This window comes from Antennarius striatus, chromosome 11 (assembly GCF_040054535.1).
Source record: "Antennarius striatus isolate MH-2024 chromosome 11, ASM4005453v1, whole genome shotgun sequence".
Lineage (NCBI taxonomy): Eukaryota > Metazoa > Chordata > Actinopteri > Lophiiformes > Antennariidae > Antennarius > Antennarius striatus.
In genome coordinates, this window is record NC_090786.1 from 3,485,628 (window position 1) to 3,596,079 (window position 110,452).

At 42.3% G+C, this 110,452-nt stretch overlaps 2 protein-coding genes across 2 annotated transcripts; both read right to left on the reverse strand.

The window, feature by feature from the left end:
• Positions 1-1,947: 1,947 nt before the first annotated feature.
• Positions 1,948-22,942, reverse strand: LOC137603760 (cGMP-dependent protein kinase 2). Its single transcript, XM_068327506.1, has 20 exons — positions 22,905-22,942; positions 22,337-22,530; positions 21,193-21,558; positions 20,354-20,520; positions 20,147-20,260; positions 19,210-19,315; positions 19,051-19,114; positions 18,888-18,965; positions 18,686-18,780; positions 18,500-18,568; positions 18,297-18,395; positions 18,048-18,195; positions 17,835-17,971; positions 17,228-17,317; positions 16,621-16,762; positions 16,384-16,547; positions 16,090-16,212; positions 15,902-15,964; positions 15,704-15,770; positions 1,948-2,266 (listed from the first exon to the last, which is right to left on the reverse strand). Exons 2-20 carry the CDS (start codon positions 22,456-22,458, stop codon positions 2,171-2,173), a joined length of 2,310 nt encoding a protein of 769 aa, XP_068183607.1. The 5' UTR covers positions 22,459-22,530; positions 22,905-22,942; the 3' UTR covers positions 1,948-2,170.
• A 530-nt stretch (positions 22,943-23,472) lies between these two features.
• On the reverse strand, positions 23,473-66,635 carry col13a1 (collagen, type XIII, alpha 1). Its single transcript, XM_068326757.1, has 39 exons — positions 66,632-66,635; positions 64,136-64,162; positions 60,806-60,841; positions 59,803-59,829; positions 56,633-56,683; positions 54,311-54,346; positions 53,993-54,019; positions 53,762-53,788; positions 52,787-52,813; positions 52,654-52,680; positions 52,010-52,036; positions 50,952-51,023; positions 47,302-47,394; positions 46,966-47,007; positions 46,845-46,862; positions 46,317-46,343; positions 45,693-45,737; positions 39,870-39,896; positions 39,744-39,788; positions 38,888-38,974; positions 38,770-38,796; positions 38,651-38,686; positions 38,482-38,538; positions 38,381-38,404; positions 38,239-38,292; positions 38,057-38,101; positions 37,832-37,966; positions 36,466-36,537; positions 36,233-36,274; positions 36,084-36,134; positions 35,895-35,921; positions 35,701-35,787; positions 34,725-34,760; positions 33,744-33,797; positions 33,559-33,612; positions 33,213-33,248; positions 30,280-30,366; positions 28,363-28,401; positions 23,473-26,607 (listed from the first exon to the last, which is right to left on the reverse strand). The coding sequence occupies exons 3-39, from the start codon at positions 60,824-60,826 to the stop codon at positions 26,575-26,577; spliced, it is 1,722 nt and encodes a 573-aa protein (XP_068182858.1). The 5' UTR covers positions 60,827-60,841; positions 64,136-64,162; positions 66,632-66,635; the 3' UTR covers positions 23,473-26,574.
• Positions 66,636-110,452: the final 43,817 nt, after the last annotated feature.

Sequence of the window (110,452 nt, forward strand, 5' to 3'; positions counted from 1 at the left end):
ATGGACACTGTCCTATAACAGACATAATATAATGGACTTCAGACATAATATAATCTTTTTTCAACACTTCTGTGTGATATAATAATGATATAAATTTTAAATGAAAATAGTTTTTTTTACGATCACTTCTTTTTCATCTGATAAAAATCATCCCTAGATGGATCTTTAAGTGTTCAAAGAGTTAATGCACATCTTTGGCCAACACTCCAACACAGACTGGTTAATGTTGTCACCTGATCTGTAGAGTCAAACGAATTAGGAGGGAGTGAATGATGTCTAAAAGCATTTTAGTTATAAACATCTGTTTTTAGAACAGAGTCTGGTTTCACATTGTCTTCTAAATCAGCGGTCCTCAACCTTTTTTTTTATCGGACCGGCCTTCATTTGCTCGATAATCATTAGTGACGCAGCCTAAACATCCATATTTATGTTAGAACGAAAATCATTTCGAATAAGAAATAATCTTTATAAAAAAGTTGACTCAAATGACAGCGCTGATGAGTTTTATTTTGAAATAACAATCAGTTATTTCATTGCAGGAAAAATAGTGGTTTAGTTTTCCTGATATTGTAATCATCCAGAGACATGAATACTTGTGCGGCTCTAGTGTTGGTTGACTGGTTAATCCTCTCAAACTGCCGCTCAATATCCTCTGGGATATTTTTCATTCGCTTGGTTTCCAGGTGCTGAAGCAGTTCTGAAGGCTCCATTGACTCATTTGCCGGCTCCTCGACACATCTTCCACAGAGCGGGCTCAGCGAATGAGATTCACCTGCAGCATAGACCTTTATTCTCAGGAGGACTCCTGATGTTGACTTTAAGGCAGTTTTTGTGTTCTTGGCTGTTCTTCTGTCTCCTCATTGGGGCTTTTATCCTTTCCAAAGAATGTCGCATGCAATGATGCACAGACGTCACTCTTCGAAATAAAACATCTTTATTCTGACAATCAATTAAACAAAAGAACAATTCAAACGTTCTGTACGACCTGGTACCTAATGGGATGGTCCGGTACCAGACGGTCCCGGTACTGAGTCGAGACCCGGTGTCTAACGGTTCGCGGCCCAGTACTGCTGCCCGTTATCTAATGGTACCTAATGGTCCGCGGCCCAGCACCGGGTCAATACAGGGTCGTTATACCAGGCTATTTGGTACCAATACTGGTATGGAACCAGTTCACGGCCCGGTACCTAATAGCCCGAGGCCCAGTACCGGCCCAGGTCGCATATCGGTACCAAATGGCCTGGTATGACGACCCAGTATGGACCCTGTACTGGCCCGGGTTGCATTCCAGTCACGCCGGGGTCGGGTCCTGGTACCAAATGGCCCAGTATAGCACACTGGTACCGACCTGATATTAATCTGGTACCGGGATGCGAACCATTAGGTGCCATTAGGTACCATTAGGTACTGGTCTGGTCCGGATTCACAGCTTGGTACCTAATGGCCTGTGGCCCGGTACTAGGTTGCGACCCGGTGGTTGGGGACCGCTGTTCTAAAAGGCTGCTGGAAGCAGAAGTAAAGATAATACGTCAGTCACATAAATTGAGCTGGTATACCTTGAGCACTGTGAATAATATTATGTAATGGTAGAGTAGAGACAGAGGATTAAAACCCACCAGTTTAGTAACAGGTTGTGTAATAATCACAAAACTTTAATGAGATCTGCCTCTGGACTGTGGGAATGACAAATACCCAAACACCAAAAGCCCTCGGTGGCAGAATTCCAACTTAGAAGAGTTTTTTTTTTTCACTCTGGATGGAAAACAATGAGCAGACTGTTTGCCAGGATCCACCTCCAGAAGAATCCAGGGACAAATATGTTCACCCACTGTGTTATTACACTGATGGCAGCAGGCAGAACATTTCACTCACAAAACTGTCATTAAAGAAGTAAAGTCAGAGTTCAAACGTGAGGTTTTTAACAAATCAGTCATTATCAGATGTTAATTCTGCAGATAGACCCTAGCTGGAAAATCTTATAGGTGGCTCGCATCATAGCACTGAAAGAGCTAAGGTCATCAGAGATGAGTCAGTGGACAGACGGAGAAGGATGAAGGCAAATATTCATATTCGATCTTTCGGTCTGGACCACAAGGAATTGTCGGAACTGGGATGGGAAATGGCTGAACTCTGCCTTCCAGAGTGCCGTTCTGAGGCTGATCCATGAAGATTAGAAGTCTTTATCCCAGCCAGAGAGCTCATCAGGAGGCTCCTCGGTGTCCGGGGGGAACATGTCAAAGTGACTGTGATCCAAAGACCCGTCAAGCTGCAGGAAAAGGAACATCAACTTCATAGAATTACATTCAGTCATCATGGGCTCATTGACATCATCCCCAATGTGGCTACTAATGTTCGTGTAACATGTAGAAGGACAGTTAACTATGGACTCATTTGATACCAGGTCTTTGTAGCAATCAATCTGCTTCAACAGGCTTTCTCTGATGCTCTGGACACTGACAGATCACAAGATGCTGCACACTGACATATGTGCAGCATGCTGACATATGCAAACTAACCCTAACCCTAACCTAACCTAACCTAACCTAACCTAACCTAACCTAATGCTAACCATAACACTAACTATTACCTCAAAGTTAGCTCAAAGTTCTCAAAACAAGCATTACAGTCTGGGGAGCAGTGTCCAAGACCCACTCCCTACATATACTGTACTTTCACCTTTGCCAACTTCCTTTACCCTTATCTTCCCTAACCCAGGACTTTCCAATATAAGTCTCTGACTGAATAGAGGCAAGTTCCCAGACATTTGACCCAAACGTCAAGGGTTCAATCCCCAACCTGGCTATATATCTTTTAATCATCTTCTTAACCACCATCTACCTCACCCTTATATTTCTCCACAGACAGCACATAGAAGCTGCAGCTCTAAGCTTTCAACACAAGCTTTACAGTCTGGGGAGCGGGGTTAAATTCCAAAACGGGCGTCACAGGCTTGGAAGTGGGGTTCAACTCCCACTCCCTGCTTAAACTTTCACCTCTACCATCTTCCTTTACACTTACCCTCCCTAAACCCAGAACTTTCCAGTATGTGTTCTTGATGGAGTAGAGGCAAGTTCTAGGCCTTCCAAACTGAAGATCAAGGGATCAATTCCAAACCTAGTTATAGTTCTTTTGATCATGTTTTCAACCACTGTCTACCTCATCTTTGTATTTCTCCACCAACACACCATAGAAACTGTACACTAGCTCAAAGCATTCAACACAAGGTTCACTGCCTGGGGAGTAGGGCTCAAGTCCCACTTCCTCCATACATTTTCACCTACTTTTATTTCTTTTTATAGACAAACCAACCGACCAGTTAAAAAAAATTATTTTCAAGGCAGAAGAGCTGACCAAAAAAAGTTTTTTAGATCAACCAACTAAAAAAATGTTATTTTAAATTGACCGACTGACCGAAAATTTTTTTTTAGACAGAACAACCAAAAAGAAATTTTTCTAGACCAACCGACTGAAAAAAAAAAATTTTTTTGGACAGAACGACTGAAAAAAAAAATTTTTTTTAAACAGAACAACCGAAAAAAAAATTCTTAGACCGACTGACTGGTCAAAAAAAAATTTTTTTAGACCGAACGACGAAAAAAATATTTTTTTTACACCGACCAACTGGTTGAAAAAATTTTTTTTTTCGACAAACCGACCAATCGATCGGTCAAAGAAAATTTTTTTAGATTGACCGAACAAAAAGAATATTTTTCAGCCAAATGACCGAAAAATTTTTTTAGACCTACTTACCTGTTGAAAAAAAAGGGTTTTTTTTTTTTTTAGACCGAACGACCAAATTAAATAGGGGTTAGGGTGTTATGGGTTATGGTTAGGGGTTAGAGTTAGGGTTTAGGGTTATTGGTTAGGTTAGGGGTTAGGGTTAGGGGTTAGGTTAGGTTAGGTTAGGTTAGGTTAGGTTAGGTTAGGTTAGGGTTAGGTTAGGGTTAGGTTAGGCTTAGGTTAGGGTTAGGTTAGGTTAGGGTTAGGGGGTTACGGTTAGAGTTAGTAAGGTAAGGGTTAGGGTTTAAGGGTTAGGGTTAGCGGTTAGGGTAAGGTTAGGGTTAGGGGATTATGGTTAGGGCTAGAGGTTAGGGTTAGGGTAGGGTTAGGGGGTTAGGGTTAGGGGTTAGGGTAAGCGGTTAGGGTAGGGTTAGGGTTAGGGGGTTAGGGTTAGGGCTAGAGGTTATGGTTAGGATAGGGTTAGGGGTTAGGGTTAGGGGTTAGGGTTAGGGTTAGGGGTTAGAGGTTATGGTTAGGGTTAGGGGGGTAGGTCGGTCTAAGTACGTTTTTTCGGACAGTCTATCGATCTAAATTTTTTTAGACTTGTCAGTTAGGGTTAGGGTGAGGGTTGTTCTGTAAAAAAAAATTTTCTTTCGGTCATTCGGTCTGAGATTTTTTTTTTTGACAGGTCAGTCAGTCCAAAAAATTTTTTATTTGGTCGTTTGGTCTGAAAAAAAATTTTTTTGGTTGGTCGGTCGAAAAATGTTTTCTTTTTTCGAAAAGTCAGTCAGTCTAAAAAAAAGGATTTTGTTTTGGTCTTTCGGTCTAAAAAATTTTTTTTTTCAACCAGTTGGTCGGTCTAAAAAAATGTTTTTTGGTTGTTCTATTTAAAAAAAATTTTTTTTCGTCGGACGGTTGGTCAGTCCAAAAATTTTTTGTTTGGTCGTTTGGTCTGAAAAATTTTTTTTCCGGTTGTTCTGTCTAATAAAAAGTTTTTAGGGTTAGGGATTACGGTTAGGGTTAGCAGTTAGGGTTAGGGTAGTGTTAGGGTCAGGGGATTAGGGTTAGGGCTGGAGGTTAGGGCTAGAGGTTAGGGTTAGGGGTTAGGGTTAGGGTAGGGTTAGCATTTAGGGTTAGGGCTAGGGGTTAGGGTTAGGGGTTCTGGTTAGGGTTAGGGGGGTTGGTCGGTCTAAGAAAATTTTTTCGGACAGTCAATCGATCTAAAAAAATTTTTTTCCAATAGTCGGTTAGGGTTAGGGTGAGGGTTGTTCTGTCCAAAATTTTTTTCTTTCGGTCGTTTGTTCTGAAAATTTTTTTTTGACAGGTCAGTCAGTCCAAAAAAATGTTTTGTTTTGTCATTTCTTTCGGCCAGTCGGTTGTTTCTAAAAAATTTTTTTTGAAAAATTAAAATTAAAATTAAAAAAATTTCTTTGGTTGTTCTGTCTAAAAATGTGTTTTTTTCGGCCGGACGGTTGGTCAGTCCAAAGATTTTTTTACTTGGACGTTTGGTCTGAAAATTTTTTTTTCGGTTGTTCTGGCTAAAAAAAATTTTTTTTCTTTGGATGGTTGGTCTAAAAAAATGTTGTTTTTCAACCAGTTGGTCGTTCTAAAAAAATTTTTTTTGTCGGCAAGTCGGTTGGTTCTACAAATTTTTTTTTGGTCAGTCTAAAAAATTATTTTTTTGACAGGTCGGTTGGTCTAAAAAGTTTTATTTTCCGGTCGTTCAGTCTAAAAAAATTTTCAGGGTTAGGGTTAGGGGATTAGGGTTAGGGCTAGAGGTTAGGGTTAAGGGTTAGGGGTTAGGGTTAGGGGTTAGGTTTAGGTGTTAGGGTAGGGTTAGGGTAGTGCTAGGGGGTTAGGGTTAGGTGTTAGGGTTAGGTTTAGTGGTTAGGGGTAGGTTTAGGGTTAAGGGGTTAGGGTTAGGGTTGTTCTGTCCAAGAAATTTTTCTTTCGGTCTTTCAGTGTGAAATTTTTCTTTTTTCGACAAGTCAGTAAGTCTAAAAAGAGTATTTTAATTTTGTCGTCTGGTCTAAAAAAATTTTTTTTTCAATCACTTGGTCGGTCTAAAAATGTTTTTTTCGGTTGTTCTGTCTAAAAATATATTTTTCTTCCGACGGTTGGTTTAGAAAAAAATTTTTTTTCAACCACTTGCTCGGTCTAAAAAATTTTTTTTTTGGCCAGTCCATTGGTTCTCAAAAATGTTTTTTCGGTCGGTCTAAAAAAATATTTTTTTTGACAGGTTGATCGGTCTAAAATTTTTTTTTCCCGGTCATTCAGTCTAACGACTGAGGGTTAGGGTTAGGGGTTAGGGTTAGGGGTTAGGGTTATGGTTAGGGTTAGCAGTTAAGGTTAGGGGTTAGGGTTAGGGTAGGGTTAGGGTACAGTTAGGGGTTAGGGTTAGGGTTAGCAGTTAGGGTTAGGGTAGTGTTAGGGGGTAAGGGTTAGGGCTAGGGGTTAGGGGTTCTGGTCAGGGTTAGGAGGGTTGGTTGGTCCAAGTACATTTTTCCAGACAGTCAAGCAATTTGAAATTTTTTTTTGAGTAGTTAGTTGGTTGGCTTGTCTAAAAATGTTTTTTTGGACTTGGTTAGGATGAAGGTTGCTCAGTCCAAAAAAAATTTCTTTCGGTCGTTCGGTCTGAAATATTTCTTTTTTGCCAAGTCAGTCAGTCCAAAAAATGTTTTTATTTGGTCGTTTGGTCTAAAAAAAATGTTTTTTGGTTGGTCGGTCTAAAAATGTTTTCTTTTTCGACAAGTCAGTCAGTTTAAAAAAAGTATTTTTTTCTTGGTCATTTGGTCTAAAAAAAAATTTTTTTTCAACCAGTCGGTCTGTCTAAAAAAATGTTTTTTGGTTGTTCTGTCTAAAAAAATTTTATTTTCTTTGGATGGTTGGTCTAAAAAAAATTTTTTTTCAACCAGTTGGTCGTTCTAAAAAATTTTTTTTTGTCGGCCAGTCGGTTGGTTCTACAAATTTTTTTTTGGTCAGTCTAAAAAATATTTTTTTGACAGGTCAGTTGGTCTAAAAAGTTTTATTTTCCGGTCGTTCAGTCTAAAAAATTTTTTAGGGTTAGGGGTTAGGGTTAGGGGTTAAGGTTAGGTGTTAGGGTAGGGTTAGGGTAGTGCTAGGGGGTTAGGGTTAGGTGTTAGGGTTAGGGTTAGCGGTTAGGGTAGGTTTAGGGTTAAGGGGTTAGGGTTAGGGTTGTTCTGTCCAAGAAATTTTTCTTTTGGTCTTTCAGTGTGAAATTTTTTTTTTTCCGACAAGTCAGTAAGTCTAAAAAGAGTATTTTAATTTTGTTGTTTGGTCTAAAAAAATTTTTTTTTCAATCACTTGGTCGGTCTAAAAATATTTTTTTTGGTTGTTCTGTCTAAAAATATATATTTTTCTTCCGACGGTTGGTTTAAAAAAATTTTTTTTCAACCACTTGCTCGGTCTAAAAAAACTTTTTTTTGGCCAGTCGATTGGTTGTCAAAAATGTTTTTTCAGTCGGTCTAAAAAAATAATTTTTTTGACAGGTCAATCAGTTTAAAAATTTGTTTTTCAACCAGTTGGTCTGTCTCAAAAAAATTTCTTTGGCTGTTCTGTCTAAAAATGTGTTTTTTTCGGCTGGACGGTTGGTCAGTCCAAAAATTTTTTTTGTCGGCAAGTCGGTTGGTTCTACAAATTTTTTTTTGGTCAGTCTAAAAAATTATTTTTTTGACAGGTCGGTTGGTCTAAAAAGTTTTATTTTCCGGTCGTTCAGTCTAAAAAAATTTTCAGGGTTAGGGTTAGGGGATTAGGGTTAGGGTTTGTTTTTCAACCAGTTGGTCTGTCTCAAAAAAATTTCTTTGGCTGTTCTGTCTAAAAATGTGTTTTTTTCGGCTGGACGGTTGGTCAGTCCAAAAATTTTTTTTGTCGGCAAGTCGGTTGGTTCTACAAATTTTTTTTTGGTCAGTCTAAAAAATTATTTTTTTGACAGGTCGGTTGGTCTAAAAAGTTTTATTTTCCGGTCGTTCAGTCTAAAAAAAAAAATCTAAATCTAAAAAAAATTTTTTTACTTGGACGTTTGGTCTGAAAATTTTTTTTTTCGGTTGTTCTGGCTAAAAAAATGTTTTTTTCTTTGGATGGTTTGTCTACAAAAAAGTTTTTTTTTTCAACCAGTTGGTCGTTCTAAAAAAAATTTTTTTTTGTTGGCCAGTCGGTTGGTTCTAAAAATGTTTTTTGGTCAGTCTAAAAAATATTTTTTTGACAGGTCAGTTGGTCTAAAAAGTTTTATTTTCCGGTCGTTCAGTCTAAAAAAAATTTTAGGGTTAGGGGATTAGGGTTAGGGCTAGAGGTTAGGGTTAGGGGTTAAGGTTAGGTTTTTTCAGGTTAGGGTTAGGGTTGGTTGGGTTAGGGTTAGGGTTAGGGTTAGGGGTTAAGGTTAGGTGTTAGGGTAGGGTTAGGGTAGTGCTAGGGGGTTAGGGTTAGGTGTTAGGGTTAGGGTTAGCGGTTAGGGTAGGTTTAGGGTTAAGGGGTTAGGGTTAGGGTTGTTCTGTCCAAGAAATTTTTCTTTCGGTCTTTCAGTGTGAAATTTTTTTTTTTCGACAAGTCAGTAAGTCTAAAAAGAGTATTTTAATTTTGTTGTTTGGTCTAAAAAAATTTTTTTTTCAATCACTTGGTCGGTCTAAAAATATTTTTTTTGGTTGTTCTGTCTAAAAATATATATTTTTCTTCCGACGGTTGGTTTAAAAAAATTTTTTTTCAACCACTTGCTCGGTCTAAAAAAACTTTTTTTTGGCCAGTCGATTGGTTGTCAAAAATGTTTTTTCGGTCGGTCTAAAAAAATAATTTTTTTGACAGGTCTCAAAAAAATTTCTTTGGTTGTTCTGTCTAAAAATGTGTTTTTTTCGGCCGGACGGTTGGTCAGTCCAAAAATTTTTTTACTTGGACGTTTGGTCTGAAAAATTTTTTTTTCGGTTGTTCTGGCTAAAAAAATGTTTTTTTCTTTGGATGGTTTGTCTACAAAAAAGTTTTTTTTTTTCAACCAGTTGGTCGTTCTAAAAAAAATTTTTTTTTGTTGGCCAGTCGGTTGGTTCTAAAAATGTTTTTTGGTCAGTCTAAAAAATATTTTTTTGACAGGTCAGTTGGTATAAAAAGTTTTATTTTCCGGTCGTTCAGTCTAAAAAAATTTTTAGGGTTAGGGGATTAGGGTTAGGGCTAGAGGTTAGGGTTAGGGGTTAAGGTTAGGTTTTTTCAGGTTAGGGTTAGGGTTGGTTGGGTTAGGGTTAGGGTTAGGGTTAGGGTTAGGGGTTAAGGTTAGGTGTTAGGGTAGGGTTAGGGTAGTGCTAGGGGGTTAGGGTTAGGTGTTAGGGTTAGGGTTAGGGTTAGCGGTTAGGGTAGGTTTAGGGTTAAGGGGTTAGGGTTAGGGTTGTTCTGTCCAAGAAATTTTTCTTCCGGTCTTTCAGTGTGAAATTTTTTTTTTTTCGACAAGTCAGTAAGTCTAAAAAGAGTATTTTAATTTTGTTGTATGGTCTAAAAAAATTTTTTTTTCAATCACTTGGTCGGTCTAAAAATATTTTTTTTGGTTGTTCTGTCTAAAAATATATATCTTTCTTCCGACGGTTGGTTTAAAAAAATTTTTTTTCAACCACTTGCTCGGTCAAAAAAAACTTTTTTTTGGCCAGTCGATTGGTTGTCAAAAATGTTTTTTCGGTCGGTCTAAAAAAATAATTTTTTTGACAGGTCGATCAGTTTAAAAATTTGTTTTTCAACCAGTTGGTCTGTCTCAAAAAAATTTCTTTGGTTGTTCTGTCTAAAAATGTGTTTTTTTCGGCCGGACGGTTGGTCAGTCCAAAAATTTTTTTACTTGGACGTTTGGTCTGAAAATTTTTTTTTTCGGTTGTTCTGGCTAAAAAAATGTTTTTTTCTTTGGATGGTTTGTCTACAAAAAAGTTTTTTTTTTCAACCAGTTGGTCGTTCTAAAAAAAATTTTTTTTTGTTGGCCAGTCGGTTGGTTCTAAAAATGTTTTTTGGTCAGTCTAAAAAATATTTTTTTGACAGGTCAGTTGGTCTAAAAAGTTTTATTTTCCGGTCGTTCAGTCTAAAAAATTTTTAGGGTTAGGGGTTAGGGTTAGGGGTTAAGGTTAGGTGTTAGGGTAGGGTTAGGGTAGTGCTAGGGGGTTAGGGTTAGGGTTAGCGGTTAGGGTAGGTTTAGGGTTAAGGGGTTAGGGTTAGGGTTGTTCTGTCCAAGAAATTTTTCTTTTGGTCTTTCAGTGTGAAATTTTTTTTTTTCCGACAAGTCAGTAAGTCTAAAAAGAGTATTTTAATTTTGTTGTTTGGTCTAAAAAAATTTTTTTTTCAATCACTTGGTCGGTCTAAAAATATTTTTTTTGGTTGTTCTGTCTAAAAATATATATTTTTCTTCCGACGGTTGGTTTAAAAAAATTTTTTTTCAACCACTTGCTCGGTCTAAAAAAACTTTTTTTTGGCCAGTCGATTGGTTGTCAAAAATGTTTTTTCAGTCGGTCTAAAAAAATAATTTTTTTGACAGGTCAATCAGTTTAAAAATTTGTTTTTCAACCAGTTGGTCTGTCTCAAAAAAATTTCTTTGGTTGTTCTGTCTAAAAATGTGTTTTTTTCGGCTGGACGGTTGGTCAGTCCAAAAATTTTTTTACTTGGACGTTTGGTCTGAAAATTTTTTTTTTCGGTTGTTCTGGCTAAAAAAATGTTTTTTTCTTTGGATGGTTTGTCTACAAAAAAGTTTTTTTTTTCAACCAGTTGGTCGTTCTAAAAAAAATTTTTTTTTGTTGGCCAGTCGGTTGGTTCTAAAAATGTTTTTTGGTCAGTCTAAAAAATATTTTTTTGACAGGTCAGTTGGTCTAAAAAGTTTTATTTTCCGGTCGTTCAGTCTAAAAAAAATTTTAGGGTTAGGGGATTAGGGTTAGGGCTAGAGGTTAGGGTTAGGGGTTAAGGTTAGGTTTTTTCAGGTTAGGGTTAGGGTTGGTTGGGTTAGGGTTAGGGTTAGGGTTAGGGGTTAAGGTTAGGTGTTAGGGTAGGGTTAGGGTAGTGCTAGGGGGTTAGGGTTAGGTGTTAGGGTTAGGGTTAGCGGTTAGGGTAGGTTTAGGGTTAAGGGGTTAGGGTTAGGGTTGTTCTGTCCAAGAAATTTTTCTTTCGGTCTTTCAGTGTGAAATTTTTTTTTTTCGACAAGTCAGTAAGTCTAAAAAGAGTATTTTAATTTTGTTGTTTGGTCTAAAAAAATTTTTTTTTCAATCACTTGGTCGGTCTAAAAATATTTTTTTTGGTTGTTCTGTCTAAAAATATATATTTTTCTTCCGACGGTTGGTTTAAAAAAATTTTTTTTCAACCACTTGCTCGGTCTAAAAAAACTTTTTTTTGGCCAGTCGATTGGTTGTCAAAAATGTTTTTTCGGTCGGTCTAAAAAAATAATTTTTTTGACAGGTCTCAAAAAAATTTCTTTGGTTGTTCTGTCTAAAAATGTGTTTTTTTCGGCCGGACGGTTGGTCAGTCCAAAAATTTTTTTACTTGGACGTTTGGTCTGAAAATTTTTTTTTCGGTTGTTCTGGCTAAAAAAATGTTTTTTTCTTTGGATGGTTTGTCTACAAAAAAGTTTTTTTTTTTCAACCAGTTGGTCGTTCTAAAAAAAATTTTTTTTTGTTGGCCAGTCGGTTGGTTCTAAAAATGTTTTTTGGTCAGTCTAAAAATATTTTTTTGACAGGTCAGTTGGTATAAAAAGTTTTATTTTCCGGTCGTTCAGTCTAAAAAAATTTTTAGGGTTAGGGGATTAGGGTTAGGGCTAGAGGTTAGGGTTAGGGGTTAAGGTTAGGTTTTTTCAGGTTAGGGTTAGGGTTGGTTGGGTTAGGGTTAGGGTTAGGGTTAGGGTTAGGGTTAGGGGTTAAGGTTAGGTGTTAGGGTAGGGTTAGGGTAGTGCTAGGGGGTTAGGGTTAGGTGTTAGGGTTAGGGTTAGCGGTTAGGGTAGGTTTAGGGTTAAGGGGTTAGGGTTAGGGTTGTTCTGTCCAAGAAATTTTTCTTTTGGTCTTTCAGTGTGAAATTTTTTTTTTCCGACAAGTCAGTAAGTCTAAAAAGAGTATTTTAATTTTGTTGTTTGGTCTAAAAAAATTTTTTTTTCAATCACTTGGTCGGTCTAAAAATATTTTTTTTGGTTGTTCTGTCTAAAAATATATATTTTTCTTCCGACGGTTGGTTTAAAAAAAATTTTTTTCAACCACTTGCTCGGTCTAAAAAAACTTTTTTTTGGCCAGTCGATTGGTTGTCAAAAATGTTTTTTCGTTCGGTCTAAAAAAATAATTTTTTTGACAGGTCTCAAAAAAATTTCTTTGGTTGTTCTGTCTAAAAATGTGTTTTTTTCGGCCGGACGGTTGGTCAGTCCAAAAATTTTTTTACTTGGACGTTTGGTCTGAAAATGTTTTTTTTCGGTTGTTCTGGCTAAAAAAATGTTTTTTTCTTTGGATGGTTTGTCTACAAAAAAGTTTTTTTTTTTTCAACCAGTTGGTCGCTCTAAAAAAAATTTTTTTTTTGTTGGCCAGTCGGTTGGTTCTAAAAATGTTTTTTGGTCAGTCTAAAAAATATTTTTTTGACAGGTCAGTTGGTATAAAAAGTTTTATTTTCCGGTCGTTCAGTCTAAAAAAATTTTTAGGGTTAGGGGATTAGGGTTAGGGCTAGAGGTTAGGGTTAGGGGTTAAGGTTAGGTTTTTTCAGGTTAGGGTTAGGGTTGGTTGGGTTAGGGTTAGGGTTAGGGTTAGGGTTAGGATTAGGGTTAGGGTTAGGGTTAGGGTTAGGGTTGGTCAGTTTTTCTAAACTGAAAAAAATTTTACACGGTCGGTGTAAAAAAATTTTTTTTCCATAAGTCAGTCAGTCCAAAAAATGTATTGTTCGGTTGGTCGGTCTACAAATTTTTTTTTTTCGACCAGTTGGTTGGTCCAAAAAATCGTTCGGTCCAAAAAATTTTTTTTCAGTTGTTTCGTCTAAAAAAAATCTTTTTTACTGTGGTTGGTCGGTCTATGAATTTTTTTTCGGTCAGTTAGTTGATCTACAAAAAAAATTTTTTTTAACCGGTCAGTCGGTCAGTTTGTCTATAAATAGAAAAAAAAGGAGGTGAAAGAGTATGCAGGGAGTGGGACTTGAACCCTGCTGTCCAGGCTATGAACCTTGTGTTGAACTCTTTGAGCTACAGCTTTTATGTGGCAGATGTGGAGTTGTACAAAGATGAAGTAGACGGTGGTTAAAAACATAATTAAAAGAATTATAGTTAGTTTGAGGATTGGACCCTTGTTCTTCAGGTTGGAAGTCCTGGAACTTGCCTCTACCCCATCAAGGACATACACTGAAAAGTTCTGGGTTTATGGAGGATAAGGGTAAAGGAAGATGACAGAGGTGAAAAGGTATGCAGGGAATGGGACTTGAACCCCACTCCCCAGACTGTGAAGCTTGTGTTGAAAGCTTTGAGCTATAGCTTCTATGTGTTGTTAGTGGCGAAATACAAATATGAGGTAGGCAGCGGTTAAAAACGTGATCAAAAGAACTATAGTAAGGTTGGGGATTGAACACTTGATATTCTGGTTGGAAGTAATGGAACTTGCCTCAACTCCGTCAAGGCCATACACTGAAAAGTTCTGGGTTCAAGGATCATAAGGGTAAAGGAAGATGGCGGAGGTGAAAGGATATGTAGGGAATGGGACTTGAACCCCACTCCCCAGACTGTGAAGCTTGTGTTGAAAGCTTTGAGCTATAGCTTCTGTGTGCTGTCAGTGGCGAAATACAAAGATGAGGTAGGCAGTGGTTAAAAACGTGATCAAAAGAACTATAGTGAGGTTGGGGATCGAACATTTGATATTCTGGTTGGAAGTTCTGGAACTTGCCTCGACTCCGTCGAGGCCATACATTGAAACGTTTGGGGTTTGGGGAGAATAAGTATAAACAAAGATAACAGAGGTGAAGGGTTATGCAGGGAATGGGACTTGAACCCCACTCCCCAGAATGTGAAGCTTGTGATTAGAGCTTTGAGCCATAGCTTCTCTGTGGTGTCTGTTGAGAAATACAAAGATGACGTAGACGGTGGTTAAAAACATGATTAAAACACTTATGGTCAGGCTGGGGATTGAACCCTTGCTATTCAGGTTGGAAGTCCTTGAACTTGCCTCTAGACCACCAAGGACACTCAATGGAACTTTTTGGGTTTGGAAGGATAAGGGTAAAGGAAGCTGGTGGAGGTGAAAATCCAAACCAAAATCTTGACCCTAACCCCAACCCTAACTGTAATCCTAACCCTGACCCTAACCATAACCCTAACTGTTACTCTAACCCTATCCTTTAACTTTAACCCTACGCCAAAACCTAAAACTAGCCCTGACTAGCTCTGACCCTAACCCTAAGACAAACCCTAACCCGAACCGTGACCTAAGTGTAACTCTAACCCTAACTCTAACCTTAACCCTAAGCCAAATCCTAACCTTGACCATACCCCTAACCCTTATCCTAAACCTAACAATTGCTTCCCCTCATCCTCAACCCCCATTCCCCCTTTTTTCCCTAACCATAACCCTAACCCTCTAATCGCCATCCCTTCCCTCACTCCCCCTGCTTCCCTTACCCCAGCACTCTTAAGTTATATCTTTCTCTTTCCCATTCCAGCACATCCTCTTGATGGTGTAGAGGCAAGATCCAGAACTTCCAACCCGAAGATCAAGGGTTCAAACCCCACCCTAACAACAGTTCTTTTAATTATGTTTTAAACCACCTCAGAACAAACCACTAGAGAAGCTGTAGCTCAAAGCTAAGTTGCCATGATGAGGTCTCATTACCCAGCAACCACAGGTTCAAATCCAGACCTTGACATGACCCAAAAAACTCCCATACCCACTCAAAAAAACTGAGCAACTCTCCCCCAAGAAATTGTTAATATGATCTTTTTTTAAATTGTGGACCATATTAACCGTTATTTATTTTATTTCATTAATTTATCCAGCTTTCCCCAGCTCCCTTTTCTTTTTATAAAAGTCACTCAATCAATCAATCAATCAATCAATCAATCAATCAATCAATCAATCAATCAATCAATCAATCAATCAATCAATCAATCAATCAATCAATCAATCAATCAATCAATCAATCAATCAACCTTTATTTTTTATTTATAGCTCTTAATCACATCAGCAGACATTTCAAAGCGCTTTAACAGAAAGAGAAGCCCAACAGAACCCTCCAGAGCAAAAGCAGGGAAAAACTCCCTATTGAGGAAGAAACTCCGGGCAGGACCCAGACTCTGGAGGGCGGTCATCCGCCTTGACCGGTTGGGTGACCCTACCTAACCCTAACCCTAACCGTAGGCCTAACCTTAATCCTAGCCCTAACCCTAACTTCAACCCTAAGCCTAGCCCTGACCATAACCCTATTGCAACCCTAACTCAGTTTAGACTATCACTAACACTGAGACTACACCATTAACTTAATTGTATCCGCAACCAAAACCCTCGCCCTAATAATGTATGTGGTTTCAAATATGTGGTAAGTTTTGAAAAGAATATGAAATGCTGTGAAGAGATAAGTTACATATAAAAACAGATTTACTTCACATCTATTGGAGGAAGAACACTTCTATTCCATCTATGGAGCTGACTGAAGTGTAACCACATTCCCACACATATAAAGTCGTGACAGTTCTCCTTGTGTCCACAGGATGTCCCCAGATCTCTCGCATCACCACATATGTACGTTTCTCATACATGTGGTCTGTTTTCCTGTTACCAATCATATGTTAGCCAGTTCTTTACGCTGTGTCTGGCTGTGACCAATCAGATCCATCATATATTCAGTGTCTTAACTTTAACATTTTTTGTTTCAGATAAAGGAAAAAGTCTTGATGAATGATTATACAAATTGTCTTCCATATCGTTCATATTGATCTAAAGTATTTTCTATAAGTTTGCTGACAAAATAATTAAACCTTTTTTTTGTTCGAACTGATGTAGACAAACAAAAGTCATAGTCTCACCTCCCTCCTCAAAGGAGACTGGAGCTTGTGACGCCTCAACCCCTCCCAGTTGAAGCCCTGGAACCACCTTTAATACAGATATACATGATAAAAGGTGGACTTCATACCAAAACTACACAACTCCAGAAACTTCAGATAGACTAAGCCTCTCTGGGATACTGTTTTTAAACACACTAATGAAGCTTCTCTTGAACTTACTTGTGTTTCTTGATGTCGATGATACCATTCTTTTTGTTTCCTAACCTCTCTACTGGGTTTAGTCTGAGATGAAAAGATACATATTTATGCGGTAAGGTTGAATTAAGTTTAAGTATTTTTATTCAATAGTATCTATTTAAATCATCAGGAACCATGTTGTCCTATAGCTGATGGTTTGTGACTCATACTTGCAAAGTCTCCTGATGAGGTCGTCCGGACGCTTGCCTACTTTCTTGGGGAAATCCACCTTCTCGATGCCATGGAGGACCATCGTGTAAATCTTTATTGGGTCTGTGCCAGCAAAGGGTGGACTTACAGAAAAATGAGGAACATTTCAGATGATACTGTACATTTTAGGAAATGCTCTTTTCATTGGATTCCAGCATTTATGCTAAACCAGGCTAATCTGAGCGACAGCTCCAGCTCCATACTTGGCTTCATATTGAAGAAGACTTTCTCCTATAGTGTATTGTACGCTTTACCTGCCGGTGAGAAGCTCAAATACAAGAATTCCTAAAGACCAGCAATCTGCTCCAAAGTCATGGCCCTTGTTTAGGATGACCTCTGGGGCCACGTATTCTGGAGTCCCACAGAACGTCCAGGTCTTCTTCCCGAGGCCGATCTTCTTAGCGAAGCCAAAGTCTGCCTGAAGAAAACACGGAGGAATTACGAATCTGTTGGAAGTAATGAGGACCTTACCATGGCAAAAGTTTTCATACCAGTTTAACATAACCCTCAGCATCCAGCAGGAGGTTTTCGGGTTTCAGGTCTCTGTAGATGATGCCCATAGTGTGGAGGTAATCAAAGGCTTCTAAAACACAACCAGTGCAGAACCTGGCTGTAGGGTCATCGAAATAACTCCTGGTTGGATTGGAAACAAATCACACATTAATGGTATCTGGTATGGGAGGATTCTGCTCCTTGTTACACAGCAGAGGTCAACTTAACCAGTATCATGGGCAACAAACGGGTCTATAGATGTTTCTTTACCTTATAATGTAAAGCCTACCTGTCATGGATGTTTTAAAGCACTTGTGAACTTCCTGTTTGAATAGTTCTCTTCATTTAAGCCTCTTTTCCCATCACAAATCAATTTATACTAGTTTTTTTCTGACATTTTACCACACAATTACAGAAATATTTACGAATGGGGTAAATAGATTAAAAATATTACAACAGAGACATTTCTTTCACTGAAAAGAAGGTTCTGACATTAGGTCTCTTGACACAGTTCATTTATGATGAGTATAAAGTGTTTGTTGGTTTACACTGTTGGTGCAAAACAACTTTATCTTTTAGAGTGAAGCAAAAAGGACCTACACTCACATGTCCCGCAGCACAGTCCAAAGCTCCCCTCCCAGACACGCCTCAAGCAGCATGTAGACAAACTTATCATCCCGAAATGTTCGGAATAACCTGGAATACACATAAAGAAAGCCCAGGCTTGACATTAGCTGGAGGTAATTCACTTGCTGCTCATGTCACAAGAAGAAAAAATCATTGAACAAAACTCAGCCAAAGCCTCCCTGATCAAATCCTACTGATGCTAAAGCGCTTCAGAAAAAAAAGAAAAGATGTTAACATCCTAAACTGATGTACATAAAACTATTGGGAAGGAGATAAATGGGAAACTGAACATGGCTGAACTTTTCTCTGAGTGCTGGTAGAAGACCTTTGTGTCTTTGAGGAAACAGGAGAGATAAATCTCTTCTGTGCAATGGACAGCAGCATTCTCAGAGCTGGTTCCCTAGCAACTCCACGGAGACACCTACAAAATAAAAGCTCTTATTCTATCCTTATTGTGACAGGTTGACCCGTTAGCTAACTCACCCCTTCTCCAGCCTCTCCTGTTCAAATGTCTCCACTGGCTCACATGATAAAGAAACACAGGCGTATAAAAACACCTCGCTCTTTAAGTTCTTATATCTATTACCTGATGATGAACGCTGAGTTTGTTTGCTGCAGGATGTTCTTCTCAGAGTAGATGTGTTCCTGCTGTCTGGTGTCCACTATGTGCTTCTTCTTGATACACTTCAGAGCAAACGTGATTTCATCGTCCTTCAGTTTTACCTGAGAAACATCAGACAGGAGCTCAGTGAGATGCTAAAGCGGTAGCCCTAATTTGAATTTGGCTGTCACGTCTCACCAGCTCAACTCGTCCAAATCCTCCCATTCCTAGTGTAGCTACGATCTCCAGGTCTTGGAAAGGCTGGTGTGGAGGAAGGAGAGCTATCCTCTCCCTCAGCTTCCTCAGTTCCTGAGCCTCCATAGAGTCCACCTGAGGCGAGTGTGGCCTGACAGGGGAGTGACAGGAAACATCACCACTAAAACAGGAAATGCGGCAACCAATGAGTCGCCATTGTCGCTACTTTAAGCAGCGTTTCTGTGCACTTACAGGGCATTTCGCCTCTCATCGCTCCTGGAGAGCTCCTCCACATATTCCTTCAGGTAGGCCTGGAGCTCCTCGTAAGTTCCCACCATTTGGTTGAAATTGCTAAAGGGGAAGGAGTTGCGCTCATAAGACCACAACAGTTACTCTAGATGGTGCTTTATCTCAACTCATGTGGACTCCATGTCAGGTTAATTCAGGTGACTCACTCTCTGTCCACCACCAGGCAGTGTGTGTCGTTCTCACTGCAGATGATGTTGGCCGAGCGAACATCCTCGCTGGTCTCATAGAGATCACGCAATTAAAATGGTTGTTGTAACATCAGTTGTGATCAGATTTGCCACAGATGAAGTTAGACTGATGTTGATTGTATGTAAAGTGTTGGATTTGTGTACCTGATAAGAGCTTTCTCCCCAAAGTAGTCTCCAACTCCCAACGTCTTGATTTCCTGAGGTTCACTGAATCCCTCGGTGCTCTGAGTGACAATGACCTGCAGAGAAAAGAACAAGAACGAGATGATGACTGTTTTACTCGCCAGGTCAGGATGGACAAAATGAGTAAACAATCGAGCTTTAAGAAGGTAATATTCTCTCTCACCCCTCCTTTTGCAATAATAAAGAAAGTGTTCCCTTCTTCACCCTCTCGAATGATATGCTCCCCTTTTTCAAAATGGTCCTGAAAGGACAGCGTCAGTCATTCTCCTGTCATATTGGATGGGATCCGAACCTTGAACTGGATAGAACTGGTATTAAATACTTACCACTTCAAGACAATCAACAATTTTGGCTAGTTTCTCCTCGGGGAGTCCTTGCAGCAGGGACACGCTGGTACAGAAACAAGCCAACACATGTGTTACACAGAGTGAATTTTCAGATTGAAGCAAGTTGGTCGGATGATGAAGATGCACTCGCGTTGGTACCTGCGGAGAAAGCTGAAGTACTCCTCGTGTCTGGCCTGTGTGGTTTGCATCATGATGGTCTGGAAAGTCTGGCGGTCCAGAGCCCAGATGTGAGCCTGGGTCACAGCTGGACGAGGATGGAACCATTAACCTTCATTAAAACCAAATCTCATCCTCACTGCAGCAGCTGAACAATGGTCTCTCTAAGCAGGCTTGCTTTTTATGCTATAACTTCTTCTTCCTGCTCCTTTCTGAACATTTTTACTGCTATTCTTTATCTGTGTTTTGTAATTGCACACTCAAACAAAATTACCATTCATTCTCTAATTAGATCAACAGCAATTTTAAAATCAAATTAACTTAATAAGTTTTAAAATTTGTGCATTGCCTGACTAATGTATAAAGCACATGTGTCAAACTCAGGGCCCGGGGGCCAAATGTGGCCCTCCACATCATTTTATGTGGCCCGCAAGATCATAAAAGGGCAGAGTGTCTAAAAGTAAATAGATCAAAAGTGTGCTTTTGCCAAAACTACATTTCCCATAATGCAATAATTCAGCCCATTTTACTTTGAGAAAAATCTTTTGAACAAGGTCAACGTCCTAATTTGTGTTTGATGTTATTGTTTTTATTCACTTGGATAGTTTGATCCTTGATTGATGGAGTTTTGTGGGTTTAATAACCTGACAAATTAAAAGGATTTATGTTATAACAGAGAAACAAACAAACATGTTTTTTCTGTGCTGTTACTCAAGTTACAAACTGTAATGTTTGTAACTTGAGTAAGTAATAAATTATTTAACATTAAAGAGTAGTTACATGTATTTTACATTACACTGAGTTACATTTAGTTACATTTATTAGTTACATCTGGCCCTTTGAGGACAGCCATCATGCCAATGTGGCCCTCGGTGAAAATGAGGGGCCACAACTGAAAGGAAATGCTGCCGTCGCTCACCTTTAACCGTGGCTGTTCTTTTACAGTTGTACAGTATGGCCAGTTCTCCAAAAGCTGTCCCGGGACGCATCTCCCCCAACAGCTTCCCATTCTGGATGACCTCCAGCAAACCCTCTGCAGGAGACGACATGAATATGTCATCAATATCATCATGATGTCATCAGTATATCAGGAAAACCAGGGCACACAATAAGGTGAAACCCCGACCCGCCAGCACATAGAGGTAGTTTCCAGCCTCGCCCTCCTGGATGACCAGCTGCCCGTCGGTGTAAACCTTCTCGTACATGCAGTCCACCATCTCCCTGCTGTGCTGGGGGTCCAGCCTCTTCAGGAAGTCATTGTTCATGATGGCGTCGTTGATGAGCTTCTTGGTGCTGGGGTGGGAAGAATGGAGCAGAGGCAGACACTTGAACTAAAGACCTTTACCTTTACCCTGAAAATGCAGCTGCTAGCTGCGAGCTAACAGCGCTAGCCATCGCTAGTTTACTAGATATGGTAGCTGCATTGGGCGTGCATTGTTTAAAAAAAGACATGCAAATCAAATCAATATTATATTTGTCCAAATAGCACTCTGCTAATGCTAATAAGCGATATATGTGCCATCAAAGTGGTATGTGTGCCGCAAATCTTTGGTTTGGAGTCTTAGAAATGTGAGTCTATCCATCAGGTTAATGTATGGAGTTTAATTTTATTCAACAGGTCTCCCTGAGTGTGTGTCTGAGTGTGTCCCTGATTACCACATCACACAGAGGATATTCTAGAGGCGGGGGTGAAAGGAGCCAGCTGAATGGGTCTGAGACCGGCGTGCACAGGAGGCAGCCCATAATGATCCAGACCAGACCCTCAGATCTCAGGAGCTTTTTGTTTTCCATCTATTATGCCGTCATGCTAATGATGTAGCCTTTCAAATGTGGGGGATGGGAGGACGATGGCGGAGCTGTGTTGTTCCGTTTGGCTTCATCACAGCTCATCAAACTGCTCAGATTATTCTACCTTTACTCGCCCTTGACTGTGTCTTATTTATTTCAGGGGTTTCTTTAACTCACTGTGCGTCTTTGTGGACGGCCTTGGCGATGGAGACGTGTGCTGCTCTCAAACCTCCACAGAAGTTCTCTGAGGTGGGTTCGGCGGAGACGCCCTCTTTGGCTCGCAGCCTGCGGTGAACCTCCACGGCCACCCGGTGGAAGCGGCTGGGACCCTGGTTGATGACGCTGAAGAGGCGGTGGCTATGGTGGCACAGGGTGGGAGGGGAGCGGCCCAGGCCGTTGGTGTAGCCAATGGCGTCCTGGAGCTTGTCGATCTGGGAGATCTTGGCCTCCAGCTCCCTCTGGAGATGCTGGAGCTGGAGCTCCTGGGCTCGGGACTCCTGGTTTCGATGTGCTAGCGCTGCCTCCAGGTGGGAAACTCGCAGTCTGAGGGTAAGAATCGGTCCAGTCATGAAAGGACGCCACGCAAAGTTGGACGACCAGACACAAACTCAATCTTCGCCTCTAGACTCAAGGAAAACGTCTGACATGTAGCATGAAGATACGCTAACACCTGTACATATCTCAGAGTCCACAATGACACCTTCATCTAGAGGCTAGACAAATCCCTTTGGCTTAGAGGCTACATGAATGCTAACTAGCTTTGAGGCTACACTAACACCTTTAGCCTCACGGTTACACTAGAGACACTAAAGACCATTTCCCCAAGAGGGAACAATAAAGTTCCTTTCTTTCAAAAAAAAATACTGTACAAACAATGTGTAAAAGTAATCAACCAGAGAAGCCTGTGTGACGGAGCACCCACTACCTGGGCCAACAAGAAAAAAACAGCCGACCTCCAGTGGAGGATTTTACATGGTGCCATCGGTTCCAATGCTTTTAAATTGTATTTCCCTTTGTTTATTGGTGTTTAGTGTTTTTGGAGTTTCATCTAATGTAAAATTGTAAAATGTTTGAATGTGATTTAAAGTGTTTTTGAAAAAATAAAAAAATCTTTCTTCCTTTCTTTCTTACACCTTTAGCTAGAGGCTATATTAACATTGTACGAGTAAATGTGTTAGAAACACTTAAAAGCACAGAGACTAAATTAATACTGTAAACTGAAGCACACAACAACACCCTCAGACCATTTTAAACAATGAACAACATTAAATTCACTCTGTTCCCGCCCAATAACAGAATACTGATGAGGTTTGATCCTCACCTGAGGGCATCTGAGTCCATGTCAGGAGGTTCTGTGTGAACGGAGGCCAGGCAGGTGTTCTCCTCAGCCCGGGGGGCTTTTATCGAACCGTTGCCCATGGCCAGACATTGACCGACCACCATAGGAATGGTCCTCAGGTCCAACAGACCACCACGACCTTCTGAGAGGAAGCCCTGCAGCTTTTTAAGGCACTACTTTTTTAACATAAAGACACTTTCATGTGATTTAATTCAACTTTTCACAAGTTTTTTTTTCCCCCCAACAATTTCTGAACACCTGTGAGCTTCAACCTCCAGAAATCTCCAGATTCTCCTGTAAATTTTAATATTAGACTTTCAGGTTTTAATATCTATGCGAGAAGCTTTTTAAAAAGGAAAACCATAAAAACCCAACAATAAATAGCTATTTTAACAAACTATTTTTGTCAGGTTGGGAAAATATTTTACACATTTAATCTCACTTATCATACAGAATATTCATTATCTTGTATTTTACATGTCGTCACTGAATAAGCAGATTCTCTCCAAAATCTACACTTGAATTCCAGAGGTTTCCTTCATTTACTTACATGTTGGAGGAGGAGGATGTTGGAAACAATAATCCTGATGTCTGTAAAAACAGTACGAGCGTTGTTACTTCTCCAGTCCAGCCGCCTCGCCCTCAGTTTCCATCCACAAACACAATAACTCTCCTCTCTCCTCGTTTCTGCTCCCTATCAGTTTCCAAGGATTGAATCTGTTGGAGGTTTCTGGCGACCCCTGGTGGCTGTCTGCTGTTTGAAACGTTGACACGATAAAATTCTATTTTTAAGGCGATAATAAAGTGATTTAAAAAAAATTTTTTTAAAAAAAGCTTTTTACAGAATACTTTCCATATATTTGTTCAAACTGATGACAGCCTGGAAATACGAGACTGCATCTGTGACGTGGATTATATCAACATTACGTGATACGATTCCAGATTTTTTAGCATTTATGAAAGAATCTGATAGCCTCACAAAAATTTGATCCTTTTTCCGTGCTAATTTGATTAGAACATTTTCAATAATGAGTTAAATCACATCATTACCGGATATAAAATAAATACAAGCATGCACATGAACACAAAAATAAGACTGGCTCCATTTAAAATGGGGTTCTTTATTCTGAGTTAATGGCAAATTCAAATTTGATTCATGCTGAACAATGAATCTGTTTGGCAATCAGTGACGACAGCTGCCATAGTTTGGATTATAAAAAGTAAAAATAAAGCTCTTTCGAGAAAAAAAAAAGCAAAAATCATTCTTAGCCTTATAAACATTCAGTTCTGACACAGCCACCAGGTACTCAGCGTGAGCTGAATACCTTCGCCTGTGGTTGGAAGTCACATTGAATCTTGGAAAATAAAGCTTATACATCTCTATTCAATGTTGTAGCACAAAAAGCTGCACAAAGGTCACTCAGCTGTCAGATGTTTTTTGAATGTGCAGAAAAATATCAAATATACAGTATATCTAATGTTCCATCACCAATATAGGACAAAAAGATGAAAACAAGTGTAAATAGTGCTTCATACAAGCTCAATAATAACATGCAAATTCTGAATAATGCCCTTTATCCATTCTCAGATATTCTAATCTGTACAGAGTTTCAAACCAAAACACATTATGCATCTGTATCTCTATGTGTGTTTAAAAAATATAATAGGTTAACTTATTTTATGAACATTTTTTCTTCTGAATCCTCATCTTCTGTTTGAAATGCAAGATGTGCAACTGCTGCTGTACATGTAAAAAGCAAAGCATTCGATTGGAGGAGGGTCAAAGAAACAAAGAAGATGGCTGTGAATCTTCATGTGTGCACAGGTGTGCTGTCTGCGGTCACCTGTGTGATGCACCTTCATTCTGTCGATGATGAAATATTTCTATTTCTAAGGGAGGGAGGACTGCAAACAGTCTGGCCTCAGGGGGACTAATGAAAACTCAGTGGTAGAAGAAAAACCTCCATAATGATAGAGAGACAGATGAAGGTTCTGAGTCCACAGAATGTTTCTGGGGCTTCACCATAAGATGGGGATTTGTATTAAATGTAAAAATCAAACAAAGAAACACAAAAGAAAAGAGAGCAAAAAAACAGCCTGTAAATTTCCAGGTCCAAAGAACCCCTAAGATCCCAAACGGTCTCGTCCAGCGGTGAATGAAATCCATGATGTCAGAGCTGTAGAAAGAGTGTACCAAGAATGTTTCATAAAACAAGATCCCCCAAATCTTTACCCGGTATTTAACAAAATGCCGAGTCCGCGTTAATATGGTGAAGCACCAGAAACGTCAGCGATGCGATGAATAAAATCCTTTCTTGCAATCTAATTCCAAGAACTTCTCATATGTTTACACACCTGAATGTTTTACGGTTCATCTGAAAAAGCTGTGAGGAGAAGTTAAATTATTGAGGAGTCTTTAAAAAAAAACAAAAAAAAACACAGGCACACAATTTAAACCAAAATCTATGCAAACAAAGTGTGTACTCTTCATGTAAAATGACTCAGATTTGGATTTATGTGGATTTTAATTTCAGGATGAATCCACAGCTGGAAACAAATGATTTATACCTTAAAAATTATAAACGCATGTCTAAAAAAAACTGTGAACCTGCTGAATTTGCATTGCGTTACACAAAGAGTACAACTTAAAGATGGCAAACCAAGTAAATAAAGCAAATGAATGATATATGTGCAACATTTAAATATGAAATTTAAAGCAGACGAATCATTCTCTGTCTGCTGCTTAAATTAACTTGAATGAGATTAACAAAAGGATTTCATGAATGTGATTTGAAGGAGCAAACAAACGCACACGTGAAGGTAATAATGTTCTGACACAGTGCTTTCTGAACTCTCTCAGCCACCGTACATTTCTTTAGCGAAATAAAACCGATTAGAACGTTGCAATAAATAATTAAACGATGTCATTTTTAGGTTACTTTCATCGAAACATGCAACTTTTGCGGTAAATTTAAATATAAAAGATACATCTCACCCACTAAAGAAAAGTTTGCTTGAACTATAAAACTTTTTTTTCTTCACACTACTAAAGTCAAAAACTGGAAAACAAATAAATAAAAAATCAAATACCATCTTGACCCAAGTCTGTTTAGAAGGCAGCTGTCAAAACGGCATCAGGAATGATTCTGTACATTTGATTTTCAATGAAACAGGAAGGATTTGTGAAACAAACCAAAGGGCAATTTTTAGATCATTAGCATGTCGCCTAAAAAACTGTAATTTTGAGATTATTTAAAAAATAATTTTTCAGTCGAATTAAAACTTTTTTTCTGCAGATATTTTAACCTATTGGGTCAAATAAAATAAAAAAAATCCATATCTGCATACAATTTATAGAGAATGCAAAATGAGAATAAGAGTAAAAACGTTTGGTAAACAGGCCAAAATACATAAATAAATGTCAACCATCTGTACATAATTAGCATATGCCCTTAGAGTATTTTGATGCTTACTTTTTATGTAAAACAAAGTATCAATAATGCAATCTATTTACAAAGAATGAGTACTTTTATACATAAAATCCCTTTTTCTTCTATTGTACAATACTTACAGGTACAGCACTGAATCATCGTGTCCTCCTCAATACCTCAATACAAAAAAGAATAAAATAAAAATAAAGAATATTATATGTGACCAGGCGTGAAGTCTGATGCTGGTATTTCCTATACAGCGCAATCGTTCAAAGAAAAACATCATAGCTGCAGGTAAAGGGTTTTTTTTTTTCTTCTGAAAAGGCAGTCAGGTAACATCAAGAAGGAATCATCAAGAGGATGCTTGTTTTTTGGTTTTTCGTGGAAACACATGGCATCGATCTGCTCTGTGAGCTGCTCTGAATTCTTTATCACAGTTACAGGATCGACATCACATCAAACACAGCAAATAGCTGGTGTTAAAGTGTCCATGCCTCGCTCTGGCTAGGAGTTAAATGTGGATGCAGTCAAAGAAACACGTCGGTAGGTAGGGTATCTCCCCGTAGTGGCGACGGCGTCTGTCCATCAATGACTAACTAAAGGATGGTGAAACGTCTCTACTCTCCAGTCTGATTGAGTTTCTACCAATACTGGCACCGAGTCCAGCCTCCTGGACAACGGTTGAGATGCCAACTCCAGGTTTGGATTAAAAAAAAAAACCTCAAAGATATCTCCAAAAGGTCTTCAAGTTTCCTCTCTGTGGCCTCGTGGAGTCCGTCTCTGGTAGCCCTACTTCTTAGCCAGTTGGAAAGGATGTTGACCCTTTGGACATAGGTGTGAATAGACTTTAAGCACTTCAGATATGTAAGCAAGGCAAATAGGGGATGCATAAAAGGGTAATAATTATCATTATCAGTAATTATCTGTTTGTTTGAAATGGGGATACGGTTAGGGTGCACCAATTTTTTTGTGGTCGGTTCGTTAGTTTCGCACAATTCATCTACAAAGAAAGAGAACGATTAAACAACAACTCTGATAACTTTAGTAGAACTTTAGTCACCTCAAAACAGAAGCAAAAATCATCAGAAATGTATGTTTAATAATCATGATTGTCACCTTGAAACACTTGAAACACTTCAGGACACATGTGGACAACATTTAGGATCCGTAAGAACAATGACGGTCAGTTAGACGTGAGTTATTGTGAGGTAACAGGTGCACAAACAGGACACAATGAATGCTTTATTGCTGACAAAGATACAACAAGAATCTCTCAGAGCAACATCAAATCCAAGCAGAGCAAACACAAAACGAAGCTTCGTCAAAGAGCAGCATTAAATGGACCGAGCTCCGCTCCGCTCCGGCCGGTCCGACCATTTCTTCCAACACTGAGTCACCTGGTCGAGTTAATGAGGTTAGCTTAAGCAAAGCTTCTCCATGAAGGACTGGGGATGAATTGTCCTACAGTTCTTCTCCATTGTCCAAGCAGGTTACAGCTTTCTTCATAAACGGATGAGACAAGGCGGCGTCATGCCTTAAGGGTGAGCAGCAATGTTTCCATCCAACAATATGGGTTGTTTACGGATTAGAAGACTGGACAAACAATCTACAAACACTGCAGTTAATAAATCCGGCAGCCGTAAAGCAGAAAAAAGGCCGCCCATAAAATTTTGGCAAAACTATTTACAAAGAATTGAAGCGATACATGAGCAGCTGTCGCTTTCCTGCTGTACAACTAAACATTTTCAGGATTTTTCAGGCCTGAATTTATTTATTTTTTTAGCTTCAAATGGTTAAGAGGTCTTTGTTGACACCCTCCTCTTGGACGCCAGTGTTGGGTTGGGACTGATATGATTGTCTGGAATACTTGATTCTTCGTTCTGTGGGTGGTACAGTGAATTTAACGTCAATCTGCTAACCTGCTAGCAGATTTATTTTGGGATAAAAAGACCAACATCACCAATAATGTTCTGTTTCTGGTTGGTAAAGATCAGACATTGACTCTTCTCCGGAGTCAAAGTGCATAATTATAAACAGCTTCCTGTTGCTTTGACTCATTAGTGTAATAAATTTGTTTCCAGCACTCTATCCCACAGAGGAGGACTCAACGAAGACTTTTCAAAAAATGCAAACACAACACTTTCCAGCTCACAACTCAGTGCAGCATGGTCGATTACAAAAGAACGACGTAATACAATAAGTTAATGAGCATTATCCATTTCACATTATGCACAAATATCATGCATATGTAGCCACATTATAATTTTTTTTTACTGATCGTGTCATATTAAAATAACGTAAAAGATATAAAAATCCAATACATACATTGTCATATGTATTAAAATAAACAATCTGTACAACATTTTGTCTTTTTTTTTTTTTTAGGATTTTTTTTTTTTCCATGTATAACAGAATGGGTGAAAGTAAAAAAATAAATATCCTATATACAATCACACAAGCCATTCCAAAGTTACTGTCACTGCAACGACAAAACAGAACATGACGTGTGAGTTCAAACGATGCTCATGGTGAAGTTAGAATGAGAGAACGACGCGGGGTTAAAACTGCGTGACTTACTTTATTCCAACATCCCGGCACAGGTAAGCCGTCGTCTCCCTGCAGAAAGAAAGTGTGGCGTTAATAAAGCCGAAGCTGCAGAGATGAACGCCGATCATGCAGGTGTACGAGGCAAACAAGAGCATTTAATCAATTAATCACAAGTTATCTCATGGTGCTTCTGAAAAACGCAGATCTAAACTTTAATTTTACAGACAAACGAACGACTGACTGTGAATCACATGATGCATGTCGGCCCAATGAGCAGATTAGGAGAAGCTTTCTAAAAAAAAAAAAAGACAAACCATCGACGTTCTCAGACATTCCCACGACGCGTGAGCACGAATGCCGTGTTCCTAATTTTAACTCTATTTCCCAAAAAAAAGCAGACGGAAAACAGTGGAAAGAAAAGCAGAAACCAAAAACGCGTAGCCTGACAAACCGTGCTGCGGTGATGCGTTTCATGCTCATTCCAGGACCCTGGTTGCTTTGAACCAAGCAAATTTATCTATTTCCTATTTCCTGTCACCACCAGTGGTATTGCGATGTCTTGATGATGGAAAATAAAGGTGCTCCATACAAGAGATTATGCAGTACGGAAAGCAAAGTCCATTAAAAACCCAACTAAACCAATCGATTACCATCAGTAGAACTAAATTCATGCACACATCTCTGTGTTGACTTGTGGGAAAAGCTTTGAAGACAGTTTTCTTCTCATCCAGGAAGCTTCTTTGGTTCTGAATGGCCAGGCTTTTCCAGATAACCTAACCTAGTGGTACAAGTCCTTGAAACTCAGTCCTATCGGTCAGTCTTCCCTGGTCTAGGTATGAACACAGCTGTCCTCGTCCTTCAGGTGCAGGCAGACTTTGGGGTCCTGCCCCAAGGCGTTTGACCTCCATGTGGATCTTGTGTCTCTTTGTCTGGGCAGTCTTCACTGCATTCAACAACATCTTCTACACCGACATCTACAGACATGAACTCATGCATGCTTCCGCCAATTTACTGTGCAACATCTGACCGTCTTAGATGTGGTTAGGGACAATTAGAGGCATGCTGGGAAACACAAGAAGGGAAAGAACGAGCACCATACCACAGCACAAGGGGCATCCAGCCCATCCAGGCCTGGCAAGCCCGGTTCCCCCTTCTCCCCTTTAAATCCTCGGAAACCCTGTTTGTGAAATCAACCATTTAAAAACCAGTTTGGGAAGCTCATGTGTAGCAGCGGAGTGTTTCTCCACCGCTGCTCGAAGGCAGGAGGTGTTTCCTCTTCTGTCCGTTGGATGACTGGACGGATTCCTGAACATGCAAGCCACCTGGGACCAACAGGAACCGGGCTCACTGGGGGCGGGGATTTTTGGATCTCAACAAACTTGGTTGAAGAGTGCTGTTAGCCATGAGGCACAAGGAATGGCCATCATGTTGTACTAGCCTGACAACATGATCTTTTCGACCCTGGTTCTGAAGTCTAGTTTGAGCATCTCTGGCCTTGACATGAACAAAAGGGTTTACAGAGCTGCAGAATGGGGGTAGGAAGTCAAGACTGGGAACTTTGGTCTCTGTTGATAGTCTCCAGCAATTACTGCCTGGTTCCTGTCCATCCCATTGGAAGAAGAGAGTCCTCAGGGTAGAGTTATGGTCTGTGGTCCAAAACCTGGTGAACTGATTTTCCTCCTGATCCTACGACATCTTTTGTGACGTCTCTCCATAGTCTATTAAATTTTAAGTCTATTCAGTTCACTCATGTACCGTCTCATGACGTTGGACTCTTGGACCAAACCCTTTCTGAGGTTGATTAGAACCACTGAACACCAGAGCCAAAAGGAAGCTGACTTCTGAATACAACGCTTCAGAGAGACTGAAGCTCCATGGGATCATGTTGCATTCAGGATAGCACTCCTTCCCTTTGCCTCTTGGTCACAGATCCGACTACTGACATACCAATGGACAGGGGGCATCTAATCCAGGTGCTCCTTGGTCTCCCTTATCCCCTTTGGCCCCCCTGTTGCCTTTCTTTCCCCTCTCTCCCTGCAAACAACAGCGTATTAAAAAAAAAAAGACAAACTTTAGTCCTCCTCATTAAAGCCACACATGAAGCAAATGTTTGTTGTTTGCAAGTTTCATTCGTCAGGTGTTGCAGGAAATACTAAAGTTATTTTAAGTCGACGTGTATGGTGTGCCTTTTCGCGTTTTTTCAGAAAACAAAATGATGATGTCACCACTAGTGGAAAAGGAAGGTAAGTAGAGGGAGTTAGGAGGGACAGCTTCAAGCCGGGGCTGTTGGTGAGCAGGTTTCCGGCTTCGAATTTCAGGGTCGCTCGATGGACCTGTACTGTCGATTTGAGGATTGGTGAAGCCTTTATAGTTTTGATTAAAATTAATTTAATGAAATGTCAATTTAACATTCATAACTAAGACCTTTTTTTAATAAATTTATGGCATAAAATGAACGCGTAAACGTTTTACCGAACGTAAGTTCCTCGTATTTCACCAAAAGGTAAACATTTTTGGAATTTTGAATTTACTGTAAAATTTAAGATAATATTTAAATCTAAACTTTGTTTGGTCCTTAAATATTGAGTTTTCTTTTTGTACTCATTTTTTTTTACCTTTAAACATGAAAGAACTGAATGTTTGTAGGACCTCAATTTTTATGTTTTTAAAGTTGAAGTTTAGTTTTTAAAGTCCATAAATTAAAGTAACAGAAAGGAGTGTACCAAACATCTGTAGCTGCTTCTCATATTTCCTCGAGGCTAGAAGATGAGGGATGTACTGCTGTGTGCCAGCAGTTGCATTGTGGGTAATGTAGGCATTGAGTTCTGATGAGGAAGAGAGGTCTGGTTCTGTAGCTTCTTAACTAACCTAAACTGGAGGATTGGACACTGTCCTATATGTGTTCCGATTACATTATTGGATGACATTTTAACAGAACACCTGCTCACCACGAAGGCTGCGAAGGATCCGGTGAGGAACTTGGAATATTATGTATAGAGATTATAATGTGATGAGAATAATAGGTTGCCTGACTACAGTGTTCTCCCAGTGTTGCCTCAGCATGACCTACTACAGCACAGTCTAGTGGTATAATAGATCATCGTCAGGTTTGATTGTCTTAAATGTGAATGTTTGATAGATGTCATTCTGCCCTTTTGTCCTGCTTTCTTTGTGTTCTTGTCTTTTTCTAATCTATTTTTTTATCTACTTACTTTATGTCTGTTTCGTATCTGTTCTTTTTAATGTATCTGCACTGAATGGGACTACCCAATTTCGTTGCTAGATTTAACAATGACAATGAAAATGATTCTTGATTCTTAAATGTCTTTGGCTGAATGTTAACTGTTGGACAAACTTACGAGCTGCAGTCACTTTAGCTTCTTTAGATAGTCTACCTGTTGCATCACATGAAGCCAACAATAACTAAGATTCATTAATTACCTGAATGTTTAAGGTTTTGTGGAAGCTCACTTAATCTTAGCAAATTAAAAAAAAAAAAAAAGATTAGCTCAAAAACATGCAAAAATGTAGCTAGGACCTTAGCGTAGCGTAGCGTACGTTCTGACAGCCGAGGGAGAGCACTGCTTGCCAAAATCGAGTCACGGGGGTCAAGGGTTGGAGGGAATATGAATGCTTGCAAGGAGGAGGCGCTGTTAAATAGGAGTAGGAGAAGTAACAAGGAGGTGTAAGAGGAGGAAGATTAACCCAGGACTACATTAGAATGCAGGAGGAGGAGGAGGAGGAGGAGGAGCAGGAGGCCAAGGTTTGTGAGAGGGAGAGAGGGCAACCCCGGCAATAAAAAAAATTAATAAAAAAAAGAGCCACGGGCCGCAGAGCAAGGTGGAGGGAAGTGAAAGGGGATAGGAAGACCTGCGGAAACAAAGGAAGACAGGACAAAGAGTGAAAACACCAACACGATCCCATAGCTTCATCTTCAACACTTTCAACTGGAAAGTCAGGATTACCGCGGCGCGTTGCAGCCGCAAATTGAAGGCATTGATAACTTTACTAAATTGCTGACTTTAAGGCCAGTTGAACGTGCTGAGAGAGCTTATGAAATGTGAAAACTGAAAAAAAGATGGGAGTGGAAATATTAAGAGAGTCACAGGTTAATGGGAAGGAAACAGATCATTCTCAGAGGAAAGGTATGTAGACAAAGAGATTCTCTGATCGATGTGACCTGGAGATGAAACAACTAATACATATTCTAAACATTCAGAATTTACATGACCATGATTTTCCTGATTTTACCAAGTATATAAAGATGGACATCAATCTCATGTTTGTATGTTAAGTACAGAACTGAAGTACGGAAGTGAAAATGGATAAATGAACATACAATCTTACTCTTCTTTTTCCATGTGTGCTATTTTTTTTTTTAATATAAAAGCATTGATTAGATATTTTAAAACACACAGACATAAGACTGATATCCAACTCAAATCCAACTTGAACCCACAGAACGACGTCTGCACTGTTAAGTTTACTAGTAAATAAAAGACAAAACTTGATTTTAGAATATGATAAAGAATTGTGGAATTTATTCTGAGTAATATTTCAAAAAGAAAACCAAAATAAAACAAAGACTCCTATTAGGGGAGTCCGGTCAAAGCCATCTTCTCTGTTCTATTTGGTTTTCTTTTCATGCCTGATATCAGAGAGAGAATCCTCATGATTAACAGATACTGTTGAGAGATTGTCTCCTCCTTGAGGAGTCATCACACGTCTCCTCAAGTGATTATTCACCTCATGAAGAAGCTCTGTCTGATTCAAATAGTAAAGAAGTGATCTGTTTTGTGTGGATTCACATGAAATTTAAAGTGTAGCCAGAATCATTTCCTTTGTTCTGATTTCTATACAACACATAAATGTCGTCTTACCCGGTTCCCTTTGAGTCCTTGTGGTCCTGCTATACCCTGCAAAATGTACGAGATGTAACGTTAGTGATATGAATAGTTGGTTGTATGTTTCATTAACATGTGGGTGAGGTAAACTTTGTCTGATGCTGAGCTCTTTCAGACAAATCCAGTTTTACCTCATGCAACAAATGCATTAATGTCTATTCTCTACCTAACAACACGCTATATTATCTGTTAATCCGTCAGATTAATACATAAAATGCCCAGATCCAATATACAGAACACCATATTTACGCTAGCTTTAGCGCTCCCTGCTGTGTTGCTTTCAATGAGCTCCTTGTTGTGAGGGATAATGTAAAGGACTTACAGGGATGCCTTGCGGCCCGATTGGTCCTGGTAATCCTGCATCTCCCTTTTCAGGCTGTAGTGATGAGACAAAAGTGCATTTGACTAACATTGTAGAAGCAATCCAATCGCAAGTGGTAACTCATGAGGCGTAATAAAGCCCGGCGTGATTGGCTGACCCGGGATGAATGTTAAGACCATACTCACTCTCTCTCCCTTTGGTCCTGCTGGCCCTGGAACACCTGCTGGTCCTATTAGACCCTTTAGAGAGGGAAGAAATACCTGTCAATGGACGGCATCAGGACAGCGCTAGAGAAAATATCAACAAATGCTTCAGTTCAGTAAATCAACAAGCCTTCTGGTGAAGTCACACAAGAATTTGACACGGACCAATTGGATGTTATCGTTTTCCACCAATCTGCTCTGACGCCTCCATTCGTGACGCAGCAGGCTTGTTGAATTACGTTAAAAACCGTTAAAAAGGAGGGAAAATGAATAAAATGTCAACAGCTGTAGTTCTCTGTCTGAGCAGCAGTCAGGGTTGGAGAGGAAGACCTTGCATCCCAGGCAGATCCAGTGCGTACAACGTCGTATCGGGATGCAGTTTACGACATATCAGCATGCATGGGCATCCCAGCATGCTCTTTATGGATACTCCCTATAGCGCGATGGTACCTTTGCAGCCTGCTGCCGATACAGCGACATGGGGAGGGAAACTGTTGAGGCGAGTTTGAGGACTGAGGATTTATGCTGTCATGGTGTCCAGTACCAGACAGCTTTAGTTTCACTAATAACCTCTATTAACCTAAAGCTAAAGCTAAGACAAAGGAGGTTTTATCACAATCTCAAACTGCTAAAGTTGTTAGCTTATTAAAAAAGTCTTTAATCAAATAAATTCCCCAACAAAAACAGACAGAACTGACTTGAATCAAAGGTATAAAGGTAGAAAAGCAGCTTCCTGTCCATCCTCAGAACCCAACGCCAAACAGTCCGAACCCCAGAGAGCTACTTCATGAAGGAAGAGACAGGACAAGCAGGAAGCAGGAAAGCAAGCGGACGAGACGAGCGGACATGGCAGACATCTAGCAAGCTCTAGCAAGGGGTTTGGAGGAGGAGGAGGGTGAGGAGGAGGAGGAGGAGAGAGGAGGAAGAGGGTGAGGGGACCAGAGCAGGACTTGCACCACTCACCACTGGACCTGGTCTGCCGTCTAACCCATGAGCCCCCTGGATAGCGTTGTATATAGTTAGAGAGCAGAGATGATGATGATGATGATGAGAGGAAGGCGGGAAGAGGGTGGGGTTGGGGAGGGGATGGGGGGTGAGTGAAGCTGTGACTCAGGTGATTTCAAAAACATTTACAGATGACAGATGACAAATGATGGGTGATGGAAGTGGTGGCGGTAAAGTGAGTGACAGTGAGTGACGTCTACTGATGGATCATGTCTTCAAGCCTAAGGACGTGTTGTTGGACAGGTTTGGTGATTTGACAACAATAACATAAAAGGTCTCAGTTTATATTCTATAAGCAGTCGTCCTTTCCAGGTCAGCTGGGGCAGGAGGCAGGGTTTACCCTGGACGGGTCACCAGACAAACCATTCTCACTCAGATTCGCGCCCGTTCATCTACACACATTGACTTCAGTTAGAAAACTCCAGCCACTGATGATGACGACCTTCGGATAGAAGCGTTTAGCTTCAACGTTTAAAACACAAGTGTGTTGTAAACACAGGAAACACATGCAAACACCGAAAACACCCACAAAGCACAGCACAAAACAAATCCTAGGGGCAAACGGGAAACGATGAACACACTGGAAATGTGTTCGTAGATTTCTCCACATGTGCAAAAAATGGTTTTGTAATGTTTAAGTTAATAACAAAGAATATAAAAACCAAATGTATGAAAACAGATCAAACATCATCTGAGTAACATTTGACCTCCTTCAACCCAATCTGCCCTTCCATGCAACATTTTACAGATTTATGTCGACAACTAGGCAACAATTGAGACATGAGGTATCCATCAGTGACAGCCGCCTAAAATAAGATTAAAGTACAGGTAACTTGGGTTATTTATTTCCCTCTAATAAAATTGTCTGATATCAGTTGATGAATCAATGTTAAGAATTCAACAACAGAACAGACAGGAAGTGTGGTGTACTTACAGGAAGTCCAAGATGGCCTCTGTCTCCCTTGTCTCCCTTCTGACCCGTCGCTCCCTTTTCTCCTCTGATGCCAATGCCTGGTTCTCCCTGAGACAAAACAGAACTCCTTTCTATCACTGAAGGCTACGATAACATGGAAATGAATGAGAGCAGATTTGGTTAAAATGAGGCACTGGTGGAATTTACTGTCTCACCTTAGGCCCAGAAAGTCCTTGAGATCCCTGGAAGGAACACAAAGGAGAGGAAGAACCGACTTAAATGACAGCAAAGCTTCCACCTACACCTGTTTGAATATCTTTAATTTCTTGACTGTAATGTCATTTTTCCTCAATTGTTCTCAATTATGGGCAGATTTAAAGGGTCAAATGTCAAATTTGACTTACGATTGGGCCGACTGGTCCTGGAGGTCCTGGGGGCCCTGGAGGACCGTAAATCTAAATAAACACAAACACAAACAACTCAGAAATGACGCTCATGAGTGGGGCTCTCGTCCACCATAGAAACATCAATCCGGTAAATAAGTGACCCGTACCATTTCTGACCTTCCTCCCTCTCCGGCGTCGCCTTTGGGACCCTGTATCAGCAGGAAGCAAAGACACACAAGAACAGGAAACGACCACACATTACTTTGTCGTCCAAATGTTGAAGTTAAAAATGAAGCAGCACTCTTTCACAACTTTTGGGGTAAATACAGTTTTCCATTGCCCTTATCCAGTTAAGACACTGCATCCAGACCGATGCAGGCTGAGGGGCATCGTTGCGTACCATTGCACCGGGTAATCCAATAGGGCCAGGGGCCCCTGTGGCCCCCTTTTCGCCAGTAGGGCCATCTAAACCCTACAGAACAAGGAAGATAGACGTCACGATAACTGCGGAGCGTTTCAATTCTGGGACCAGTGAGTTGATTTTAATGTTAGGATCAAAGCAAGAGAAACGAGTTTCATTTTTATCCAATCTTAGTTTCAAACCCAATCAGTACAGATTACCTCCATCAGATGATTTATTGTTTAGATTTGAAATTAAAACATATTTATGCATTTTATGTCTGAATGTTCCAAGTCAATTTATATTCTATCCTCCCATCATGCTCTGTGCTACCATCATCTCCCATGCCCCATCGTATTCTATGCTCTCATCACACCCTATGTTACAATCATCTCCTATGCTCCCATCATGTCCTATTCTCCCATAACCTCCTAACCCCCCATCATATTCTATGCTCCCAACACCCCATACGCTCCCACCATCTCCTATGCTCTTATCATCTCCTATGCTTCCAATATGTCCAATGCTCCCATCATCTCATATGCTCCCATCGCACCCTTGCATGGTCACATCTTCATCTATGAGTCTGGTATGGACAAGTTACCCTTATTTGTGACACCCAAAGCCTTCCTATCATAAAATGAACACTTCGTATGAAACACTTTTTCAACTGATGGAATAGTTCCCACTCATCCCTGAACCTCAACTCGTTTTGGAGCGTCTCTCTGTTTTTTGCAGTTTCTCCGATTGTCTCATATTGTCATCGCAAATATGCTAAAGTGAGGTAGCAGGGTATTTGAATCCGGACTCGATACAGAAGGGTGATGCCCTAGTAAGGGAACCAAGATTTTATTCTTTCATATGTGGCTAGCTGCTAGTTCTTGGGGTAGCTCAAAAAGTGCAGCAGCTGGTACATCATTCGTTTAGCAGTAATATCATGTCTAGAAATCTTCCAGATGATGATATTGTATGAAGGCTGAAAAGGCATTCACTCACTCTTTGTCATTTTTTTCATTTCAAAGGTAAATTGATTGTCTACATTTATAAAGCACTGACAGTCTATCAATTTTTTCTTAGCTGTAAAGATTCTGTGTTCAGGGAGGCAACGTTGCTCTTCCTACCTCCGAAACAAGCAATCAGAGGAACAGAAGTTAACACAAATGTCTCCGTTGATAGGTTATAGTTATCTATCAATGTATGGATATACAGGAACAGTGTCTTCTGTTGCCTCTGGACACCAGACAACAAAAAGCAAATGCCTTTCGGGGGCACACCTACATACAACATACTACGACATACAAGGGAATCTGACTTTGGTCAGGGAACCCCAGCCAATGATATGATGTGATTTAACACCATTACTCACAGGTGATCCAGATGGACCCATGTCTCCTTTATCGCCCTTGGGTCCTGGGAAGCCCATGACACCACCCTCCCCCCTGGGACCTTCAGGACCAGCTGGGCCTGCAGGACCAGGCTCTCCAGGCTTCCCTCTGGGTCCCTGAAAACACAACAAGGCTCAGTTGTACCTGATGATGTTGTCTTCATCATTTATCAGCTTGTAGCCCTAATCTACATGAACGCTTTTTACCTTGTCTCCGTCCAGTCCTGGAGCACCTGGGAGACCAACTTCACCCTGAAGAAAAAAAAAATTACTACGGGAAATGAAAGATATTACAAGAATATACATATTGGCATTGTGGCCTATCTTTGTGAGCAAGTGTGTCATGAAATAGAGCGAGAGCATCAAATTTCGATTCTAGAATCTCCTACCTTAGGACCAGGCATTCCTGAGGGCCCAGGAGGTCCAGGTAATCCAGGGGGGCCCTACGAAGACAAGAGACCACATCACATTATAGAGCATTTAAAAGTTGCGTATTTAGACATTCCTTAATAACCAATAGAAGATATTTACCATCAGAGGTATGTTGCGAATATCCTGCGAAGGCAAACAGACAGTTTGTGACAACTGTGATGAATTTCCATTGAGAAATTATTTTAAAAACAGTGACATACATTTTCATTGTTTTGGATTTCGGCCTTTCCTGGTTCTCCTGTCGGGCCTGGTGGACCCTACAAGGTGAAAAGATAATTTCAGGATAAATATAATGATCATTAAATGAACATTTCCTCGACTACTGATGATATTAACAACAGGTTGTTCTCAGGTGGAGTCCAGACTTACTCTTGGTCCGGATGGGCCATCAGGGCCTGCCTCCCCCTAGTGGTGGAAGGAAGGTACAACACTTAAACTCTAACTACCAGCATTCGAACTGTGTTTTTATTCTTTTCATGATTTCTCACCTTCTCCCCCCGGTCACCCTTGTCCCCCTGTAAAAGAAATACCAAACTGTGTGATTTTTTCAAAGCTTTTGTTTGCTGGATGTTTGTGTCCACTGATCACGTGACTATTTCCCGTTACCTTGGGTCCGATTAGACCTGGCAGTCCCTGTGAGCCTGGCTCTCCTTTAATTCCCTGGGTGGCACTGCTTGGCTCACCCTTCTCACCCTGTCGTTGTAGAGAGCAAAGCCTTAGCTGGACAACTCATACTGTTCAACAGATAAGATGTTAGGCTAACAAATAACGATTTTTTTTAAATGTTGTAAATCCTTACATTTAATGTTTAATTAAAAAAGGGGGCACCAGCAGATCCTCAGAAGTCTTAATGAATCTCTGTACTCACAACACCGATGGAATAATCAAATGAAATATGGTATATGAAAGGATTTTTTAAAATTTAATCTCTGACGTCACAATTGTTGATATATAACTATACATTTAATCTCCATAGCCATTGTGGGTTTCTAATTCTCAACTTGGTCTTTCTTCTTCCTCCTAGTTAGCTTTGCAGAAATGATATCTTATCTCTATGACAAGTGAGCACAATCTGTCCGGTGATGGAGACTGTTAGGATTTACATCCAAAAAAGGTTGAAAACTGAAAATGATCGCATCAAATTGAAGGTTTCTGAAAACCCGTTCTCAGATTGGTTCTGAGCCGAAGATGCCAGGCATGAGTAATGTTAGATGGGACCGACAACCAGCTCTGTATTGACTTCTTGCACCAACCATTAAAAAGACCACAGCATGCCAACGAATACCAAATGAAGCACAGCTAATACAGAGTTATTATTGAGGCATAATTGATGTCTGGCCAGTGACAAAGGCAAAACAATGATGTAATGTATATCTGGCCTTAGAGACACCCAGTTAGGAGTAAGGATGACTGACAGAAACACAACCAGACAGTAAGGATGCTCATTCCGGTCCAGGCCTACCCTGTAGCCCCTCTTGCCAGGGATGCCAGGGATGCCAGCCTGACCCTTTAATAGCAATAGAAGAAAGACATTCATGACCGGCTGATTAAATATGTAACACACACACTGATCAGTCGGTGATTTTACCTTTGACCCAGGGAAACCTGGTTCTCCCTGTCATGGCCCAGAGTGCATTCAGGGAAAGGGTGAAAAGAAAAGGAAGAAAGTTGATGCAACGGACAAAACCATTAAGCGGTAAAAGATAGAAACGTGCTCAACGAGAAATTAAAATATGACACACCAAAATCATCTTTTTGTCTTTGAGAGCACTGAGTCATTTCCTGTCTATTAGGATCGTCTTTACTCTGTAGGAAGGAGAGTTTCCAAACATCTCCAAAAGCTGTCTATTCTCAAGTACAATGTGGAATTAAAACTTGATAAGCATCTGAACCAGCGAAGCTTTGGCACTCTTAACCTTCTGAGATGGGTTGTTAAAAATAGAAAGGTAAACATGCTTGAGTCATGTTCATCTGCGATGCCGCTCCTCCTTTCAGATTAAAGAACAGATGCCTCAGAGATGACGTTCAGGCACAGCTGTGGCCGCCCAGACACACACATTGTTGGCTGGTAGACGGAGTTCCTGCAATCCTGTTCGCCTCGGTCAACACTGTGCCAGCAGTAATTAAATCTTTATTGATCACTATCCCGATGGACCTTTTAACTTGCAGAGCGTGACCATTCAGATTGGACCTTGAACGGTGCACATTATTGTCTAACTCTCTCCAAGTTCCCTGTTTCACCAATCACTTGTGCAGCACCTTGAATGGCATGCACATTGTTTGAAAGGTGCTATCCTGTATAAATTAAAGTTTGACTGATTAATTGATGGGTACAGCATGAGCACATTAACCCCGAGCATTCCTTAAATCTACAATCCTTGTCCGGCTTAACTCCTCTGGTGGCACCCAGGATTCAGTGCATCATTCTGATACCGCTATAACCGTGTTCTGAGTAAAGCTCTTTTCCAAGCCTATGTCCTCATCACACTTCCAGAGAATGGTGTCATTAGCACTTCACTTTCCAAAATTATGTGTCAGCTGTAAAGTGGAGATGGAAAGGACCACATCAGGACAGAGCGTCCACTAGCATGCTGGAGTTTGCGGTCTGATAAAAGCATTGCAAACCCTCTTTAACCTGCTCCCCTCAGGAGGAGGATGAATGCCGACGGCTCCAATCGCACAGAGGGCTTCATTAGAGTTGCACCCAAACTACCAACAACGGCCTTCAACGGGGACCAGCATCTCCCTTTGATCCACAAGCTGCTCCAATCAGCTCGTAGCATTCCTCTGGTCACTTCAAAAGTTTATCCTCCATCCACCACGGTTCTATTTTAAGGTCTTTCTATGACAAGCAGCGGGTGGATCTGTCACATCGGCATGCCACTGTCTGATTTATCAATAAGCTAATCTCGACGTTGAAACCACGCAGCCACAGTCTTTCCACTTCAGAGAAGAGAGCATAAAGAGGGATGAGTTCCAAACAATCCGTCTCCTTCATGCTGATCACAAGTCGCTCGTTTCAAGGAAGGACGTGCGGAAATAAACGACTCACTGCCAGAGTTTGGTAATCATCTTCAAGAGTACTTTCCATGCAGCCATAATTTTATTTGGATTATGGGCATAATGTGTACGTCTTTCGTAATTTCATCCATGGAAAGGAGACGATATTGGCTCCATAATTAAGATGTTGAATGTGACATAGTTCATCTCTAAAATGACCAAAGCATTGAGGCTCTTTTTTCATCAACTTATACATCACTTAGGTAAAGTTGGCTGGAATGATGGTGAAAATATTTGTAAATGATAAAGATAAAAGCCTTAAAACTTCCCCGCTTTCCATTTGCCCGACAATACCCAGAATGCACTTTCCTTGAGACTTTTCACTCACACAACAGTTGGATACTCAACAAAGAGTTGAGGCGAGAGAAAAACCTTGGTGACAAACCATAAAGATGGCAGATAGAATTGGGAAAAATGAGTTCCCTGGGAGAATTGGAACGATGACATGTGCCTGCTACTCATGGATGATCAGTGAGGTGGACGATTCCCTTCCCTTCTGCTCATATTTCCTCCAGTTGGGTATCTCATTGTTTTTCATTTGGAACGAAAAGTAAAAGACAAAGATAGCTTTTCATTTAGTCAAAGAAGTGTGGCTGTTGGCACGTCCACCCTCCTTCGTCCTGAAATATGCTCTCCATTGTCGTCGTCGTCGTCTACTGCACTCATTTCCCCCTGGGAAAGCCGAATCAAAGACAGAACTTATGGGATCGGTCAAATGTATAGGAATAATAACTCAGCACAGTGACAGATGGTTTGAGGTTCTACGCTGGTAGTCGAGTCTGTGCCCTCATGGCTAGACATGGGCCCGTTTCCTGCAGAGAGCTTTGAACTCATCTGTGGGGGTTGAGTCTAGAGAAGTCATCATTTGTGGTTGGCCAAGTCGACATTAATAGTTATTTTCTTTACCACAAACCCTCTACCTGCTCCATCCATTTCAATCTGGCATATAGACTACCGGCAGCCAGATTTCTGACATTATATATAGAACAGATCTCCCCTGTGCTGATGGAAGCCTCAGATACTGAGGCGACATAACATATTAGGGGATCTAACATTGGAGGAGTCTGCAAAAGTACTTTCCCTTTATTATTAAAAAAATAAAAGCCTTTCCAGATTGCGGTTTCCTTTGGATACTAGCAAAAATGCTCTTTCCTTGAAGTTTTCTCCTCTTTACTTCCTCTTCCCCCCCTGTCTGACCATATGTGAGGCGTAATGGGGAAAACACACACATGCTGCTACTGCCATTCTACCACAGCCAAAGGATAGGTGACGGAGTCCACCAGAGATGGAGTGCAGAGAGAGAAATAAGTTCTCTAATGATTTCAAGAAGAGTCCACCAGAGACAGACAAGGGTGGCTTTGTTTTAATGATGGCATAACTTTTTAGGTAAATCACTTGTAGCAGTTTTTCTTTTATCTAGAAACAGTAAACCGATTTGAACTTTGGATCAAAGGTGCAATAAATTAGAGTTGCTCACCGATGGGAAAAAGATGGATCTCAGGTTTTTTTGTTGAAAGACAGACAAGAGCTTGTCAATCAAAATGCTAACTTTTGAAGTGCCTTTCCCTCGTCCAGCCTCAAACTGGAAGGTCTGTAACCTTGCCATGCATGACTAGCCTTCGACATGCTACATACACATGCTTGACTCTTTCTCTCGTGGGAAACCCCTCTTTCCTCCATCGTACTACAGAGTAGATGGAAACATCAGCTCATAGGTAGTGGAGCAGTGAAAGCAGTTTCAACCATGGGAAAATCAAAAGATGCACAAAGGCTCAGGGGAAAAAGTGAGTGATCTGTCTTGACATGGACTTGAACAAGAAGGTTGACGTTTTTCTCCACATGGGGAAATTCCTTCTGTGCATCTAAACAATCCCTGACGAGCGCTGGGCGGCTCATAGAGTGTCCTAAGATTAAGGGGAACAGGCATTGAACCACCAACCTTTTTTGTTTTTTGTTACACTTTTATTGATGCCAAGGGAAGTTCCCTTAGGAAAATTTGATCCATCCCTAAGTAGCAGCTTTTATAGCACCTGAGGGGCAGGTTGGGGTGTAGTGTCTTGGTCAAGGATACATTGGCATGAAGACTGGCAGAAGTGGGGCTCGAACCTACAATCTTCTGACAAGTGGATGGCTGTTCCATCCTGAGTAATGGCTTATCATGCCGGTTTCTGGATAGATGTGTCAAATAAACTTGTCAAATGATTAAATTGCTCTCTACTCTGGACCAAGAAGGACGGTAACTAAAAAAATCAGCTAATAAAGCTACACGACCATGTCCCTGACCTCAGCTCTGGTCCCTTCTTTTCTACCATTTCACTATTGGACAAAAGCTCCAAACCTACTTCATGAATCCATCCACCCGAGTCTAAAATAGAACAAAGCAGTAAAAACGAACATGTTTTTATCGTGCTTTCTCGTAGATTTTATAACAAGTATTTAAACATTTTGACCAATTGAGGCAGAATTCTGACTTCCTCATCTTGGGCTTTAGATCCGTATCACACAACCCTCAGTTAGTCTATAATCTTGGTTATTGGTCTGAGTGTCACTTCTGTGAAAAGCGAAATGCGGTTGGACCCCATCCTGGCCACCGTGGTCATGTTATCCCACCCACTGAAGACGGAGTTCCAGCCTCCATCTTCTGAGTGAAGGTATCACAGTTCCTGGCCTTGTGAGCCGTAGAAAACTCATTGTCTCATTCCATTCATATGTTGCAAAAGTTTTCTATGGACTTCCTTACAACAACTATAGAGATTTACTGGCTTGAAGTATTTGTATAAAAAGATAAGCTGAAGAAGCCCTATATACTGCGTCTGAAATACTGATCTAAACCTGCTGCTGCCTCTCCTGTGTCCTGATGGCGACCTTTGATGCTGTAGACTTATGTTCTCATAAAGCTTGTGGCAGAAAACAGAAATACGAGTTAACAAGATAATAATCTGCACAGGAGCGCAGCGTTAAGTTTCCTCCAGAGACCTCAGCTGGAAGCTGCAGTATAAACTTTATAGTGAAAACACACTGTAGATGTCTGAGGTTTGATGGCTGATGCATTGATTGAGCTCGGTAGAGTTTATGGAAGGGGAAGAGTCACATAAATATGGATTATTTAACATGTTATACACTTCATGAATTATTTAAACTTGTTATTTTTAAGTAGTTTTTAAAACTTCATGAAGGTCTGGAGACGATATTATCATCATGGAATCTTGAATCTATTTTATTTGTGCTTTCGTCACATAAAGTTCCTCATGTCCTGTGTGGGGTACTAGTGTCACACCTATCAGATCACAACTGTTATAAATAAATATAAACATAGATTCACCTCCACCTTTCATTTAGGATTCATCTGTGGTCGCCACACAGAAGTTTTTAGCCTGTTTTAGTTCAATATTATCAGCACTAGAAGGAGACAGACGGTATAAAAGACGAGGGTGAACAAAATTAATGCACCAACACAATAGCTAAACCTTATATAGCCTCCTTCTTTTGTGAGTGAAACTGCATATAGTCTTAGCCCAGTATCAAATATTCCATCTAACTTGAATCACGATGTCTCTTGGGTCCCACAGGTACCGTCCTCTACAACGCCTCCAAACCGTTGTCTCTTTCGATACCGTGTAATATTTTAGATTAGTGTGGACCAGTTGCTGTGTGTCCTCTAGAGGAGGTCTGTTGAGCCATGGAAAAGTGGAGGACAAGCACGTGGTGATGGTCGCCGGCATAACTCACTTTGACCCTCACACAGATCCAAAGCCAAGGTTAGATACTTTAAGCTGTCATCAACATTGTTTGTGCGTGCGGCTTTATTCATCCCTGTTTATTCAACACTAACGGAGACCATTGTGCAATAACCCAACAAATACTTTCCACTGAAATAATGTCGAAAACATAAATGTGGTAGCAGATGTTACCTGCATCATTTTGTGAGGTCAGGCTCACATGTATTTTCGACATCGGTTCTAAAGCACTACCTAAGCCTCGTTGAATAGTTTTTTCAACCACTGACCTTCAGAATAACACCGCGAAATTAGAGAGTACAGCCTTTTATGCGGCGGTTAAGCGTCGCTTCTTCTGGAACAATGAAGTTAAAAGGTTAATCTTCCAAGGACAGGCTGTGTCCACTCGTCTCATTCACTCTCCGATAAAACACGAGCCTCCCAATATAATTCTTTCCGGTGTGAATACATGTTTTATGTTTCCATAGATGGTGTTTCCCTACTGGGTTTGACAGGTTTGTTTCCAGGACAAATCACAAACTAAAATGTGGACTATGAAACACCTGAACTTCTGCCCAACACCCCAAAACTCCAGAACACCACAGGTGAGACAAGACAAGCAGTAAATGGGGTACCTTTGGCCCTGCATGACCAAGAGGGCCGACTTCCCCATGATCGCCCTGTTGGAGAGACGGAAAGAGAAATATCAGCACTGATTCACAGAAAAAAGAATCAAGAGAAATTCATTTGTTGAAACTACCCAAAAGTCTTGGGTTCTCTGACATGAAGGCATTCTGGGGTCATCCACCATGAATTAGACCTTTTGTTGTTTGCATTTCCGTCTTTTTTCATTTAAAAGTATCATTAAAATTATTATTTTAGGGATTAAAAAGGTCCCTCAAAACTGAAGCTACAATTGCTTCCCGTTCTTATAGGATGGTCTATAGAACCTGTAGACCTCCTCTGTGATATTTCTACTTATTAAAATACCAGCTGACTGCACTAAATTATTTGACTTCTGGAAACAATTAAACTGATCCTGCATTAATCCTCAGATTCATGTTGTCAGGTACTAGAAAGAACATGATACATAAAGATTATCCATCACTGGCTGAAAACATGTTTATTGCTTTCTGCTTGCGATATAAATCCATAAATCACTCAATGGAATGTCTGTACTGGATTAATTATCTGTCAAATCTAACCACATGCAGGATTCCATATTCTATTTCAAAATTGAAAAAGAGAGGAGGGCTCACCTTTTGTCCCGGCAGACCTGGCTCACCCTGCAGAGGTAAAACAGAAAGTGTGTTCAGACAAAACACAAATCTAAACGGTGGAACAAATTTAGTGTTTTATTAGTGTTTTATTTTGACAGCTGTCCAGAAAAGCAGGCTTCATTTGAGGGCTTCAAAGTCTAGTTTTCCACCCAGTCGTGCTTCGGCTATTATTGGTCAACCTGAAGTCAGAACAACTTGTGCGAGATTCTAGTCAGAGGTGTTTACACGCCTCTCTGACCTCTGAAATCTGCCGTCCTGGTTTTAAATAATCCATGACAATCGAAGCACCGTGTGGTGAGCTGCTCATCCAATCCAAATGGAATGTGTATTGTTGTGCAGGTGCTGTCGGTCAGAGTGGAAACTCCTTGACCTGATCCCTGTTTCATGTGGCTTGTTTTATTTGGGTCTGAGTGTGTTTGTCTGTACAGTCACCACGAGACGTCACACCAATTCAAGTTTTTAGCAATTGCAATTTCGCTGTTTGGACAAGATGATTAATCTGTTTACCTTTAGTCCGGGTAAAAGCTGCAGAAACAAAGTAGAAAGGTTAACGACACGCCAGCGCATTTTCACTGATGACAAAGTTCTAGCAAAGTAAAGGTGGGGAACTCACTGAACCAAAGCTCACCCTCGGGTCTTTTCCTGGTTTGCCTGGTTCCCCAGGTTTACCCTGTATGAAAAAGAAAACGATCTTTACAGCAAATTAAAATGGATCCTTGCATTAAGACACTCAGATTCAGTCCTATAGGTGGAAAGGTGATGAACAGTTTTCTCTTAGGTTGGAATGTGGACTGACACTATGACACGCTATGGAAAGAGTTGAGTCATCGGTAAACGATGTGATCAGCAGTTACTGGTGTTACCCTGACCCGCTTTGTGCAGATCTATTATGGTTCCAATGGTGTAAAGAGGTAATTAACATGAAAAAAACAAACTTTCTGGACAAACTTAGCCTACGACTCACTGGTGGGCCACTGGCTCCGTTCAAGCCTGGTGTCCCTGGGGGTCCTGGTGGCCCCGGTGGTCCGGGGGGTCCTTGCAGTCCAGGCTCACCCTGCTGAGAGACCTTGAGTTACAACCTGCCATGCCGGAGCAAGCCTCGCCACACTGGCCATGCCAACACAACAACCTCACACTGTACTACGTTTAACTGCAGTGGGAGGGGGTTTGCGGGATGAGAGGACTGTTAGCTGGGGAGCAAGGCAAGCGGTTATAATGCTGGAGCGCGAGGATTCTCTCTTGAACTGATGAACTCTTATCTGGGATGAAGTATTCTAAACTCAAGGTTCACTTGTATGCTCCTCCTGGGCCTTTAACTGCCAGCCACTAACTAAATGCCCAAGGTGCCCTTCCATCCTGGGTTAGGAACTGAAGACCTGACATTTGCGGTCACGAGAAAACATGACATCAGCTGTCTGTGAGACCCGAGGCAACTTGGAGGTGGTCAAAGTCACGGACCAGGAGTCGGACCGGAGGAACAAGTTTATCTTCAAACAGAGACAGGAGTTATGATTATTTGATTATCGCTGATTACATGAGCTTTAGCGAAAGTGCACCTTCAGTTTTAATATTTCATCACAGATGTGGATATACTGTTTCTTTTTATTGGGAGAACAAGGCATTGGGGTAAAAGTCACACTGATATCTCACTTTTCCAGGACTTGTCAAAGATACTCAGCCTTTCTTTGAGTAAAAAGAAGTTGTAATTAAAGACCAGAGAAGATCTGTACCTACATGCATCGTTATGCTTTTTAAAAAAATTTTTTTATTGGAATGAATGCATTGCACATCAGTCCTTCCTGCTGCTAATCTGCCTGGAGCTAATCTTAAGAATGTTCACTGACAGCAAAAGCACAGCACACCTCAACTGCTGAGAGAAACTTGGCTGCTACACATCCTGAATCTGGTTCTCCTTTGTGTCGCGCTGAGGAATTCCCACTAATCATCATTAAAATAAAAGTTCCTGATTGTAACACATTAATATTATAAGGAATAAGACATCTGCAGATGGAAATACCCATTAATACAAAAATGTTTGCATGACGTGACATTAAATGCACACGAGGTACGGTGTTACTTTGGTCACTTGACTTTGACTATGTCACTGTAGATTAGATATACAATATATAATGACAGTAGTGTTCACATTACAGGGCTTGTGTACACTATTATGAATCTGATTCACCATCTAAAGGCAATAAGAAGTGTGCAGAAGGTTTTGTGCCCTGACAGGTGACTGAGTTGACCTGTATTAGAATATAAAAAGACAAATGAAGCTGCTCCAGACAGATTTCTCTAGTAAGTGTAATGAATTTGCATTTCTTTGACCAAACTATATTTTTATTCAAGATTTAATCATTCTTAAGTTAAAGTATTTTTGCTTTTCCCCCTTTAAAAATGATTTTGTGTCATGCAGAACTGAGGAAAAGACATTGAGCTTTGACTACCTCTAAACATTCAGAAGTTGTAGCAGCCAAAAATTGGTTAATTTTAGCATGATGGCAGAGAGGTTGGGGGAGTTTTGGCGATGGATGGCGGCGGTTTGCATCCACGGGACGGGCAAAGAAGAAAGGGGGCAAGTAGGGGGCAGAGAGAATTGTACCTTGAGGCGTTTTAGGATTAGAGGGCTTATTGAGGGCATGTTGCGCACGGTGATGGGCAACATCTACCAGGGGCAGTCACAAAGCACAGGTGGCCAGCGGTGCAAAAAGGTCGGAGGGTAAAGGTCACCAGGAGGCCAGAAGGAAAGGAAAGAAGGTAGAACCAGAAGAACGAAGGAGGGAAGAGATAGGGGAGGGATGTGGAGGAAAAATAGAAATAGAACATGAGTGAAAAAGCAAGGAAACGGGAATGCAAAGGAGAGAAAACAAGGTTGAAGAGAGACAAAAAAAAAGAGGCACCAGGACGGCAAACTATGGGCCTGGAGTGGCAGAGGGGTTGGTTGATGTACCATGATGCTTCTGCTACAAAAAGACGCGGAGGCAAATTTCTTAGATGCCGTCAGAACCCGTTGGTTGTGTTTCCTCGAGCATCCGTTACTCGTGATTTATGTGCATCAAAGACCCCATTCAGAACAGGCCAGGCCCCTAGATTGCGGCGGAGCAGAGGTGGGTGCCAGTCTTGCCACAAAGAGTACAGCAGTACAGTTACAGTGCATATCCAGACTTACTGTGGCCAACTGTCCAACACAGGGCTGTACAATACGCCGCTTCTGTTGAGATGACCAGCATGATCAGATACAAGTTTAGGAGTGAGGTATGACCCGCCGATTGGTGTGTTTCCCCACCGACACCGAGCTGAACCAGCTGCAGCTTGCCTACTTTTTACATTGCGTACATATTTCCAAAAAAATATTTATCATGCACAAAGCATAATAAAGCAAGATATACCAATAACTGAAGCTCAGAAGTGTTGTTTTAAAAAAAAAAAAAAAAAAAACTACAGGCAAACCTCGGTTTCCAACCACAATTCGTTCCGGAAGGTTGTTCGAATAGCGATTTGTTTGAATTCTGAATAAATTTTTCCCCATTACAAATAATGTAAACGGTCTTAATCCGTTCAAAGATGCTAGAAAACTACCTTTTTTCAACATATGTTATTTCATGATGTCATTTATATATCAAATTGTATAGTCATGAAACATATCAAAGAAATGTAAAAGAAAGAAGCAAACATAAGACAGAAAGGAAAAAAACCCATCAATGTAATCAGGTTAGACCTAAGGTATGAGTTACCGTCGTCTTTTGGACAGAAGTTCACGGTACCGTAACTCGGACCATAGAGATGGAACGATAATTAAGTGAAAAATTATTGAATACAGTAAACTAAAATAAAAAGCACATTACCGTCACGTTTTTTCTCGACTTATTTTGCCTTTATCGTGCTTGGTGGCGAGGAAAAAGGCGTTTGTTTCGTGTTCGAATTCCAAATTTTGTTCGACTTCTAAGACAAAAAAAAAATGTTTTGGTCGAATTCCGATTTGTTCGAGCATTCGAAAAGCAAGGTTTGCTTGTACTTATTGACATTGTGAGATCACTAATATCTCATAAAATACAACAATTTCTTTGGAAATATATACTTGTATGTTATCAGTAAATATAAGTAGGGGGATAAACATTGTAAAAGTAGGCAAATGTGCTGCTTTGTCCCTCATTTCTAGCTATCCACCACAACAATAAACAGGATTAAAATTATGGAAGTCGATGGCTGCCAATATTAAAGTGCATTAATTTATTCTAAATTCATTTTATAATAGTGTTAAAATGAAACTTTAAAAAAAAAAAAAAAAGATTCTCCATTAATTTCATTCGCCTCCATTTCATTCTTTGTTTTATTGGTGAGGCTGTTTAAAAAAGGAGGCAAAATCTCATGTCCAACAAATTTCATCCATTTTAATTACTATTTTTTAATATTGGCATCCTGTGTTTCCGTACCTTTCACATTAACAACTAAATGACCTTTTTGTTTCTTAAGGGTGGAGAGCAGAGGGCTGAGGAGTGCCGTGGCTCTAAGGCACTGCCTCTCTTTGCGGCACGACTTGGTGACACCCCCCCCTGACACCCCCCACCCCAACTGCGGGATCATCTCCCAGGGTGTTTGGAGGCACCCACAAACCTTCAACACCAGAGCCTGACTGGAGCGTAAGGCAGCCAGGGTTTTCAGAGGAAGATCCTGCACAAAGAGGCCCTGCACCAGGGAGGCGGTCAATTCAACAACGAGCCGTCATCCAACCACACAAACAAACGTCTACGTTCATTTTTACTCCAAAAGCATTTCAGAGAGGAAGATGACTGCACGGATACGAGTCTTTGTTTTAGCGTTTTAAAGTTACAAGACTTTTCCTGATTGTTCTTGGTTGTATTTTTTGGTTTCCAGGCTAGCTATGTGAGGACTTGACATGAAATTTATAGCCATCTCATCTTACTCCTGAAGAGAAAGCAAATGAAGGATTTTCCCGGAATTCTGAATAAGCGATGGGGTTTTGGATGAAATACCCGTTACACACACACACACACAAAAAAAACTTGAAATACTTGCTGATCTGGCTGATTCTCCAAAAGTTTCAATTTTTACCTCCACCTACAGAAACTTATAAGAGAAGGCTTCCCTGTCAGAAGTACATGAAAAATTTAGCAGCAGTAAAAAGAAAAAAGGCTGCAGAGACTTCTAAAACAAACAACTTTGATCATCTTAGCAGGAGCAGTCGAAAAAGGTCGAATTATTCTGGAAAGGGAGTTAGCTTATCAAAAAAATCCCCTTTTACACAGAAGACTCTTATTCTTGGCACCCCCACACACAGACTCTTATCGCGTTGGACTGCATGCTCCAGCAGACCGCCAGTAATTGCCTTATTTTCTCTCAACTAGCCAAACCCCAGAGACGGCCGGCAAAAGGGCCGAAAAGCTCGGCATGCGCTAGCCGTCGCTGCTACCTGCCATTCGTCTGTGCAGCTCCTGCAGAAGTTTTCTACCTTTCTTTTGACCCCATGAACCCATAAATACAGACGGATTCCTGTGATACCACTATTAGCTGTAGGTTTGGACCGAGTTTTTGTCATCATGAAAAAAACAAACAAAGGCAGACTCAAATAATTAGCGTAAATACTGGTGATGAAGTAGCTTTTCGTGAAACAGTAATGAGAAAGAATTAGTTGCACGGAAATGTTTTCTTACCCTGTGTGTGTAGTCTCCACATACGCCCTGGAGAAAGAAGAAAAAAAACAGTCAATCAGAATTAAGAAAACCGCAAACAGAAGACTTTTTCACATTAATTATAATCAGTTTCATACGTTTGCTTTATATAAAGATCTGTTTACTTGTCACGGGGAGTGCAGTTTGGCCTGTAAAGTCAGCCTAATGTGCTCCGTGCTGCTCTTGGAGGGAATATAGTAAGAAAAGACTCTAATGATGTCATCAGGGTTACTTGATTTTGGGCAAGGATCAGAAAGTCTGCATAGCAAATTATGGAGTTTATGTGATCTGGGATCTGCAGCGTGGTTGATCTGACGTGTTTATTCTGACCTGTAAAAGATACCTCAACCTCCGCTGCTTCCATTGTTTTGGAAGTAAACTTGTTGATTTGCTGGAGTAACTTTAACAGTCCTTTAGTTTCTGATTGGGAAAACTACCGCCAACCTTAGCCCTTTTAATAAAGTCTGTCCAAGGTGGGAATGTTGCATCTTTTTCTGCACAATAACTTAAAAGGTGGGACGATGTTTAGAGTACGCATTTAACAGCTCGGGTGTCTGTTGTGTTAAACATGCGATCTAAAACCACACACTGGTAAGAGAGCAAAGCTTGTGGACCTCATATCTCACCTTCTCCCCTTTGGGTCCTGGTTCCCCCTAGAAAGCAAAGCAACATAAGTGAATTAGATAAGTAGCCGAGTGGTTATCTGAGAGGATTAGCAGGTTATCATCTGACGGCTGACGTCTGGCACGAGAAACTTACCGGGAGACCTTTGGGACCACGGTGACCCTGGAAGACAACAGTAGCAGTTCATTTCATTTAGCAATTAAACTGGAGCTAAACAAGTTATCAAATGTGCATGAAGAGGATATGAATAAAAGAAACTGTCAATCAAACTGATGAATTAGCCCTTGCAGAAGTCGATTTCAATTACAGTTGTCAGTGAAGGTATGGAGCTGTCAGAGCTCAGAGACCAGTTGATTAATGAACTGGAGGAGAACGCCCAGTAGGACACATCCAGCGCACCTCATGCTGGTGACCCCACAGCCCCAGCAGCTCAAAGCCACTTTGTGAAGGCAAAAGCATTTGTACGCATTTACCAGACCACCACTCAAAGCCCTTCTTAATGCTCTCTGACATTTGTCAGGAAGGAGAAAAAGAAGCAGAAGGTTATGCCAAGTCCATTAATCAACCTGAAACATGGGGTAATTAAAGAAACCCCCGCGGTCCAGCATGAGGTGATATCCTCAGTCCGATCTCCAGAAAGGAAAATCTGGATTCAAACCTCAAAAGAAAGCTTTTTTAATCCTTAATTTTAGCAGTAAATGTGCACCTAATGTAAGGTTAAGGTTGCAGAATGATCATGTTTGGGTTCTCCACTTCTTCTGCTTTCATTGACAAAGTATTTGTGCATATTTTTGGAGGGCTTACAGAAACACATGAGATGGAAGACATGGAGTAGTACCATTGGAAGTGGTTGGGGTCGATTTAGCTACAAATAAATAAACTCAAAAAGGAAGAAAAAAGTGAACTGAGAAAATGCAAAAACTCTGATGTATCTAAAGATCCCACAGAGCACTGTTGAGTACGTTGCCATGTTTATTGTCTTCACTGCCCTCTAGTGGATGTGGAAATAAATTTGTCCTATAATAGTCCGTGCCGATGAATCATCGACACAGGTTAGGGCTGGTTTGCTGATGATGATGTCATAGTGCACCTATTCAAAGGTGTACTTACCATGTCTCCTTTTGCTCCGTTCTGTCCCTGTGTGAACATTTTAAAAATGAGAGGTGAAATATATTAAATCGACTTGAGCAGATACGTCCCCTGGAGTTACAAGATAACCATAGCATTTTATTACCTTAATTTGTATAATCGTCATTATGCTAAGGATCACATTTAATCACAGTAAATGCACTGAAGGAGCAAAAGTATTTCACATATTCTCGGGAACTTAGGACCACTCACATGCTTGCCATCCAATCCGATTGGACCCTTTGATAAAGGAAAAGAAGATGTTTGAGCACATTTCTACACAAAAAAAAACCTTGGCAGTAAAGTGAAATTTCAGCAAATAAGAAGCTAATCAGATTCAGGAACTGACCAAACATTAGAATATTCTCTAGCTTAGATTTCAGTTAATGTCAAATCTCATTATTTAAGAGTCCACAGATGAGGTCATGATCTTATTCTCACTAGTTCTTTGGTAACATATGCTTATTTAATTACCAGTGTTCCACATTGTCTTATCTACAGCATCAAATTGACAGAAGGATCATGACTTACTGGAAATCCTGGAAATCCTCTGGTTCCCGGTTGTCCCTGAAGACAAACAAGAAAAAAAAAAAATTGGTGTGTGTTGTTGCCTTCAAAGCCTGACATGAAGAATCCACTGTGGGGTACGTCAATGAAAGAAGATCCAGTCCTGTTTCCCTGTCCATCCACTGCACTGACGTATTTGGTGAGGAGGTGAAATTGGTTTTGACACGAGGAGTAAGACTCTGGGGAAGACATTAGGTGTGTGCGAGCGCTCTTTCAGCGCAGGAGGAAACTAGATGCCGAAATGGAATGAACAAAGAATTCCAATCCAACAAAGATGTACAGCCGGGTGGTGAATGAGCTCAATGAGCGTATGTCAATAACGATTAGCCGACGTAATCTAATAATGGCCTGTTCGGGCTGTTATACACAGTTATTAGCGCTGGTACAAGACATTCGATATCCATAATGTAAGGGAATGGCTGGGGAAGCAACGGCATAGAAAAAGTGAACGTGGCAGCCAATGAAGAGTACAAAACAAGATTGAGTTCATATTGCTAACTTTGCCACAAAGTGTTGGTTTGTTCGCTGAATTAGCCAAAACTCCTTAACAGACTTCCACAGTCTTTGGTAGAGGTAGACTAACTGAGAATATTCCGAGAAGAACTCCCATTTAATTTTGGTGTGAATCCAAACATGTTGTTGTACTTTCCTTAAAATGGCTAACATTGCTAACATTTTCCATTATTATCCAAAAGCTACTAAATAACTTCCGCTAAACTTCGCGAAGCCGAACGGGTTGGTAAATTTGCAGCGTAAACACGTCTGACTTCCCATTGCATTAAAAAGTCATTATGCAGCAGCTACATACCATACTCATTTTTTGAGGGATGGACTTATTTTCAGCCAGACTGTTAGCTTAAAAGCCTTTCTTTCAGTGGAAAATATCAACACACTAATCTATCTAACCCAAAGGAATGACAACGTGTGAAGAAGTCGAGGCACTTAAGCACATTTCCTCTCGTTCTCCTCACTTCTCCGTTGAATCGACTCCCTTGTTCCCGCTGAGGTCACGAATGGAGTCTCCCATGTCAATCTCACCTGCTGTGGTGAACCAGCTTCTGTGTTTCTGACTGACTGGTTCTAAGTTCCAATTTTGGCTTCTACGACACAGAGCTTCCTCCACAGCCTGTCATTCATCAAACTGCCTATTACCATCCAGGAAGACCAGGCACACAGGTAGAGATTGTAATAACCATCAATTAGCAAAACAGATGTGCACTCCACTTAGCATGGCTAGACTCTTTGCTACGCCAAAGAATATGATGCAATTTGCAAGATTATAGTCATGAAAAGGGAAGAAACACTGCTATCCACCACGACCCAGTGTCAGTTTAACAGTCCTCCCTTTATTTGGTCATATAACAAGTATGATTAATGACCCAGTTTGTAGCTATGTCACAGTTCCAATCCCCTTTAACATTATTTCCAGTGCAATTATTCTATCATTTGTGGTTCATTCACCTGGCCCTGATTACAATTCGATGTGTCTAGCCTAACAAATAGGAGCCAAGTACCCTACAAAGGCCTGGAAAGAACAAATCTCTCAAAGTCAACAGCGCTTAAAGGGTCTGTTGGTGTCTGAGAACCTGATGTGTTCAGCAGAGGTCTACCAAAATAGACAAGATTCACATTAGTAAGAATAACTCCCAACTTACATTACTGTTCTCATAAATAAAACACGTTATTGGAGTGTAGGCGACTTAAAAACTGGATGGGCACTTATTTAACATCAACCAATGGCCAGTTTGGTTACGACATGGTAAAAAACATATGCTAATACTATGAGTTATTGAAATTCTCTCTGCGTCACGTGAAATTAAATCTTTATTTTTTGATATTTACTTTATTTCTGTCCCTCTTTTAAATTCTGCCTTCCTTTATAAACACTTTGAGCTCTTTATGTCTTGTATGAAATTTGTCAGTCATCTTTATTATTAAATTGTTCATATGTGAATATCGGTTCATATCTGACATGTCTGACATACTGTATATTAAACTCAGGGACTTTTTGTTCCCCTTGTTTTGGACCATCCATCCACCTTGACCTCCTCTGTAAGTGGATTTTGTCTCGATTCACACAAAGTCACCTGATATCTTCCATCACTCCTATCCTAATTAGTCCAACAACTAGTGGTCAGGACCTAACAAACATGTGAATCATAATAAACTGCGTTTACATTTCCAAAGAACATTTACACAGCAAAGTTTCTGGGGAGCAGAATAAGCGCTCGGTATGCAAGAGGACAGATTCAAGATGAGTTGAAGAAGGGAGGTGAAGACACTTACAGGAGGTCCTCTTGGTCCAATGATAGACAGACCTGGCTCGCCTGGCGCTCCCTGTAGAAGAAAAAACAAGAAAACATATAAAACACAAGACGCAGAGTTGATCTCACTTGATGTCACCTCTGCTAACAATGTCAGAAATATTCAACGTATTGATTTGAGTCAGGGTTAGGTTCATTAGAAATCAACATATTAGAATGACAAGTGAAAATGTTTTTTATTCCGCATCGGAACGAGTCTAAAAATAAAATAAGTAGATGCAAAATACTGAACTTTAATGCTCAAGTCATGAATATTGTCAGAAATATATTCTACAGAAGGTACAGATCTATATCAGTGATCATCCATCTAGGATATATTTCACACACAGTGAAGATATTATGGTTAGCTAGCTGGAAATATTGCTCTCCAAGATGGTTTGAGCATCCAAGAGAATTTGCTATTGATGAATGGCTTGAATATACTGTATGTACGTATGATGGATTACTTTGGTTCCTGAAAGGAAAATCTCTGATCTATGGAGGAAACTGAGATTCTCTTTGGACTGAAAACCCAAAACCAAAAGAGCTATTTTTCCACAACATTATGAAGACCACCAGATCTCAGGTTCCAAAGTTTTGAATTAGGAATTCTTGAATTTAAAATCTGATTCATGTGATTCCTTCAGCACGACTTGAGTTTTAGATTTTGAAACACTTGATCAGGCTTGAGGTGTTGCTGTTATAGCCCTGACAAACAAATCCAATCATATTTCAGAATCCAAGGCTTACTTTGTCCAACTTGAACTGAAAATGGTTTGCAAGTCTTTTCAAAAAGTGCCTCGAGGCTGGACTTGGTTCAAAATTGATTTTCTGTGTGACAGCAGCAATCTGTGCAGCCGCTGCGACCCTGACTGCACAATCCCACAAACTACCAAGGCTAGCCCGGCCCAACTCATGTTACCAGCACTTTCCCTTATTAGCTTCTCCTGAAACGAAACCCTATCTGAAGCGCATATCTGAGAGTCATCTATCAAAGACAAGCGACTCTAAATATTTCTGAACAAATGTCGACTTTAAGAGGCAGAGAATTTGTTTTCTCACCCCATGTTCGATGGCAGATATATCGCCCAGGGGCCAGAAGGCAGAGGTAATGATGGAAAAGGAGGGGTTTTGACATTTAAGGCAGTTTTTAGTTACTCCCTTGGTTTTCTACAACTTCAGTAGAAAAGACAAGTGAGAATCAGCAGATACACCTAAACAGAGCTTGGATTACTTTGGTTGTAAAAGGGTCAAGGTAGCAAGTTAGGATCACCATCAATACCAAAGCCGATGAGAGAGGAAGCCCTGGTTGAATGTGGATCTTGAAACCCTCTAAATTAGTCTTATTTATAACTCATATAAATAAAGTGTCCATCTGCTGTATTTCTACTCTCGTCTTTGTTGGTTTTGACAAAACCCAATCCGTCAGGCCTTTTGTTATTTTGTTTAACTCTATCTTGGCTCAGATCATCACTCACGTCCACCAAACACTCTCCCACAAAAACCCCCAGAAGTCATTTGTTTCAAGACTTTAGTCTTCTGGAAAATTTCTTCGCTTATTCTCTTCACGCCTGCCTCGCTCTTCCTTTCCTGAGGAAGATGCTTCCTGTCAAGACGTGACCTCCAGCCAAGTCTGCTGTGTGTCATTCCTGGATTGTTTTAATCCTCCTTTCTCCTTGCAGCTACTGTGAGAGACGAACCACACATGGCACAAATCCCAACTGCCCCGTTACAGTATGTCCCCTGCCTAGAAATAAAACGGAAGCCATTGGATTATTTTGGATGTGGATCGACGGAGCGGTCCAAAAAACTGCCACTACATGGTCTGCTTCTACGCTTTCCGCTTTTCTGTTCGGGTTACTATTTCTTTTCTCACACACTTCAAACCGAGACGCCGACCGCTTTTGTTTTGACTGACTGATTAAGAGGAAGGCATCTCAGCCAGGATGCCCTTCACTGTTCTGACATTCTGAACCAAACCCAACCCAATTACTCTAGGGTTGTACTCGGTTCCAACTGTATCTTGAATATTCGTGACGTTTGTGGTGGTTCCCACCACAAAAGGTGGCAGTTTAAGACACATGGTGGTGTTATAACCAAAACTGTTTGCACTATGTTTGGTACATTGCTGGAGGCAATACTTTTGCCACAAAACAAGCCACAACTTTTACATAAAAGAGGCTAAAATGCTCTGTAGAGCAGGAAGCAATTGCAGAATTACACAATTAGCCACACACATGGTCAAATAATCAGGTATGCATCATGCACATGCGTCTACGTCCTTGTGCACAGGCAAAAGAACAAACAGAACAGGGATTCATTCTAACTCTACTGTCTTTTACAGCATTAAAAATGATCCGCGGCTCCAGACAGGACATTCTAAGAAGCCATGCCTTTAACTGGCTGTAAGCCGAAAAAACTTTCTCTTCTAATAGAGTTCATTACACTGATGTGAGTAAAAGCGACCTTTATGTTCCCCCGCTGCTGACATTGGAAGAAATACGACATGTCTAGCATCTCTATTGACACACTTTTGCACCTCATGAAGCCAAATGGGAGATATCAGAGCCCATAGTAAAATTAAATTACATGTAATGTCCACCTTGAGGCCAATATTAGTCCTTTCTGCCCCAGCTGACAGGTTATATTTGTGGTTTGAAGAATTAACGGTTGCCCAGTGCTCCAGTAATGACATAAATTTATTTGAAAATACAACTCTGCTCATTCTCCAGCCTCTTTCAGACCTCGTTTGCTCGGCGGTGGCCTCTATAAACGTCTGTCCATTTTCTGAGGGGAGTTTTAAATTAGAACCTCCAAATGCTTAAGTGACAAATTGTTGCTATTGTGTTTCATGGTGCAGAGAGTTCAGGTAATCCAACCAGGGTGGGAAACCACTTACAAAATGTGACTCTTACACTGTATGAAAATGTATTTCCTGATTTGATAATATGCTACTTGTACGTGCAAAAATCTCAAACAACTCTGCACAAAACCACTTTATAGAAATGTCTTACATAACATGTTTCATTGAAACTTCATCCTTTTTTCTCTGACCAAATGACGCTAAACCAAAAGCGGGAAACCTTGCGGTTTGTCTTTAGCTGGTGCTAAATAGCTAATAATCATGCGAATGGCACATGATCCTAAACTTACCTTCTCCCCTGCTCGTCCTTTTAAGCCCTGGGATCAGTCACAGCAGACACAGTCGCATGCAAAGAGGTGTGAAGAGGACAGGGAGACACAAGAGAGAGAGGAACCAGTGTTAGAGACATGGAGAGGGTTTGAGGCATGCAGCATCCTCCAATACTGGTGATGAAGAGGTGGTGAAAGCGCTGAAGGGGAGCTGCTGAATATGTAAGTGGAACTGAGTGGAAGCTTAAGGCCTCAGTGAGCTTAAAAAAAAAAAAAAAAAGGGTTTGTCTTTTCAAACGATGCCGTTTTAAAACACTCCATCTAATGCTGGACCATCTGTCCGACATGTGTGCAACTTTTTCAGAACGACGAAACAGATCATTTGATATCGACTCGTCATGCATGTGCTAAATCAAATGCAATGCCGTCATGACTGTGAAGGAAAAAAACGTGCAAATGCTGCACGTTTAATTGGAATAATCATGTAATGACATGCAGAGGATTGAGTTTCAAACTGCATTTTGTACAATCATCTTTGCACAAAGCGCACTGAGACCTGGAGGTTGTGTGACAAGAAGCTACATGGAGGTAAGATACAGTAAGTGTTGCGTAAAGATGATCAGTATAAAGGGTAGAGTTAGACATGAACTAGTCAGTGTTATAAACCTTTAAATTATTCATCCAAGTTTGGTAAGAAAAAAAAAAAGAAATCTAATATCAATTATTGATAATCTAATTCAGTCACTTTAGTTATGAGAGGTCTGAGAGATAAAGACCATCATGGATTTTGAAAAGTATATCCTCTTTATCAGCATGTGGCCGGGCTAAAACTCTAAAACTGGTGAATGCATAACTTTTTTTTTCTATATTTAGGCAAACCATTAAACAAACCTAAGCAAGAAACACAGAAATCTCTCAAGTACCCACTTTCCTTAGACCGGATATGTTGCTTTGTTGCTAGTCATTTCACAATGAATGGAACCACTACTATAGTGTGCTTGACGCACAAAGCCAAGTCACTCACCATTCTCCCAGGAATCCCCATACTTCCTTTGTCACCCTATTGACCAATGCAAATTCAAAAGGAACAGGGGTCAAAAAGAAGGTTAGACTGGAGAGAACACTTAAAGGGACACCTTGACATGTGGACTTATAGTCTCTCTTTCAAGACGAAGTATGGATTTATTCTCATTTAACAGACTTTCGCCATTAGATTATAAAATACAGTTGTCAAGCATCAATAACTTCATTTAAAAACTCATTGGAGCTCACAGGTACCATGACTGACATGGAGACACTCATCCTGGTTAAAGTTTATGAAAGTCCTGATGTCATGGTATCCTTTTAAGGATTGCGTCATGTATGTTGAGCGGGTTCGGTCAGTTAAACATGCCATGCCTGATGGTTAGACTAGCCAGCAAAGCATTCCAACTCCACACTTCCAGATACGTACAATGGAACACCGTTGCAAAGTGAGCATCAACTTTTCCTTTGGCCGAACCTCTGCTGTGACACATATGGAGTTTAAGTTCTTTCTCAATGGCTTATGAGGACTTGTCCACCCACTGTCTCCATTCTTACCCCTTCAGATAACCCCTTCAGATACATGTCAGTTGCGTTTTGAAATAACCGGGAAAAGAGTATCTATTTCAACGCACCTTGGTCTGTGTTTAGCAGCACTACCGGTGTCTGAGGATTATTCAATACCCTGGTGGTTGACAGCTGTTTGAAGGTTCTTTGCTGCGGGGAGTCGTGGACATAACAAGAGTTGAAGGGGAGTGGGCTGATCAGAGCCATAAGGCCAGTTATAGCTGCAGGGCAGGGCACCATTCTGGAAGTCATACTGTCCACCTGTTTAAGGGTGGAGAAGTCTGGATGCTGGAGACACTGTGATATCCTCTTAAGGCCTTGACCAATGAGCATCTGTGGATCCAGATGCTGGCAGTGCATCCGACATGTTTGGACTAGTGTGAAAATGGGAACACTCTAACTAACTATGGTTTGTGTATCCACTGTCCTCAGTCTTCTGGTTTCTTGTTCTCCGTACCTGCTGGTATGGGGAGTTGTTTCCAGACCATATATGCTAATTGAACTTCGCGACCTCGTCACGGGTGAGGTGAGGCAATGCTGGCGTCGGTCTTGATTGCCACGCCTCATTTGTTTGGTATGTCAGGGGTTTGAGGCTCGCAAAACCGCCTTAGCTCCACTAGTGAAAGGAAATGGTACGGACAAATCCGTGCTACCCTGGCATCTGGACCTCCTGCCGGCAAGCAAAGTCCAACCTCACCTAAAATGGCATCAAGTGGTTCAAGTAAACATCAGTCTTGTCGGCGTTGGCAGCGGTGGACGCGTCTGTCAGATTGATGATGGTTGATGATTGAAATAGAAACTACCGATCTTATTCTCAAGCTAGGAATCCAAGACCAAACCTCAGGGCTAGGTCACAGAATGTGAATGTAACCATCAGCGGTCATGAGGACATGGCGCCTTCTTGTCACATTTTAATTTAACTAATGGTACTTTGGATGTGCTGATCCCCACACAGAGTATTTTTAAATGCCTTTAAATACTGTCAAGCTGGGAACACTTTGAAGCCCTGTCCAAGGTCCTGATTTAAACAGAGACCTTTGAAGGAAGCTCAAGTGGTTTCAATTCATTACTCAGAAATTAGGACGGATCTATCAGATTTAAAGCGATCATTTGTCGATGACACAAGTTTTTATAGCCGGGAGACGACAACCTTCCTCGTGTTTGTCGCATTCATCAAGCATGATCTTGTGTAATCATAGACACAAGCGCATTAGTGCCCTCCTTGGCTTTTGGTTTTCATGTGTTTCAGCCATTCACTTCTGCCTCCCAACAGGCACGCACACACACACACACACACACACACACACACACACACACACACACACACACACACACACACACACACACACACACACACACAGAAGGCCTTGGGATTTTACTGCGGTCAAAGGGATTTATGCATGACTTCAGGAGTCCAATGCCGAAACGACGGCCACACACAGGCGATCACAGCAGCACCATATTTGTTGTGAGGCATTCATTCAGATGATGTTAGTTTTATTAATTATGAGGGATTATTCAATCTGAAATCATAGAAGCCTGAATTACGGCAACAATGCACACTTTCACATTTGTCCTCCAGAGATTTATAACTGTGAAAGTGAGACAGGAGAAAACTTTATACATTTATTATACATCCATCATCACAGCTGGGTCTGACTGTTTATGAAGACGTACAATGTCAGATTCAGGAATTCCATGGAAAACACTGCTCCCTGATTTTGAACTCAAAAAAGTCCCCTTTCCAAAACCCCCACAACCTCCTACCCTCATTCAGTCAAATACCGCAGGTGAGTTCACTTCCCCGCAGCTTGACGGCTGTAATCAATCACAAATCCTGGAGGAAATCTCATCCTCGTTTTGACGTGAAGCGTCAGCAAAACTCCAGCATTTGGAAGGAAAACCTGGGACTGCCCTCTGCGTGGGACGGATTTTACGGATTTATAATGTCTTTGCTTTGCTGGTCGTAACAGGCGACCGAGGTCAAAGGTCAGATACGAGACGGCCATCTGTCAACATGGGGAACCATGTGAGTCTGACATGCTGAGAGGAGGACGCTGGACAGAGAAGAATAGAGATGTTCACAGGGGTTATGTGAGAATTAGAAGTGTAGAACAAGTAGGGGTAGAGTTCAGGAAGCTGAGGCGCGATGCAGGTCAGAGTTTAAAGCTGAGGCACCCGGAGTCACTGCTGTACTGATGTCTCCCATATTGAATGCATTGAATGCATGTTGGGGCTGTTTATTTGGCTCGAGCAACATAGCATTCCAATTATTAAGAAGTAAGCTATTATCCTACGATGCAGATGAGAATTGTAGCTTAATTAACGGTAGCTTTGCCATCTAAAACATCTAAAAATAAAGTTTTGTTTGTGGTCTTGCATCAGAAATTACTTAACTTGACTTCAATCAGTTCAAACAAGTGTCTCAAAGTGAAATGTCTGTGTAGGTTCTCAGTTATACAGGTCATGGTTATCCAAAGCCGTTTAAATCAATCCACTAGACTTCAAGAAAGTTTCTTGAAGATGTTTTGCCTCTCATCAAAGAGGCTTCTTCAGTTCTTGTGGTGGCTAGTCTTGTCCCAGCTTATTAACCCTGAATTAGTAGGCTATGGATGTAGCTGTGGTGGTCACAAGGTATTCCGCCCCATCATCTTTGATTTTCGCAAGTCCCCAGATGAGTGGAGAGATCAATACCGCAGTGATCGCCATTGCACGTGCAACTACTGCATCAACAGGCAAAGACACAAGTGAAAAAGAAAGTTACCGGAAAGCCTGCTCGTCCAGGAGGACCCTGAAAAAGGGGTGAGAGAAAATTGGTACAAAAAGGAAAGAGTAAGTTTCCAGATAAAGTGGACATCATGAAAGATACCAGCGCTGGAAAGGCCAGAATAAAACTTGTCTTGTTTTCTTGTGGCCTTCTCAGCGAAGTGACTTCACACAGTAAGACGCAGTAACATGCCTCCATCAAATCTGGTCACCAAGCAATCAGTGGATCTCATTTGAACACCAGACGTCTCTGAACATACAGGAACAAACCGCTTCTGGACTTCACCACAAAGACTCATGCAAAGATGGATTTTTAGACGACACATGCTTCTGTGGAATAAAGTCTATCTGACCTCCGCCTACTTGAAAACCTGGTAAACGTGCATCTGACGACATTTTAGCATCGTGGTCTCCAACGGAGACAAAGCACAGAGAGCTAGCAAACAATGATTCCCAGTTCTGTCCAGTTTCTAAGGACGAGAAGAAAGTCAAGTATGTTGTTTCACCATTGATGGAGCGGAACACGAGTCAGTGGTTTTTGTGCAAAGGAGAAGGAGGAATGCTAATTGGTTGGAAGTCAAAACAGGAACTCTTGACTTTTTCCAAAGAGCTGCAGAAGTCGTCTTTGAGGAGAACGAACCATCCGCTCTCCAGTCCTGGCATGGCATCCATATTCATCCATTGAGAGCTGGACTTTCCAGTGTGTGTGTGTGTGTGTGTGTGTGAGTGTGTGTGTGTGTGTGTGTGTGTGAGCACTTTATACTGGCTTTCATGAATGAATATAAACCTTCATTCACTCATTCAGCAGCAACATGGCCGACAGAGGGTTCAGCTAAATGACGTGTTGGAGACTGTGAGTCTCCGGGGTTTCCCGGCTTGCCGCTCCATTTCTAGGATCTTAATGTTAAACTTTGCTTCCATGTGACTGGAATTAATTCCCGCCTCTATCGGTTTGAGTTAGCCTAGCTGGATCAGTTAGCTTAGCTGGATCTCGGCTACTCAGATCGTCTGTATTTTGGCTAAACTGCCCTGGCAGTACGTAAAGACGCGTGGCCCACGTCCGACAGCGAGGCGTCTGCCGTTTTGCTACTGGGACTTCAGGTGCTGTCTGCTGGAGGGGGCAGAGGTCATCCCCTCCCGGAAAGGACCCTTCACTTGAATTACACGGCAACCCTATGAAACATGTGGCTCCTATTTGGCAAAGTGGAGCAGAATGAATGGTTGGCCATCATACGTGGGATGTAGGGTCCCCTGGGACACCCCCTCGGCGCAATAAGAAGTGAGTCGGGGTGTAGGATAAGAGGGGCTGATTTATTCTGTTCTTACTGGTGTTATTTTTCCCAGTTGACTTCAGCGTGATCCTGCACCTGAACTTGAACACCATTAGTCTGCATGTTTGACGTCTGCAAATAAAAGAATAGAAAAAATTCCACCCAGATCCATTTCTGACCTTATGTCCGGAAATGTCCTTGTTTGGGATTTTTTTTTTTTTTCAAAAGAGAAAAACCTCTCACCTATAATTAAAAGTAAATGCTTCAATTCATTTAATTAGACTTTAATTGTACATATTACATAAAGAACAATGAAGTAAAGATGGCTCAGTTCATCCTGTGGTCTCCTTCATGATGTAATTCTTTATAGAACTTGACTGGTGTCATAAAAACGCATTAACAGCCCATTAAATCAGGTTCTGATCCATCCATCTCTCTCTACATCACAACGAAACAGTAGGTCTCCAACAAAATGCATCTTCCAGATCAAACTGTTGACCAGATTTGAACTATTTTTGGAATTCTTAATCGATAAAAGAAGGAAACCCTAAAACACTGAGTTTGATTAAAGCGGAGGTGCTCGGCATTGAGACCTGAGGAATGAACGAAGTCTTCAGATTTCAAAATGCTCACATCTCGTGGAGAGAAGTGGCGTGAGGAGGAGTGGAAAATCTGCCTCGCTGTCTGACCTCATGTACCTTAAATCCTCCCCCGCAGGAACCACCCCTCACTTTTTCCAGGCAGGGACATTTGGTAGAAATTTTGGCATTTTAAACGACACAAAATCCAAATTCAGATGTGTAATGTTTCTAAACCTTGTGCCATCGATACGCACGAAACACTAGTATTTGAATTCCTCCAACCAAAAATTGAACGTGCTCAATGTGGTGCGGTGCAACTTAAATTGAAGCCCATCCCACATTCAGTGGGCGGGACGGGGGCGGGGAACACCGTCTGAGAGTAAAGGGACTCCAGCAGCAGGATGTGAAGGAGAACCTTTATGTTAGAACGACCTGGACAGAATTCTGGAGACCAATCGTCACGTCGTCTGTGTCGATGATGAACACTAAAATATTCTCAAATGCCACGAAAGTAGAATCAGACGTGTTGCATGACGTCATGAAGAGAGCACTGCACAAAGCGCGGATTATCCAATCCGGCATCAGAGATACCAGCTGTTACTTTACCGCATGAAGATCACACAAGGGGTCTGGTCTACTTACTGGAGGTCCTGAAAGACAAGAACAGAGAGAGAGAGATAATATTTAGATTCATTATCATAAAGAAAACGTCCTGTTTACAACGTTACTGTGAAGAGATGGATGAACCTCGTGCAAAATGTAATCTTTTTTTCATTTGTGAACAAAAAAGGAATGTAAAACACTCTTCGGCATCGGGAATCATGTGTGCGTGGGTGCGATGAAAACGTTAGAAATGATTCCCAGACAGAAGAAGTCGAAGCATGAACCCGTGTCAGGAGTCTCCCTCCTGGAGGACCGTCGCCTGGCGTTTTTGAACATATAAACACTTCAGAAATAGTTTTTTCCTTCAAATCAATCCTAGATGGCAGGGAAGAAAAGAAAGATGACTGATTTTTTGCGCTCGTCATCTGAAGCTGGATGCTGTGGAGCAGCATTGTTTGTGAAAGAATTTCCCCCACACCCAAAACCAAATGAATGCAAGACGCTTGGCTCGCGCCGAGAGATCTTTTTCATTCAGGCATACGGTCCAACTCCCAGTAAGATCCCTGGGATAAAGTGATAAATGGCTTCGTCTCCGTCTGCTTCTCATATGGGCTTTTGAATGCATCATAGTCAGTCACTGCACATGAATGTAACCATTAGCTTTTGAGAATCCATCTGTCTGACATTTTATTCCATGAATGCATGTTTCAGCATTTTAATTTCCACATGTTTCCAATATTTTAGTGCCCCATTATGGTTTAAATCAGCAGCACCCAACCTCTTTCAATTAATATCGTAGCTCATGTCTAACACGCTAATTCACGGCGGTTTACAGTGCTTCCTCAAGATGCTAAATTACTAGCATGTGTTTTATGTCAGAAAACACAAGAATCTTCTCCCATTTATAATTTGATTTTGTTTAATTGCAAGAAGAAGAAAAAAACTATGTGCTTCCATTTTTTTTTAAAGAATCTACATCAAGTCCTTGAAACTAGAAAAGCACAAAGACCCAACAATCAAGAGCTGGGTTCTGATCTAAATGGTGTTCCTCAGGGTTGGGGTACTTTCATACCTGAAAGTCCAAAATAATCCAATGTAGAAATGGATCTGAACCACAACTTTATATCAGGTGTGAAAGCCCCCTTAGCCTTGGTGGAGGTAATAAGACTTATTTATGTTGCTTTAGTAGCATTGACATTTAGGTGATGGAACATTTTTGTCTCCTTAGCCTTTGCAAGTGCAAGTTAACTGTAAAGAAAATCTTTTCTTTGGCATTTAAAGTCCCAGATTATGGATTATAAACTACTTCTTCACGCTGTTTGAGAGGCTTTTCTCTGCTTATGATTGAAGTAAAAAAGAAAAAAAAGAAAATTCACAGTTACTGGCATGAATATGGTTCAAAAAACACGACACTGGTTCAACCTTTTTGTGGAAAGTTTTGATTGTGGCAGACCTGATTAAAACTGAACTCTATTTGATAGGATTTTGTTCCAGGCCCAAAAAACTACTATCAGAAACACATGAGAGGGACAAGCAGCCAGGTCGCACTCCAGCCGGTAAAATAAACCTTTCACAAAAACCAATATGCTTCCTGTTGACCTTTTCACGAGCACAATGAGAGAGCCGCGAGCCATCTGACAAAATCAATTACCGCTGAATCCGGACGGCGTTCAACCGAAGATGTTACGTCACTCGCAAGAAGGTGGAGGAAATCGCTCAAAGGCGACTCTCTGCTGTGAAATGTCAGATTAAATCCCCGCTTTATCCTCCACACAGGTTCATTTTGCTCGCTTCTCAGGATTCGCTGTTCACTTTTTACGCTCACGTAAAGTGAAAAGCAGCTGGAGCAAAAAAATGAGAAACGGTTCGAGGGAATATGAAAAGCATTTATTGACAAATCAAACCGGTCACCGCTTGATAAGGATATGGATTTATGGGGTCAGAGTTTCGGTGTTGAGCCAAGAACAACAGTCAAAAGATGCCATAAATCTGACTTCGGTTTCCTCAAACGGAGGCTGAGCTCTAATACACTTAATAAAACTGAACACAGGGAGTGGAGGAAATTTGTTCACTCGTCCAGCCCTAGCTGTTATTTTGGCACCGGTTAAATACTGGAGGAGGACCGTCTGATGTTGTGAGGGTGACTAATTCCCCCTCTCTCGACCTGAGCATTATTCTTGCTCTTCCTGTTATTCTTAGGTGTGGTTCTCAAAGTCATTTTGTTCATTATGTGTTTTTTGCTGACCTCTTAAGGGTCATTATTGTCACACAGACCTGAACTAATGTGCAAAAAAAAAGAAAAGAAAAAATAAAGAACGGAAACCACAGATGCTATTTAATTTGCTGTTAAATACAGGTCAGGCTTTGCTGGTCAGAAACCCAGACTCATATATTTTACTATTAATGGGTAAAATCAATGACTGTCCGCAATGACTCCCAAAATCAGGCTGTGGAATTCACCACCACCCTCATCACCAGGTGGTTCCCATCCATCCACATTATTCAGGTTAAAGAGGCAGGAGGAGAAGCTAGAGCAGGGGTGTCAAACTCTGTCCAAAAAGGGCCAGATGTAACTAATCAATGTAACTAATCTTTAATGTGAAAAAAAAAACTCTTAATGTATTATTTATTCAAGCCACAAAAATTATAAATATGGTTGCTTGTTCTAACATAAATCCTTTTAATTTGTCAGGTTATTAAACCCACACAACTCCATCAATCAAGGCTCAAACTATCCAAGAGAATAAGGAAAAATAACATCAAACACAAGTTAGGAGATTAACTTTTTGTATTTGTCAAAGTTAAAATAGGCTTAAATGTGGTTTTTGGTCAAAGAGCACTTTATTTTTAGACACTCTGACCTTTTATGCTCTTGTGGGCCACATTTGGCCCACAAGAGCCTGATTAGATGCCCTAGCGTTGGGTGTGTTGATGCCAACATAGAAGGCACACATACTAAAACATATCTATGTTCAATTTTAAACGGAGAATAAATGAGTGTTTAGGCAGATTCCAGCCACTTACATTCAAAGCGATTCCATTTTTTTCATGAACTACGACTTGGAACAAATGGTGAATCGAAAGCTTTCCTTTCCGGTTCAGCTGCATCATCGCAACTTTGAAATGATGTTTTCCACCTGATGAAATAATTGGTCCTCTTTTATATGGCTTTCAAACATGTTCTAGTAGTCTTCATGACCCTTTACTGTAAGTAAACTGACTGTATGAAGTGGGCAGGGGCAAGTCGCCACCTCCATTCAACTCAATAAAAAGTCTGACAGCTGGTTCGCTGCCCAGCAGTGGTTTATTCATACAAGTACAGAGTTTCCCCCGATTTCTGTTTTAATCCTCGTCACTGGACCCGAAAGGCTGACAAAGCCATCGGTCCGTGACCGAGAAGTCTTTACTGAAGATCGGAAAATTAATATATATATGAGCACGCGATCCTCAAAGGATTCCTGGTGGAGGGACTCCTGCTCAGTTTTTTCGATTTCCACGACAATACATTTCAAAGAACATAAATTAATTGTGGGTTGTCGTGTTTCCTGGAGAATCGATCATTTCAATGAACTTTATTTCCCTCCGCTGCTCCGTTTCTAAAAATCCGACTCAATGGATAAAACCAAGACCTGCTGGGCTTCAGCAAATATTTACACAGGAACCAAAAATGTCATGTTAATGAATTTTATTGCTCCCATTATTCTTTGACTGTTTGTTCACCTACTACTATTATAACGGCGATGCTTTAACTTTTAAGCTCTTGAGACATGAGCTACAGCTCTACAGGGAGCATTTAATGTCTACATATGTGGACACAAAAACCTCACAAGGTTAGAACAACAGTTCCCATAATGCCTTGGGAGATGTAAAGAAGTTCTGGATTCAATAAGTTATATTACTGTCTCACTGGTGCTTCTGTCAGGCCAGAATTATCATTAATAATCAGCAGAAAAAGTTATTCATATTCATTATTTTTGATGTTTAATAGTTATTTAAAGTATTACTATTACGTAACTTCATTTACAAACTGAATAACTGTGCAGGATCTAAATCGAGTCAATAAACGCATCACAGCTACAGGAAAACCTCAGCTTACGTTTGGAAGTTATGTTGTTCTTGATTATACATTGGTTTTCAAAAAAATACAAATACAAAAACAAAATCAAGTTCACGTCATTTTACTTGACTTTACGTCTGTCCACCACATACAGTATATTGTAGTTGTAAAATCAGTGGTAAACCATTAAAAGAACAAATCATGTTACTGTAAATAAAAATAAAAACTTATATCACATTATGGCATCGTGCCCACAGTGTACCCTGCTTCATGCCCGAAGTCCGCTGGGATAGGCTCTAGCAACCCCGCGACCCGTGACAGCGGAAGAAGCAGGTACTGAAGATGAATGAATGAATGAATGTTGAAAATGCATTCATAAATAAAGTTCAGTACAGAACTGGGAATGGGTGTTTTCAGTCTAACCTAGAGACTAGTTCATTTAACTTACGTCGTTTTTCGACTTACGTCGTGTCTCCTGGAACCGATTGACGACGTAAGCCGAGGTTTACCTGTAGAGAACTCTGACCAACTGTGACTCTGAGCCAACGAGTCCTACCTTTATGACGAACTAGAAGTACACCGTTTTATAATTTCGGATATTCCTTCAATGGGACGGGATCGATGTGATCCAGCCTCCTTTACAGTTGTGATCCATCCCAGCAGTTGTGATTCACTCCCTAAAGGGTAGGCCTAAACCTTGTCTGTGCGCAATCATGGGGGGTGGGGGGATTCCTGTCACATTCTGGGCCTGCCATCACATCCTGTTGGCTCGAGCCTGCCCCCCCCCCCCCCTTCCCAAAGGACATGCATACTATGGCTCCTTGAGCCAAAAGACACTTAGGACGACCCGGGGCGAGAGGCGTCAAACACACCGGGGCTTGAAGTGGTGCCTGACAAGAGGACGCCAAGGCAACGCGCAACAAGTTGTGGGCACAGCATGCAACAAACCTGCCAGTCGTAAACACATACACACTCACTAAAAGAGACTTTGCTCGACTGCATGGATTCGTGCATCCTAAGCCTCCTCTGGTTGGTCTCAATGCCGCACAACCACCTGTTGTTTCTACTTATGTAAGAGTACTCCTCAAATGTGGCCGGAAATGGAGGTCTACTGTTACACGCCAACATGCAAAGTCACGGGTGATCCCCTTTCCTGCTCCGAGAAGAATGAGTCATTTACTCAACACTGGCTCTCGCACGTCAAACGTCTGGACGCAAAGTGCTGCTGAAATACTGCAGCAAAATGGATTTCACTTCTGCGTCTGTAATAATCTTGAAGCTTCAAATGGACCCTTCTCATGTCCCCCCTTTATTCTCAGCTTACTTGACCTTTTGTGTTACAAAGAGCTGCGGCGGGCAGGTGGGCTTCCAACTTGAGATCTCTTTACCAGCAAATGGGTCCAGGAATAAGCTGTGGAATTTTAGCTCTGAAAATATCCAGATCCGAAAACCCACCGCAGCCTTCTCATCACCACCACCCCCCCCCAGCTCTCTCTCTCAGATTCCCTGCTTCTCCGGTTGCCCTTGTAAACACAGGGCAGCAGCCAGTGCGAGTCGCTTTGGCTGTCGGGCTTCCGCTCGGGCGACTACCGCATAAAACGTTGCAGGAGAATTTGTCAGGAGATGATTTAAAAGAAAAGACACCAGAAATCAGATGTAAAGAAATCGGGAAAACCCAGTTTTAGTCCTGGAGGACAGACGTACAGGACAGGTGAACATGTCACGATTGTCCAACTGAAAGAAGACGGAGATTCGAGTTTCATATCCCAATCCCATACATTTTCCAGGTAGCTGTTGAGCTAAATATGATAGTGTTTGCTCTTTATGTTGGAGCTCGTACCTCTACTATTCTTTGGAGATAATCTGCACACACCAGCGAGGATTCTAGAGCTAATGTAACTACAAGATCCTCTGTCCGATCTGAAGCTACGTTTAAATCTTGTTGCTCGAGGATTGAGGTAGACAGAGATCGTAGTTTTTATCTCTTCTTCCTCAAATAGTTTAGGGTTAAACAGTCTTACCTCAGACGCTGCAGAGGAGACTTTAGATTAACCGCCTTTTCAAATCAATGTAGATTTCAGGGTTTTGGGTTTGGAGACACTTTGTTTATTTGTTGGGAATTTACATTCGTGTTTTTTGAAAGCTGTCCTGTTCCGTTGCAAAACCCCAGAGAGGTTTTGGCAACGATTTATCTGTGACATAAGTCTCGTGGCGCACGTCGCTTTGCAGAAGCAGGAAGAAGGAAGAAGACTCTTTTACGAAGCCTCAGTGTAGATTGGAGCAGTAACAGAGATGGAATTCAGATTCACAGAGATTCGTCCTCATGAATCAAGCAGCTCGCGCCAAAAAGTCGCCTGAGGAGTTGTGCAGGTGTTGCGAGGTGCGTTTGAGGTCTCGGTCTACGCCGCGTAAAAAACTCAATCCAGCCTGACGTCAAAGGTCTCATCTAAAGCTGCGGTGACAGGAAAGTGAAAAGCCTTGTTTGCATTGTCAGCAGAGCGTGTCCAATCACCTCCACAGCCGGGGGAAGAACCACGTGGCTCTGACGTGAAAAACATTGGGTTCCAGAGGAAAAGAATATTATGTTAATTCACCTTCATACTTAAATGGTATTTAGCAGCAGTTGTGCAAACAGCTGAGGGGATTTTCGGAGGGGTGTGTAGCTATCAAAGGATAAAACTATGAACTCTTGCACTTCTCTTAGTCACAGGGAAGGAAACGCCTCCACTTTCTTAGCGAGACCTGGAAAAATAGTTCGATTTCCCTGCCTTTTGTTACAGAGATCCCCCCCCCCCGCCACCCATCCACCACCACCCCCACCCCACACATGTAGGTCTTCAGTTTCCAAATAAAAAAATGTGAAACTGTACCGACCTGTCCTTTCTAAACCGATAAATCAATATCAGGTCAGGTCCCTATAGGGAAACATCTCATTGGGACAAAATAACAGTTCATCAAATACCCCTTTCCCCCCCCACCCCCTGTTCAATTTCAGGACGTCCCGTAAAGAGATGAAATGCCCAGAGCAGCAGATGGAGAGAGGACAAAGACTCCCATTCTTCATCCTCATCCTCTGCATATTAACTATACGAAAGACAGCTAAAGCTTTGAAGGCTTGTAAAACATGATGTCATGGTTTTAAAGCCGGCTATGATTTCTGGGGCTCCGTTGATAACTTAATGTCAAATGTGAAGAGAAAAGGTGTGTGCTAACATAAAACGAGGATTTTTTTTATTTTTTATTACTGCTGAAAAGTCGCCGGTGAACTCTGGAGGTGATACCGCTTTGGGAAGACAGAGATATATCTACACATCCAGTCCAGACGAGAGAGGTTTCACGGCCAAAAAAAAGTTCTTAAAACGAGCCTCTTTGGGATGCGACACCTTCGCAGCCCAGACTGTGGAGTCGGAATAGGTTTTTGCGTTGGGAACATCCTGGCTGCGCTGATGAAATATCCATGTGCAGACTGTAAAAGGAATATTTATCACCGCTGAAAGTTATGGGAAAGGACGTCTAATGAATCAAGTCAATTAGGGGCAAAATAACATTCCTTATGTTACGCAAACAGCATCTAATTTCATTAAATCCACACCGGCTGTTTTATTTCATGCGTTTCTTGTCGATAAAGACGCAGGAAAATTTAGTCATTTTGCACTCGACGCCAAAATATTTTGTCAAGAGACCGGAATATTTTCCAAAAAAGGCCTCAGACCACAAAGAGAACCCAACACTAAACCAGGGATTAAACAATTACACAACAGCTCTGTCAGCCCATCACCGCAATCGTGACCCTCAGCCAGAAAAACCATTAATAATCCCAGTCGACAATTATTCTCAGGGGTAACGACGTTTATCAAATCCCCTCCAGTCCGGACAGAAGACGAGCCGCGAAGAGGACGGAGGCGGAAGCGTGTAAATCTCACCTTTCACTTTCCTGTCCTTGTCCTAAATCAATCACTTCAAGCTGGATTAATTGATTACTTTGGTCACTTGGGAGCCGCAGAGCAACCGACATGTTATCACTTTATAAAGTTAGACATCAACAGATAATGGATCGGGACCGGGCCAGAAGAACTGAACCACAACGACATGGTCACAAACGCTATAGATAAATACCTATAGGTAGACTATGAATAATATACTATAGATAAATAGGGTATATTATATATATATATATATATATATATATATATATATATATATATATATATATATATATATATATATATATATATTATATAGGCAGGTTATTATATGGTTATTTATCTTATGGCCAGGGACTATGAGTGTGTTTGGAGCCCTCATGAGTAAAAGTTCAGCTAAATTTCAGAGGAAAACATTAATAATAACAATAATAATAAAGATGGCTTTTAGAAGATGGCTTTTAAAGAAATATTTTTAAAGATTTTTGATTTTAACATCCAAAATATCAAATACCAAAATATCCAAAAATATCCGACATATACCAATAAGGTCACAAAAGCTGCAGATAAATATACAGGTAGGTTATTATATGGTTATTCATTGTAAGTCCAGGGTATATGAGTGTGTTTAGAGCTCTCAGGGGTAAAAGTTCAGCTACATTTCAGAGTAAAACATTAATTATAATTACAATAATAATAATAATAATAATAATAATAATAATAAAGCAGCTGTGACTGCAAAAAAGGTTGGCTTTTAAAAAACTTTTAAAAGATTTTTCATTTTAATGTCCAAAACACTAAATTGAAATACAAGATATTTTCCTACAAGAAGCCAGAAAAGGAAGAGTGACACTCAATTTTTGTAGATTTTCATTTCCTGTTATGAATTAAAAAAAAGAAACAGAACCAAAAACCGTCTGTTCTGTTTGTCTGAGACCAGAACTGAGTGGTAGAGTTTGAATCCACTTCCCTCCGAGTCGCATTTGGCTGCATTAATTCCATGTTCCCATGCTTTCCTTTACAGTTTGAGAAGTAAATGAATCCCAAAGTCTCTCATTAAGAAATTAGGCTTAACATCAGCGCCCCGGGACATATTTCTCTGACTCATGTGACCACCAGAAATACCGAGTCGGGGTCTGTTCGCTGCAGTCTGAGGCTTAAATGAGCTCGAGCAGCAGCTCCTCTTTCATTGACTTAATGGTGGGGTTGCATTCAGGGGCACCATGGCGAGCTGTTGTTAGACCTCAGGGCAGGCATTAGCGGGACACAAAGGATGTGCAGGAGGTGGAGAAATGAGCTTCAGAGGTCAGTGGTTTTAGGGAAAACCGAGAGAGATGAGCTGATTTCCAGCGAAACAAACATGTGCTGCCGACGGATAATTCAGGAGGACAAACGAGACGAAAACATTCGTATGAGCCAAAACAAATGGGAGAATCTACAAATAATGTCTGATTTTGTGTGAGAAAAGTTGGGGAAAGTCATTCAGTGGGGGAGAAAAAAAAAAAAAAAGATAAAGTAATATATTTCACCTACAGATCAACCAGGAAAAGGCTTCCTCTCATCGCCTTTGGCTTGGATGCACCCACCACCCACACAGAAACCCAAGAGGGGCCTCCTTTGCTGTTAAATAACCTTTTAAAAGTCCACCAGACTCCGTCAGGCAAACCAATATGTCATCCCGCTCCCACTTCCTCTCCTCATGGAAGGAGCGGCGCTCTGGGAAGTCGAAGGGAGTGTGGAAACAAACGGGGTGGAATTCATCCGCGGCGGGGTTTTAAAATCATCGAGGTTGATTCAAATAGACGCTGTGGGGTTTTTTTGGAGCTTTTGGTTTGGTGGGTGGGGCGGGTGGGACGTCGGAGGTGGGTGTCGAGGTGAGAACCTCGATGAATGGTGAGATTATGACGGGAAGAAGCCGTCCGAGGACTCACGCCAACGTCAACGGGTGAGTTAGGAAAACGATGACTTCTTCGTTTTCTGTTGATTCCTGGGAAACGCTTTAGGCTTCACTTCGAGGGTGTGTGAGTGTGTGTGTGTGTGTGTGTGTGTGTGTGTGTGTGTGTGTGTGTGTGTGTGTGTTAAATACAAAACCCATTCACCTTGAAACAACCCATCGTGAGCAAAGGATAACCTCACATCTATCATCTATCGAAGGCAGGTTCTAATAATAGGCTGACAGCACGTGGCGAGCATTGTCCAAGCGCCGCTCGCTTCCTCTGGGCCTCACATCGGGCCATCACGGGAGGGAAGCCCCACCTCTGCCTGACCCGCCGGCTCAGCGCTCAGCCCAGACAAATGACATCTCAGCCAAGGTTAAGACAACAGCGTGTTTTTATGTATGGGTTAAGACAACAGTGTGTGTGCATTGTGCGGGTTGTACAGTTGCCCTCCAGACGTCGTTTGAAGCTGAATGACGTCGACGTTCTTCTTCGTGACAGCCTTCTGTTATCTCAGCGGCGGCCTTGTTTTCGCAAGCTGATTAACGAATCATAGGTGAAGCAAACAGGATGTGAAGACGGTTAGAAGCATTCGTGAGGGGCTCGCCCTGACTCCACTTTCACTCGCAAGCATTCATTTAATAAGAAAAGGCCTTAAATTCATCTATCGAGGCCAGAAAATTTCTCAAAAGCTACATTCCCTCCCTCTCTGCTGTCAGTCAGTTGCTATTTCAGGGCGACAACAACCAATCAAATCCTCCCATCAGAGGCTCCCTTTCAGGAAGTCATCGACGTCTCGCCACCGTCTGCTCCTTCCAAACGGAAGCTCCCGATCTGTCAGACGGCTTCTGGGATTCGTCATCTACTTCCTGTCGGGGGGGTTCAAACCGCCAGACTTCCGTTCGCAATGAATTTAATATTTCACCCATTTTGTTCTTTCTGTCCTGATTGAATGAACAGTTTTAGGTTTTAATAAGATTCTACAGGTTGATGGCGACTAAAAGCGAACGGTAAAACAATTCAGCAAGTTGTCCTTTTTTCTCCATTTAGTCTCAGTTCTACATCATAAAATCCTGAGGTTAAACTTAAGCCTTGTTTACAACCTGCCTGATCATCTGGTTATACCATGAACATTTAGCAGAAGAATATCTTCCTTTAGTTTGGAAATATTGAAATTTAAGGATGTGCCTTAGCAACATGGCTTCATGATGAAGTTCCCACAAATCTCTGCGGTTTTTGTGAGTATTCTGACACAGAATTTAGGGTTCCCTTCCTGAAAAATCACCATTTAACCCAATTATAACTGATATAAAACCAGTGAAACCCTTTTTTTCTGCCCCATTCCTGGTGGCCGTCATCCGCCAATCTGAGGGTAAGGAGCTTCCTGGTATCGTCTTGCGAATTTACAGGTGTATTTTCAGTTGATGTCTTTCTTTGAGTTAACAAAGAAAGACAGTTGACTAGCTGCTTTTTGCACACGCAAATCATTGTCAAAACATCCCATAACCGTCTGATCCTGTTGAAGTTGCACATTTTCTTGCAGGGTGGCGAGGCTCAGTCACAGCACAATAGCGACACCTTGAAGCGAGTACTCGAAAAGAGCTAGCTCCAGCACTTTAACGCCTAGTTATTCATCGGAGGGCCCGTCTGAGGAATGTAATGACACCCTGTGGTGTTAAGCAAACCGAAACACTTTATGCATGTGTTCTCTGCTCTGTCATCTTTTTGTGGTGAGTGAGGAAGAAAGAAATTTTTTTTACTCTGGCTTTATCGCGGATTTCCCTCAAGGCCGTTGGAGCTGGAGTCTCAATCCCCCATGTGATTTAATAAGTCTGTCTTCTGCCAAGTTTAAGAATGAGGTGCTGTGAGGATTTAAGGAGGGGACTCATTCTTAAATTGAACTTCCAGGCAGGAGAAATGGTAGCCGACACACTACGCTATGCAAGCTATTAAAACAGAAGCTCAGCCAGAGGGAGAGGGAGAGCGATGGTTGAAAAAAAATGGAAGGCAGAGTCGATGCTTTTACCATGTGTGCTGTAGGAGTCGGGCATTCGTCCAGGTTCACGCTCTGCTCTGCTCTCGGTGTTAAAACGAAGCCTCTCACTCTAATAGCTCTCGCCTGTTAGGCTAATAACAAAAGCAGAACCACCAACATAAACATCACAAGTCTGAAGTGCCGGGGGTGACCTGAAGGGGTCTGGCTCTGCTCGAGTAGGGTCGACCCAAACTGTCACCAAGGAAGTGACGGAAAACCCAATGAAAAACGAGCAAAACAATAAATGTTGGACTGTTTCTAGACGCTCTCATGACATTCTTCAAAGTCTGAGCGGAAAAGATTCGATTGGGGCTCGAATTTATAAACAGGGATGAAACCCGATGCGCTCGCACATCTCCAAGTCTTCCTCATGCACTTTATTAACACTCGATCACTCCACACCAAAGTCCTTGAAGTGTTTCTGTGGCTCCACGGAGCTGAAAGACGAGATCGGGGGTTCGAGCGAAGACCCCCTTGTGCAGTCTGACGCTGAGACCGCAGCAAAAAGATTGTGTTTCAGCTTCTCTGGACGCCCGGGCGGGACACCAGTTGACCGCCCAACATCGCCCGCTCCTCCAAACACCTTACACAAGGACAGAGTGGGCGCCAAGACTATTGGAGAGACGCCAGACCTGAGAGCTGCAACGGCTACGACATAAAAATGATGTGTTCATGCGGCCGTTGATGATTAGTCTGCCCAAATAAATCCAAAATATGACTCTGCAGGTAGGGGGAAGGTTTCGTAACAGGTCTGCTGTGTGTGTGGATCCATTCTCCTAGTCTTTGATGGGTTGATTTTACTTTTCGTCCAATATGTTTGTCTATAACTTGGCAGTCGAATCAAACTCTGGAAAACTCAGAAACTTCATGGAAGGACTTTTAACAAAAACATGAAAAAGAGACGGCCAATGTTTACCAAACCTAAACGCAAACAGGAACACAGTTGTCCAATAAAGACGGCGCTCAGATAAAATCAGGAAATACCGTCCAGTAAAAACACCATTTAGAACCTCATTTTTCATCCTAATCTTTATTAAACTCCAGCTGGATTTATTTATTTCTCTTGGAGCTTTAACTATTTATTACTCTCCAGTGTTATAACACTAAATCCACTCGGGGTAGAGTCTTGCTTCAGCATTTGAGGCGTCATTTAATTGCGCTGTTTGTTTTCAGCAGGGACACTTGAAGGTCATCAGGGGCGACGCTTTAAGCTCCACATCAGCGACCCGTTTCAGACAAATGAGAGTCATGACAGGTGTAAACAATCACGCCCGACCAGCGTGGGGCGACTCCACATCATACCTCATCTTCAGGCGACAGGATGGACATAACGTCTGACTGTGAAGCCAAACAAACCGATCGTTAAAGCACAACGCCTCCCTATTTGTTCCTGTTTTCGCCCGTCGGCCATACGAGCGGCAGAGGTACAGACGATCCGAGCCACACAGGGGGGGCATTGTAATTCCCGCGGTAAACCTTCTGGTCAATCCTCAACGGATCGTCTCGCTCGCCGTTCCAACAGCCAATCAAAATAAATAGTAACGACTGATGAGGGATGGCATATCCACGGCAAAGACAAACAAAATGAAAAGCTCAATCACACTACGGAATCAGGTTTCCTACAAAAGCAGCCCCCCCAAATGAGAAAAACAGGCCCGGCCACAAAAAAAAATAAAAAATGGCAGTTTACCTCCAGCTTGGCAGAGTTATGACTGACAAGACATTCTTGCATTCCTCCATTGCACCGGCGGTGACCCCTCCTGGACCCCACCCCCCACCCCCCCAAAACCCACTTGACCAGAAAATAAACAGGACAAACACGATAACGAAGCAGAGGCTTGAAAGCGTTCTCATGCCGGCCGAGCATGTGGGACTCGTAAAGCCCGGCGCGGACATGTGGCGCCCCCACGCCGCGCGACTCTGGACGCCGCAAACGTTTCACCGCCCCATAACGCCGCACAGTGTACACCAACTGTTATATGGAGCATGGGTAACTTATTATGTGTTGGTCAAGAGGGAATTCAGACGCAACAGGGCTGATGGGGGGGAAAGTCACATGGGTTAGAGGAAACTCTAGAAATCCCTCCCCTGGGGTTGAGCAAAACGTTTCCTGGTGATCTACGGGAGCTCACGAGTATTTTTTTATCTTAATTTTGCATGTTTTAACCTTTATGATCGACCCCACACGCGTTTGCTGTGTCACGCTTTATAATCCCCCTTCCATTCACACAGTGGTATAAACGCGTTTAAACCAGAGTCACATCCGGTTTAACGAAATTGGCAATTCCGAAGTGGAGTTTCGCACATGCGACATCCGGCACTTTGTTTTTGCAAATTCATTTTGTTCGCAATCGTTTCCTGGTCATGTGACATTTGAAATAGCTTCTGATTGGAAGACACTTCCTGTCTATATCCCCCAACAGCTGCTAGCTCGTTCTAGTCATGAGCCACACGCCGTTACATCACGCCCCGTCTCATCACCTCGTCGTCTTGTGCGTTCATATAAATGTCCGACACGGCGGTGTTAAAAACGACACCCCCATCCCCATTACACCTTTGTAGATTTAATCCAGAAAATCGACCGACTCAGCATCCGATTGGACGATGGAAGAGACGAGGGCAGAGTGACTCCTGGTGATGTCCTCACACATCCTGAATCCCTTATCAGCAGGAACGCCCTGGATTTACGTCCTCCTGCCCCCAAAATACCCCGTTATAAGTGTTTCTTTCCTTCATCTCGTCATCCGTCTCTCTACTTTTCTCTTCCTGTCACATAAACACATCAGTCGTCTGTGTATCCAGTTCCAGATGTCTTCTACCCGTTTAAACACACTGATCTCCGTGGGATTTCACACACATCTGCCTATCAGATCTACACACACACACACACACACACACACACACACACTACTACACCCAGGTTAACCAAAGTTACAGTGAAGAATCAATTTCCACAAGTTCCACATGACAGGAAGTCAGTTTTCCCATTCTCTTCGGTTCATAATGATTCCTAATCTCGCCATTCATTTACATTCTTTTCTGACCTTTGACCCCTCTTTTAATAAAGGGGAAAGACTAGGTCTTGAAACTTTACGATGAAGCTGATTTTCAGACGCAGACGCCGGCGGCGGAAATGCCTCAGATACAACCGGAAATCCTGGAACAGGTATCATAAAGTCTCTGCACCAATCGGTTAGCACATCGTTTATTAGCCATAAAACGGGACCTTGCAACTTCCCAACAAGGGAAGAAATTTATTACTATATAAGTACAATGTGCATAAACATGACACAGCTTGTCGGATTTGAGTGACTAATCAAATGATCTACATTATTATCCATATGCAGTTAATCCATAAGTGTTTTGATGATGGTGACTTTTCGTCCGTGGTGGAATCAGAATATTTCATCAGTCAGAAACAGAGAGTGGTGAAATGTGTTCCAATTATAGATGTAAAGATGTTTGCTTTCACGGTTCATAGCATAAAAGGCATGTATATCATATAATAATATATTATAACAGTCTGGCAGCGTTTTTCTCCAGAGTCTTCTAGAGACTGTGTCTGTGTGGGAATCCAGGATGTTGGTGGGGGGAAGAGAACAGCACCAGATCATCCAAACCGTTTATTGTAGAAATCATTTTTCATCATGGCTATAAAGTTTCCTAACAATCCTTCCTTATCGGTGTCTGCCATCTAATCCAGGACAACAACTTCTGGGGGCCTCAGCCAACACAAGCTGGAGTTATTTATGTAAAACCTGGCGTCTGTAGGTGCGTGCTCGATGGTGGGCTTTTATCTGAGTGAGTGATTAAGATCGGGTGGTAGTCGCCGGTCATGCTTCAAGGATTTACACACTTCAAAACTCTCAAAACACAGCTTTCAGTCCTACCGCAGAATCAAATTAAACAATCCCGAATTCCAGTCGACTCCTTGGGGTGATGTTAAAAACGACTCCAGGGTTTCCGGACAGGGGGAAGCTCAGACACATGAGCGCTCCGAGCTGAACATGTTAGGCCAGATCTACCATCTGCTCTTCAATTGTTAACCGGAGGACAAAAGCTTGGAGGCCAATGTTTGTCTCTGCGTCTCGGATCAGCAGAGTAGAACCTCCAGGCCGACGCGCCTCTAGGTCGACCTGTGGGATCGGCGATGCGGCGTCGCAGGCGGGGGAGCTTTTGGTGTCCGTCTTGGTTTGCCGGAGCGAGACTGAGCTGCTGCGACCAACACATCGGTTGTCCGAACCCTTCCCTCCGTCAGTGGCACCAGGCCTCTTAATCTGGGATATCCGTGTCATCACGTGTGAGCGGGCACAAGAGGGTCAAGCGTGACAGCAAATACTGGGATCGCCGCTAATGAGAGGACCATATTTAAAGCTCTTTTTCGGAGTGGCGGACACGGGTGAGACTGGGGGAGGATCTAAAGGCGCTGCTGCAGGTAAAGCACATGTCAAATACTAAAACTGGTTCATCCTCTGGGAGCATGACTGGTCTGACAGGATTTAAGAGCGCTAAGGAAGGAAAACTAATATGGGATCTAAAACAGATGGGGTGTGGCTTGATAACCTGGAAAATACAGCATGGAAGTCATCGTCCAGGAAGTGAGGAGATGTTGGACTCAGAACTTGGAACACCCTTGATGACTGCATCCTGAGCCTCAATCAACCGGGGACGCCATGAGGTCAACATCTATGATTTAATCCGTGAAACGCCAAGGTGTGTCTTTCCGTTCACGTTTGTCCGGGATTGCTTTTCAGTGTGGAGCTTCCCTTTGTTTAACAGAACCGGTGACGAGTCCAACTTCACCTGATCCGTGTCCAGCATCGTAGTTCTGAGCGGAAGGTCAGTCCAAACTTTCCAACTGACTTTATTTGGAACGGATTCAACGGTTTTGCTTCCAGTAGAAGCAAAGCTTGTTTGCATTCAGTTTCTCTTTGCAGAAAAACAACTCTCTATAAATCAGGACTCCCTTTGCAATCCTGCGAGTAAAAGTAAAAATACACGAGTATTGTTTGTGGTGGTTTATCATTTATCTGGATTCAGTATTTGAATTTATCAGAAACTTTCCAATACAAGCTGAAATATTTTTAATTTAGTATGTGAAGACTGATTTTCTTTTCTTTTTTACCACATGCTTGTGACCAGATGACTGGAAGTAAAGGTTTACTGGGTTTACGGCGGCAGATATCTGAATGTTGGACAGCTTCGTGCCCTAAAAATTGCAAATGGATTACGAGGATTCAGCTGAAATTCTCTCCTGTAAAAAGCATCAGAAATCACACGAAAACCATTTCTCTCACTCCAGGAGAAACCGTTTGTGTAACAGGAAAGTGACTGGTTCTCATCTCCGGATGAACTAAACAGGACAATCTGGACATCTGAGAGCACGACTAAACAAATCCAAAAGTACCCTCGAGCTTTTACGGGCAAAGAGAAGAACACTTAAGTTGAAACCGTGTGAAGATTCCCTGGAAAAACAGCAGGTAGCTCCATCAACTTTCCCCTGAGTCAACACACCGGCAAACAAATGACATAGGGGGTAGGGGAACACACAGGCAAACAAATGACATAGGGGGTAGGGGAACACACAGGCAAACAAATGACATATGGGGTACGGGAACACAGGCAAACAAATGACATAGGGGGTGATAGGGTCGACAGGGGGAACTGAGAGAGTGGCCGTCACCTCCTCCCGCCACTGTAAATAACTGTGTTTATGTTGGGATAATCAAAAGCCTGGATGAGCAAACCAACTGTTCCCACTTCAATGCCCCCCTCCCCCCACCATACACACCACTCTCTCATTTAACAGCTGGGGAAGTCATCACGGGCAGACGCTTGGTGTCATCATCCGCCTTTACACAAACACACAGTCGGCCGGGAGCGACGCCAGCGACAGGTTTAAGCCTCTTTAGTCCAATTTACTGCCCCCCCCCCCCTGTCCGCGGCGCCGTGATGACATCACACCGCTTTGTTTGAGACTCGCCGATTGACGATTCATTCGCACCCGTTTTTTTTTTTTTTATTTGAGGAATCTTTTACATGCATCTGCAGGAAACAGATCTAACCAGTGCCGGGGTTTGTTTTACATCTCTTTTCATTTGCGGATCAAACAGCGGAGGTTCTGTCGAAAAGATCTGCTTTTTTGTTTTTTTTTAAAAAAAAGGGAACTGATTTGCCAAATTCTTAACTACTCTTCGATGAGGGTCTTTCACAGCGACTGCTATCGATGAGTGTGAGTTGAAGTACGAGAGGTTAGTCGGATCTGGAGAAAAGCTTAACCTGACGGCAGCCTCGGGTCTCCAGCGATATGTTTTCCCAGATCTTTGAAGAAAAAAAAAAAAAAAAAAGGCTCATTTTTAAGCTTTTCAACTGGAAGGGTTTCTTTTTTGAAGCCACAACTTACTTTGGGTCTTTCGCCGCTCTTGAAATGTCACAAATTATTGCCGCTAGAGTGCCGACAATCAACCAGTCGTCCTCCACCCCCACCAACCCCCCCCCCAGCTCTGGGTTAGTAGCTTCTCTTACTGGTGAAGGACTTTTCTGTTAAACCCATAGAGCTTCTGTTGCATTCTTCCACTCGCCTCAGAGACCTGACGCGCTAACATCTTTACAAGACAACAAGAAGCGAAAGAAGACGGCGCTCCTACGTGGGAGCGCAGCACATTCTCTGGCTGCCGCGAGGAATCCGAAGCACTTTTGGCTTCACATCCGATCTCGCACAACAGAGCGAGAGGAGGCGATTATATTATTTCTGTAGAGTGAAATAAAAGAAATGCTAAGAGAAGCACGAATGAAACCTTACGGAGATGTACGTTAGGGACTAAGAGGCCATTAATCTTCATCTGTTTGTCTTCATCGAATCATAAACTTACAGACTGGGAGATGTCCAAGAGCTTTTCCTTCCTCTCTGTTATCCAACAAAAACCTTTGAGTCAAGAGGAAAAGATAAGAGTGATTAAGAAAAATATGGCGCACAATATGACAGAACAACCTTTAAACGTCTCAACCTCCGACATGGAAAACCTATAAATTCACCGATGGATGTGTGTTGAGGGGGGATAATCGCATCGCTGCAAACAAGCAGAAATAGCATCGGTAAAACAGTAAAAATCTGACAGACAAGGAAAAACACTGGCGCCAACCCAGTATTTTGTTTCTGTCACCTTTAAAATCCACCTTGTGCAAAATTTCCTTCCTATCTTTTCCTCTGTAATCACTCTTAAACGTCTCCTCTGCCTTTCAAGTCTGACTTTAAATGAAGAAAGATATCCGATGACACTTTTCTGCACATCATGTGATTGAATTTTGCTTTTTCTTTCCAGCTGCGTCAGCAGATATTGGTGACAGGATGGGATTTCCAGATTATTCTGGATAAATAATCAATAATAAATATATTTATAGATCAGCTGGGAAAACTTTAGAGGCAGCAGGAAGTCCTGACGGGTATGAACAGACATTACGGTCCATCTATGTCTCAGTTTTAAGTCTTACCTTATTCCCGCATTATCACATGCAATTTTAGGGTAGGAGTGAGTAACTGGGTGGCTGGGGAGGTTAAAGGTCAAAATGACCCCTAGTGGAGTCTGTAATGGATCCTCCTTTCATGGCCAAGCTGCTTCTGATGTAGCGCCATTCATCCTCGCCTCCCACTCTGCACGACCCCCCCCCGCCCCCCCACCACGCTCGTCCATCAATAGCCGATGCTAACAGAGGCATGAAAAAGGATAAGGGTCCAGCCTTGTTATAGACCAGGGATGAGGCGACGGAGGGCTGATGGGGTCAGAGGTCAAGGTGGGGATGGAGAGGTGTTCTCAGAGGAGCCTCAAACATCTTTAGCCTCAAACATTTCAATTTCACAGGGATTCAAACCTGTGAAAACCTTCACACAAAGTCAACTGACAACCGCAGGTGAAAACCTTTCATTCTTTTTCAAACATTTTGGATTCAGATGATGAAAAAGAACTACAAATATCTGCGTATCTCTACAAAATGATGACAACTGACGGAGTTTCATCAGTGTCCACCATCTACTACCTGATCTTTGACTCGTCAGACAATGTCGTCCCCTTGACGTTCCATTGTAAGAAACCATTAAGCACCAGGGATCTAGGAGCCCACATTTCTGCCTGTCAGTCTGAGGGGAAGTGACTGAAGTGGTCCTACAACCATGTGGCTTTCAGCCTCATATGAAAAGTCCATTGAGCGCGAGGGGAAATGAAATAAGCTCGGCCTCGAGGCCGTTCGGACAAATAAGAGCCGTGTGTCCGACACAAAAGGTAAACCATCCTTGGGCCAAGCCTTTCATGCTGTGCACATCTGGAAAAGACATGTTGGTTTTAAGGTAGCATGAGAGGAGAGGTTTTTTCTACGACCGATCTGCCCATCGATACGTCCTTTGAACGTTTTTTCGTGAACTAGAATGATGACACTCCGTAGATCGCAGACTTTCACCTCACGTGAAACCGGCTCAGGCGACAGGTTGAGACCTAAGTTTGGAGCGTTAAGCCCAGCATCACTTGGAATTACTTTCATATTGAACAACGCCTGCACCTGACGGTTTCGGTCCGGCGCCAACATCCAGTGCCAATCCAGGATGTCCTTTATATAGCAGGGCAGAAACTAAGGTAAGGGTGTGAAGGTCGCTGCCAAGGACTGCCTTGTTGTGCGACTTGTTTCTGATGCCAGAATTCACATTCTGTTTCAGACAAGGGTTTATTTAAAGGTTCCTACCTTAACCTTTAACCACAATAAAGGAAAGGCCAATGTTCGCACCTTTATTAGGGATTATTTTGTCACATCCATTGATAAAGTTGACCTTAAAAACAGAAGCGACAACAGACTCCTCTTGTTGAACTTGCTTTTTTCGTCCTGTCATGAGCTATTCTCGGTTTTGCTTTAAATGCCGCTTCTATTTAAATCCAAGGACAAAGTGGAAGGCTGGAACATATAAATGCTCCATGTGGAAAAAACACATAGTTTAAAGAAGGAAAGTCTATAGTAATGAGCTGCCGGACTGATTCAGAGCCTGACAAAAGAGCTGCTGCTGTTTGGAGCAGCATGGAGAGTCCAAGGAAACCCAAAGAATATAAACTGTCACCGGCTTCCTGCTGTCAGAGGTTTGGAGCTCCTTAAGAGCTGAGTATTAAAACCTTGTTTCCCTGTAGTTCTGGTTGTTGGTTTTCATGTTTCTCTACTCTTTATTAAAGCTAAAATGTGGTTTTCCAATAACAGCGTGATACAGTCATAGGTACAAATCTATAATCATCCACAAATTGCGGCGGGAAAACCGGGTTCACGTCATCGAGATCTTCTGACAAGATCCTCAGAGGTTCAGCCCGTCTTTCCAGATCCACATCGGAACCTATTGGGTTATTATCAACCCAAAAACCAAAGGATGAATCTGAATGATTACCTGGAAGTTGGGGAAATAACATTTTATTGACCAACTCTATCGATCTCGGGAGGAGGGAGCAAACCCGAAACCCAATCCTGCTAAGAGAAGAATAATTTATTTGCTTCTGCTTCAGAATTTAATGGGTTTCCTTTTTTTGTTGGCTACAGCCTTTGAGTTTCATGACAATCAGGCTGAGAGTTTTCCCAGATTCCCGCTGACAAGCCGGACTGAAAACACGGCGTCCTTGGCGGAGGCAGATTTGTGTTTATTACCAACAAACATCGTGATTTTAGATTTTCTAGCAGACATTTTAAAGATTGTTTAAAGATGCTGATTCCTTTTTTTATAAGCAGCTTAAAACCATATGCTGAAGAGACCAGCGCATGTGTGTGTGTGTGTGTGTGTGTGTTCCCGTTACTACAAGTGCCCCTAATTACAAATGAACTTTGAAGGTGATGCGTGACCTTTTGCAAATGAGCTACTGCAATTTTAACTACCCTCCGCCCGCCTTCAAGCCAGCCGAAGAAAAGAAACCGATTCTCGACGCTCTTCCTTGAAACGTGCTGTTGTTGGCACGCGGCCCAGGTCTGTTAACATAAGAGCATGCTCCCCACGGGTCGGGCTAAATCGTTGCGATACCCACAGGATGTCTGCAGCGAGGCAACACGGGCCCCACAGACCCGGTTCCAAACGGGGAGTTAGTCACGGAGCCCTCCTCCAAACTTACAGTACAACAATTTTGTCTCAGTGTTCCATGTAAGCAGCGATTAGCGAATAAATGCGTCTTAATGACGTCCATTAGCCTGACGGAGCTGATGTGGTGACACACCGCTGGCGACCGCCGAAAGAAAGAATCCAGTGTTGGTTCCCGACACAAAATCGACGCCCCTATTTAGAGTTTTCACCGGTTCTGCTAAGGCGATCAGGCAGAATCGTCAAGTAATCAAAGCGTGGTAAATGAATTAAATTCTCTGTTCTCTGTTCTCAACATAACTTCCTTCAAGGAGGTTTTCAGGTGGTGCAAAAAACCACCGGTGGAATTTCCACAAATTATGAAGGAAAGGGGCCGTCCTGGAACGGGCCGGCAAAAAACCCCCGACCGTCCCAGGAATTAAAACTAATCTCATTAATTCCAATTTAATTTAAAGTTATTTATGGTAAACCTTTAAGTCACTAGATTGGATAAGGAAAATCATCACGCCGTCAAATTCCATTAGGAATAAAAGACAAGCCCAGGAAAATCATTTTCCCGACTACATACTTGTGAAGACGCCAAACAACAATCCAAATAATATCCAGCTATTCTTTTCCACTACATAGAAGCAGATCAAATCAATTCTGATCCCGTATCATAAGTTATAAATTTGCCTCCGGGGGTTTTAAGTCTGGACTCGATGTTTCCAGTCTGTTGGATTTTTATTTTTTTTGGAGGGGGGAGGGATTGTCGGCTCCGTGTGAAGAGCAGCGATTCCTGTTGTGATGAAGAATTTTGTTCGCTAAGTGGCTTCAACGGCTTGTGAGGGCCGTCGCTTTAGTAGTAATGGTGTCAAATCACGAGTGTGATATTCACACGGGGACTAATTAACGCTGCAGAAAGGCTGAAATGTGTTAACATGAGCAAAGTGTCGCTGAAGTGTGAATCCAGCAAACACATTTTGTTTGGGGCGAGTCGAACTTTAGCCTCTCAGGCCAACGATTCGGGGGTTAAATCGTCGGCGAAACTTTTATTTAACACCCTGAAACGTGAACGATCACAGCAGCTCTGGGGTTCTACTGCTGGAACTCAATAGGTTGTTTTTTGTTGGGGATTTTCATGCCCATCTGGAAAACAACTCTAATATCCATGAGAATAACATCTGAGTTTTGAAAATGAAGCCGGGTGTGGGTCTGTTTGGTGGTCTCCATCCACGGAAAACAAAAAAACAAGCGCTGTTTCACATTTCGGCTCATTCTTTATTCCTAAACTGCATGTTTATGAAAGAATCTTTGAGCACAACCTCATCAAACATCCCTCTTCCTCCTCCTCCTCCTCCTCCTCTTTCTCATTGAGAATCACGGATTTATTCCCCAGGCTGGTGTGTGTGTGTGTGTGTGTGTGTGTTCGTGTGTGTGTGTGTGTGTTTGTGTGTCTGTAAGAATTCCCACAAGTCAAGAAAAAAGGATGATCAGGGTGGGAATGAGTTGGTCCTACTTAACCAGTTCTAAAGGGTGTCGCTTCCATGACGACTGTATTATAAGAGTTTTATTCCCCAGCCCAACATGATAATATTCATGCATCATCAGAGGCCGGTGTCAAAAATTCAATCAGTGTGTAAAAAAAAACACGTAAAAGTCACGCCGACACATTTAAGAACCTTTGAAGCTCCAGCGCCAAACTGAAGGAAAAAAAGAGTGATTGTATTTTTTTTTTAGGGGGGGGTTGAGTTGGGGTCCATTCAGGGAGGGTGAGATTGGATTACATCTAATTTCATCTCGCTGTATTCACCATCATGCTCCGACTTAGACGGCGAGCGGCGTCTGCGTGTTTGCAGCGACGTTTCGGCGCACGAATCGTCGATTTTATGCAAGAGCACCGATTGACCCAAAACGGGGCGGAGCCTGACGACCTCTGATGTAGAGGTCAAATCCCATGCATGACGTTAACACGTTAAGGAGGTGCGCATCCACGTCCTCCTCCAGTTGACCAAAAGACGCCGTAACAAAGACTTACACCAGATTATAACTAAGAAATCTAATCAACCAGTTATGCACAAGCTTTCCGGTTCGGTTCTTCATCGTTTCTCGTCCCCCCCCCCCCCCCCCCCGCTGAGGCCGCATTCCTCCAAGTGTGGCCACACACTGGCAGCTGCTCTGTGAACTTATCTCAAGCTAAGAAAGGGGATCTGCCGTGTTCTCTTCCTGTCAGCACAGATGTCAAGGTGAACTTGGGGGGACTTAAATAAACGGTTCTGCAACCCTGGGACCCCCCCCCCCCTCGCCAACCCTGTCAGCTGCATAGATTAGAGAAAGCCTGTTGTTTACAGCAGGGGGTGGGATCCCTTTTGTCGCCGCGACCTTATCTAGATTGTAGAGATTATTTATACTGGGAATAAAACGAAGGTCCACGGATTACCTGAGTGGATATCAGTTTGATCTGAGCAGGTTAAATAATGGGATGGGGAACAGATTCCTGGGGGGGTAGGGATGTGGAACGCACTACGTGGGAAGGGCGGAGTCAGAGTCAACAGAGACTAAATACATTCATTCATTCATATACATTCATTCATTCATATTTAATTTAAACTACGAAGAAGAGACGTCCAGAAAAAGATTTTAAAGGATGATGGGAACCAGAAATATGATTTTAAAAAAGCAAAATGGACTAAAAATGTATTTTTAAAAAAGCTGCAAAAGTGATATCAACATTTACTTCACTCTTTCTGTGCCACACACACACACACACACACACACACACACACACACACACACACACACACACACACACACACACACACACACACACACACACGCACACACGAACACACTTTTAAGCCCACAGGTCTCCTCAATCCCTGACCCAGAGGTCTGTCAACGGACGGCTGGAAATACTCCTGGGCCTGCAGATCCGGTTGCCATCTTGCTCTTCCACTATCCTGGCATCTGTGTTAGCACCCCCCCCCCCAGTACCAGGTTTGGGTTTTTTTGTTGGGGGGGTGGGCTTGATCCTGCATGGATCCCTCTACACGGGTCACATTCTGGTCCAAACCGGCGTGGTCTTCAGCGCTCACAACCGAACTGAGGTCAGGGTGAGAGTCAAGCTGTCTTGGACGGACAGGATGTTTAGAGAGTTTCTTTATTTGTTTAAATTAAATAAAATCAGCAGTAAATTAGGTTCGCTTGACCACAAACACGTCTGAATGGAACGGCCTCGGCGGCCAGGGAGGGATCGGCGGTCCAGGATGGCAGCTCTGGTCACGCTTTCCTCCGGGAACCCGGCCAGGTAAACCGTCAAAGTCACTTCCTGGTCTTTAAAGGGACTTAAACACACCCAGAGGGCATCCTGTCTCTACTCCTACCCCCCCAATCATCCCCTCCTGGACTAATCCACCCTCATGGCTCTGTCACATCCAATCACATGCTCACAAAGAAACAAAGTTGGGTGAAAAAGGAGGAAAAGTTAAGAGAAACATGGAGCTGGCTTCAATTATTAGACATTTCCTTGAAATCTATTAGCAGTAATACCGCTGGAGGCCGTTAGGGGGCAGTGTAGCGACAATTCAAGCAACGCATAACATCAGCTTCGCTATAGCTGTTCTGAATTCACTAACCTTCATCCATCCATCACCACATTTGTTGATTAAATCGTTGACCCCTGAGGGTCTGATTGTTGGTTTTCTTGCAAAAGTTTTCAAAAAAATTTCTAAATGCACACTATCTTTAAAATCTGACTTTCTAACAACAACAGATATTCCCATTGATCAGTTCTCGCGATCAGCTTCAAACACCCACACATTGTCCAGCATTGAGCGCCTCATGCGGATCAATACCCGCAGCCCTTCCCCGCTGCTTGGAGCCCTTTGGTTTATTGTGTTGCAGCTAAATCCTGCGAGTCGGGCCTTCTTTTGATTGACAGGGGGGAGGGAGGAAGGGTGCTGGAATCCCCACAATCCTTTCTTCCTTCTCTCTCATTCTCCTCCTCCAAGACGGATTGGCGATCATTTGCTCATTGACAACAACGGGCGGGAATCCAGCGCCGACCTGATCCTGTCGGGCCTGAATCCACATCCCTGTCATCCCCATCTCGCCTCGTGTTCTCCCAGCGACGACCCACCAGACGCGACCTCTGGCTCGATTCGATTTGTCAGTTGGCTTCTCTCTCTCTGAGATGTTCTAAATAAAAATGCAAACATTCCTGGATGAAGGAGATGAAGTCAAGCTCGTGTGTGTGTGTGTGTGTGTGTTCACACCCATCAATCACCAGTCAGTGTACACACACTGTATCCTCTATCCTGCAGAACAACAATGACCCCAGGAGCACAATCCTTATTGTTTACGTGACGGAGTGAACCTCCAATGGCTGCAAGATGATTGTTCTATTGATCATCAAAAAAAGCATTGATCAAAACCTGAAGTAGCAGAAACTCAATTTATGGAATTGATTTATGTAAGTATGAACTGAGTTAGCAGTGAAAATACAATGAAAACCAGGGGGTGTCAATCTCACTTTCAGCATAACGGCTGTCCCTAAAGGGCCAGATGTAACTTATAAATGTAACTGAATGTAACTCAATGTAATGCAAAATAAATAACTACTCCTTAACTCTAAATTTATTACTTATTCAACTGACAAACATTAAAGTTGCACAGAACAAATATGTTTGCTTGTTGCTGTTTTAACAAAAAATCTTTGTTTTAATTGTTTTTAATAAAGACATTAACTTTGTTTTTTAGTCAACAGGCTTAATTACTGCATTGTGGGAAATGTGGTTTTTGGGTAAAGCACACTTTTGACCTATTTATTTTTGGACACTGACCTTCTATGCTCTCGCGGGCCATAAAAAATGATGTGGTGGGCCACATTTGGCCCCAGGGCCATGAGTTTGACACATGATGAAAAGCATGAATCCTCGACTCTTCTGGTTTAAAACGGTTACATTTCCTTCAATCCGACAGTGAATTGTTTGATCACTGCAGCTCTGCTTCTTTACAGAAATGTGGGACTGAAATGCGACACACCTTATCTTTGTTTACCCAACCTCAAGCCGTCATTGGACCTGGATTACATGTTCTGTTTCCCTCTAAATCCTGAACCCATTACAAAAAGAGACATGCATCACTAATTAGCTGTTTTTTGTTGTTGTTGGTTTTTCTTTCTCAAAAATGGGGATTTATTCTTTGGAACTCGTTCAGAGCTAAAACAACAAAGCAAAACTGATCAATCACGCTCCGGCTCTGCAGGAATATTCTTATCCTCAGGAAAGAATCTTTATTCTTGGCAGCCGGTCAGAATGTGGAGAGAGGACGCATACAGGACATAGTTCCACTCATCCTGTCCACTGGACCGTGATGCACTGTGGTGCTGGAATGGAGGACATACTGACGTGTAAATAGCGTGCATGTTAAATGGTTGCTTTTCCTTGCTTTGACCCTTACTGTGTAGCATGCACAGAGCTACACAAAACCGCAACTAAAACTAGACTCCGAGCCAGCAGGCGGATGCTGAGGGAAAAGGTGGAGGAACACGAAACATCCAAAACGAGGAAAGATGTTAAATTCACCTCATGGAAGTTTAATTCTTGGTGTAGCTTTTCAGAACAAATTTCCAAGTTTCTTGTGGAAAGATGCACCATGCCAAAGCAGATTAAGATTATCCTTTGTTTAGTGCATCCTAACGTTTGCTGATTGGTCACATTATATGCAAATATCCAAAGTTCAGGTAGCGCTAATGCTAACAGGATGCTTCGGAGAGGGAGAACAGTCTTCTACTGAAAGAATATCTTACAGCGGAGAGTGTCGGACTTGTGGTGCATGGGTGCGTTTGATATGCACGTTGGGGCACTCCGATTGTCCGCCTGACGCGGCTCCGCGGGCGTCGCTCCATTATGATCGCCTCCGAAACTCCTGGTCAAACCTAATAGGGCCATGCGGCGGTGACGGCGCATACACGACATACCCAGACTGTTGATACCAGGCCCACTCAGCCATAAGCAATGTGTCTAGTGATTCGTCTCCATCCACTTAACGCAGCGCAATGTTAAACATATTTTTAGGCCCATTGCTATGTTTCACGTTCATAATAAACATTTGAAAGACAACAGACTCCGCGGCACCTCCGAGGCCTGGAGTGTCACGCGTCCTGCCGCTCTACTTTTAGCAGCTTACAAAGTTCGTTTTTCACGGGCAGGCTGAGAAACATGTCGAGCTCAGAATAAAACTGGGTGTCCTTCAAGCGACAAGACGACACGTGTGGCCGGTTTCGTTCCACATAACGTGAAAAAGCAGTAGCGGATTGATAAACTAACTGAACGGCTGCAGAAAAAGAGAGTTTGAAAAGAGTCTCAGGCGCCACTGAAGCTTCGTGGAGTCTCGGAGAGGCGTTAGCCATTCCGTTCATTGATTATCTGCCGCCTTTAATCAAATATATGTCAGCAGCACGAGTTCCTGTACGCAGGGCCTCCATCTAGTCCTCAGAGTTATGCCCTCTCAGTCACCTGGCACTGTAAATAATCACAAGCATGGCAGCCATGTGGACATGGTGTCCGGCTGGAGCTGACTGGCAGGCGCCAGGTGGACAATGGCAGGGCGCTCTATAGCGGTCTGTACATGAATCCCACAATGCACAGCATCACGAGTGCCAGGATGAGGTCTGCACGCTCCACGACAGCCGCAGATTAAAGATAAAATCAGACGCATCGATTATCAGTAAGGCTAAAAATAAACCAGTCGCCAATTGAACTGTCGAGAAATAAGACATTCAAAGTTTGGACGATGCGACGTGCCGTCCATCTGTCCCAGCTTCACTCTGCACGGAACACAGAAAAGTCACCAGAAGCTGTAAAAGCGTCGGACCATCTGGCATCTGGGAGTTGAAAGACTTCCACACCTGCAGCGACTGGACGACCTCCTCTGAAGCCGCCGGCAAACCAACGCATTAACGGGCCGTCCCACGGACACGTACGCCGCCTTAAAACGCTAACTTCCTATTGACAAGACCAATTAGCGGTAATTTGTGGCGACGGGCTCCTCCCCCCGTTCTCACAGCGCCGTCACAGACAGACAGGAAAAAACAAGAAGCCTCGGGAACGTTCGCGCCGGAGCAACGGTTGGTTTCCCAAGAATTAAACAACTAACAGCTGCCGGGTGTCTCGGACACAGGCGGACGTCCAGAACGTCGCTGGAGCTGGAGGAACTCGGTACAACAAAATGTTCATATTGTTAGGTGTAAACAGTAATGGAGTATAAACATTCCGTCGTCTGATAATGGAGAGAAACACCTTTAGGAGGCCAGCTTGTGCTGACCACCCTCAAACCGAGCTGTCGTTGGGCTGCAGTGTCCACGTCTAACCACCGGAGGTGTCAAAGGTGATGAAGGAGCATCGGTATCACTGCTGCAGTTCAGTTTTCTATCCCTTTTAGACCAGCTGGTTTCGGACAATCCATTCCGGACACGTCTGTTTACATTCTTCCTTCCTTTCGCGGCTCCGTCTAGATAACATCGTGCCAGTCCTGAAAGACTACGATTGGTCACAACCTGTTTGCGTCTCTTTGTTTGAAAAAGTTCTACATTAAAAAACAGCTGAAAGGAGCATAGTATTCGTGCCAGACCAGTAGTTGGCGCTGTTACCTTTCAAAAGCAACAGCACAGAGCAAGAACACAGTAGCAGTTTGGCTGGAGAGTCTCGTCGACGACTCAGCAAAGATCTGACACAGTTGCTGTCACAAATTCATCACCACAGAAACGTAAAGATACGAAAGTTCACCCCCACTGGACCTCGGGTGGCTTGGGTTCTACAGTTTCATGACTCATCAAACATAAGGAGTCACAGTCATCTGGAGGTACTGGCTGTAGCGGCGCCAACGAGACCAGCAGAACCCGGCGATGCGGCTGTTTATCAAGGAATAACTATACAATGCCTCATCATCACGTCAGCTCCCATCGCGACGTAACGCGGCAGCTGCAGACACACCTCGACTTCACACAGATCAGGTTCAGGTGTTTGCTAGACGTTCCAGAGGCTAACATCCAGGATTAAACATCAGAATTTACTCTAAAACGCAAGATTATATTCCTACTTTTGCTCTGGTTCATCTTCATTTACTCCAACAAGATGTCCACACTTGTTTTTACCCCCATGGAGATACGCCTCCATGGTGATACCACAGATTACTCATCCAGACCTTGTAATTGCGGCAATTGAGTCACGCAGGCTTTGATGAGTCACAGAAATCATGAGGCACAGCTGACACGTCCGACCAGCGATTAAACAACAATCGGCGCAGCGACATGTAAGGGAGTCATGCATCCTGTATGCGTGAACCAATAAGAGAGGGACATGTGGGCGGAGTTAGGCTTGATGGACTTACCTGGGGGGCACAGGCAGCTGTGGGGAGCTTCCCTCGCCTCCCGTGTCTTCGGTAGACGCGCCGCGAGCTTCTGCACAAAAAGAAAAGAAAGAGACAGGGAAGGTTTTAACATCACGTCACATTTGGAAGGATTTCGCTTTATTCTCTACGATATTCAACGTGAACAAATCTGTTACGGCTGAATCGCGTCGAAGACGTCCAGCCGACACCATTTGGTCTCCGTCCAGATATGCGAGTGTGACAGTTGGGTCTGATTAGATGCACAAAAGCCGGCGTGTGATTTGACCCTGAACAGAACACAAAACCATACTCGTACATTCTCCAGCGCATAGCGTCCCGTCCCACTGGTGCTGGTGGTTGCCGGCGGAGGAATGCCATGGCTGGCTGTTTGGAGGCCTGCAACAGGTGCTGAGGGGGGTGTCATGAAGCCACTGTCATTCAGAGCGATGCTGGGGTATTCTGGGTACTTCCTTTTACATCGGTTCATCCCGGAGGACGACCTCCGAAAGGCGGAGGGGTGCCGACGGTTTTTTTCTTGTAAAGGGACAAAGTTCAAACTCCTGATTGCAGCTCCGCCTGTTGGACGTTAAGACTCCTGATTTGGAAAATGAAGGTGAAAGTCTGCTTGGAAAGTTAGCAAGACTGTAGATTTATTTTACAGATGTGTTTTGATGATCCTACAAGGCTTTTGTTTGAATCACGCAAACATTTTTTTTTTTTTTTTTTAAATTTCAGTCATTATCTACTCGCCTCCGCGTCGGAACATCAAGAAAAACAGTCCAAAAGCTAATCCTAGCGCTTACAGCTAACTCCTAAACAACTGTCAGCCTCCTCAGACGGGTGAGGCACATTAGAGCTCTCTATTTAGAGGAGAAAGTGGAGATTTTTTTAGCTTAAATGGCGGAACGAGACTCCAGAAATAGTTGACTTCACCTTGTTTTCAACGAACGAATCATTTTCGGGTGAACTGCCCCTTTAGGAGGGATCAGGAGAAACGGCTAAAGTGTGAGAACAACTAAAAAATGCTGCGTATTTTACTCCTTAAGCATGAGGTTAGCGATGAAATACAAGGCAGGGATTCCAAAGTTAAGTGCTCTCATTATTCACGAGTCTCATACGGAATCAATTGTAGGACTGCACACCCAGGCATAAATTTCCCCGAGCCCACGTTATATTATTCATGAACACTTCCAGGAATTTATTTGGTTGATACTGGCAGACCCGACACACAACTGGAGAAGTCTTTAGGAGAGCTAATCCAGAGAGGCGTGGAGGTGGAGCTCCTCCTCCTCCTCCTCCTCCGGCCTGAAGCAGCATCACTGGAGGAAGAAGAAGAGCTCTACAAATGAGCTCACGGAGAACCTTCTGAAAGCTCACGCCGGAGGCCTGACGAAGACAGACGCGTCTTCATCCTGACCTTCTCATTAACCCATGAAAGACAGCATATCTGAACCTCAATCAGGAAAAAAAAACCGACCAATGAAATCAAGACCTCTGTTGCAGGTGAAGATGGGAGCCTGGGAGCTCCAGAGATTCTAGTGTTCTCACAAGATTACCATTTCTTCAGTGTGTGTGTGTGTGTGTGTGTGTGTGTGTGTGTGTGTGTGTAGAACATCTGTTTGTATCTGTGTGATGCAGTAACCCAATGAGTGTTAGATGTGGTTTTATTCTATTTTAAAATGATGACAGACCCTCCTACCATCCTGTCGTCTGATTAGATCCTGGCAGCGGCGCCGGGTGAACGACCTGACACGGCATCCGTCCACAAGCCCCGCCCCTTTGAACCCACAGCCAATTAAAAGTAACAACAAACATGAGGCTGACCTTTTGTAATTATACTGTATATATGAATAGGAATTACAACAGGTCCTTCATGAGCCGTTAAAAGGTGGTGCTGATCTGATCGCCAGTTTTCATCCTCATTCATAAAAGAACGGTTGTTTACTTATTTCTAAAGCTTCTTACATGAACTCTGAGATCATTGACATTTGAATGAGATGCCGTCCCGCCGGGGATTAAAATCCAAAGCATGTACAACCAGAAGAGGATCGGCCTCCTCGCAGCAGGGGGGCGGGTATAAATAGACGTTATAAATCTGCACTTAGTGAAGCCGGATTGAAATAAACTCCCATCTATTCGGTCAAATCGGGGGGAATTCTTGAGTCTTCTTGACAGCAGCTGGTTTATCTTGCAGCCAGGTGTGTGTGTGTGTGTGTGTGTGTGTGTGTGTGTGTGTGTGTGTGTGTGTGTGTGTGTGTGTGTGTGTGTGTGTGTCTGTGTGTGTGTCTGTGTGTGTGATCGATCATACAGCCCGGAGAATTTGAACGTGTGTGTGATGAAACATCTTATTGATCCTCATCGAACATGTAAACCCAATCCTGAGCCGTGTGTCTTAAGAGTATCTGGATCTGTCAGTCTGGTCAGCCTCAAGCTCGTCTGTAAGGTAACATTCAGGTCAGGTGTGTGTGTGTGTGTGTGTGTGTGTGTGTGTGTGTGTGTGTGTGTGTGTGTGTGTGTGTGTGTGTGTGTGTGTGTGCGTGTGTGTAGCCATCACGAACTGTGCTCTGACAAAGTGCAGAGGTGGCTTCAGGCACTTCTACTTGAGTGTGCTGTTTGCATTTAGGTTCTCTGATTAGCTCTCCTGCACACACACACACACACACACACACACACACACACACACACACACACACACACACACACACACACACACACACACACACACACAATTACTGTAGGGGATGCAGATGTGCATATGCATGTATTTGTGTTTGCGCTGCGTGGAGCTATTGGGTGACAGCTCTGGGGGGAGCGCGGTGAGGAAACCTGGGGCCAGAGGAGACTGTATTTTCACATTTCCACACCTCACAATGTACCCCCCCCCCCCGCCGCCGCCGCCGCCACCCCCACACCCCCCAGCTCCCACAATGCCTCTGCAATCTCTACGTGCACCCCAGGATTGCATTCAGGATACGCACACAGCACTTTGTGGCTAATTGTAAATGTTTAAGGGGCCTTTTTTTTTTTTTTTTGGGAGGGGGGCAGATAACAAAAGCGTGAAGGGGAGGTCAAGCTGTTTTCAGGAGGGGGTTGGGGGTGGGGGCTGTTAAGGAGGGGGCAGTTATTTTGGGAGGGGTTACCATTAAATCCAAGGACCTCACAAAATGTGTGCCCCCCCCCCCAAAAAAAGAGATTTTTTTTTTCTGCTTTATCAAATGTTTTTAAACACATTCAGTTTGGGCCAAAAAAAAAATTCAGAAAAAAAAATACAATAAAAATAAATAAATAAACAAACAAACAAACAAACAAACAAACAAATAAATAAATAAAGAAGACATGTCGGAAAAAAATTAACTAAATGAATTTTTTTTTTTAAACGGAATCACATGCTAACAACAGGAAGTTACCCAGCTGCCATCTCTGGCCGCAGGTTTGCCAGATATGATCAACCATGATGCTACCAAACCTGGCAACATGTGAATGACCTTCTTTATTCTTAGTGTTGTGTTCTTATTAGCTTTAATTCTATTGAGACTCCCTGGGGAACCTTCAGAGGAACCGACTAATAGATGGTTCCATTATGAGAGAACCATCTATTATTACCAACCCCCCCGCTACGTCTACAGGGAATGACAAGGCGTGACTCAAACTGGAGTAAATAAGGCGTTTGTTGGGGACTATTTTCAGCAGAGGATTAATCTCGTCTTTATGCGAATGTGAATAAAGCTCCATCCGCTTGATGTGTTTAACAGATCCAGGAGAACTTTATTCGCCCGGCGCATTACTCAATAAGTTAATGGAGTTTAATGTGGTGGAAAAATGACGGGGACGCAGGTGAAGAGCGGGGACGCGTGTTCCATCACAGACGAAAGCCATCATCATTGGGAAAGACAGGGAGGTGGATTCTGGACTGTGTTGGGTTCCAGTACCACCAGTCATCACATCTGTGCTCGTGTCCCATTAATAATGTCTATTTATACACACACGGCTAAACAAAGAGGCAGGCTCTCGCTCTCCGGGCCCCACGGAGGAGCTCCAGAGCCGGGAATGCTGTCATCCGGTTTCCCCAACAGTTTTGAGGATTGTTTCGATCCACGATCTGCGTCTTCTGAAGTTGTGTGTGTGTGTGTGTGTGTGTGTGTTTGCACACTTGGATTTCTTTGCAAAGTAAAGTTCTATCTTTGCATTGGGTGTTCGGCAGGATGGGGTGGAAATAAAACTTTATATTCTGGTGCAGAGCCAGAAAATTTCCACATCAAGGGTCGACATAAACGTCTGGCTCGGTTCCATCCATTCATGGACATTATAGAACAGATATTAGAGAACATCTCTGCCTCCATCAGCTGATATGGTCTTAAGGTTTCATCCTTTCGGTCTAAACGGACCAGATTTATCTGTGATTTGCTGTCAGACTCCGGAGCTCCATCCCCGTCACCTCTAGTTCATCCCATCCAGCAGATGCGGATCCTCGTCATTCCATCTCCATCACAGGGAGCTTCTGCTCGGTTGAAATACGATCATCTCCTCCCCTGGATCGATAGAAGCGCAGCTCATCCATCCGGAATCCGGAACCTCAAGGAGGGACGAGGAGTCAGAACAGGACCGACGATGATGGAACTCAGTAACATCTCTGCTGGCCTCGTCCCCCGTCGACACACGTCTGATAAATCAGACCGTCTTTTATCGAGTATTTTAGGAGAAACAGATTGAAACGCTAACTCTCTCCTTTACACCAGCACCAGTGAAAGGAGACGTGGGGACAGGGAGGTGGGGGTAGAGGGGCCCAAGTGTGATAAAGGCTGAAAACGGAGGAAGGGGAAGCAAAGGGGGGGAGGCCCCCGCGGGACTTCAATCACTGTGGAAGACCTTGTTAGTGTAGCTGTGGAAGTGGTCAATGAAAGGGCGAGTGGGAGCCACAGATGTGAGGAGGCCAGGGAGAACGCCCGACTCCTTATCTGAGAGAGGATCGGGACACGGACGGAGCAGGAGGTCCAGGAGCCCCGAGAGGAAAACCATCCATAATTTATCTTAACAACAAAGGAGGAGCAACATTTTGATGTGAAGCAGGGGTTTGGGTTAACGGTGGGTTTTTTAAACACTGCGTGATTGATTTCTCCTGAACGCACCCCTTGTTAGGAAACAATTCATGTTGGCAGGTTTTTAAAAAAAATAATGTAGTTGGTGTTTTGTGAACTTTTTTTTTTTTTTAAATCAGGTGACAAGGAATATTTATATAATGTTAATTCCTAATAATAAAATAATGTAAAATAAGAAAAAATAGGTAAAATAATGAGTGAAAGGAGAAGTTTGAATTCAATCTGAAAATTTAAAAAAATAAATTCTCAACTTTAAAAATGCGTCAATTTAAAAAAAAACAGATTTAACTTCAGGTTAATAAAAATGTATCTGTTTATTTTTCCTCTAAATAAATCCACTGAATAATAATAATAATAATAATAATAATAATAATAATAATAATAATAATAAAGAAGCGCTCACCTCCTCCAGGATCTGGTCCAGTCTGCCCAGGATCACGGGCTCCACCTGCTCCACAGACCACATCCACGCGTGGAGCTGCGCGTCCCGCTGCTGCTGCTCCAGACTTACTATCCTGGACTGTAACTCCGATGTCCTCACCAAAACAACCACGCAAACTCCAACGCACAGAACGCACAGCGCGACGCAAACCGTTACTCCAGACAGGTCCCTCCAGTTCCTCCACCGAGTCCTCTCCTCACCCGGTTTCCCAGCGACGCCCCACTTCTGGTCCTCTTCCATTTTAGACATCTCTACCCGGGTTAAATCCACGCGGGGATCCCTGTGATCATCAGGTGGACGGGATCGTGGAAGACCTGCAGCTCTTGGAGCTGATGAGAGGCTGCCTCCGTCCTTAGGTGGAAAGAGAGGAAGAAAAAAAAAAAAAAGTTCTGCAGCTGCAGTCGTTTCTCCCCTCCAAACTATCTCTAAAACTACTTTTCCTGCGTTCACGCAGAGAAACTACATTAGAGTTGAAGGCATTGCTCAGTTTTCCATCAGTCGCTCAGCGGACGGACTCCTCTTCCTCTGCGCTCCGCTCCGTTTGTGCCATTCGCTGCGTCTCCTCTGTGCGCGCCGCAGCTCCAGCCGTCAGTGCGCGTCTGTGAAACCCGAGCCGGCCTCCCTCTCCTCCGCCGCGGGCTCTTTGCTCCCACATCACGCTCCTCCTCCTCAGAAAGGTTTTAGGTTAAACGCCGGGGCGGGATTCGGGGCGGTGTCGCTGCCCCCCCCCCACACACACCCCCCCACCCCCACCCCCTTTGATCCGTGCGCTTCGGTGGCGGGTATTTTTAGGATGCGTAAAGCGGGATGCTCAGTCGCACAGCTGGTGTAGTTATGGCCTGCTGGCTGTTACAGATCATGTCCTGACAAAAACAAGTCATTCAGAAAAATTAATGATCGGTTGTTTGATGGATCAATATGTCAGATATCTAAAGAGGTATCACAAACGTCTGGAAATGGTTCGAATCCTGAATGTCGCCCCTCATCAGAGACACATTTACAGACTCAGATCAGATCAGACACAGAAGGTCTGGGATGCTCTTCTGTGGAGCCATGAAGCCAGACTAGACCTTCTGGATTCTGTGGATCAGCGGTTTGTCTGGAGGAGGAAGGATAAAACTGATGATGGATTCCATCGAGGATCAGGAGATCCCAGAAGAACACGTCTCCATCTGTGAAGAAGAAGTGTGAGAGTCTGTGGACGTTCCAGATCTGGTTCCAGAAGTAGTTCTGGATCATTCCGGAGGGCGTCTGGGAGTCTGGATGCATCACGTTAGCAGGATCAGAGCAGCTGAAGAGTCTCCAGAAACGTCTGCCAGTAAAGTTCGGTTCATCAAGAATGTTGAATGTCAGAACTAATAATCAACCAGTCCGATAATTGATCATCCAGTCATCAGCAGCAAATTTAAAATTTCAATTAAAATCCTGATAAATTACTTTTAATCTCATTTCCGATTCTTCAGTATTTTTAATTTACATCTACATTAATCATGGCTTGACATTGGAAACCATTTTAAAAAATGCTTCATCTAAAACCTGTTCACATTTAAATTAGGTTGCTTGTTCAAGTAATCACTAATAATGCTGCCTAATGATCCTTGTATGAATCAGTATGTGAGCCTAATTCTAGAACCAGACCCGGACTTTCTTGAGTGCGTCTCTCTGCGAGGTGTTGACTGCCTTTGGGAGAAGAACACATCTGCTCCTCATTACCTTCACCCTCCTGACAGAAGCTCCGCCCCCTTACCTGCTCCCGTCAGGTCCATCCCCGGAGCCGGACTCCCGATCTCAGCCTCACATTCCTGGTGCGACAGAAGAGGTCACTGTTTCGGTGCCTGAGAGCTGATGACCTGAGCATGTGTCCCCCCCCCCCGACCAGCAGCCATTAAAGAGCTAAATTCAGTTTTACAGCCATTCTGGTTTTTATAAGCGGCGTAACACCACGTGGATTAATCCCTAAATCGTGCCTTTGTGCTGCAGGACGACTGAATGGCGAGATGCTCGACCTCATTCGGCGGTTTATCTAATTGCGTTCATAAAAACAACCGACGGATGGTTTTTCTTTACGGCCTGGGCAAACCGCAGCAGGCGTTTAAAATGCTAATAAAGATTTCCCCGTCTTGTATCTGTGCGCTGTAATTGCAGTGAGATGTCCCCTCGAGTGTCAGCCACATCTTAGGACGCCGTGCGCCGAGGTTGATGACGACAACTCGACGGGCTCGGATCTCCCCGCGCCGGGCGCCCTTTGTAATTACGGCGTGGCTCGATGCGCCCAGATGGCTTTGTAGTTTTCAAGAGTTGGGAAACTACACTTTGAAAATGATCCCCAAAATAAAAGGTACATTTATTGTAATCGTGGGATCGTCTTTAAATTAAAAGAGACTAATCCTGGTGTCGTAACAGCTGTTGAGTTCAGAATGAGTTCACGTCTTGTTTTTTAAAATGTCGGCGTTTTCTTCATCTTTACATTCTTCCCAACTCACCGGTTACTGAAATAACGACGTATGCATGAACAGAGTTAAAAGAATCCACATACGATGTCTTTTTTTTTTTGCATAATTGAGAAAAAAATTTGAACTAAATGATTGAGAATCTGCAGTAATCAGCTTTAGGAAGTCGTAAATGAGCTAAAAGCATCATCTATGAAGGTAATTTGTGCAACACATTCGACACAGACTTCTGCCAAGATATATTTGAAGGTACTAAACAGGGCAAAAAGACACGTCTGTTGCATCAACGTTAAAATTAGCACTCTACCGGCGTTCAGGAAAAGAAAAAACCACAAACAAACAAAAGCACAATTGCTGCAATCCATCTTTGGGTTTAAGAAATAAAGGACCCGTCCAAAGGTCAGAGGGATGTTCGCAGGCCTGGAGGCGAAATAACATGAAGTTAAAGTGGACACACGTGTTCACACCAGGATCTACGTCTGTCAAAAAACAGCGAGACGGAGCAGATCGTCTGTAGGTTGTTGGACCGCCATGAACGCTGCTCAAAAAATCCTAACACGATTGTATTTTACCCTTATATGAGGTTATTTTATACCCGATTGGATTAGAAACAACATCCCAGAGAAGAAAGTGAGTATAAAATGTAAACTGGGATTCAAAGACTTTGTTAAAGTAAAAAAATTATATATACTGATTGAAGATTTGCACAAATCACAAACTAAATCATCTTTTTTGCGACGTCATATACAACCTGGACGCTTTTGGACCATCATGCATTGGGGGAAGTTGGGTTCCTGCAGCTCGTCGGGCTGATTTTGAATGAAACAAGTGTTGAAACGACCACAAGAAGAGCATCACCGATTCCTCTCTAATCAGCTGCAGTGAAACCAAACAGAACGCGTAACTCAAGGCACCTTGAATAAAACTCAAGGCGGTTTTTCTTCTTTTCCTCCACGGCCACAATATCAAGCAGCGGCGGCTGTTTGAATATAAAAATTACAACCTCCGTCCTCCTGTGGCGTGTCATTATACGGCGAAGCAGTCACGGGTTACACTTGTTCAAAGAAGCCTGCACAGACTTCAATGAGGCCAAACTGAGGTTCCTGAGTTCTATCGCTCTGCATGTTCTTCATCTTCTGGCTCATCTTTCTTTCTTCTTTCCATCCTATTTTACATGGAGTTGGAGAAACCGACTGCAGGACTTAAATGGATTGGAGCCCAGTGGCCGTATTGATGCTGTAACTTTACCCTCTTGCTCTACCTCTTTCACTTCAGGTGAAAAAACAGAGATCCCTGTGAAGGTATCCAAAATTATGTGAAGCTTATTGAGCTGAAGCGTTCTGAGTCCACACCCCAGGCCTTCAGCGGTTTGTGTGGTTTTCTCACTCTTCTATAATTAGATGCTCGCCCTGCGCGCCACACGAATATTAAAGTATTGGTGACAGCCGCATCAAATAAATTACAGGCTCTCCTTCTCTGGTCGGGTCATTTCAGCTTCTGTGTAGGTCGTAGGCTTCAGCTCCAACTCCTGCAGACTGAGAATCATCTGCAGCAAAACAAGAAACGGAGTTTTTCGAGCAACCAGAAAGATGCAAATTCAGTTTCTTGTTGGATCGTCAGAAGATGATATAATTCAATGCATTTAAAAGTAGCATGAATTGTTTTTGTGCCATGACAGGAGCAAGTCTCATTTAGCAAAAAAAACAAGCAGTACCACCAGCGACCCCTAGGGGGCGGGGCGTTGGTCCCATTCAAGCAAGGCGCGACAAAAGGAAGAAAGTTTTGACCTCCTTGAACATCAAGATATCTGATGTGCAATTTTCGCTGCCCTCTAGTGGATCTATCGTGACCTTTTGAGTCATCCATTTTTGAGTGAAATGTTTGCGAATTAATAGTTAGCTTTAGTATTTAGCCTTAGCTTCACTAGCAAAATCAAACGCACTTGAATTATCCAGTGAAGACTTTCTGAGTGCATTAACAAAATTGATATTATATTGTCTATAAATTGCGGAAAATGACACAAAAAAAAACAATGTTCCCATAAAAATGACAACGCAAACATGAAGCCTTGATAACTGAAGATTTGTGACACGAGCAAATTAAAACTATGTTTGCCACGCAATAGACGATTTGCTTCCCGGTTACACCGGAAAATTGTGGATGAACGATCGTTGAAAATGAGTTTTCGGTGTGTTTCAGCGAGAACGGAGAATTTTTCTGACATACAAAACTCTTGCGTGATGACTCAGCAAACATGTGGCCTTGTCTTTAAGTGCTACCAGATGCATAGCAAAATACAGCAAAGTGCTTATTAGATGTCTTTGGTGTCATCCTCCTTCCAGCAACCCCTTCCCGTCTCTTGTGGTATCCAATCCGCTAACGTGTAAGGGATGACAAATTAGAACCAGCCAACCTGAGGTTTGACTCTAGCCACTGGGAAGTTTGCGTAGTCGCATGTGGAGCAAAGAAACTCAAAGTTTCCCGGGCGACACATGAAATAAACCAGTCAAAACTGAGATTTATGCAGCTGTATCTTCGCCGGGTGGCAGCTGGGTGGTAGACGAAGATGATGATCTCGGTGGTTTTAATGCCCCCCATCCTGGATTACCTAGATCCGTGTTTCCAGTCTGGATGCTTCTGAATGAGAATTTAGACCGGAAAATTTAGCGTTCTGAAGTTTCCCAAAGGAATTGGATCGACTGCTTCTTTATAACGTTGATCCCTGAGAAAGCTTTTCACCTCAAATCTGTGTTAGCTTAGCTACGGTGTGTTTTCTGATCACTGCAGATTGATTCGTGGAGAAAAGCTGAAATCCATCTGCTCTCAACACGTGTCATTGGATTACGCAGGTTTTATGCCTCGTTGCACATTATTTACAGCTTACTTCATCAGAATGGATTTTAAGTATTGGCTCTTGCCCCGTCAGATTTTCATCAATCACCAGTCATGACAAAGGAAGTTTGCCACTATCAGGCTCCCACTTTAGAAAGAGAAACACATCCCATGTTGATTTATGAAGTGCTCTTCTGGCGGGAGAGGATTTCTTTTATTTCTATTCACGAAAAGGAAAAAGCTACCAGCTCAGTGTCTCTATGAAGCATGGCTATATATTGGCATAATCTGTGAGATTAATTTACTTTTATACTTTTATGTTAGCCCTAAAGGACATCTTTTCCCACGCCTCTCAAGCATCTTGGCTTACCTAACAGAAATGTAAATCTCTGTTCAAATAGTGCAGACATGAATCGTCACATGTCTGCTTCTGTCTTTGCTTGATCTTTACATAAATATTTCATTAGTGATCATTAGTGGGCAGAATTCATTCAAAGACAGAACTACGATAGCTGTTTCCCGCCGATTCCAGTCTTGATGCTAAGCTAAAACCAACAAGAAGGAAAATAATTGTCACCAAAACAGTTAAATAATTCTATAACTATATTTGCCTTTTGTATATCACAGTTATTGAATGGAACTATTTTGAGATATAAAAATAAATTGAAAGTATTATTTGTAAATGTGTAAATTTTTTATATTAATTTTGTACAGAATTTCAAAGAACTGGACGTTGATGGCGAAAAGAGATCAACTTGTCTTTTTAGATTTGTATTATTTTTTTTATGTTTAATTGAAAGCGTTAATTTACTAATTCATTTTAATCTTACTTGGATTAATTGGCTTCTCATTCGATATGATCCCTTCAGGCTTGGTCGACAATTCAAGACTTTTTTTTCCAACCGACCTCATTAAGATTTACGAACAACCCTGCAAAAAGAAAACGAAATGAAAACAACCACACCCTCCCTTCGTATATCAATGCCATCATTAATGAGAAGTGACTGCGGATGACATTTCTGTACTCTCTGCACAGACGGGATTGGATCCCCAAATAATCCCTGGCATGGTTTAATTAGGCAAACCGCAACGGTGGGCGAGCTCCTTGGGCTGGGGTTTATTTTTGGAGACATGATGAAGAGCGTTGCAGGTTCGGCTCGCCGAGGCTGGAACCAGATTAGTTTGGTCATACGCTCTGGCTGCAGACGGCGTCCTCAAGTCAGCGGACTGAATTAGAAGCTGGGGTTTGGCCTGGTGTGGACCTGAACCAGCACAGCTCAGATCCAGACCCAACCACACACACACTGAGGCTGCAGATGGTCAGACTGCGTTTGACTGCATCTGTGAGTAATCCTGTGATGATGTGCGATGTGAAGGGTGTTGCTCCCGACAAGCATAAAGAGAATTTCAAACAAATTTGCAGTTCCTCCGGGAGCGTTTTTAAGGCACTTTTATTTAGTGTATTGTTTTGGTTTCCTCGCCTTAGTCCTCGTAAGGGCTCCCGTCAGCATTTTTCAAAATGGCCATGCATGCAGGAACGGTTTAACAGAAGTATCTCAGAAAACCTGACGGCGTTCAGCTGGTGAACATCTGACGTGGTTAAAATCTAACATGAGAATATTTGTGTTTTGCTCACAGTTTGAAATCCATTCATGTCCCTGAGCTCATCGACATCCTACAACTTTTTAACCAAACCATCTTGCCTGCAAACAAGAACTCAGAGAATGGAACCCTAACCTTTGGAGGTTTGGTTGAGGTTCATCCCAATTTTGTTTGACATGCTTAAATTTATAAAACTAAATTATTCAAACTGCTCTATCTCAAGAGTCCTCTAAAGAGATCCAGATCTTGAGAACATCTGGATCTGCTCAGGTCCATCTTGTAGGAATTTTCATGCAAATTTGTCCCTTAGATTTGGCGTGGCCACGCCAACAATCAACAAACAGAACAAAGAACAGAACACCACACAATCTTAAATGTAGACCCGATGAGCGTTTCCTCAGGCAGAGGTCAGCTGACAAATACTGGTGGCAGAATCTTTAATTGACCAATAACAAAAACCCAGAGGCCGCGGTGTCGGATCCACGAACTGAATGTTCAGCGGGATATTTAAAGATATTTGGCAGGACACTTTAACGACGAGACCTCTGGGCAGAATTTGTTTCAGGCGGAGCTCCTAAGCTATCTGGTTGGGAAAGGGATCCAGGACTTTGGGATTTATTGAGAGACACTGGATAAATAGCAATGAAACTAAACTTGACCCATACATTACAGTTTTGATAGGTCACTAATGTTTATGGGGTGTCTGTAAAGTCTGCATGAAAGCAATAGCTGGAAAAGACTTTATATTTGGACGTGGTGACTGTAACGGGAACTCCGCTCAGCTTTCATTGAGCCAACATTTGAAATTAATTCAGAAATATATACGTAATATATGTTTTATAGTGTTATCATTGGCTGAAAAGTCATTGCACACAGACCTAAATACACAACTTTTACACCTGGAACTAGTTTTTCTTTGTTAATTCATGCCTACAGAGGGGTTAGCACCCACTTTGCTTAAAGTCCATAGCTATGGCCCATAGGAGCCCAAGAGAACCCAACAGGGAACCCAAACAGAACAGGTACCGG

Bases quoted from the DNA above. Each gene is read 5' to 3' on its own strand.
- col13a1 (XM_068326757.1), bottom strand. From the start codon at position 60,826: ATGGGGATTCCTGGGAGAATG. The intron at 59,830-60,805 runs GTGAGTGACTTG...GACTGATCCCAG, and splicing joins TGGGGATTCCTGGGAGAATG to GGCTTAAAAGGACGAGCAGG. The intron at 35,788-35,894 runs GTGAGACAGTAA...GTTTTGTCTCAG, and splicing joins AAGGACTTTCTGGGCCTAAG to GGAGAACCAGGCATTGGCAT.
- LOC137603760 (XM_068327506.1), bottom strand. From the start codon at position 22,458: ATGGTGGTCGGTCAATGTCTGGCCATGGGCAACGGTTCGATAAAAGCC. The intron at 21,559-22,336 runs GTGAGGATCAAA...TCTTACCCTCAG, and splicing joins ATGGACTCAGATGCCCTCAG to ACTGCGAGTTTCCCACCTGG. The intron at 18,569-18,685 runs GTACACAAATCC...CTATGAGACCAG, and splicing joins GGGGAGAAAGCTCTTATCAG to CGAGGATGTTCGCTCGGCCA.